This window comes from Ursus maritimus, unplaced genomic scaffold (assembly GCF_017311325.1).
Source record: "Ursus maritimus isolate PB19 unplaced genomic scaffold, ASM1731132v1 scaffold_3, whole genome shotgun sequence".
NCBI lineage: Eukaryota > Metazoa > Chordata > Mammalia > Carnivora > Ursidae > Ursus > Ursus maritimus.
This window is the reverse complement of record NW_024425563.1, coordinates 76215017-76359195: the sequence shown is the minus strand read 5'-3', so window position 1 is coordinate 76359195 and position 144179 is coordinate 76215017.

The window sequence follows — 144179 nt, the reverse complement described above, 5'->3', positions numbered from 1 at the left end:
TATGGTGAATTCTGGTAATTGTTGGATGAATGCATAATTAGTATTATAATTAACAATATGAAGTAATTCAACAGCATAACTATTTTGTGAAGTTGTTAATTTTTATTTATGTACATACATTATTTATTGAAAAATAGTTTATGGGGCGCCTGGGTGGCACAGCGGTTAAGTGTCTGCCTTCGGCTCAGGGTGTGATCCCGGCGTTCTGGGATCGAGCCCCACATTAGGCTCCTCTGCTATGAGCCTGCTTCGTCCTCTCCCACTCCCCCTGCTGTGTTCCCTCTCTCGCTGGCTGTCTCTATCTCTGTCGAATAAATAAATAAAATCTTAAAAATAAATAAATAAATAAATAATTTAGGTCAAAGAATAGAAGAAATCTAAGAAGTGATTTCTGGTATTGTGTCATTTTAGCGTACCTCTTCCTGAGGTTGCCACAACCATAAGGTCTTAGCTACCATGCAAGCTAACACCATGTCACACATGTGACAGTATTCCAAAAGGTACACGAAAATTCTGATAGTTGTAAAAGTCAATTCACTAAAGAGAAAAGGATATAGTTTCACCTTATCTTTACTGAAAAGCCCAACATAATAACTTAGATCACAACCACTGAAACATGTCCTACATTCTTAAAATCAATGGAAGAGCAAAGATATAGAAAATTATAATACTTCATGCTCTTTTACTTTTAAAGATTTTATTTATTTATTTGAGAGAGAGTGCAGAGCAAGTGAGAGAGAGAGCATGAGCAGGTTCCCCACTGAGCAGGGAGCCTGATGCAGGGCTCAATCCCAGGACCCTGGGATCATGACCTGAGCTGAAGGCAGATGCTTGCCTGGGTGGTCCCTATAATACTTAATTTTCATTAGTCACTTAACTTCTAACTGGTCCAACATAACATTAAATGAATTTTTAATTTATTTTTCATGAAAATTTTATTTCTTAGGGCAGTTTTAGGTTCACATCAAAATTGAGGAGAAAGTGCAGAGGTTTCCCTTATACCCCTGCCCCACACATGCATTTTTACCAAGGATCAACCTATATTGATACATCACTCAAGTCCATAGTTAGTGCATTCTATGGGTTTGGACAAATGCATAATGACATATATCCATTAGTATAATATCATAGAGTATTTTACTGCCTTAAAAATGATTCATCTCTTCACTCCTCAGCTCCCACACACCTCTGGCAACCACTACCTCTAATCTTTTTATTTTCTCCATAGTTGTGCCTTTTCCAAAATGTCACATAGTTGGAATCATACAATATGTAGTCTTTTCAGACTGGCTTCTTTCACTTAGTAATATGCATTTACGTTTCCTCCATGTCTTTTCGTGGCTTGATAGTTCATTTCTCTTTAGCACTGAATAATAACCCACTGTCCGGATGTACCAGTTTATTAACCCATTCACCTACTGAAGGACATTTTGTTTACTTCATAGTCTTGCCAATTATCAACAAAGCTGCAGTAAACATCCGCACACAGGTTTCTGTGTGGACATAACTTTTCAACTCCTTTGGCTATATGCCAAGTAATGTGATTGCTGGATCATAATGTTAAGAGTATATTTAGTTTTGTAAGAGGTTACCAGACTGTCTTCCAAAGCAGCTGTACCATTTTGTATAACTGCCAGCAATGAATGGGAGTTCCTGCTGATCCAAATCCTCAGCAGCATTTAGTGTTATGTGCTGGACTTTGGCCATTCTAATAGATGTGTACTGGTATCTCGTTGTTCCAACTTGCATTTCCCTGATGACATATGATATGGATCATCTTTTCATACACTTACTTGCCATGTGTATATCTTCTTTGGTGAAATGTCTGTTCAGGTCTTCAGCCCATTTTTCAATTGAGTTGTTTATTTTTTTATTATTACTTCATTTTAAAAGTTCTTTGTTTATTTTGGGTAACAGTCCTGTATCAGATGTGCACTTGTGTGATTTTGAAGTTATTTAAATATATTAACTTTTATTTCTTTTTTGTTTTCTTATTTCTTTCATTTATCAAGCAAAACATTGAAATGATGAAGGGATTATGCTTTAAACAGAATCAATTCACACACTTATTTTAAAGACTCTATAAAAATACAATAGCTGTTGAATCAATAGAAGCTGGAAAAAAACAGAATTTAAAAAGACTTTAATACTACTGTATCACTGACTTTCAGTCACCCCTGGAAGATGGGCAGATGGATGGGATCAATCTCTTCACTCCAAAATGTTAATTTAGCACAATTTCAACAATGCATCAACTGCAGAGATAAGCCATCCTATTAAAAGAGATTATTTGAAACCATCGATGGAATTATTGTTTTTCAAACCTGTTGATATTACAGTGTAGAGGTAGAGAGACATGACTCTGAACATTCTGAAGTTAAACACCACTGTGTTTCTGATATTTATGAATGTATATATTTCTTTCCCAATAATTTGCCTATTGTCCTTTTCTAAATTTTATAATTCAGAAAAATAAATTCCAGAAAAACTCCACGATTCAGGGTACCTAAATCAAAGTACAGCTGTGTGAAGACAGACACACAAGAACTAGCGCCAGATTACATGGGAAACACACTGAACTCAAGAATTTAATCAGGTAAAGATTTAAACAGAAGTCACTGAATAAGAAACACTCTATATTTGTATTAAAATTTTAAATCTAAAAGATGTTTATGATTTGTTGTCAGTCTGTCTTCACAGTACAAAAGAATACTAGATTGGTTTAATGAAGTAAGAAGTTAGAAAATTTAATTACCACCAAAAACAAATGAACAAAGCATAAAGCATACAACACAGTGCCCGCTCAAAAGCAGGTGACTAGCAGTGGTATTATTATTATTATTATTATTATTATTATTATTATTATTATTACTTCTTCCAATTAATGCCCTAAAAATGCCTGGATACTTGTATCCTATATAGATTGAGGAAAAGAATGGGAAACTCACACTGACAGCAGTTCTGTGTTGACTTTGGATGCCTCTTTTCATACCCAAATGCTTGGTAAAAAGCACTACTCATACTAATTTAAAAACTACTATGCATACTTATAAAGCAGACTAATCCAAAAACTGTCTTTTTTTCCAGTATCAGATGAAATATGCTCAACTAACAAATATTAATATTTTTCATATTTAAGCATCTGCCACTCTATAGTTCTGTGCTGTGCTGGATTCATTAAACATCCAAATGTAGATAGATTTGATAAAATAAAAATAATTATTTACTATAATATAAATATACTATAGATTAATAAAATGCAAAGTGTTGACTCTTTATACAATTGTACAAAATACTTAACAGTAGAAAGTCATGAATTTTCTTTACTTCCTATATTTAGGAAGTATCAGCATATGCCCTCAATTTTGTTGGCCTAATTTTCTATATTCCGCATGTTATATAGCAACATTTTTATAGACAGAATTCAATGATTACTAAAATAAATGTCCCAAATAACCAAGAGAAAGTAATATAACTTCCTTCCCAATAACTGTTATACTCGTTTACATTTAAACATTGATGGCCAGTTGAAATCTTAGTAATCCAGGCAGAGGGAACTAAGAATTTCTTTCAGTGGGTTCTATTAATTTCCACAGACATTTTCACCACATTCAAAGTAATTCTGGAGGGATAAGTCAGACCTGTTCATTGATGGTGAATAACTCAAGTAATTTTCAAATGATTACTGCACGGCTAACCCAAAGTACATTTTTGCCAACTATTTCATTTTCTTTTCTATTTATGGCTGGCTGTAAGTACTTCAAGGAGACTTAACCCATATGTTTCTGATTCATTTACACTTAACTGATCAAAATGTTGTTTTAAATCAAGTAGGCTTTTTAAGCCTTTAGTTTATTTTTGAGAACTAGAAAACCATATTTTCTCAACTATAAATTAATTTGAGAAAAATTTAAATATTTTAGACTTGGCATAAGACAGTTTTCTATCTTTGGAATTTTCAGTAATTAGATATTTGCTTTTCCTTCTGTTCCTGAAAGCTGACCTACTGAGTTCCCTCTGAAGGACTGCTGTTTCATAAGAAATCTTAAATCTGGAAGGACTTAGGCCTATCCTAAAGTAGGTATAAATTTAGAAATAGAAGTATTAAATTATGTGAGAATTGAGAACATACTACCTTTTCTCTTTCTAGTTTTAAATAACCTCTCACTTTTTATTTACATAGAAAAGACATTTTCCAATCTATGTAAACATTTGGATTCATGATCTCAAACACGAGTCATCTGACCATTTGCCCTACATCTTGTGATGTAAAAAAATGAGGAAGTATGAGGATTACCTGCAAAGCAGTTTAAAGAAGTCATTCTAAGAGGCAAATACAACACGAAGAAAGACCTGCAGTTATAGCCTGCAAACTCAAAATTAAGCAGGTTTTATAAAATGTAGAACTATGGAGAGATAAACATTTAAAAGTTTTATAGACAAATATACAAAACAGTTATTACTGTGTTGTGATATGTGAAACCAAAGAAAATTATAACCATTATCCTTAATTCATTTAGCCATATTTTCTTTAACTGCATAAAGTCCCAATTAAATTGCAAACACATATTTATTAAAAAATGAATATGATGCAATCCTTGTCTTTAAGGAGAATATGGTCTGGCAAGAATAAAAATAAGAAATTTACAATTTTTTTATACTCGACTGTATATCAAAAAATAAGACTAATAAAATAATTCCATTATGGCTGGAGAGGAGCAATTTTCATTTGAAGGACTAATTTTCTTTTAAATATTTCTCTGCTGAATTTGCCAAAATGGTGACAATTGATACTTTATATATGAATAGAATTTTAGAAGTAAGCATTTATCTGTTAAGAAATAATCAGTTTCACTTGGCTTTGCAAGGCATCTTCAGTGACCTTCAGTTAACCAGATGAAATTGAGCACCAAGATGCTTTTCCATTTCATGGGATAATGAGCAGTTAGTTAAATGAGCTATAAAGTACATAATAATTGTGCCAGAACAAATTTTCTTCTTTAATGATTTTTTATATAGTAAAATTATTCATCATTTTTCCTCTTAGCCCATTCAATTTAAGACTTTGTTAGTTCAAGAAAGAAGTTTAACATGGACGTGAATAGATAAATTGTTTTTTTCTAATTTTCTATTTATTTTCTCTCACTCTTGCTCTCTATTTCTTTCTTTTTCTTTTTCTTTTTTTTTTTTTTTTCAGTTTGCAAACATCATTGCATTAAATACATCTGGAGATCTAAAGAGTAGACTATTTCAGAGCATGGTTATGTCTCTGTAATTTTATGCAAAGCTGATAGAACTATGTCCTGTATGGTAACCACTAGCCATATGTGGCTATTTTAATTGAAATTAAATTAAGTATAAAATTAAATTTATCATCCATACTAGATGCATTCCAAGTACAATTCTAGGATCAGATTCTTCAAATTGACTGCATTGCTGCTTTCATCTAAAAATACATTGAAATTTGGGATCTTATGACACCCTTACAGGTTGAATTGTGTCTCCCAAAAAGATATGTTAAAGTCCTAAGCCACGGTACCTGTGAACGTGATTGTATCTGGAAAGAGTTTTTCACAAATGTAATCAAATTAAGATGAGGTCATATGCATTAGAGTGTGAACTAAATCCAACACCTGATATCTTTATAAGAAGAGAGTTTGGACACAAGCAAACCAGATACACAGAAGAAAGACAGCTAGGTGAAGATGAAGGCAGAGATTCAAGTTAGAAGGTCACAAGCCAAGGAATGTCAAAAACTGCTAGTAACCACCGGAAGCTAGAAGCGGCAAGGAAAGATTCTTCGTTAGAGACTTCAAAGGGTACAAAGCCTGCCAATATCTTCTTTTGGACTTCTAGCCTACAGAATTTGAGAGAATAAAGTCTGTTGCTATAAACCACCAGTCTGTGGTAATGGCAGCCCTGGGAAACTAGTACATACTCTGATAGTTTATAAAGATTAATCCATGAGAATCAAGTGTGAAAGTTTAAAAGCCACAAGGTTTGCCCATGAAGGCTCACTCTATACAGAACAGGCCTAACTAGTATTATTTCCTTTACCAGTCATAGCTGCTTTCCTTGTCCTTAGAGATGATGTAAGGTGGATGGGCCATTAGCTTGCTTCTGTTCATGGTCATCACTAGAATACTATTGTAGCGTAATAAATTTAGTGACTATTTAAAATCTAAATGAAATGAACCAAATTGACCTGAATTTTGTAATACTACAGTATCTTTATTCTTTCCATTTACATAGTGCTTCACAGATTTTGAGGCATTTTGATATACATTTTCATTTGCTCTTTGCAAGAACCATGTGAGGCTAGCCAGACAGAAGCCATAAAAAAAGTAGACTGTGTATTACTTAAGGACAGGAGTGCTATTTTATATTTCTCCCTATTTTCAATGAAGAACATTATTATGCACCCAGAAAATGTTTCCTTTGTTTGAATGTGTCTCCAATTCCCAAACAGAAGTACACTTAGAGAAACTAAGTCTGAAGTGGTAGATAGGAATTTTGAAATCTGCCCACATGACTGTATCTCATTCTCCTTTTTATGGTCATCTTCCCACACTGCATTTAGGAGTAGAAGTGGTAATCTTTCATTACGAATAGGCTATTTCTACCCCAGGACCAAATACGCCTTAGCTTCTTCCTCAGTAACTAAAAAAAATTCTTTTAAATTTACTGATTCAATGTAAGTTGAAAAGGTCCACAAAGTTGGATAAATTAAGAAAGCTATTCAAGCACAGTATCTCCAACTTTCTTTTAAAAGAATTCACCCTCATTATATAAAGAGCAGAGGAACTAAATTTTTACTCTGATTTGCTTTTATAAATTTCTAGAACAGAGATTATTAACTCTGGTTTGGGGACCTAAGTAAAATCAAAAAGAAGCAAAATAAAATTCCCTTGGATGATTAAGATAATCCCACGTAGTGTACTTAGGTAACAAGGAGGGTTTTTTAAAGTACAACAAACAATTTATCCAAGAGGGGCAAAAATTATTATTCTGGGTATCTCTGCCACCCAGTGTTCATCAGGACATGATCAAATAATCCATATCATTGTTTATTTGCCTGAGAGAGCTTTCCCACCCTAACAGCAATCTCATAAAGGGCCTAAGTGCATAGTCTATGCAATATAACTTCACACAAAACTGAAGCAGAGTGATCTTATTACAACGTTAGATGGCAAATGGTGGACTTTCTTTAGACATAAAATAAATAGATACAGAAATAGATGAAAAACAGCTGGAGTTCAGAGTTATACAAAGTCTCTATTTCCATGCACCTTTAGGTGTGACGTTATTTCGACTAGATGTTAGTATCCTCCAGGAACTTTCAGGTGCTTTGGCTAATAAGTAGCTCCAGAACCATCATAAAACAATGCACCAAGAATGTGCTCAGATCCAAAACTAAGTGCCCCAGTTTCAGTTTATTATGCCCAGAATGACTTACAAATAAAACATAAGTTCACTTTTATAAGGCAACATAAAAGATTGTTACTTAAGAGGCAAACTGGTCTAGAAAGCTTTATTGCCCTCATAATTTATTATGGAATTAATCCATTGTGTGTTTGCACCAGGTCAGCCGGCTGAAGGGAACCTGCATGTTATCCAAATCAGATCGAGAAGTACAAATCAAGAATCCCAAATGGAGTACTAAGCACACTTAAAAAAGCTAAGAACATGGAGCATGTTACAGTCTCTGAATCATTTCTCTTGAGTCATAAGATTAGCCAAAAAACAAGAACAAAAACAACCAGGACTATCTTCCTCACCAGTCTATAAATAATCTAGAAAGAAAAAAATTTTTTTTGTTAAAATACAAAAACAAATTCTTTTGTTTCAAAATAAAGACTGTTGCTCTCTCATTCTCTAGGTTTCTCAAAAGATACACAAAATATATTTGGATAAAAATGTCAGAGAAAGGGGCACCTGGGTGGTGCCCAGTCAGTTAAGTGTCTGCTTTAGGCTCAGGTCATGATCTCAGGGTCCTGGGATTGGCTCCCTGCTCAGCAGGAGTCTGCTTCTGCCTTTGCCCCTCCCCCTGCTCATGCTTCCTCTCCCTCTTGCTCCCTCTCTCTCAAATAAATAAATACAATCTTTAAAAAAATGTCAGAGAAAACAGCTAAGGCATAGACTCTTAGATATTGGGAAAGATATGAGTTAATTCTTAACATTTTACAGTTTTATTGATCAAAACTTACTGACTGCAAATTCAAGACTACATTTATATATGATTGAACACATGAAAGTTGCTTTTATCCTTTTGTTTTCTGACAGATAAGTATGCAATATAAAGTAGAAAAAAATCACAGTAGAAAGTCTGAGAAACTGAATTTTGGTATTTTCTCTACCACTTACTAAGCGTTTGAGCCACCATATAATTCAATATCTTCAAATCTAAAGTAGGAAAAATGATAACCATAAGCCATCTGAAGGTCAAATATTAGGGAGAGGATCAATCAAGCAATATTTGTGAAAACATTTAAATATTTAAATTACATTAATATAAGACATTTTATTAACAGAGCTACTTAATTATAAATGATTTATGTAGCAAAGTTCAATACAGAACTGGAAATATAGAATATGGAAAATACAAAATGCAGAAAAACATAAATTTCTAGTTAATAATGATATCTTTTTGTGACTTTAGTAATGCCTAAAATATGCCATGAATACATTAATAATATACAATGCATTAAGAAATTATTAGTCATTAATTTAAATAGTATACATAACTTAGTATGATACCTAGATTGTGTAATCAATACATTAAAATACATTACATACACAACGGCATAAATACATGAAAATAAATATTACTCCATTCCATATATATGTAAATATATATAAAATATATTTTATATACATATATATAACTTCGAATAAACACATCTCCATGTATACATGTTCATTTTAAATTAACAGACGTAAGCAGGACAGAGAAGTCACATCTATATGATAAAAAATACTTTCAAAATAAGAAATGTACATATATGATAAGCAGATCATCCCTACAAAATTTCATCCTAAAACTGAGCTTCAAAGAAATGTATTTCTTTTCTTAAGTGTTTTATTTTCTTTTGAATAACTTCAACATATCATGAATAAGAGGCTGGATAACAAAGTTAAGTAAGTCATCATCCTCCAAAGCATTAAGATAAGGTAAGGGGGGAATGTGTTTCCTCAGGTTCACTTCCTTCTTTATCTTTGATATGCCTTTGATACACACCTCTCCATCATTTTCTTTTGTCAGTATTTTATTGACAACAAATACTAGGAGTTTTAAACTTTCCATTAACAATGTTTCTTACTTATATTAACCTAAAAAATAGTGCTCAGCTTTCCATGATACCATGAGGTATTTTATGTCTACATATACTTGAAAGCCCCATAATTTATTTTTCTCTGTCTGTTATGTGCTACTGCAAGCCTGGAATTTGACCCATAACTTCAGCTAAAGACCCCACTCACCTATCACTTTTCAAAATGTTTAACCAAACACTCAACTAGACAAAAGTCAGTGATTGGAGAGCCTCCTACTGGGCATCTTCAGTGCTACGTGCCTCATTGACAGCTGGAGAGAAGGCTCTTGTTAAGCATATCTGATTTGCCCTGGTTTATGTCTCCTCTATTTTACTGGAAAAGCCGTCAGCAGGTCACAGGCTGGGCCTTCACAGCTAAGCACTATAGATGTGAAGTGTAAACGATGATTAAGTGTCTGCACGATTCTCAGATTTCCAGAGTTGCAGCCTCACAGGTGTTCGTATTGCAGCTGGAACTAAGGTCTCGCTTTATCACAAGTTAAGTGTCTATTTTAATTGTGGAGAGTATAAGGTATTGACTAAAGTATAGCAGTTTTGTTGATCAGTGCTAATGTAGAGAAACATGGTGAGTTGATCAAAATGCTTTATAGAGCATCTTCTGGACCCAGGAAAAATGTAAAAGAAATGATGGCAGATTGTCTTAAACAGATGAGTAACACTGAGTCACCTACAGCATGTTGAGCAGTATAAAGAATGCACCAAGATGAAAAAAAAAAAAAGAATGCACCAAGATGGTGAAGGATTGGGGCACTTTGTTCAATGATTCAGACAAATGTGGATGCTTCACTTTGAACAGACTAGTGATGGCTATTTTCAAGCACAGAAAAGAAATATGATTTTTTTTTCTGTGTGTAATTCCAGAAGGCAGAGTCATAGCAGGAGAGTGAAGGTTATAGGGCAGATTTCAACTCAAAATAAGGACAAACTTCCTAGGCAATGGACCATACAAAAAATTATTTAGAATTGATAAAGCCTCCATTACTGAAAGTGCTCAGACAGAAGAGGCCATTTTCTACAGTGGTTGCATGGCGATTCCTACACTAAATGGGATTTGGGGGTTAAATGAGAGTTATCATTTTTTTTAATGCTAAGAATAATTCTAACATCAAATGAGGTTTGGGGATCCAAAGGGAATGTGTTTTAGGCCAAATGCCAGTGTCTTTGGTTTGATAAGCTGGAGAGTATAGATTTTGGAGTTCAAAAATCAGGAGTTAAATTCTAGTATCTATTTACTTGTCACTTTAGCGAATCACTTAAATGCCATTATAACTTCCTCATATCTTAAATGGGGATTATGAGATATCAAATTGTTATTATGGGGATTAAAGTAATTAAAGTAATGAAAAACTCCAAGGACAGTGTCTGGCATGTTACAAATATTGAGTAAAAGCTAACTAGCATTGCTACTATCTCCACATATGTTCAGATATTCGATATGACTTTCAATGCTATGAAATGTACCGCATGCAGCTGTGTTTGAGTAGTGTGTGTATAATATTAACAGGATTTGCCTATTTCTCTCTTACGTCCACCACTAAATCCAAGCTCTGGTTATGCTTTCCTGGCAATACTGTAGCAGTTGAATCTCCTACACTGTTCTCTTTCCATCCCCAACACTTGTTTCAAAATCTTTTTCACCCAAGTTGCTTACTCGGCTCCATAATACAATTTCCTATTCATATTTTCATAGCTAAGTCAGAGTTCTAATATGGAAAAATCACTATATTTATATTGAATCATGTTACCTTGAAGTTTAAACACAATTGCTCAAACACAGACTTATGGATCCTTCTCGTGTTTGCCATTAAAAAGGAATCTCTTATGTTGTAGCTACACTGGCTGGCTGAGCGTACGTGTTTGTTTTCTATCCATTAGTCCTCTGTTTACAGTCCTGAAGTTCTTGCCTATACCATTTCGTTACCATGAGGACTACTTCCTTTCATTCACCCAGCCAAATCCTCTGGTTCCGTTAATGTTTTCCTCAGAATGCAAGTTTTCCGAGGAGCCCTTCCGAACACCAAACCCACAGACCACCCTGCTCATGAGTTGATGCATATCTTGTTTTATTGAATTTATGTCTGCTGCTTGGATATCTGCATAGTTTCGCCCCGAAACTTTTAATGTATACACTCTATTCCCTATAATTCCTATTATTAGGGTATGTGTGCAATAAACACTGAACACATAGCTGAGCCCAAGTCTTTTAAATAATAACTAACCTTTTATATGTGAGAAGCACTGAGTTTTACAGTTCACTAAAGGATTAGAAAATTTGAATCTATAAAAACAAAGCAATTATGAATAAATGATGTTGGCAGGGAAAATTTGATGTTGTTTGGGAAGATGACAAAATGTGAACTTACATATGTATGTCTGTGTCTGCAATGAGAGTGACTGTTCATATTGTGCAGAAAAAAACATAAATGCTTCATAAACATTAGTTTTTAGGTTTTTCCTGGATAAAAGGCAAAAGTTTTTTAATCATCTTACAGATGCTGTTTGATGATAAAATGGTACTCCTGCCTAAAGAAAACAATTAAATGTCTTTCTTATTTTAAACTAAATTTTGATATAACTCTTAGCATCCAACTGACTAGAAATATAGGGAAAAATCATGATTTAGATGATTTTTAAGTCAGGAAATCTGGAGATGAATAGACAGCACTGGCCATAAAACTGCTGTAATTATCAGGAAGTATGTGTACAAGAAGAAATGCTGTGTGATAGGCAGACTAATATCCCCCCACAGACATGTCCAACCCTAACCTTTTGGACCCGTGTGTATGTTACTTTATATGACAAAAAGGACTTTGCAGATTAACTAAGTTAAAGATGGGGAGAGGGGTTTATTAGCCTATATTATCTAGGTGGTCCAATGTAATCACAGGGTTCTTGAAAGGGGTAGAGAAGAATATGTGATGATGAAAACAGAGTGTCAGAGTGAGGTGACTGATGATGATTTGAAGGTGCTATCATGCTGGCTTGGAGAAAGGGCTCATTCGGCAATGAATGCTGGCAGTCCCTACAAGCTAGAAAAGGCAAAGAAATATTTTTCTTCCCTAAAGCCCTATTGACAGCTTGAGTCCTAGTAAAACTCATTTAAATTTCTGATCTCTAGAATAGTAAGATAACATAGATGTGTTGTCCTAAATCACTAAGTTTGTGGTAAATGATTACAAAAGCAAGAGAAATCAGTACAAACAGTAATCATTCCAATCAGTAGCTCCTACACATAGGTTAAATATAGAAATGAAGCCACCCACACTGCTTAGGTCTCTGTGATAAAGTTTGCCAATGAAGAAATTATCAGAAATTCAGAAGAAAAAGATGAAGCAGGAAATTTGTGTTTCCCTCTTCGCAAGTTGTAGCCAGGGCTGGCTTCATAAAGCGTGTGACTGTGGACTCATACAGAGAAATATGCTTAGAAAGGCCTCATGCTTGTTTTAATGCTCCACTGTCACATCTTAAAATTCTTAACAATTTTTTAATAAGGTGTCCTGTATTTTCATTTTACACTGAGCCCTACAAAGTATATAGTCAGTCCTGGCTGTAGTCTTTATGGTTTACAGTTCTAAATACTCTATTCACTTAAAGAGACAAGAACAATAACATGTTACAACAACAAACAAAAATATTCGAAAGAGAAGGAGGAGGTAGAGGAGGAGAAGAAAGCAGACCCATGGGGAAGAAGAAAGGAAAAGCTATATGTAATGCATTCAGAAAATTTTCTGTATATGTAATCTTCTCCCCTCCCAAATTTTTATATCAGAATTTATGTAGCCAATAATCATGACAGCTCAGTCATGGTCACTTTCTACCTCGTGGGGTTAAGAAAGTGAAATGTATTTCTCAATGTTCAATAGATCTTTATTGGACTTTAGAATTATAGAATGCAGTTAAAATGCTCCAAAAAACCTGGAGAACTATTGAATAGCAAGTAGAATCATACATTTAAGGCTATGAAATGCTATCCTAGGAACATAATTAGAAAATTTAAATCAATGAAAAATCTATAAAAATGAATCAATCACAACTAAATAAAATCAATAGGAAAAATTAAACCTGATGTTTGTTTAGCTATACATTACAGAACCACAGATCATCAAACAGCTTCACAGCCAACTCCACCTTGCTATTTTGTAAAACATTCTTGATTTCTGAAATCCTAAGTCAGACTGAAATTGTTGAACAAGAAAAGGCAATTCCTCATTAGCCTTCCTTTGATGAAATCCCTAATTCAAATGGAATATTAAAATGAACTAGTCAAGACAAGTTTTAAATGTGGTTTATCATATGTATATACCCACTGTGTGACTTGCTATATATTTAGAAAATGAGTAATTCATTAGTATAAATTTAACTTAGTAAATAAAAATAAGTTTCTAGAATAACTTCTTGGGAACTGCATGAGTAATTGCTGTTTATTTTAGAGAAGGTGTATGACAGAAATCACAAAAGTACAAGTTGATAATATTTGTAACATTATTATTAAAGACAATTTTCAAAACAATCAAGAATTAAAGGAAAATATTGTGTTTGATTTCACCTAACACAAAGCTGATACTTCAAATTATTGCCTAAAATATCCCTTGAAAACATCATGTAATAATTGAAAAACCACTGAATTAAGAGACAAAAAAGATCTACCTTTGATAGCCAGGATTTTTTTCTGTGTGGCTTTAGACATGTCATTTTATATCTTTGGCTCTTAATTTTTTTTTTTTTTTTTTTTTTTAATCTACAAGTAAGAAGTCTGGGCCAAATCCTTTCTAAATTGCCTCCCAACTCATGTCAGTACTGTTTCCAAAGGAATTTCCCAAAGAGAAAGTTGTTACTACTATGACTGGTTTAAGAATACACAATGAATCACGGAAGTGAGATCCTTGCTTTTTAAATTCTATTACCTCCTGAATGAGAATAAATGCTAACATTTCTCAAGTTCAGAAATGATCTAAAATTTAAGACTCATAGAGACACCTGTGGTGGTCATAATTTAAACTGAAGTTTGCACAAATCTAACTGTTGTCTTATAAATACAGTAATGAGTCACTGTTCAGTTAAAAATAATTTTCCATTAAACTCTGAGAAAAGAGTTTAATCATTTGTCTTTTCTTACTAATGCAGCCTTAGTCTAAAAATCATCATCACTGTGTTGTCAGAAATCTAGTATCAAATTGACTGTCTATTTATTTTTCTAACCACAGGGGAGGAAAACATTTCTAAATGAATTATATATAACCTCATCTTGAATAAAATGTCTTCCTTTCTGACTATTTAAAACACTTCTATGAAGTGTTTATTTGACTTTAAGAAATAGCTTACAGTCTCCCACTAAATAAAGCCCACACATTTTAACCTGTCATTCAAGAGCCTACACAACTTGGCGCCAACCTATCTTTGGAGGTTTATCTCCTACTATCCAGTTTGACACAACCCAAACTCCTAAGCCATTTACTTTCTTAATATGCTTGGTGTTTTTCTGCTTACCTATCTTTGCTCCTGTTATTTCTCCTGCATGGAATGTCTTCCAAGTCATCTATAGATTTCCAAAGTCTAACCTGCTTCAAGGCTTAGATCTAGTGCTGGGTCATTAACGAAAGCATCCCAGACAGATTCTGTGCTCTCCTTCCTACACTCCCACCTTCCTTTAGCACGTCAGTGTCAGAAATTATCTCACCTTCTTCTGCAATTCCAAAATAATTTCTTTTTCATATGCCAAAGATTATTTAGCACATCCCAATATGTACTAAGGAAATCTGCTTACATTTAATTCCCTTATAAGGTTGAGAGCTTCCTGAGGCCAGAAACCAAGTTTTTTAGCTGTTTTCTTTTTTCCCCCATATTCCCCATATCATCAAACGTCTTAGTTTCAGAATGTGCACACATACAAAATAATATATGAATGAGTACATAACTAGTAAAAGTGACTGGATAGTGCGCTGTTGCTTTAATTATATCTATATTATTGGCAAAAAAGGACAGTTTTTTAACATCAAGGTTCAATCATAACTGCTTATGTAGTCTTAAATTACCCAACATAACTGTTTTAAGACAGCTCAGAGAAGATTTTATATCAACATAAGAAATAGTCAGTTAAAAAACTCCATTCTTTGAAACCTTTACAATCCTAGAGGACAAGTCATTACTCTTTAACCCCTCTCGCACTTATCCCCAGGCTGCAATAATGTTTTATTATTTATATAGAGATTTATATTTTCAAAGCACTTTAGAGCCATTAATTTGTTAAGCCAGACAACATACAGTAGAACAAGGTGAGTGTGATTAAATGTGTTTGACAGATAAGAAAACAGCAGTCTTGCAAAAAAAGTGGTCTTTTCATAGCCAGCAGCAGTCTGGAGTTCCTTTGAGTGGCGGAACTGTAATTTTCCTGCTGTAAAAACAACCAAACAATTGACCTGCCCTTATTTTATTTTTAATTATTCTTCATTTCCATAGTCAGAGTTAGGAGCAAATCTTATGTTAATGATCTTTAGTTGAAATATAAGACTAATTGTGAAGTGAAGTTTTTAAATTTTTACAGTTATAATTCCTGAGAAGAAGTAATATTCTCTGCTTTTAGTTTAAATGTGTGAGAATACGTAACAATAAACAAGCATTATAATTCTTTAAGTCCCACTGAAAAATGTAATAATTGGGGGTCCCTGGGTGGCCCTGTCAGTTGAGTGTCCGACTCTCGGTTTTGGCTCAGGTCATGGTCTCAAGGTTGTGAGATCGAGCCCTGCGTAGGGCTCTACCCTCGGCACAGAGTCTGCTTGGGATTCTTTCCCTCTTCCTCTCCCTCCCCCTGTGCCTCTTCCCCTGTACATGCTCTCTCTCTCTCTCTCTCCCTCTCTAATAAATAAATAAAATCTTCAAAAAAAAAATAACAGTCAGTACTTAGATAAATACAATGAGATCTACACCTCCACCTTACGGTGTTCATCATTTGTGCTGGGTTGAAGAACAATCTTTCTAAAAGACTTCTGGTTTCTTTTACTTAACACTAAAATTATGAGCAAATACATATGTATATGATAAATATATCACCTCCAAAATATAATATGCATTTGTCTTCAGAGATATAAACCTTACCAAAGATAACTTTTCCTGTCCAAGTTTTAGTCCCCACTTGTCAATGGAAAATTGATTTGAAAGATTTTCTCCCTTTATGTTCAAGGTTGTGATTTGGGACGATGCAATAATAAATTATTAAAAGTTATTTTCTGTCCGCTCCTGGAGCAAACAAATCTCTAAAGAAATTGCCTGCCCCTGGTCAGTATCTCAGGAATGTAATGTTATTTTATCCCAGTGGGGATGAGGGTTTTTCACCTTTATTTATGGCTGGCATTTTTATGCTTTTGACTCACACAACCACTCTCTCACAGTGAAGCCATTCGTATTTCCTGAGAGAAGTTAAGATAATTTACTATTGTGGAATATATATTTTTGCTCATGCTGATACAAAGAATTAGACACATGACTCCTGTTAGTGTCAATCCTAGTGATCCATAATGTGAAAATCAGGACTTTGCATAAAAAGCATCTGCTTCCTTTGATTCAAAACCTTAGAAGTGTTTGCATATGCCCATATACTCAGGCTTGAGTTCACAGACACACACAAGTGGGGATTCAGCAGTTTAGGCCAAAGACAGAACCAATCTATGCACTCTGATACCAAGTGATCACGTGCATGAAGAAGGATCTGATGAGCTGTTGAACCCACACATTTTAAACATTCTGTTAATTCTTCCTTTGAATTCATTACATAGATTTATCAAAAATACTGAGGATTCATACCAAATCAGGAACTGGAAAAAACAGACTTGACCAAATTGGCTCATACCTTTTAAAGCATCTTCTTTGCAATTCCACACATCAGTATCACCTTATTTAAGTATTTGTATTCACATATTGTTAGTATTCACATATTCACAAAATAAAGTTAACCAACACCTGGAATGCTTTCAATGACCTGAGGTGTCTAAGAAAACCACTTTCTCTGAAAGGACTGATACAGGCACTCCTGGGTAAAAAAAAGCACATCCTCCAAAGCAACAAACACAGGTTAAACCTTTAGATGTCTTTAATCCACTCTCCTTTCAAGTATCTTGAGAGAAGTAGGAGTGCAAGGGTCGAACCTACATCTGAGTTTAATTACAGGACACTGTGTAGGGATACCTCTTGAGACCTTTTTTCCTTCAACTTACAGCATATGTTATGCTTAAAGGTGGAAAGACTATTTTCTCTCTCCACGTCACTGGAAATCCAGGCCTCTCGCCTCATTTAGATACTTTGAAGTTTTCACTAGGGTTGGGGCTACTAGAGGAATTGATTTAGGAGAGACTTCTGTTTTAGCATCATTTTTTTAATGGCAAATGACTGGCTCAAATGGAGTCTTTTAAAGGAAACATAAAACAAAGGGAATTTCTCCAATCTTTAAAATGGTAGAAGAACTCTCCGTAATCCTGTCTCTAAAATGTAAAAGTACAATTAAATTAATGGACACATATGCAAATTAATTTACGCATATGTATGCATATATGTGTGTGTATATATCTATATATCAATACACACACATACACATATATATGCCTGAGAAATAGGAAGTACGAGAACCATGCAAGTGTCTTGAAACTATGTACTGCTTAGTGACTTTAGTGTTTAACAGCTGCTTTCATTACATAGTAAAATCCATGAGGCACTAATCACTAAAGATTATCTCTAGGTAAAGTAATAGTAACACTCTGACCTATGTACTTAGCCTATTCACTAGGTTATACCATACAGTTTTTGGTGTTTTTTTAATGCAAGGTGGAAACGAAAGTGAGCATCTGGAGAGCATTCCTGCCCCATCCAGATTAAACTCTATTTTTAACCCCTAAGCACCAAAGCACACTGTGTTGAGATTCAAATATACCAACTCATTCCTTCCCTTAAAACAGAAGTTCATTCAAGAAAGACTGGTTTCTCTTATTGGGGTGAGTTATTAGAAATCAAGACCAGAGGCTAGATGAGGATTTGTTTTGGGCCAGGAAATTCACATACATATACAATGAAACCTCAAAGAAACAGCTCATTATTTGCTTTTACATTACTTTCACTGAAAGACAATATTCCAGTTCACCCCCAGTTTAAAAGTGATAAAGCCATTTCCAAACATCACAAGGCATAAATGATACTCTTTGTTGCATTAAACATATTTGATATTCACAAGGTAAAAAGGTGGAGAAAATGATCCAAAATCACATCTGTGCAAATCTGCATGCTCTTATGACCATTTTAATCTTTCATCATGACTTTTTTCTTAGTTTCTTGTCATCATGGAAATGAAACTCCTTGATGAAACTTCCTGATTTACGTCCAGAAAAGCAAAAATTAAAGAATGTTGCATGAGTGATGATCCTAAATTAGAAAATACTTTGGAAATTTGAATAATCAGGTGACCACTAAGGAACTGCAAATCATTTTCAGGTATTTTATAAATACTTCATAATTTAAAGTTGCTATTTGTATGTCTATGTATTTTAGGGAGATAAATTGCCATCAGCACTGCCATCATTATCAATTCTACAGAGAAACTGAACTAATTTGAAAAACATCTCATTCAAGTACTGAATGTAGTCAGAAGACAGGGAAAGAATTATATACAGAGATGAACTCACCCTTTTCAACAAGGCCTACTCCAAAGGCATTCTGTTGCCCAATTTACCTCTTCTAACCTCTTCTTTATTTATAGTAATAAAATTCCTATTTCACATGTAACTTCAGGAGGTATACCAACATAATCCTGCCCAGGGTTGATATAAAGTGCCATATGCATTCAAGTAGAAAGTCTTTGGAACAACTTAGATACATTTTTTCCCCCAGCTTTAATTTTGTTATTACTTAGTTGGGCAGCATTTTAAAATAACTATAACACTTATATTTTGCTTACATCTTTTCTATTATTTTTTATTTGATCCTAATGTCTGTGATGTTATTTAAAAATTTTATAGAAATTTTATAGAAATTTTTATAATAAATTTTTTGTTATTACTTAGTTGGGCAGCATTTTAAAATAACTGTAACACTTATATTTTGCTTACATCTTTTCTATTATTTTTTTATTTGATCCTAATGTCTGTGATGTTATTTAAAAATTTTATAGAGGTCTTTTTTTCCTTCTATTTTTTTTTAAAAAAGGACTTTTTTCCATATGAAGGAATCAAAGCTCCGAGTTACAAAATAATTCTTTTTTTATCTTTTTTTATTTTTTTATTTTTTTTTAAAGATTTTATTTATTTATTTGACAGAGAGAGAGCCAGCCAGCGAGAGAACACAAGCAGGGGGAGTGGGAGAGGAAGAAGCAGGCTCCCAGCGGAGGAGCCCGATGTGGGGCTCAATCCCATAAAACCAGGATCACGCCCTGAGCCGAAGGCAGATGCCTAACGACTGCGCTACCCAGGTGCCCCACAAAATAATTCTTTTTAGGACTTTAGTATTAGCAATAATTTTAAAAGTGAGCTTTACTCTTGGGTGGGGATTGGGAAAGGGGAAAGTAGCATATCTAGGAGTGGAAATACAGTACTCTTTGGGAGTAAGAAACATGGAAGAACTTCCCCTGCTCTCAGAGTTGACCCAGAAAGACAAGAGGTGGTTAATTATCAGTCAGCATGTATCTGAGACTGGAAAAGAGTCAAGATTGGCCATGACTAGTTGGGGGAAGAGAGGTACCAGCATAATGCAACAGGGCAGGAAGGAGTGGGTATGCTTTGGAGAAAATGGTTGTGTGCACATAAACTGAAAAGTTTTGCCTTACTAAAGTAGCTTTTATATTCAAAGTCTAAGGCATTGATGAATAAAGTATTAGCATAATACATATATATCCTCCATGAGGAGAAATCACAGACTAATCAATGACTACAACAGTATACTAGGTCACCAAAATATTATTGATCTACGAATAGGGCTTCTCAAGTTCGAGATCACCAACCATCAGTGACGGCTCATGAGTAGGTCCAGATTATCCAGTGAATGTAGGTGTTATAAAAAGGATTGATGGAAAAGTAGAGATTTGGACCCAGATCACTGTGAAGTCCAAGCGCTAGAAGCTTAACAATGTAGTAATGTGAATGTAATTTTCAATACAACAGATAACGGTAAATGATTTATGAAGCAGTGACATAATTTATTCTGAAAGAAAGGAAGGCATACCTGATGGCAGCACAAAGGATGAATTGGAATTTAGAGCAGATAGAGTGGAAGTGGACTGCAAATACCTGGGTGAGTTTCAACTAGAGTAGCAACAGTGTAACCAGTGACACAGAAAGAGGCCCTGAAGACTCTAAAATCCAAGTCATTAGCCAAGGTCTCACTCAAGACCTTTTGACCTCTCCCTGCAGTTACCAAATAGAATTTTCAACTGTGATCCTAAAAGCATCTCAAAGATTTATTATCTCTTTTGAATTGTCTTGTCTTCCTTACAGCCATCAACAGAGTCATCCCTAAATTTATTCATTGCATTGTCCCCACAGGTTCTGAGGCTAGTATCACCTATTTGAGGAAAGGCATCTGCAATCTACTCAGCTTCCTTAGTCAGAAACAGTGAAGTCCTCTACGATGACTTCTCCTTTCTTATGTAGTAATTTGCCAAGTCTGGTCAATTCCTCCCAATTTTTGCCATTTGAAATCTTCCCTCCCCTTTGGGCCACCATCTTAAATTTAGTCCTTCATTACTCTCCCTACATTATTGCAAGTGGTTTTTGTTTTGTTTTGTTAGCACGTCTTCTTAAAAAATTCCTCTGTAAGGGGGAATGAAACATGAGAGACTATGGACTATGAGAAACAAACTGAGGGCCTCAGAGGGGAGGGGTGTGGGGGAATGGGATAGACTGGTGATGGGTAGTAAGGAGGGCACGTATTGCATGGTGCACTGGGTGTTATACGCAACTAATGAATCATCAAGCCTTACATCGGAAACCGGGGATGTACTGTATGGTGACTAACATAATATAATAAAAAATCATTAAAAAAAATAAAAAAAAATTCCTCTGTAACTCATTGCCTTTTAAATTTCTGTATTTACTTCAGAATTTGCTTGTTCATTTGTGCAAAAACATCCTGTTGAACTTTTTGCTAGAATTATGTTGTATCTATAGAATAATCTGGAAAGGATTAACATCCATATAATATTTAATCTTCTAATCTATCAACATAGATTTTCATAGAAGATTTTAGGTCGTCTTTAAATTCTCTTAATGTTTCATAGTTTTTAGTATAGATGTTTTTCACACATTTTATTAGATTTATTCCTAAATGAATCGTTTTTGATGCCATATGAAGTATACTGTTTATTCATTTCATTTTCTATTTTGTATTGATATTAAATCTAGCAACTTTATAAATTCATGAAGAATACATTATAGCAATAAGGACGAATCATGTGTATCTACATGTGATGATACAGATGAAGCTCACAATGCATTATTGAATAAGAGATGGTATACAAAACAATGCAAATGGTATGATCCCATTTGTTTGAAGTACAAAAATGGGTAAAACAAATCTCTGCATTTGGATGCTGGTTACATGGATGTATTCAGTAATGAAAAGTCAGAAAGCTACACATTTATGGTACTTTTTTGCTTATTAGATTTTGATGAATGCTTAACAAAATTAAAAGAACAGAGATGAATCTTATTTCTGGTTTCCTTTTACTACTTACCATACTTAATGTTTTTAAGATTCACATGCTAAATAGGGAATAAAAAGTGAGAGGTATCAAGGATGGGGATGGAGAGAGGTACAAACCCTGGCGGTGATTTTGTATGATGAATATATATCATATATTCCTCAGAAATACCCAACCTATAACATCTTTTCATGTTTCATTATTTAACAGTTTGGCTATATTTGAGTTCCTTCTAAATTCTGAATACTTTTTAACTATTCAGGCTCTGGGGACAAGCTAGGATGGAGCTGCCCTGAAAACATAACTTGCTTTAACAGTGACAGTTACACAAAGCCAGAGTGGGAGGTGAGAGACAAGGCACTGCTTGTTGGTGATGATGCCAGGCAGAGGTAACACCATAAGGAAACAGGTCAAACTTTATGGAACAATGTTAAATACGTGATTCCAATTTAACTTAAGCACTGAGATGCTTGTAACCTGAAAGGCATGATACTTACTTTCTAGTAACTGCAGTCAAAATCATGCTAAATAGCCACGGGATACACACTAGTTAATTTCATGTTTTGGAATTGTACCTTTTCTTACCTAAAAGATCATGCAACTGTACTTTTGTTCTATATACTTATTTATTGTTTTCCCTTAGTAAAATACCAAATGTATTGCATTATGACAAGCTCATGTGTTTAATAATGAAAAAGCCTTCCAGCAGTCTCTCAAGGATTTCAATCTGATTATTATAAGAATGGTTTTCAGCATCTTTAGGTTTTATCCACATGTTTTTAGTAACTCTATAGATTCATCTAAATAACACCACAATACATGTCTACATCAATTTTAGTTCTGTTTTTAATGGATTGCCAGACTTGTTAACAGATCTTAAGAAAATTATGCCCAAACAAAATAAATACACTTTCCCTCTTCAATTACAGCCTTAAGAGCTTATGTTAACTCTAAATAAAAATTTACTGATGTCTAACTTGCATTGTTCCAAATTAAAAAGAAAGTCTTAGCAGAAAAGAAACATCCAAAATAACCCAACTTTATCCAACCCTGTGATGAAGACAGCAGTATGTACTGTAGACATGCATATTTTTTGGAATTTGTATTTGAAACTTTAAAATATTGATCAACGGCAAAGAAACAGTCAACCAAATTTGAAAGTAGTCCTTGAACTCAGTATAATCACTTTACACCTTATCTGAGCCTTTATTCTGAAGGACCTTCAGAAACGTTAAGGGTATTTAACTTATTTTCAGGGCTTTTTTGTTTTTTGGGTTTTTTTTTTTTTTGGTTTTTTTTTTTTTTTTTTTTTACAATTTCATCAAAAAATAAAGTGGATGTGAAATGGTTAATGATTAAATAATACTGCGATGAGAATTTAAAAATATGAAATCCATGTATTTAAAAATAATGAAACTATATGAAAATAAAACGATAAATTGATATAAACACTAGTGAGCATTTTCTAGAGAACATGTACAAATAAATTAACAAGACAGACACCTGACTTTCCCTTTTTGTCTTCTTTAAAAATTATCCAATCAGTTTGGCAAGCAATAATTACAATAGAGGCTAAGGTTTCTACTCAAATAATGAGCAATTTTTCCAGATTTAGCATTTTCTATAAAGTCATAATACTTTAATAACTGTGAAATTTCACTGCTGAAAAATGATCTGGAATACCTGCTCAGCAGACAATTTTTAGAGCAAGTCAAATCAGTTAGAACAGAGTGAATCAAACTGTTGCTGCATTAGCTTTAAAGAGAAATGAACTATACATTTTCCTGTAATATGATTGTCTTCAGTTACTCGGGAAGGTTAAACTCTCAACAAATCATTTTAAATAAAATTCTGGATGCAAAGTCAAAATTATAATTTTTATTTTTTAAGGTTTTATTTATTTATTTGAGAGAGAGAGAGAGAAAGAGCAGAAGCAGTGGGGAGGAGCAGAGGGAGAGAGAGAAGCAAACTCTGTGCTCAGCAGGGAGACAGATGTGGGGCTCGATCCCAGGAACCCAAGATCAGGACCTGAGCCTAAGGGAGACACTTAACCCACTGAGCCACCCAGGCGCCCCAAAATTATAATCTTCTTAATAAAAGGTCAAGCCTTTTACTTTTATTATTACTATATAGGAATGATTTCACATCTTACTATCAATCACTCAAAAAAAGGGAGCTACTGTGAGAATGCAATCCATCCTATCTCAGGGAAGCCCACTCACAAATGTACATGCCAGCTGAAACAACTACAGAAGGACAAAGTAGAACTTTGGGTTTGAAAGAGGTAACTTGTCCTATCTGGCTGAGTAGTCAATAAGTTTTCATTTGAGAAATCTGCTAACTCCCTATTTGATGGATTGATTAAACAAGAGGCCAAAAATTCAAACTAATGCTTCCATAAAAGGTATGAACATCCTTATCCTCTCCTATCTCATCCTGCTCCCACCTCCTATTACACATTTCTATTCTCCTATTTAGAGGAAATGACTTACTTTCACTGGGACACATTACAGTTGATTATTCATAGATCAGTAAAAAACAATTAAGAGCATTAAATATTCTAAATTTACTACTGCTTATAAACAGCCTAGGTTATAAAAAAAATGTAAACATAGGAAGAATGTAGAAGTAACTCAATACCACTAATTGCCCTTAACATATTTTGATAAATTCTCCTCTTAAACCCAATAGTCCTCTAGAAATACATTTATAATTTCCACAAAATTAATATTTGTGATTATTTCTAGTATCTGAATTTCATTAGAGTATATGGCCTCTAATTTTTAAATTTAATCAACATTTTATAAAATTCAAGTTTTATTTACAATCAGATGCATTATTATTTCTTGTTATCTATAAAGTCTACATATGAAGGATGAAAATATATCTTTTTATATATATCTATTTAATTGAGTTTGATGGTTATTCAGTGTTGATGTCACAAACTAATATTTGAGAGTCAAAAGTTCTAAATTGTGAGCCAGTACACAATATAACAAATACATCATGTGGCCTTAAAGGCCCACATTTTTTATTCAAAAACATGTACATTCCCAAGTTACGAGTTACTCAAGGGGGCTAAATAAGGTTCTTAAAAACATACTCCATTCTCTAGTAAACCTGAGCTAAGTCTCAATTAAGTATAAAGTAAGTATACTTTTGGATTAAATTGTTATGTGTCCATCTCCAAATCTCTATGAAATCTAATCGTACTGATGCTTTTATTCCAATATTCATTGAAACACATGTTTAATCAATGTGCTTATCTGACTCAGGCCTGATTTTGGTAATCTTTATATGCTGCATTTAACTGAGCTATATTTTCAGTATAGGACTGTTATACTAGTGTGGGATACGGGACAAAAAACTATACCTTCACATTTTTCTAGATAGCAATACACTTTCGTAAATATTTTAGTAATTGATTCTCCTGGTAATGGCCTGTAGTGATCAGTCCCAGAAATACAGAGAGGAGCGTGAGAAGAACAAGGAATTGTTCTGTGGGCAAACTGATGCCAGGATTCCTTCACAGGTATAACCCTTTGATGGAAGTCCCAGATTAGAAGGCGATCTGTGTTACCTGTTGATAGTCACTTATGGCTACCAAGCTCCCTTAGAGTTTCTTTTCTCTGCTTGTTGAGTCTAATTCTGGTTTTGGACTTCTGTTACCTCGAATGTTGGAAGATAAAGTAGTCTTTGTTCCAAAGGGTAAGCGGTATAGCAGCAGGGATGCCACCAGTCTCCCGCAGAGGCACCAAGAAACCTTTGGCTCCCTATATCATTACCCCTTCCTAATTTTCAAAAGCAGAGATCAAATAGCCTGCCACTGAGGTCCTTTTTAGCTTCTGGGGTACCAGGAAGACCACTCTTACTCACAGGAGACTTACGCAAACCTTTCCCATGAGCACCCATGAATCTATTACATTCTCATATCACTTCGGGGCTGTGCAATGCTGTGTCTAAATGTCCTGCCCAGTCTATCAAAACCCCAAGAATACCAAAGGCTTTATTCCCACTAACTACCTGCCTGGCTGGGTTAGAAGCTTGTCTCTAGAGAAACAGACAGATTGGAGTTAGGGGTAGTGAGACAGCAACGGATGTGTCCCAAAAACATCTTCTTACAAACCTCCCTTCATTAATTTTAGAACAATTTTCCTAACACAATTGATGTATAATAAATCTACATTCTGTGGTCCATAACACTTACGGAGTTATTGCAAACCAATTTCAGGCCATAAATCACAATCATTCACAGAGCTCTTGAAATAGATTTTCTAATACTATCCAATAGATGAGCTTAAAGCAGTTATTATAAAGCAATTTAAAATTTCTAAATTAAAAATATAAACAATTGAAGAAGGAGTTTTCTTTAGCACAAAGGAAGGTTTTATTAGGGTATTTATTTCCAAGTAAAACCATTTCTAAAGGGATATGGGTCATGAAGAAATTTTTTTTTTTTAAATCATCTTGTTTGACCCTTACACGATTTCAGCAGGTGCAGGCAAGCTCAGAGCACAGAAGAGCACACCTTGACCCTGAATAAAACTTCCAGCATGTGTGTGCCAGCAGCAGGCCACAACACATCCTGAAAGACCAAAAGCACATGCAGCTGAGGCAAGAATTCGATTATAGGGAAAAGGGGTCTATTTGTAAAGGTCTTTTAGGTGTTATCAAGAGAAACATTCTTTGCTGCTTTTAAATTTGCAAGACAATTGAATTCAGTATCCACTTCAGAGCACTAAGGAGGGTCCAGATTTAAATTTTTCATGACAAAGGGGAAATGGTAATGAAGATATTTGAAAATTTGGGAGGTAGAGAATGAAACAAAAGACCTTCTGCCTGTGGCTGCCATGAATGTAAATTGCTAAACTGCATAAGAAAACAATGAATGCTATTCCCTGAGCCCTGGAGACTTATGAATATTTTCCATAAATGGATATTTTCACCAGATACAGTAAATGAAGAATGCCAAGTTTTTCTCAACTCAACCTAGGTTCTGTGTGGATTTTGGACAACCATCATAAACAACCACACATCCTGGTGAGACTAAACACAAGAATATATTCTGCATCTGCACTTCTTCACTCAAAGATCATGCAACTCTTCTCAGGTGTTTGGTAACCCTTCTGGAAACAACATAATTATATGCTTGCTCTAACTGCTATTCAGAGCAAGACTGGCTTGTTTCCTAAGCTTGGTGGGGGTAGGGCCAGTGCTGTGATTATCTTGTACCTGCTACCAAATCTGTGACTCTTTAAAAATGAGGCTCAAAAGAGATTTGGAGTTAAACATAAGTTCTGAGTTCCTGAAGGAAGTGCACTTGGTTGAGTTAGAGACAGCCCAGATTGCATTCCGATTGTAGGTGAAATGAGACCCTGACTAGTGGGTTACAGCTTGTTATGGAATGAACTGTGCCTCCCCCACCCCCAAGTTCATATATTGAATTCCTAACCCCCAGTACCTCAGACTGTGACCATATAGGCTCTTTACAGAGTGATTAAGTTAAAAGAAGGTGAGATGAACCTAATACTGACTGTTGTTTTTATAAGAAGAGGAAATTTGGAGACAGACATGTAAATAGAGAAGACAAGCGTGAAGACACAAAGACAAAAAGCACCATCTACAAGCCAAACAGAGAGGCCTATAACAGATCCTTCTCTCAGGGTCCTTAGAAAGAACCAATTCTACCAACACCTTGATCTTGGACTTCTAGTCTCTAGAACTGTAGGAAAAAAAAAATTCTATCATTTAAGCCACCCAGTCTGCAGTACCTTTTTTCCCCACAGCCTTAGCAACCTGATACACTTGACCTAGTTTCCTTTTAGTGGAAAATAACTATACAAAGTTCTGCGCAAAATGTATCTGGTCTCTTGTGCCTTTCCATTTTACCTGACCACTAAGAGGCAGAGATTAATCTTCCCTCTCAGCAGATTCAAAGTTTCCTTCAAGTGTTGTTTCATGGCCCCCACTGGAAAGTGGAGTGTGGAAAACCCCTTTTTCTCTAATGTCCAGCTTGTTTTCCCAGCAATATTAGTCCCAATTTAGTTTTCCACCTCTTGATCCTTTTTCTATTTTCTTAATTGTTTCAGGAATAAGTTGGGGAAGAGAGGATCTATTTATTGGCCCCCTCAAGGGCCCCAAGAAACAAGTTTATTATAGATTGGATTGATAGAAAAAGGACTGAGCTCTGACTTGATGATAATGAGTTTATGTGATGATCGCAAATTATTTTCATTTTATTTTTTCAAACTGCCAGAATCAATTATTTTTCTGCCATGCACACTACCCTATTCTAGCTGAGGAGGCCTTGATAAACATCAGATTTAGAGATAACACCCTGATTAACCATGCCCTAGAGTTATTATTGTTTCCAAGACTTTCTTTTGATGTGCATTGTACCAGGAACAGATGAACAAACCACATTTGGAATTGTTAAACTATTTCTCAAAATATTTTTCAAATTTTTAAAAACCAAAATGCATTCTCATAAACACTCTTCCCATTAAAGCAGTGTGTGTTGTAAGAAAAAGTCTTTCCATATGGTTCTGATTCATTTACACTTAAATCATCAAAAAGTTGTTTAGGGAAAAAAAAATACTTGATTGCCCAGTAAATTGTTTTGATCCTTTTATTTTAAAAACAGGACGTAGTATCCAAAGTAAACAAAATCCAAAGTGGACAGTTGTCTGAGTTCTTTTCTGTTGTTCTAGGCCTCAGTGTTCTACACTCAAGCATTTATGTGGACATTTAAGCTAAACAATTAATAAATATTTATAAATTGCATTGTTCTCTAGAAAAATGTGAAGATGTTCTTCTACGTAACTCTGATATAATAAGTCCATGCTGAAAATTTAGCTCAATTAAAAGGCAACGTTATGAAAATGAACAAATCCCTGGATCAGATAAATCCACTGCTAAAACATATGTTCTGATGAATACTGGAATAAAAACATTGGTGCTACCAGATTCCATAGAGACTTAGAGATGAAAACAGTAATTTAGTCCAAAATTGCACTTATTTTATACTTGAGACTAAACTCAGGTTAACTAGTGAGCAGAATATCCCATGAGGACTTCATTTAACTTCCTTGAATAACTCGTAACTAGGGAATGTAAATGTCATTGAATCAGAAACATATTTTACAAACAAACTTTGGAAGATAACCAAAACTGTGATATTAAAGTATATATCCAGAATTAACGAGGACTTTAATATATTTCTGAAGTTTGATGTTTTCTAACCAAATAGGTCTCCTCTCAGCTTTGCTACCTTATGAGTTATCACAAAGAGATCTACCTTGTCATCACTATAATATTTCATGGAAGGCTCAAATTACAATGAGTTGTAAGGTTTGATATTCCATAATAATTAAATAAGCATATGAGTATATAACTATAAACTTTTAGATATATAATTGATATATGAATTGATTCAATTTATATGGTGATAAAATTTGTAGTATCCTAATGATTACCATGGTACAGGTATATTACAGTGGACTATTAAATTTTTTTATATTCAGTTTGTTCAACATTATATTCCTCCAGATTATTTTTATCTATGAAGAACACAAAAAATGAAACAGAAGTTGGTAAATCAAAATTATTTCCTCAGCTAACTACAGATCAGCAATTTTCCATAAAACAGGTATATAAAAGTTTACCTTTTAACAGATTTTTAATATAAATTAATTTAAAATAATTGTTATGATAGCTATGAACTACTGAATAACTTTACAGTTGTTTTTTTTGTTTTTGTTTTTGTTTTTTAAAGATTTTACTAATTTATTTGTCAGAGACAGAGTGAGCACAAGCAGAGCGAGTGGCAGGCAGAGGAAGAAGCAGGCTCCCCGCTGAACAAGGAGCCTGAGGCAGAACTGGATCCCAGGATCTGGGATCATGACCCTGACCGGAGCCAAAGGCAGATGCTTAAGCAACTGAGCCACCCAGGTGTCCCCAGATTTTTTTTTTCAATTCTCATAATTATCTTACATTTTAGAAACGTTGTCTTCATATTCTAGATAACAAAACAAAGGATCAGAGAGGTAGCATAAGTTTCAAAGCTAAGTAAGAAACTAGGTTTACATTTAAACTGTGTGACGTGGGGACGCCATGCTGGCTCAGTCCAAGACCATGCAAATCTTTTTTTTTTTTTTTAAGATTTTATTTATTTATTTTTTGGAGAGAGCGAGCGGGGGGAGGGGCAGAGGGAGAGGGAGAAAAAGAATATCAAGCAGACTCCGTGCTGCACAGAGGACAAAATAGGGGTTCAATCTCACGGCCTAAGCAGCAACCAAGAGTTGGGGGTTTAACCGACTGAGCCCCCCAGGTCCCCTGAGCTTCCAACTCTTGATCTCGGGGCTGTAGGTTCAAGCCTCACATTGGGTGTAGAGATTACTTAAAAAAAGTACTATAAAAAAAAAGAAAGAAAGAAATAGAGTGGCTTGTTCTATTAACTGACTTCTTTCCATTGTAATATTCTTTCTGTCAAATCTCTTAAAAAGAATCTGCAATAATGTTTTCTTGCAGAAACTACTACCTATTTTTAAAAGTTACTCATGGCTAAAATTCAGTAACACAAATATCTTTATAAATGTTGAATCAAAATTTTGATTTTTTTCTTTAAAGGTCTAGTTTCTGTTTACTTATTATTAATATATAATAAGAATTGACAAACTACAACTCAAATCCAACATTCTGTTTGTTTTTGTACAGGCTGTGAGCTAAGAATGGTTTTCATATTTTAAAATGACTGAAAAAAATCAAAAAATATTTCATGACATGTGAAAATTACATGAAATTAAATTTCAATGTCTGTAAATAATGTTTGATTGGAACACAGCCACATTCATTTGTTCACTGTCCAGGACAGTTTCTGTGCTACAGTGAGTTTAGTAATTGCAACAGAGACTGTAGATCATGCAAAAATCTAAAATATTTGCTATCTAGCCCTTACAAAAAGGTTTGCTGATTTCCAGTACATAATAATAAAATAATAGCTAAGAATGACAGTTTAAATTATGTGAACTAACATATTTTCTTATTTTATTAGTAAGAATAAAGTTACAAAGAATGGATTAATTGGAAGAAAATGGCAATTAAGTCAAAATATAACTATATAGGTCTTTAAAGTAACATGTGATGTTATTTAAATTTATTACTATATTCTGCTTTTCAGTCTTATAACTTTTGATTCCTGAATGTTATGATGTGATATCATTGGTACAATGGAAAGTTTCACAAAGAAAACCACTAATTTGAAGATCCAAAAAAATGAAAGTACCTTAGATTTTCTATAGAATGACTTGTACCCACATAAAACGTCCTAAGAAAAGAAAGTTGTCTGTAAAAAGATTTAAAATGTGTGATATAATTTAGTTTTCTACAGATAAAGTTATATGTAGGAAAATAACTAAAAATGATATATGTGAAATTAATGGGAAAAATATAAAAGAACTACATTAGTTAGCAAATATTTCAGTTTGAAAATAAACACTATAGCTTTATGTTGCTCTTCTAGTGTAAAATATGAGTTATGGCAGTAGGTCATCTTGCAAAAATAAAAAAAATTTATTTTAATAGAAAATTTCTTTGGTCAAAACCGTATGCACAGCTCCTTTTGATTACAATGATATACTACTGTACAAATAATGGATACCATATAGTACTGGGCATGAAACTGTCAACTTTCATCCTCTAACTTTTATTTGGAAACCACAAACATTTAGAGTCAAAATGTATGAACCGACAGAAAATCTGCTGTTGTGATTTATCTAAAAGTCTGGAATAAGGCAAACTTACAAAACTAATTGTATCAATGGAGCATCTTAACTATTTCCTAGGGCTACCTGTGCGTCTAATACAGGAATTTGCAGAGAGAGGAATCATGTGTTTACTGTCGCCCTCACATTAACCTGATTCCAATGTTTGCCAGTTATCTATTTCAATAGGAGGCTAATGATTCTTTTCATCCTCTTTTTTAAAAGGCTTATGAGCATTTAAATGAAATGAACTTAGGAAAAATAGGACTCTGATTATATTGGAGGAAAAAAAGTGGTCAAGACACATTACTGTATCACATCTTTGCAAAAGAGCTATGTAGAGAGAAATCTAAAACTGTTACAATAAATTGAAATAAATAAAAATAAATTGTTGATACCAATGAATATATTCCATAATTTATCATATTTGCCTCCATGTAGAACATTATTAGTATACTCAATATGAGTGAATCCCATTTTTTAACTAATTTGGTGTGGGGGGAGATTATTTAATCACTCAATTATTGAAAGCAATTTTGAGGGTTTTTTAATGTGAATCATTTTTCTTGTATTAAAGCATTATATGCTATACTTTTTATGCAAGAAATAATTTCTAGATATGTGATATTATTCAATAATCCTAACATCACATGCATCAAAGCAAAATATTGTTAATGTATATATATAATAAATACCCAAAAAAGCATGCTGATAACTGAATTCTCCTCTTATCTACAGTATTGGAAACAATTATTGGCATTACTTACAGTAAATACAGGCAGCAAAAGAAAACAAATTATGAAGCAAATAAATATTAAAACTAAAGTAGTATAGAAAGAAACAGTAAATTTATCAATAAAAGTGTTCAAAAGCAACAAAATAAGTTAAATTTGAATGGACTTCTTTATAGAACATGAACAACACATGCAGACAAATATATTGGTAAAATAAGTACAAACCACATGAAATAATACATCTGAACACTTTATGGTCATCCATCAAGTAAAAACAAATATTTCATTAAATGCTCACAGCAAGAAATAACAATATTAATTATAATAGAAACTAATTTAAGCCTAATATCAGCTCAGTGCTGCCATTATTTCACACAATGGATTATAATTATAGTAAACTTAAATCTAAATCAGACAGGTCCAGTAAATTGCATAGAATCAGCTGTGTGGGGGCGCCTGGGTGGCACAGCGGTTAAGCGTCTGCCTTCGGCTCAGGGCGTGATCCCGGCGTTCTGGGATCGAGCCCCACATCGGGCTCTTCTGCTATGAGCCTGCTTCTTCCTCTCCCACTCCCCCTGCTTGTGTTCCCTCTCTCGCTGGCTGTCTCTATCTCTGTCAAATAAATAAATAAAATCTTTAAAAAAAAAAAAAAAAAGAATCAGCTGTGTGGCTCCTGGCTTGGTATATTGTTAAAACCAATTGCAACGTCTTTACGGTATTTTTTTTTTTTTTTTTACCATCTTCATCCTAAAAACAGTCACATGACCACTCTGTTCATGCAGGCCACACAATCTGTTACTTTTAAAACTTGATGCTCATTCTTAATATGGGTACACTGTATGTATGGCAATTTATGAAATAGTCTGAGGACAGCAGAGGAATATGTGGAGAGGAAAATGTGTTTAATATGGCAGCAAATAAAAGAATAGATATAGGCATAGAATTAAATACTCAACTCTATATGAAGAGTGTAACATCACATCTAAATAATATTCCATGGCATGGATATACAGTTGACCCTTGAACAAATGCAAGTTAAGGTTGCCAGCCCTTACACAGTCACATGTAATTTTTGACTCTTCAATTCTTAACTACTAATAGACTACTGTTGACCGAAAGCCTTATCAGTAACATAGTCAATTAACACTTATTTTTTATGTGACATGCATTATATACTGTATTCTTATAATAAAATAAGCTAAAGGAAAGAAAATGTTGTTAAAAAACTCATAAGGAAGAGAAAACACACTTATAGTACCACACCGTATTAAAAAAAAATCTACAAACAAGTAGACCCACACAGTTTAAACTTCTGCTGTTCAAGGGCCAACTGAACACTTCTTTTTTTTCAGTTTCATGTTTTTATTTAAATTCCAGTTAGTTAACATACAGTGTAATATTAATTTCAGGTGGAGAATTTAGTGATTTATCACTTACATAGGACACTCAGTGCTCATCACAATCAGTGCCCTCTTTAATCCCCATCACCCATCTAGCCCATCCTCCCACCCACCTCCCCTCCACCAACCCTCAGTTTGTTCTCTATAGCTAAGAGTCTGTTTTGCGGTTTGCTTCTCTCTTTCTCTCTCTCTCTCTTTTTTTTTCTCTGTGTTCATTTGTTTTTGAACACACTTTTTTATCTATTAACCTACTGAAGGACTTCTTAGTTACTTCCAGTTTTTTTGGTGATGATGAATAATGCTGCCATAAACACTCATCTACCGGTTTTTGATGGATGTAAATTTTCAATCCATTTGGGTAAATACCAAAGAATGCAATTGCTGGATTAGATGGTAAAAGTAGGTTTAGCTGTGTAAGAAACTACCACACTGTCTTTTAAAGTGACTATGTCATTTTGCATTCCCACCAGCAATGAGAATTCCTATTGCTCTGCATCTTCTCTAGCATTCGTATTGTTAGCTTTTGGGATTTTAGTCATCTTAAGAAGTGTGGAATGGTACTCTCCTGGTTGTTTAATTTGATATGAAGTTGGTTTTGTCTGAAATTAACATAATTACTCCAGCTTTCTTTTGATTAGTGCCATCATACCCTTCTCCATTCTTTTATTTTTAACTTATTTGAGACTTTATTTAAAGTGGGTTTCTTGTAGAAAATAAATAGTTGGAACTTGTTTGCTTTTTAAAAATTCACTCTGACAAATCTGTCAAGGAATTGATGTATTAACCATTCACATGTAAGGTACTGATACAGTTGGATTAATATTTCTCATGTTTACAACTATTTGCTATTCATTTTTATTATTTTTTTGTTTGCTTTTTTGTTTTTATTTTAATCAATCAATTTATGTGATTCCATTTCACCTCTCCTCTTAGCATAACAATTATACTTCTTTTAAAAAAAAATTCAGTACTGTCCCTAGAAAAGGTACTCAATATTTTTAATCTAAGTCCTCTTCCAATAAAAATTATGCTGCTTCAAGTGTAGTACATGTACCTTTAACAAAGTATTCCTAATTTCTTCCTCTTCTCCCTTATTATCCTTGCTTATCCATATTCTGTAATACTATATGTTATATTATTTTCAACTGTTACCTTTTAGATTAATAATAAAAATACCTTATTTTACCTTCATGTATTACTTCTTTGAGATTATTCCTTCCATGATGTAGATCTGACCTATAACATTTTCCTTTTCTTTGAAGTATTCCTTTTCATGTTTGTTTCATGCTCAGGAGAAATTCCCTCAGTTTTTGTTTGTCTGAGAATGTCTTCTTTTCTTTACTTGTTAAAAGGATACTGTTGGTGGGGACAGAACTCTGGGTTGGTGGGGTTTTTTTTTCCCCTTTCAACACTGAGTAAAAGGGGAAATACTTCACTCCAGTCTCTTCTTCTTGCATAGTTTCTGAAAAAAAAAGCTTATTGTAATTCTTATTCTTTTTCTACTATACATAGGTGTGTTATTCCTCAGACTTTAAGATTTTCTCTTCAGTTTTGGTTTTCTGCATTTTCGATATGATATGCCTAGGTATAAATTTCTTTTGCTACTTATCCTGGTTTGTGCTCTCTTAGATTTCAGGATCCAGAGTTTGGTATCTGTCATTAAGTTTGGAAATTTTCTGCTATTTTTAAAATATTTCTTCTGCTTCATTTCTTCTGCTGATATTCCTATTATTTGTGTTGTATGTTCAGAAACTGTCACACAGTTCTTTGATGTTCTGTTCTGTTTTTGTATTTCATTCTTTGTTTCTCTTTGCATATCATTTAGGAAAATTCCTATTGACCTAACTTCAAATTCAGTGATTCAAGTAATCAGAACCTGGTTACATCTCCTCTGTTCACCTGTCTCCTCAGATTTGAGGGTGGCAGTTTTCCCTGAAAACGTAGTTCTCTGACAGGTCCAAGAAAAATCATTCATGTTCAGTTTGTTTAGCTTTTTCTTGTTCTAAGAATGAAAGTGATACTTTTTTTAAAAGACTTTATGTATTTGAGAGAGAGCAAGAGAACACAAGCAGGGAAGAGGGGTAGAGGGAGAGAGAGAAGCAGACTCCCTGCTGAGTAGGGAGCCTCATATGGGGCTCTATCCCAGGACCCTGGGATCATGACCTGAGCCGAAGGGAGACACTTAATCAACTGAGCCACCCAGCACCCTGAAAGTTATACTTTCGAGCTTTTTACATTATGGAGATGAAACTAGAACTGATTTGTTTTTAATGACAGGTAAATTTATCAAGTTGTCCATAACTGACCCAATTTACTGAGTCTTCTCAGATTTGTGAAATACTTTGTTCTCCCAAATCTGAGCATTTTTAAGAACATAAAAATCAGAGAGAACAAGGACATTTCTGAACTGCCACTAATTCAGTTTTAAGAGTTGCAAAACAGGAGTCTTGTCTTGCCCTTTAAAATATATTTAAAAATCTTGACAAATGTTTATGTAATCTGGATAAATGACCTATAGCCTTTGCAAATAGAAAGAACTACAAATGTTAACAGATAAAGTGAGTCAAAGGTGAAAAAGTCTCTGCATTTATTTCACTCTAGCAGCCAAGAGCAAATTAATAGTATTTTTTAAAAAAGTATTTTAAATTTCAACTAGAGTATCTTGATGAATATCAATAAAGATACAAGTAACAGCTTACAGCAAAAATCCATATAATTTTTTGTCTGTCTCTTTCTTATTCTTCTGTATTTCTTAAATCTACCACAAAGATTTTTCTAACTTAAAAAAAAAAATACTCTTTACAGTCATAGCAAAGTTTGTCTTTTTCCTCCTCTCCATCGCTCCCTTTGACTTATGTCTCTTTTACACCTTAGTCTCATCTATTAAATTTTTTCAATAAAAATAATTTTACTTTCCCGTTTTGATTTCTTCTGATTCTTGAGGTAGCCAAGGAACAGAAAGGAAAAACTGATAACGCTATGTATTTTTCTCTCCATTGCATATTTTAAGTTTTCTCCCCTAAAACCAATGCTTTATTTTTCAATTTATTACATTCTTTAAGGAAGTCAATTACCTTCCTTAAATAACTAGAAGATAATTTTCCTATAATGAATCAGTATATAATATTCCATCAACAACATCAGCAGTTTCATAATAAAAATCACAGCTCGACCTGACAATACTAAATTACACTATGCAGTAAGTCAATTCACCTAGTTCCCTGGGAATACATTTCAAAAATCTCATCCTGACAGGCCCATCAGGAAGAACGTAGATCAAGTAAGTTAATCCACAGAAACTATAAGGTGTTCTCTAATAGTCAAATGGGACAACAGGGAAACTCTTTCTTGCATTTTCAATATAAAATCAACAATGTATTTTTTATGTTATATCTTTAGCTCTGGCTTCTTAGACCAGCATTCTTTGGTGCCCCCGACAACAGGCTCAGGCCCTCCCAATTTCTCTTATAGTCTCTGACAGAAACAAATGTAAGGCAAATGCCTCTGCTTGTTGGCATCCATCAGTTCCTGCCACAATTTGTATAATGTTTCCACAGTAATTCTCCTTAGGATTTAATGAGCCCTAAATTACTGCATATCCTTAAATGAACCTTGAATACACTTTACATTTTTGTCCAAGCCCAAGGGTTGAGTTTCTGCTTACATTTTTTTTTCTCCTTAGTATCACAGAGGTGTTCTTCTACCTGTAGACTTAAAATCCTTCCTTCACATCCCACCAATGTTTGAATCCCTGGTGCCCCTTACATGGCCTACTTGACTTTGGCCAGTTCCTCTTTCTGGAAATAGAAATGGTTCTGAGGCAAGAGGCATCTTACCAGCTTTTTGCATATCTACTTTGATTCATTCCCTAATTCATGGGTATAAGTTCTGGAAGCTGCATCATGCTTTGAACTATGATAGAAATTACTTCTACAATGCTCATTTTGTTGTATTCTATGGCCTTAGGCAAAATTCTTTTACTGTAAGAGGTTAATGTGAAGTCCTTTTATAAATATAATTTTGATTCTGCTCAAAAACACTTGTATTCATTTTCACTGCCTTCTTTACTTTTCTTCATAAACATTTAGTTTTGTTTTCACTTTCTCATATTCAAAGCATATGGATTAGCATAAACAGTATGGCCAATAAAATGCACTTTATGTTTTCATCACCAACTTTAACTTTGCACAGCTTGCTGTCAGGACTCTTTTCAAACTCCAATTTAGAGAATTAATATCTAAAAAAAATATTTTCTAGGAACATTCTATCATCTCATTTGTCTAGGTATGCTAAATTCTATTTCACCAGCAGGTTATATGACCAGAAAGCTGCGTACCTGGAACTCATTAACTCTCCTTGCAACATAAAACACCTTCAACAATCCACATTTTAGGGTTATATTCTCAGGTTTTATTGAAAGTTAATATAGAAAATAGTCCCCAAAACAATGTTTCATATCTGCTTTGAAAGCATTCCTGATTTATTTGAACTAACAATTACTAGATGTCCAGCAGGAGCCAGATAGTACTTAGGCACCAGTGATACAAAATAATTGAATAAAGCTAATTCTTTACCTGTAAGGCATTAAAAGCAAGAGAATTGGCAGGGAGAGGGTGGGCACTTTACCTGTAAGGCATTAAAAGCAAGAGAATTGGCAGGGAGAGGGTGGGCGGAATAAAGAAGAAGAAGAGAAAGGTATATAAACAAATAGGTATATTAAATAAACTCCCTTTAATGAGTTTATATGCTAAATAAATTTTATTAAATTAATAATTCATTACATTAAATAAATTTAATTTAATGACACAATGCTTCCTTTCATTTAATAATGAGAAATTTATACTCTCTGCCAGAGATCAGTTACCAGCAAACAGAATTTAATCACAAACCCAAGCTAAGATATTTATTAGCCTCAGTGATAGAGGTTGTATATGAATATATATGAATATATATATGAATATATATGATAAATCACATCATTTCTTAATCATAAAAAAATAAATGGATTATCTTTTTTTTTAAGTTTCCATTTGAATTCCAGTTAACATACAGTGTAATATTAATTTCAGGTGTATGATATGGTGACTCAACACTTCCATACAACACCCAATGCTCATCACAGTGAAAAAGAAATTGATTTCTAAAACACTTACTCATAACTTTGATTTTAATTGTTATAAATTGCACATTTTAACATACAAATATGTTGAAATGACAGGTTCTAATTATTACAAATGTAACAAGACACACAATTTGCAAATCAGATAAAATACAGTTTGTAGCTTATACTTTAAGCAAACTCTTCATTTATATTAGTTCACAATGGTACCTTTCAACCTTGTTTTATAGTTTTTATTGATGTAGGTCATTTTTCAGTTAAAAGAACTTTGTAAACTAACTTCATAGTTAAATGACCCAGCTATCAAAGTTACCTTCTTATCACAGATCAGATTCATATATAAGTGTAATTATTATAGTTTTTCTAAATTCAGTCAACCAGCATCCAGAAGAAACAAAAATCAAAAACATATTGTAACAAATTTTAGGAACACCCCCCCTTTTAGGGAGAATTCTACTCTCTTAGAAAATGTCAATTATACAATACAGTATAATCAACTACAGTCACCATATTCCACATTAGATCCGAAAGATGTTAGGGTTCAAAGCCAACGGCCAAGAAAGAATTCTTGAGGCATCTCTGGTGCAAAAAAAGGTGTTTTTATATTAAAGCACGGGGACAGGACCCATGGGCAGAAAGAGCTGCAATGGGGTCCTGTGGGGTGGTGATTATATACCTTAAGTTCGAAGGGGGTTAGGGATAGTGTAAGTCTCTAAGGAATTTTGGAAACAAGGTTTCCAGGACCTTAAGGGGGTTAGCTATTGCTAGGAAAAAGTCATTTATTACTGTCTAATAAAACCTTGGTCACGAGACCCTTCAGATGTATATCAGTGGGTCATATGCTTGGGGGATGAGTGCCAACATGTATCTTGGGGGGTTTAGAGGTAAAGGAAATTTCCAAAGGAATTTTGATATGTTAAAGTAGATTTACAGGATCCTGGGAGGTCAGGCTAAGATTTCCTTTTGCCCTTAGCAAAGTGTCAACATCCAGGCAGCTGTGTTCCTAGAGGAATGTCACTCTGCCTGTTTTAAGGACTTGTCAGTGGGCTCTCTAAGTAGTAAGGAAACTTAATTTTTCTTTTGCCTTTGTGTCCCACATCACTCGGACCTTATTCATCTTGTAACTGAAAATGTGTGTATCCTTCTACCATCCTCTCCCTATTTCCCACACTCCCAGTCCCTGGCAATCACCATCCTACTGTTTCTGTGTTTGACTTTTCTTTTTAGATCTCACATAAAAGTGATACCATAAAGTACTAGTCTTTCCCTGTCTTGTTTATTTCACTTAGCGTAACACCTCCAGGTTCATCCATATTGTCACAGATAGGATTTTCTTCTTTTTTAAGGTTTAATAATTTCCATGGGTGAGGTGGTATCTCACTGAGGTTTTGATTTGCATTTGCCTGATGGCTAGTGATGTTGAACACTTTCTCACAGTATCTACTGGCCATTTGCAGGTCTTCCTTGGGGGAAAAAAATGTTTATTCTGGTACTTTGTTCATTCTTCAATTAAGTTTTTTGTTGGTTTTTTGCTATTGAGTTGTATGAGTACCCTGTGTATTTTGGATATTAACCTCTCACTGAACCTGTGATTGCAAATATTTTCCCCTATTCTATAGGATGACTCTCCATTATGTTGATGGTTTCCTTTGCTATACAGAAGTAAACCCCTGACGCATGAAAATTTTAACTATGTCAATCATCAAATATCAATGTTCTGTTCATTCATTTTTAAAGTGGGCATTATATAGAAATCATAAAGATATTTTACAAATATAAAATTACAGTAAGTAACACAGGCATAATATTGGAAAAGGAAAATGATGGGCAAAGGTCCTCCAGACCTTCAAACCCTTTCACTTTTACTAATGAAATGTAAAGAATGCTGCTCCTCCAGCCCATCTAAATAACGAAAGGAAGAAATAAGGAAGCAATTTACAGCTCTCTTGAAGAGAGTGTAAAGAAGCTAAGTTATATTTATAATTTGGGATTTAGTTAAGTAATGAACTCCCTTTGCATTTAAAGATATTTACAAACCACAAAAAGATTATTTTGCTTATTTTATACTAAACAAATTCAAATACTATGTTTACTTACACAAAATGTATAAATGAATAAACTTAAGGTAGTGATGCATTCAGAAACACGTCCATTGAATCACATGTCACTACTCTCATTCAAAACGTAGCCCTAAATCCTGACCTACACTTGCTAAATAATTATCTTAGGGCTGAAGCCCACCAAATTTCATTTTAACAAGCTTTTCTTTATTTTACACTGACTATAATTTGAAAGCCACTGCTTTAGGCAATGAAGATCATAGATTTGGAGATAGTACATATGTATTTTTTCTTTCTAATTAAATACGTGGCTGATAGTGACAATATTAAGTACATGAATGTTTAAGCCAATTTTTAGGTAAGATTTTCTTTTTTTTAATTATATTTTTAAGAATTCCAGAGATGCACTAACATATTTTAAAAGTGAAAAGTGGGTTTTAAAAAAGGGGTAAATATACAAAGTACGTTAACCTACAATTGAGAACAATCTAACAAGTATTTGTATCAACTCGGTCTTCTTTTTAACTCTAAAATATTTTTTGTACAGGCTACGTTTTAGCTACCAATCACACACACAAATGCACACAACACATAAACATACAAACTTATTTTTACCTTTAGTTATATGTCATTATATCAATTTACATATAGAGAGACCAATAGCTTTATAATAGCTCCCTTGCCATATGAAATCAGTGAATTAAGCTAAGTTTTTTAATTGTAAAAAACTATTAAATCTCTTAAATCACAACTTATAGCCATTTCCCCTCACAAGTATTAATTACCTCCTAGCTTAATGAAAATTAATTGCTATTCTGCCTTGACAATTACATTGTGATCGATCAAGTTTAAAGAACCTACAAGGGTCATTTGCTGTAATTCTATTGCAATTCATTAAATCTGCAACAGATGATAACCTTTAACTTATTCACATATTAGGGAATTCTAATGGCAGCTCTAGATGTCACTGCTTATACAAAAAATGATATATCAAATTGCCTCTTTTTCTTAGCTCAATTAAATTGCTTTGTCTTTACTGCTTCTACAGTGCCTTCATAACTAAAACATTTACATTACATTTTTTATGCAAACAAGCAACAGTGAGTAAGGAAAAGTAATGCAGGTGTACTGTCAAGCAGTAGCAAATAAAAAATTAATAGTTTAATGTGATAAAGTTTTCTACAGTAAACATTATGTATCTCTTCAAAAATTTTTACTTCGAACAAGGAGATACAAATTTATATCCATTAGAAAATCAAAATTAAAAAGCTGGATAATACAACTGTTAGAATGAGAAAATGGGGACTATAGTGCACTATGGGTAGAATTTTAAACCTTAAAGTCAATCTGGAAAGTACTTTCAGAAGCTCTCGGTGAAATTAAATATAGGGTCATGAACTTTGACTCAGTGATCTTACATTCGAACACATATTCCAGAAAATTTGTACAAGATCCATATAGTAGTAGGAAAAAATGGTTGTTGAGCTACTGTTTGAATCAACAGGAAGTTTGGGGGCAACATCAGTGTTTATCTCTAGAAGAATGGATAAGTCAAGAATTAAAGAAAAAGAATAAAGTATGAAACTTTAGACTATGAAGTATAAGACTCTATTCACAGTACTATAAAGTCATAATAGTATATTTATCAATTCACTTATTATTATAAAATATATCACAAATTTTGTTTGTCCTAGGTTTGTGTAAATACATTTTCCCATCAAATTGAAAAAAAAAATGTCAAATGGTGATCTTCACATTGCCTTTTGTTTTATTCACTTTGAGACTTACCATATCACAAAAATAACCTGTGCTTTCTCATCTGAAAGAATTTGCTGATTTTTTCCTTTCAATTGATGTATGTTCTTTTTCTGTTCTCTGAATAAGCAAATTTATCTACCCAGTAAGGGCAAGGTCAAGCACAATCTCCTTCATGACTTTCCTGATTCTACATTTCTTTTCCTTAAACTTGTACGACACTAATACACTATATACCACCTAACTTAAGTCTTAATAAAATTGTCTTTTTATCATTGCCTCTTTTGTCCTCTCCAAGACCTCTAATGAGTGGGACCAGATCTTTTGTTTCCTGTTTCCTTTACATTTACTAGCATAGGACTGAGCACTTCATAAAAAATTAAAAATGCCTCTTCACTCACCAGTAATATGTTTGAACCAGCATTGTTCTTTTTTTTTTGTAAGAATATATATATAGTCTTTTTTTTTCCTGAAGATTTTATTTATTTATTTGACAGAGAGAGAGACAGCCAGCGAGAGAGGGAACACAAGCAGGGGGAGTGGGAGAGGAAGAAGCAGGCTCCCAGCAGAGCAGGGAGCCTGATGCGGGGCTCGATACCAGGACCCTGGGATCACGCCCTGAGCCTAAGGCAGACGCTTAATGACTGAGCCAACCTGGGCAACCCCAAACCAGCATTGTTCTAAATACTACGGATATTTCAGTTAATAAAACAAAATTCCTACAATCTTGAACATCTAGAGGCAACAAGAGAGAAAATAGGTTCCAGTAATGTATTCTATTTAAAAATTCATTAACAGATCTAAAGAGCAGCACATGACAAGTACAATCTATTCCTGGCCAGGGAAGTGACAGAGCAGATGAAGTCAAGTCACTAAAAGGAAGATTTAGCTTTGAAACTGTGCCAAGAACAGAAAATGAGGAAGGGGCATGAGCTTCCCTTTTCCCCTAAGAGCTCCAGAAAACTTGTCCCTGGAAAACTAAGAAGAACATAGCTTAAGGAGCCCTGTACACTCCCCATTTCCTTACGGATGTCTAGAATTCCTTCATCATGGAGAGCTAAGTCTTTTATTTCACAGAGGTAAAATCTTAAAAGAACAACTTGGTTGATGTTTTTCACTGAAATGAATTCACATTAACTATAAAGGAACAACCACTGAATTATCAAGTATAAAAAATAGGGACAAACTTTAATATTTCTTTTAAATAAGGACACTTTTGGGCAAATGAACATGGCAAATCAACATGCATAAACCAAGGTTCTTCCAGGCAGACTCAGATAAAGTACTACCTAAAATAACTGTTATTGTTCTGCTTTGTTAGCTGTAGCAGAAAAAAAAAAAAACAAAAAACCAATAACTGTATCTGTACTTTTAAGATATACATTTAAGATAGCTCTTAAACTGTTAGGAAACAGAAGTTATTTACTAAGTAATACACTAAGATTTTGGCAATGTGTGATTAAAATACATGCAGCTTGATTTCACATGATTTTTATAAAATGAGTTTCATTCTCAAGGTTTTGTTATTCAGCATGTCACTGATCAATTATAACGAGGAAATCTCCTAATAGGAATATAACAAACTTTGACAATATGAGGCAGACTACTACTCTTATAAGAAAGTCTAGGTTCCTAGTATTTCTTAACTACTCTTAAAATACCCTTGATATTGTTATTCCAGTTTAAGATTCAAAAATGATTAATGGCAATATGTATTTCAACACTCTGAATTAGAATTGATTTTGACCACTGTATTTGCCATGGCACTTTGCAATACGAAGTATTTAATTCAGCCATATCATATTTACTATTTGCTGGCCAATATCTCCTTTGTAAAAGGGGCATCTCCTCTAGGGTAATGGATGAGGTTCCATTTTATTTACCCTTGCCTTCTCAGCATTTGACTTAAAGAAAAATACACAGTAAAAGGAGTAAAGGAAATGCACAGAAATACTGTAAATTATTTAAAAGCCAAAATTAAAGAAAATAATGTGATAAGCTTGATTGTACTAGTCAGCAGACTTAACTCATTCATTGAAAACAATAATAAAGCAAAAGCATGGATGAAAATCATATTAGATAAAGCATAATTCACACCCCAAAGCATTAAGTATAACAACAAAAGTTTCAAATGCTGAAGGTTAGCATTCAGAATGATGAGGATCTATGTATCAAATAACACATCCAACACTTTTGTAGAGCAGAAACTTTAGGAAATACATGAAGAAATAGAAGCACACTAAAAATAGATATTTAACACATCATTTTTAGTCTTAATTCAGGTTATGTGGTTAATGGCTGAGTAAGTACACGAAGTCCTAAATGGCACAATTAATAAAAAATAAATTTTAACTTGCAATAATAAAAGATAGACTTTATTCTCTATTTCACCTGAAATAGTTAAAAAACTGACCATATGTTAAAAAACTCAGAACATTCTGCGAGGTAAAACTAATAAAAACAAGATAATCTGATCATGATACAGTAAAATAAAAACAATATCCAAATATAAAAATAAAAGAAGCCCTGTCCACCTGGAAAAGTTATGACTCTTCTATATATATATATATATATACCTTTAGGGGAAAACCAATTTTGCAACAGAATATCAATAAAATGAATCCAGTAATCTATATATCTTGACCAAGTAGGTTAATGCCAAAATGTAAGCTGGTTTAACATTTGAAAATCAATCCATGCAACTCTACATATTGATAGAAAAAAGAAAATGAATACAAAATAAATATGTAATTATCCTCATAGGTGTAAAAAAATTGAGAGACTTAACTATTTATGATAAAATCCTTTAAAAAACAAGAATAGAAAGGGACTTTCTTAAGCTGATAAAAGGCATTTTTATGAAAGACCTACATCTACTATAATTCACGGTGAATAACTGAATGCTTTTTGCCTAAGATCTGAAACAGGTAAGGATTCCACATTCATCACATATATTCAACATTTTCCTGGATTCCTAGCAGCTGCAATAAGGCCTAGTAGGTGCAATAAAGCAAGAGAAAAAATATATATCTATAAAAGCACAAATATTAGGGAAAAAATTAAAGCTATATTTTTTAAGATGATATGATTATTTACATAGTAAAATCAAAGTGATCAACAAAAAGCTACTAAAACTAAATGAATTTAACATGTTCCCAAGATAGTATGAGAATGAACGACTGGAAAATGAAATTTAAAAACAATTATATTTATAATACTATTAAAATCATGAAAAACAATAAATACAACAAAATATGTCTAAGATCTATGCTATGAAAGCTACAAAACACTTCAGGCAAAATTAAAGATGGCGTAAGTATTTGAAAATACGCATCACTGTTCAAGGACTGGAAGACTAAATACTATTAGAGTATGAATTCTTTCTAAATTGACTTAATAGATGCTGCATGATTCCAAACGTAATCCCTGTGTGTTTAAAGAAATAGACAAAACAAATCTAAAACTTATATGGAAATATAAAGATATAGAATAACCAACATGACTCAGAAAAATATGAATGGAGAACTATCAGTATTTCATTTGAAAATTTACTCTAAAACTACAATAAGCAAGACAGCTTGGTATCAACATAAAAATAAATATATAGAGAAATGAAACAAAATAGAAAATCCAGAAATGAACCCACACATATGTGGCCAGTTTGTTTTTGAGGAAAGCGTAAAGGTAATTCAATTGGGTGAAAAATTTTTTTCTCCAACAAATGGTATTAAAACAAGTGTATATCCATATGGAAGAATTAATGTGTTCCTTTCCTAATGCCACCACAAAAATTAACTTAAAGTATATATAGACCTATATATGAACACATGTGTTTGTGTATGTATGTGTGTATAATGAGATGAAGCAAAGGTGTCAAAATGTTAAAATCAGCGAATCCAGGGGGAAGGTATAAGAGTTAGTCACTGCATACTTTTTTCAACTTTTCTTTAAATTTTTCAAAATAAAAATTCAAATAAATCTTCCCGAGGCAAATATTTTGAAAAATATTAACTTGTGCTCAATTAGGTTGCTTGGTAAAAGATGGTCTATCAATTATTCTATTTAATATTTAGGTGAAAGACTTCAACATTAAAAGTAAAATGATTAATAGAAATATTTAATAATATAGCTAATTTTATGAAGTAGCTTTAACAATTAAATGCTGCGTTCATGAAGACGCTGATTATTTTATCAGTACTTAGGATTTGACTTGTTGCTTAAGCTAATCTGTTCATTGCTATGAGGATATATAACCTGTTTATATACAACATTAAAAATAGGTCACATTCGATCAACTTCAAATAGGCCTAAGTGGCTGTAACTTCTTATCTTATCAGAACCATGAATGTGCTAAGAAAACTTCAATAGGTTTGAAATTAAGACAGTCCTTGATCCCTATTCAGATTCTGAGATTATTATACCAAACTAAATCCCATGACATTCTAAAACATTCTGTTGCAGTCTTGCCAGAGATAAAGGCATTCACTACTCAGTAAAAATTTATCTGTTTTCATTTTAATTACAAAGCAATACCTTTCTTCTTTACTGTTACTATCTTTCATCTCAGAAACTTAAAATGTTTTAAGAAAGACACGGTGGTATTATCCATCATGAAGAAAAGAGAAAGGAGGTGGAGATGGGCTTACTCTATTTCAGAGTGTCTCCCTCAAGGCCTGATGCAGAGGTTGAAGAACTCCACAATCTCAACTTCTCAGAAGTGGTGCAAAGTTACACACACTTGAATGCAAGGCCCGTTGTGGGTTGGTATTCAGGTTTCAGTAAAATTTCTCTTAAGTTTATTTTTCTATAAAACCAAATACGAATCAGTCTTTAATAAAGGCACCACGTTTTTCAAAAGTGGACTTTCAAACAGTGATATGAGAACTGTGGTAAATAATGGTAAGGTACACATGAAGGGAAAAAAATGTATGGGAAAAACACATGGGAAAAAATGAATAGGTAATAGTGTGCCCAGTTATCTCCAAATCAAAGTCTTCCACTGAGAAATGATCATTATGTTTCATGAAATAAAGATGAACAGCAACTCTGAAGTGGATGTAAATTGTATGCGGAGTCATCTGAAACTTTTGAAACATAACGTCATTTGCAATTTTGAAGAGGTTTGCGTGTAAAATTTCTTTGTAAATCATTTATTTACAACTCAGAAGGAATTTCCTCACAGAAGCTATATTATTCATGATGTCCTGGTGGTTGGGTTTCAGAACAAGAACACAAAAACCTGCTATGTCCCAAATGGACCTAAAAGGGTACAACCTACAACTTTCTCTTTGCCACTAGAGCAAACCCACGATGCCCTGAGGCTTCTTACACGTTACTTCAGGAGACAGTGGAAAGCCGCATCTGAAAAAAGCATACCATACTGAAGAAAGTGTCTGCCAGGTCACAATGGGACTTCATGTCAGAACTATCTATTACGAAGGTCACTGCCCCATTGGGAAGGTCACTGTCTCAGGTCCCACATTGGCCTGTTTTCTGGGTAATGGTTCTCACCCAAACTGCAAGAAAGTTAAACTCAGGAGAGTCCCAAGCATGTGTGCCTGGAAAAAGCCATCCACATGATAATGGTCTCTGCATTCCCTCCTCCTCCCAAATCTTTAAAATACTGTATGACTCACTGGAGTTCTTTTTTCTATGTGGCCTTATCTTTGATAATATGCTAATTATCATTATTTTTTATTATGTTCAATTCACCAACATATATTACATCATTAGTTTTTGATGAATAATTACAAATTGCCAATAATATATCAATGATGAACATTGACAATTAATATTCTTAATTATGCTTAATTATTAATAATGTACAAATTTTTTAAAGATTTTATTTGTTTATTTGACAGAGAGAAAGACAGCGAGAGAAGGAACACAAACAAGGGGAGAGGGAGAGGGAGAAGCAGACTTCCTGCTGAGCAGGGAGCTGGATGCAGGGCTCGATCCCAGGACCCCAGGATCATGACCTGAGCGGAAGGCAGATGCTTAACCAACTGAGCCACCCAGGCACCCCAGTAATGTACAAACTTTTATTAACAATCTAGCTATATTTTGTTGGGCACCTATACATCCCAAACACTTAACTCACTTTACTTCTCATCCTCACAACTCTGAAAAAGGAAAATTTATTATCCCCAAAGTACAGAGGAGGAAACTGATGTTCAGAGAGATTAAAACTATAACTTTAGTCATTCACCTCTAAACTGAGCTAGGTTTCAATTTAACTCCTCTGCACTTAACCACTATACTTTCATTAATTAACCAGTTCATTCATTCATTCAACAATTGTAAAGTACCTACTTTGTGGCATGCAGGGTTCTGAGAGAGTTTTAACTTTAAGAGGCAAATGTGCTTTGAGGAATTTAATCTAGGCAGAAGTAGAGGGGAGTGGATCAGGGGAGAGACAGAAGTACACGGAAATAAAGGCATATAGGATGGAGGAAGAAGAATAGGATAAGGGTCAATAGATTTACATTATGATTTAGGAGGATCAAACTACAGGGACAATTTTAAGTTTATAATATTATATATTTGATATAGTTATAGAGTATATACCATATATATTATTGTAACAGTTTATTATATTATTATGTAGTTTATTTTTATTATTTATTATTATAGTTTATTGTAACCATTATATACAGCTAGAGAGAGACACACTTTCATTTTCCGATGACAAATCCCATACCAAATAATAGATTTTTACAACTGACCTCCACTTGCTTTGAATAATAAAACCCACTTCTTGGACAGGCATCAACCAACCAGAAAGGTATGATATTATGTTTACCCTATTTCATGCTTTCTGAAGATGTGAAGAGTAGGCTGCTAGTCATGTAAATATAGAGTGCTATAAAAGTAATATATTTATGTGAGATAAAAAGTTGAACTTCTAACTAAAAATGGGATATAAAGGAAAATGTTCTACATGGGATTTTCTTTTTCAGATTTTAATGTGACAGTGGTATACAAACAGAAGCTGCATAAGGAAGAAAAATATTTTTGCCAATATAGAACCAAGTTTAGGAAGATCTGTGGCTGAGAAGTATGCACCACTCTGGAGAAGACAGAAAAATAGGCTCCTATTATAGTGTATGATAGTATATGGCGTGATGGTACTCAGGAAACAAAACCAGAACAGCAGCCATGGAACTAGGGATAGAAATATTTTTTATCTACTTGTCAGTTATTAAAAAGAATCTGGTGAATATTTATAGATAATCAGAGGTACTCCGGGATGTTCAATCACTATCTGAGTACCACATCACTAGTATTTGTTGGCACCGTGATATTTCTACATCCCTTGTTTTGAGAGTTCTCAAGTATGAAACACTGGTCTTTGTATTAGTAAGTTTTTCCAAGCATGCTGATGTGAGCTCTGGCCAGATGAATGGTAACTACCTGCCTGCATGTCCTCCACCACCATCCCCCCCACCATCCCAGCTCTTTGTGTCCTAACATTTCCAACATAAAATTTATATATGTATAAGTCTGTTATGGTTCAAGGGAATCAGTTCACAACATCCACTTCTCCCTAGCTGGGTTTTGAAACAAGTAAGATAGAGGAATAGAAAGAAAGAAATAAAAATACTAGCTTTGTTACTGATGAAGCAGATACATATCTTGGCTTATGTGTGCAGCATCCCAATGCTTGGGCACTGGTCTCCTTACCTGCACCCTGGTGTTAGACAGACTCATCCACAGAGTCATAGGCATAGCTGCAGCTTTTACTTCCAAGCTTACCATAGGGCCAGTGGCAGACCTAAGCACCTGCTCTGCACGAACAGATGGATCCCAAAATGTGGTAAGAAGGAGCTGGCAAAGCAAGCCCTGTTCCTACTCTCGAACTCACCAGTGAGGCACAAATGAGGGTAGGGAGAAGTCAGGAAGGTTATGCTATTGGATATTCCTCCAAATGGAAGAAAACATCAGGAATTAGTAACTCCTCAAATAAAAGCAACATGAGTAGCCGTCAATCACAGACATAGTGATGGATCAAGGCATGAATAACGCTAATCTTTCTACTTATTCAGAAACCATTTACTGAATATCTACTTCCTGACAAGCACGAAGCTACCATCTGAAATGCAAAGCATAGAAAACACAGCATCTAATCTCCAGTAGTTCTCATTCTATAACCCTGCAATATATGCAAAAGAGAATTTTAAAAATAATTTGCGATATTCATAAATAAGAGATTTACATTTGATTATTAGAATCTTTGAATTTTATTTAAATTATAAAATCATCAAGATAACCTCTATATCCTTTTATAGACAAAATATAGTCTTGAGAAACAACAGACTACTTTAACTTCAATCAACTTCAATAATTCAATTCTTATCAGATGTGTTACATTCTCAATTCTTTCAAGACCAAAATTTCCAAATTTTTGTCTTTATAATAATCCGGATTTTTTTTTTTTTTTGCCTCCTAAATATGTGATGCCTCTCCATCAATGCCTATACTCCATTTCTTTAACATAAATACTTTAAGAGTTCTATAAAAGTGAAGAAGAATCGCATTTTGTTCCATTATTCTTTCAAAGATGGACTTCATTAGAACATGATTCTTTGGGTCTTTGCCAAGCAACTGAGATATAGATAAAGCAGTATAACAAGAACCTTCTGGTTCTTTTAGAAACAAGCACCAATCAATAGGATTATGCTAAATTTCATGCTGTAGCAGGTCATATTTTATCAAGGTTTTACTGCATTTACCATGAACAACAGCCCACTATATAGATTCTTTTATTAGATCTTATAGTAGTGCTATAAGCCTGGAAACTTTCTACCATAACAGTTTTACTGTAAATGTTGAAAGTATTAATATATTACAAAAGCAAAATAAGATTATTTTCATATAACTTCTAAAATATGTGAAAGCATATACTCTTTAAAAATGTTTACTGTTTTACAAATGAATATTTGTACATATAATGGAAAGGAAAATGGCTACTATTTGTTCAGTGTTGGGTAAGAGCCACTGAGTTTAGGGCCTTACATACATTATCTCATATACTTCATGACAGACCTGTGAAATAGATAATATCAGCTCTGTCTCATACCTGAAGAAATAAACATAAAGGAAATAAAATTTAGCCAAAACTGAAGTGCTTAAGTAATTGCTCAAATCAGAGTTAAGAATTATGAGCAATGCTGCATATGAACAAGGGTCTGGAGAACTCCAGGCCTACACTCTTAAAATATCCTGCCTCTAAAAATCCAACTGAATCAGCGTACATATCCATATAAAGTCTCTCGCATGTTGTTCACTGCCAATAAAAATAAGTACAATATGTAATATGTTTGTATAGCATACATTATATTATCTATTCACATATAAAAATAAGCATATATAAATTATAGACACTTACCTTATTTATAGACATGCTTAAAGATGGATTTGAAACTATGCATTGAATCTGATTAAATACCCAGATTCAACTAGATGCCTACGTGTTGCATATAAATCCAAGCACTTACTGGTACAAAATAAAAGCCTAACACGTCATATATTTACACCAGCAAGCCCAAAGCAGACTTGGAAGAAATTATACCATAATACATATACACACATACATAAACAAATATACACAAATATATATGTCTCCTATATGGCTCCTAATTAATATGACTGATGAATTAAATAAATTGATCAAACCTTACCATGAAGTTGAGTCTGCAGGAAATGGCATGTGCTGTGAAGACATAAATAATATATTCCTTTAAAATATGAATTATGAAATGAAGATGCAGTATATTTTTTGTTTTATTTTTAACTCCCAACTGAAAAGCCAGCATACTTTCCACATCTAACCAGTTTCCAGGTGATGCTCATGGTGCTGGCTCAGGGACCACAGTTTGTGAAGTACTCTTAAGAAACTCAAAAGTATAATATCAAACCTTGGCCTCTGCTCTTAACCCTCACTGGGCAGATCAAATCTCTAGTTATCATCTGTTCTGCAAGGATGTGAATACGTGAGGACTGTCCTTAATAGCAAGTAGTTTAAGCAAAGTTGTTCCCAAGAACCCTAATATATTACCTGAGGAGTTTCTAAAAATCCCAGGGGTTACTCAGGCCCTATCCAATACTAATTAAATAGAAACCTCTGTGTGTGGAACTCAGGTACTAGTAATTCTAAAGCACCCCAGGTGATTACAAAGTGCACCCAAGTTTGAAAATAATCGACAGTGAGAAAAATCTAGCAACGTCCATACCAAGTGGTGGCAAGCAGCTGCCTGCATTCAGCAGAGTTTAAGGACGTAAAGATTGTCCATCTTAGGTCACTTCCCATATATTGTTCTTCTATCAAATGTGTAAAATTTTATAGTTATTTATAACTGTATAATCAGTACAGAAGTGCTTTAACTTTTACAAATATAAAAGATATTTATAATATAATTATGGTTTTTCTCTTAATCTCTCTCTGTGTCTCTCCCTCTCTCTTAAGTTGTGCACGTTTCTTAGATCCCCAAATATAGCCTAGAACTATGGATTGTGTTCTATATGCTAGGATGATACCACGGGTAAGTTGGAAAGTGGTGTGTAATTGTTCAAATATAGAATCTAGTGTCTAGTATTAGTTCAAATTTGAATTCAGACTTGTTAGTTGTATGACCTTGAATAAGGTCTTCCAACTTTTAACCTGTAAAAAAGAGCCTAATGACAGCACTTGCTTCCTACAATTATTGTGTAAATTAAATAAATGTCAGGAAGTAATAAATGTATAGGAAGGACTTAAATAAAAGTTGTTTTATTATATTTCATTTCTTTAAATTGGTGTGTCATTTACTTTAATTAAAAAAGAAATCACCTCTTTAAAAAAAAAGCGGGGGGGGGGCATCTGCGTGGCTCAATCGGTTATGCATCTGCCTTCAGCTCAGGTCATGATCTCAGAGTCCTGCGACAGAATCCCGCATTGGGCTCCCTGCTCAGCAGGAGTCTGCCTCTCCCTCTCCCTCTGCTCCTCCCCCCGCTCCTGTTCTAACTCTCTCTCAAATAAATAAAATCTTTTTAAAAAATCACCTTTTCAACAGTCTTATCTAAAATCCATGAGCAGATTATTTCTGATCATTGTATCAGTGTTGAGTTTTGTTTAATAATTACAGACAAAAACTCATGCTGTTGCCTTTAACAGAAATTAAATGAATATGGTGATTAAAATGGGGATGACTTTGGCTAAGAGACATTGGAGTCAGCTTATAAATGAAATTCAGTCATAGAGACATAAAGTGGGAAAATTCCTGAAAAGTGTGTAAGGAATTTTATAAAATTAAGTTCTCAAACTTCTCCTAACCCTTATTAATAAACATCTTTCAATATAGTAATTGGTTGTATCTTATGCTTCTAATCTTTAAAGATTTTATTTATTTTAGAAAGAGACCGTACGAGCAGGCAGAGGGGCAAACGGAGAGGGAAGGCAGACTCCTTGCTGAGCATGGAGCCCCATACAGGCAAGATCCCACAACCCCGTCACCCCAAGATCATAGACCCCCATATCACAATTTCCAGATCAAGACCAGAGCTAAAACCAAGAGCTGGATGCTCAATTGATTGAGTCACCCAGCCACCCCACTATGTTTCTATTCTTTAAGCTAGAAATCACTAAAGTCAAACACGCAACTTTTGAAACACTCTTCACTCGAAATTTTTTTTAATTTATATTATTTATATTTGCAGCTTTTTAAGTGAACATTTCTTGCATATCAAAAATATATTAGTTATGCCATGATAAAGTAACTTGCTTGCTCACACTGAAAAACCTCTATATCATTAAGTAATTTATTCACAAAGCCTTCTTAGTATGTGTTATGCCACTGTTTACTCAGAGTAGAGAATGTATTTTAAAAATATTCAAGTACCGCCTGTTAAAAATAACTTCCTTACTTGGGATAATATTAAGGATAATTTCTTTTATTTTTAATCAAGCAATTCATATATTATATACATACAGGCATTATTTACTTTCTATTTACTATAGCATTATTAATATATAAATACTTAATATTTATTAATTGCCCTTTTACAATAATATTTTTTGTGTTAGAATCTTCTAAAATAAAAATTAAGAAAACCCTAAAATGAATAACATTTGAATTCAATATATTTTGTTGAACTGCTACTATGAACAAGATACTATAAAAGTAGTAAATAAGTATGGTGAGATAACCTAAAAACAGGTTATCAGACTTTTACTGTAAAGGGCAAGATAACTAAATATTTTAGGCTTTGTAAGCCACTTACAGTCTCTGTCGTATTATTTTTCCCCTTCTTCAACAAACATTTACAAACATTAAAAACCTTTCTTGGCTTGGAAGCTATTTCAAAACAGGCTATGCTGGATTTGGCTCATGGCCTGTAGCTGGTTGACCTTTGACCTAAAATGCTTTTAGAGAATATTACCATTAATACCACTGTGGTTTTTGAACCAAGATTTGAGTAATACCATCTGCAAATTTTCAATCACATTCAGAGAACATTCATGAAAGTGACTAAAACTTGAAAATGGTTACAAGTCTGCATAATTAGTCCAGAATTGTGGAAACCCAACAATTCACTAACATTGTATAACACCGAGTTATACAATAGTAACACTGCCAGAATAAGCATATAGAACACCTAAAACAGAGACAGCTGTGCATGATTTACTTTAGTTTTAGCCATAAAATTCAATATTATGTGCTAGGAATCTGAATTATAAGGCAAGGAATAAAAAGGCACAGACTTCTAGTAATGAAGTGTCAGCCACAAAAGAGGAAAATAAATGCAAATATTACATATACTTGAATAAAAACAATATTCAGTAACATAGGATGCAATTATTTGTTCATGAATCCATATCCAAAAACATATGCATAGTCTTATTTTTAAAAACCATGCACAATGACTTCTATTTTTATGTTGGAAACATTCCTCATACCCTCAAAATATAAATCTCTAAAATATAAGTTTCCATTATATGGGAAAGATTAAATGACACTATATTGATACAATATAAACATAGTATATGTGGTTGATAATATTCCATTAATAATGTTATGGATAAGCCAGTTAAAAACTGCTTAGCCATCTTTTTTTAATGTTGCTTTTTGTTATTTTTCAGAAGATTTTTGAGAAAGTGATCATATGACATATGCATATGTGTGTGTATGTGTGTGTGTGCACGTGTGTGTGTGTATATATATACATATACATATATGTATGTATATATATACATACATATATGTATATGTATATGTATATATATACATGGTATCCATTCATGTATTTTAAGAATCACTGAGCTTGAAATAGGATATTTGTTCCTAAAAGACTGTCTTTACTTTAGCCTGGAAGTTTTTGTAGTCATTATCAATCTTCTATTCTAGGGAAGGGGAAAAAAAGAACTATACTAGAACCATTTCAAGACCAATTGACTTTATTGCCTACATACCGATTCTGCAGAATTGTTTGGGAAATGAAGCAGAAGGAAGCTGCTGAGAAAGCACAGTAGGAATCTATCTAGAAAAAAAAATTAATATGAACTAAATCACATCATCTTGGTATATTACAGAATGTCATTAAGAAGGATGAAAGAGTGACTATGTTTTAATTGAAAAAAAAACAGGAGGTACATGTCTGCAATTATGAGCGCCAATTCATATAACACACAAATATAGTATATGTCATATTTATTACAGTAAATAATAATAAGTATTCTGATGTATACATATATAAATGCAAAATTTGCATATATAAAATTTTCTATTTGTTGCCTCTGAAACATGTTCTAATCATTTAGCTCTGTCTTCAGGTCTGTTAATCAGAGACATTTATCTTATTGCTGGTTAAAACATGACCAGTTAACCACAGTTTAGGGTTTGAGATTCACTGGTTTTGTGCTCTACTGACACTCCAAGGGGCAGCTGCTGTAGATCAGTTGGAGCCATTACTAAAAGAAAGAGGAAGTCATCTGAGAGAAGGACTTCTGTGCCCACAAAATAATCTGTAATTAGGAGCGCTTCTTTTACAGAGAGATACTGAGGCACTAGAGAACTGCTGTTGAAAAAGAGGAAAAAATTGTAGTTGTGCATTTAAGCACTGAATACACATTCCCTAACTCCTGCTATGCAAGATCTGTCAGTTTATGCTTCCCATAGGCTTATTTACACAAAACATCTATCTAAATGGGAACATAAACACATTTTACATTTTAACATGTTCTCTTTGTTATTGTCAAATATGCATTACCTAACAGCTTCATTAAGGAGATACTAAGTCAATTTTCAGACTTCCACATCAGTGGATTCATAGAATTTCAGCATGGCCCCTGTTTGGTGACGAAGCTGCCTTGACTAATCATGTTCATTTACTTGTGCTGTCATTTGTTAATTATTTGAACAATATTGCTATTTTATTTGCTAGGATCTGTAAAGATCCTATTTTTTATTTTTTTTATTTTTAAATATTTAAATACTTTCCTCCTCTCAAGGTTTGGGTAGAAAGACATGTAAAGCACAAGAATGAGGCTTGCTAAAAGAGAAGTATATGAGAAGGACATTGTAGGCATAAGGAATGTATTGGTAAGTTTACCTATACAGAGAATACAAACTTTAGAGAGAGAACAATGCTTTAGAATAACCTATAAAAATTAGAAGATATTTTCCAGACATAAAAAAAAAAGGATGAATGAAAGAAAAAAGTGAAGTTTAGAAATACCAGAGGATTAATATATCTGACTATTAAGAAACCTTACGTGGAGATTTTTTTAACCTGTTCTGATATTTTGCTTATTTCTAGTAATGAAATAGCAAAAGTATTTTCCAGTAAATATAATTAGTATTACGAAAAGAGCACAGATATTTAAACATTAAAAAGCTGTCATTAAAGTTCACTTATCATGGAACAACAATAAAGACTTTAAATTAGGTATTTCTGGGGTGCCTGGGTGGCTCAGCCGTTAAGCGTCTGCCTTCCACTCAGGTCACGATCCCAGGGTTCTGGGATCGAGCCCCGCATCGGGCTCCCTGTTCCGTGGGAAGCCTGCTTCTCCCTCTCACACTCCCCTTGCTTGTGTTCCCTCTCTCACTGTCTCTCTCTGTCAAATAAATTAATAAGATCTTAAAAAATAATAAGTAAAAAATAAATTAGGTATTTCTAATTCCAATCTGCTGGAACAAAATTTTGAAATAGACATTTATATGAAGGGAGCTGAAGAGATTTAGTCCTCCAACACTGAAATGTAGCCAAAACTCAGGAAGTTGCCTGTCCAATGTATTTGCACACTAAAATATTTCCATTATTACATAAATTGCTTCATGAAAGAATGGGAAAGTAATTTCTCTAGTTTACAGTAAGCAACATAAAAATTAATTATATGAAAAGAAGTTATGCCGCTCTCGAGGCAAAAATCCTCTTAAATTACAAAAAGTGACAGTTGCTGGTGGCAAATCACATATCTAATAAAAAGCTTATATTTTCAGACATAAGTGTTTTTTTTTTTTCCACTGCTCATTCTCCACTCTGGTATAGTGAGTGAGTGGCTGAAACTTATTCAGCTGACAGCAGGAGTGAAGTCTAACACGTTTTTTTTATATGTCTGCATATTGAAAAAAAAAATAATTTATATTATGAAAACGGACTTCTCACCATATCTTTACTTGCAGAAAAAAATAGAAAACTTTGCCTTAATGTATATAGACTCTTCCACATAGCACATAACCACCAATGAATAGAATGTTGTATTTCTTTCTTGAACTAGTGCTCCTAAATACTAAACTCTTAAATTTTGCTTTATTTAAAACAGAACAAATTTGTTCTGTTCAATACTGCCATCTCAGACTTAATTAAAATGGCAGACTTCCACAACCATTGCATTGTATCGCTATTAGTCTGCACAGAGATACAGTGATAGCAGTGATTAATAGGAATGGTGATTAATAATAAGATGTGTATCAAGAATTGTATCAAATGCAATGGTTGATATTGGCTTTATCTTTAATTTTTCTCTTTAATGTGCTGAATATCAAAGACCTAGTCATATGCCTTTCATCAAAATATTTTTTTCCTCAATAGAAAAGCATTGCCTAGAATCTTTCCAAAAATGCAACAAATCCTTTGGTTAGATGCAAAAGTGTTTGTAAATTTTATAAGAAAGAGACACATTAAGAAACATCACTGCATATTACATAAAGTATTTATACTTCTTCATGTCCTATGCTAAGGTCTACTTTTCAAATTTACAAGGCCTTCCTAAAAATTATGCCTTCAAATGCATAAGCTCTGATATGAAGATACGTCTCCCTTGTCTCAATAAATCTCCTTTGTGTTTTTATAAAATCGACTTTAAAAATCTGGTATTGAAATACTATGACTTTATTTCTGAGTTAGTTCCTATCAAAAGTGTCCATTTTTGTCAGATTGAAGAACTGCTATATGCAAATGGAAACAATATGTTTGAAATGAGATGACTCATTTCACTGTGTCCTCCATGTATTTTTGGAATGTGGACAGTGATGTGATAAACTAGTTTTTATGTTAATTCTCAGAATTCATATCCTCTTATATTTTCCACTGAAATGTCATCATTTTGTGATTTCTGTATAAAGTATATAGTAACTTTTTTCTCTCAGAAATAAAAAATTTTAAGCTAAGTAACAAATGTCACCTTCTTAGTGATGCATCACAAAGTCAACAACTTACGAAACACACTTGGAATTTTGGCCTTCTTTTCCAAACCATAAATTACAACTTCATGAAACTTATGTATAATCATCATCATAAATACGATGCTTTTTCTAAAACCCTTAAACTCAACAATTACTATGCAAAGTAAAAAAGTGTATAATACGATAATTGAAATTATTAAGTATCTTACTGATCTGTGAAAAGTAATGGTTTTATATTTGGAAATGTAAAAAAAAAACTGAAAATACTCAAAAGTATTTGGTGAGTAACTATCAGTGCAAAATATTAAAATAAAAGCCCTTTAAAATTGTAAGTACTTTTCTGTCCAAAATTATACAATCATCAGGCTTTGTTTTTAGTTACCTTTTCTATACTTTCAATGTAGAGGAATCAACAGAAAAACACCATCTCAGTATCTCTCCTCCAAATAAAATATTTGCTCTAAAGGAATCCTGTAGAGATTTTTTAAGCCAAATAACTCCCCAAAATATAGTCATTTTAAGTTTTGCCTTAAGTGTGTAATTGAAGATTGTGCCTCGGGGCAGCTGGGTGGCACAGTCAGTTAAGTGTCCCACTCTTGGTTCTGGCTCAGGTTGTGAACTCAGGGCCGGGCTCCACTCCGCATGGAGTGTGCTTGAGATTCTCTCTCCCCCTCTGCCCCTCCTGCTGGTGCTCTCATGCTCTTTCTCCATCTCTTAAAAAAAAAAAAAAAAAAAAATTCTGCCTTTTATTACTAGAATAAAAAAGTTTGGGAAAGATTTGCTCTGCAGCCTAAATTTATAGCTATTGCCATAATTCTCTATAACAAACCCCCTGAAAAACTTGATGACTCATCAATCATTTATTCTGCCAGGTCTGAGGGTCTATCAGCTGGGGTTTGCCCAATCCTCAGCAGAATCTCTGTTTCAGGCTATAGTAATGAGGCAGCTCTTGTCACTGTGTATCATTGAGCTGGTTCTACTCCACATGCCTTGTATCCTCTTCCTCATACCAGCTGGCTGGCCAGAGCATATTCTCCTCAAGGTAACAGCAGAATTACAAGAGAGAACATGGACTACTGTACAAGGGATTTTAAAGCCCCTACTCACATTATGACTATTCACATTCCATTACCTAAAGCAGAACACGTGGCTGAGCCTAAAGTCAAGGAAAACAAAAATACACTCTGCCTTTAGTAAGACGACTGGTAAGTTATGAAAAAGAGCGTGGATATATAATAATGCGATTTACCAACACAGTATTGGAGGATGCTGACTCAACATTTATTTAAATTCAGCTATAATTTTGAAGACATCACTTCTTGATCATAAAGACATAGACATTATGAACAAATTTATCAAAATAGACAGGTACTCCCTTAAAACTAGTCCCTGAAATTTTAAAGTAAAGCCATTATAAAAGATGAGATATTTGAGCATATTTGGTATTCCAGAGCATTACAAAATAAAATTAAATAAAGATGGATGTCTCATTTAATCATCTTTCACATACAGCTTTTCAGTCTATCTTAGAAATTACTACCTCAGTAAAGACTAAACATTGATTATGTGACTGGGTAAAAATTCTAATTTATGATATCTTAAACTCTCTTTTATTAAAATAAGACTAACTCATATTTCCTTTATCCCTTCTCTGTCCTGAAACAGTAATGTTTTGTTTCCAATTCCTCTTTTCTCCTGGATTTAGTGACCCATAGTTTCTATCTAAATCAGTGGTTCTGAAAGCCTGTTACCTATTAACACTTATCTGAGGAGCTCTTATAAAACAAAAGACAACAAAATACAAAACACTCATGCCCATGACACAACCCCAGAAACTCTGGTTTAATCAGATTGAGCAGGACTTGAGCATCATTATTGTTTAAAAATCTCATAGGTGATTTTAATTAACTGTGAGGATTGAGAACCAGTGAATACAGTGTGTACAATCCAGTGTGTATAATTTTGTAAATCTTTTGGTTGCAAATATACAGTGACATCAACAGAGGTGTCAAAGAAAAAAGGGAATGTGATATCTTTTGCATATGAATAGTCCAGCGATGGCTTTGGGTTCAACTTGACCAAGGACTCAAAAGATGTGCCCAAGCCTTGCCTCTCTATCTCTTAGCTCTGTGTGGGTACCATTTTCAGGGTAACTTCACCATCACAAAATGACTGCAAGTAACTCTACGGGTGGACCTGTATTCCTCTTCATTCATATTCAATAAAAAGAGAACATCTTCTTTCCCCCAGGTATTGAAGAAAATACTATTTTTCACTTAAGTCATAGTCCCTTTCCTAAGTCAATCACTGTAGTCAAAAACATGAAATTTATGCTGCTTGCTTCAGGCCTAAATCCTATGTTTTACCCAAGAGCTAGGAGTAAAAATAGCACCCCCCACATCAAATGCAGGCAAACAAAATTTTGCATTCTGGTTCCATGAAACCAGATTGCAGAGCCTTTATACAGTATTCACATTTGTAATTAATAGGGGTTAACATTTATCTGTTATATGTTGTGACATATAATTTATATTATACAGGTATACATCCTAAATAGGGAAACAATATTAGAATATGCAACAATTATATATTATTGTAATATCAAAGCGTTAACACTAAATACTCAATAACATGAAAGGAAATCCAAAAAAATTAAATTGCCTCTTTGGCTATCGGTAAAATATATTCAGAAAATTCATAAAAAGGAAAAAAAAAGCCCTGTGGAACTATTTTATGATCCTTTCCAAATACTAATTATAGCTGGTACCAAATGCAGTTTAAAATAGACCCCAAATGACTGCTGATTGACTGTTATAATGGAATTCCCAAAGTAGAAATAATCAGGAAAATAAAAAAATCAGTTTGGCATGCATGCTGTTTAATAATGTGCAAAACTGGCAGCTTTCAAATTGTTTTACTACGTGAATCTAAGTAAGAAAATTACAGATAATTTTGACAGTTGTAAGTTCCACAAACATGATTTAAAGAGAATGTAAATGTATGAATAATCAGGATACAAGTGTCCACTGAACTGGCAGATTTCATTGTTCCCAACATAAAGACACCATACAATTATTTTAATTGATTTAATCTAGGTTTCATTCACAAGGGTATAGAAAAATTATACTTATTGTTTTTATGTAAGCTTAATTATATATTACATAGGGAGATCTTCCTATATCAATATGCCTAGGTATATATTTCGAGTGATCATCTTAAGTTAAAATAATCTTTTCAGTAAGGAAATGAATATTATGGTTTTTTTACTTAAATGTTGGCTCTGGCAAATTGATAGGTGATACAAGAATCTAATACACTTACGAATATTCTAAAATTTTAAAATTATACTTATCTATTCCATGATTTTTAAAACTTCAAGCATAATTCACCTCTTTGAACTTAATGAGAACACAAATATATTCGTAAATTATATTATTGAATATTTAATTAAAAATGGATTTCTAGCCTATTTTCTTAATCAAAGATTTAAAATGTTAACAAGTGTTAAGATGACTAGTTACAGTAGAAAATAGTAATTAAATAAGAAAAATTAAATGTGTTACAAGATGGATATGAAACTATAAAGTGATAAACAGAAAAAAATGAGAGACAGAAAACTAGTCAAAGCTGCAGAGTATGGTAGAAATAGGTTCTCATGCATTTAAATTTCACAAGGAGAGTTTTCAGAAACTGTTATAATTTTTAAAATCTAAATTCAAATGGGGCACCTGGGTGTCTGTTAAGCGCCTGACTCTTGGTTTCAATCCAGGTCATGATCTCAGGGTACTGGGACTGAACCCCATGTGGGGCTCCATGCTAGGCGTGGAGCCTGCTTAAGATTCTCTCTCTTGGGGCACCTTGGTGGCTCAGTTGGTTAAGCATCCAACTCTTGGCTTCTTGGCTTTGGCTCAGGTCATGATCTCAGCATGGGATCAAGCCCCACCCCCTCAGTGTAGAATCTGCTTATTTCCCTTTCTTTCTGCCCCTCCTCCCCACTCGCTCTCCAATAAATCTTTAAAAAAAAGAAAAAAGATCCTTTCTCTCCCTCTCCCTGTCCCTCTGCCCCTCCCCTCCCCTCTCTTTCTCTCTCTCCTCTAAAAAAAACGAAAAAAACCAAAAAACCAAAAAACAGGCAGGCTCACTGTGAACAATTAACCTCCTCAGATTAAAAAAAATTTAAATCTAAATTCAATTTTCAACTTTATGCTCTTCTTCCAAAATTTGATGATCGGGAAATATGATTATTAATGGTGTTCATTTATGTAACACATTTTCTTTGAGTGCCTAATATATGCCAGAAGCTCTTCTGGGAAGTAAGGATAGTGCTGAAAAAAGTAAAAACATATTAAAAATATCTTACCACCTGGGGCTTATGTTACAGTGAAGGAGTCAGACAAAACAAAAGAAAAATAAGTCAATTCTATGGTATATAGATGTGACAAGTATAAAAGAAAAAGTTAAGCAGAGGAGAGAAATATAAAGCATTGGGAAAGGGGTGGGTATTGAAGAGTTATATGGCAAGGCCTGAAAAGGTGACATTTGATTCAAGACCTAAAACTGAAGAAATAAATTATATGGATATAATTGCGGACTGAATATTGTGACCCCACAAATTTATATGTTGAAGCCCTAAACTCTGAAGTAATGGTAGTTGGAAATGAGGCCTTTGAAAGGAAATTAGACGGAGTTATGAGTTCAGGCTCTGGTCCCATTAAATCAATGCCTATATAAGAAGAGGTATCAGAAAACTGGCTTGCTCTCTGCAATGGAAGACAGAGTGAGGAGGTGATCATCTGAAAGCCAGAAAGAGAGCTCTCACCAGGAACCAAGTCACCTGCACCTTGACTGTGGACTTCCCAGCCTCCAAATTGTGAGAAATAAATTTCTGTTTCTTAGGCCACCCCATCTGCAATATTTTGTTATGACAGCCTGAGCTGACTAATATAGATACTAACCAGAACTTGCAGTGTAGTGCATCATTCCTGCGGTGGGAGTGGGCCTGGTGTGCTTGTGTTTGTGGAACAAGGAGACCCATTTGATTAGCTGTGTGCTCAGATGTTCAGGAACGAGAAGTGGACTGGCGGGGAGAGGGTTCACAGAGGTAATGGGGCCTTACCATGTGCGCTCTGGTAGTCACAGAAAGAAATTGGCTTTCACTCTGAGTGAAAGGGGACATCAAGAAGGGTTTTGAGCAGAGTGGTATATTTTTTTGGTATTAAGTAGAATTCTCTCACGAAACTACCTGGGCTTGAAGATTTATTTTTTGGGTGATTTTTACATGCAAATTCAATTTTCTCAATAATTACAGGGCTATTCAAACCACCCATTTCATATTAGATAAGTCGTAGTAGTTTCTATTTTTTGAGGAATTGGTTCATCTAAGTTATCCAATTTGTGTGCATACAGTTGTTTAGAGTATTCACTTACCCTTTGTTATCTGCAGATGTCTATAATGATACCCACTATTTCATTCCTGAAGTGAGTAATGATGACTTCTCTCTTTTTCCTCTGTTCATCGTGATAGTGTTTTGTCAGTTGTAGCAATCTTTTCAATGAACCAGGTTTTTGGTTCATTGATTTTCTCTATTCTTTTTTTCGGGCGGGAGTTCAATTTCATTAATTTCTGTTCTTCATTATTTTCTTCCTTCTGCTTGCATTGGGTTTATTTTGCTCTGCTTTCCTAGTTTCTAGTATCTTGGGAGGTAAAATTATTGTTTGGGACTTTTTCTCTTCTTCTATTCTATTGTTAGCATTTAATGCTATAAATCTCCCTTTCAGCACCATTTTAGCCATATCCCACAGATTTTTATTTTTATTCTGTTCAATATATCCTTTAAAAACTTTGTGGGGTGGGCAGTTTCAGGTTTACAATAAAAATGAAAGGAAGGTACAGAGATTTCCCATATATCACATGCCCACAAACTTGCATAGCCTTCACCACTAGAATGGTGCTAATTTTATCATGGATAAACCTACACTGACACATCAGTCACCCAAAGTCCATAATTTACCTTAGGGTTCATTCTTGGTGTTGTACATTAGATGAGTTTGGACAAATTTATGTTCAATATATTAAGTTTTCCCTGAGACTTTCTTTTTTTAAGATCTTATTTATTTATTTGAGAAAGAGCATGCTCATGCACACATGAGCTGGGGACAGGGCAAGGAGAAGGGAGAGGGAGAGAATCTCAAGCAGATTCTGCACTAAGCGTGAGCCTGAAACATACCTGGATCTTATGACCCTGAGGTGATTACTTGAGACAAAACCAAGAGTTGGACACTTAATCAACTGAACCACCCAGGCACCCCAAGACTTTCTTTTTGATCCTGGATTAACTAGAAATGTTTAGTTTCAAATATCTAGAAAATTTCCTCATCTTTTGTTATCAATTTTTAGACTGATTACATGGTGGTCAGATAACATACTCTGTGTGATTTATTTTCTTTTTAAGTTTATTTTATGACTTCTTTTTGAAGTTTGTTTTACGGCCCAGGATACAGTATGTCTTAATATATACTCCATGGACATTTGAAAACAATGTGTGTGTTGTACTGTTTTTGGAGTACTCTATAAATATTGAATATATCATTGTTGGTTGTGCTAGGGTCTTCTACATTCTTTCAAGGTCCAACTATAATTGTGAATTTGTCCATTTGTTTTCACTTCTATCAGTTTTGCTCCACATTATTTTCCAGCTCTGGTGTTTGGTGCACACACTTTTAGGATTGTTACATCCTTTTGGTGAATTGATCCTGTTATCATTATGTAATGTTCCTTTCTGTCCCTGGTGATTTTGTTTGGACTAACATCAACTTTATATGATATTAATATAGCTACTCTTGCTTTCTTTTGATTTAGGTTTTCATGGTTTACTTTTTTCAGCTTTTTACTTTCAAACTATGTATATAATTATATTTGAAGTGAATTTCTTGTAGACAGCATACAGTTTCATCAGGATTTTTTAATCCACTCTACCAATCTGTCTTTCACTTGGTATATTTAGACTATTTAAATTCAAAGTAGTGCTGCTATGTGTAAACTCAATTCTGTCATTTTTTGGCTTTGGTTTTGTTTTCTGTTCTGTTTCTATTTCTCTGTTTTGTTTTGTTTTTTTCCTTCTTTACTGTAGGTCACATGAACACATTTTAGAAGTCCATTTTAATGTATATACACTGTTTTGGGGTGTACCTCTTTATAAGTTTTTAAAGTAGTTGCTCTAGCTATTATAGTGTTTATATATATAACTTATCAAATTTTATTAGTGACACATTTTACTAGTTCAAGTTTGGAATCTTTGCCTCCCTGTATATACCCCTCTGTTTATATTTTTCATAAATATTTTCTCCGTATACTTTAATCACCATTAGATGGTTATAATTATTGCTTCAGCCATCAAAGATAAATTGGAAAGCTCAAGAGAAGAGTTTTTATCTGTTTATTACATTTAGCTACATTTTTGCTCTGTATGTATTTTTCCTTCCTTCCTTCCAGATCTTCCCAGATTTCTTCTTTTACCATTTTGATTCTATCTGGAGACCTTCCTTTAGTTATTCTTTTAGAGTAACTCTGTTAGAAATAATTTCTCTTTGTTTTCTTTTATACGATCATATCTTGATTTCCCCTTCATTCCTGAAGAATATTTTCACTGGATACTGAATTCTAAGTTGAAAATTTTCTTTCAGTCCATAAAAAATATAGTACCACTACTTTCTGTCTTCTGTGATTTCTGAGGAGATATCTACTGTCATTTCAATTGTTTTTCCACTATACGTGAGGTTTCACTTATCTCTGGCTCCTTCAAGACTTTTATGTTCTTGATCAGTCTTCAGAGATTTACTATGTTTCTTGACATGCATTCCATTTGGCTGATCCTGTTTGCAATTTGCAGCTTTCTGAATCTGTAATTTTAGGATTTTTGAAAATTTTGGAAATTTCAGCTGTTTTTTTTTTTAAATACTTTATCATCCTGATATATTGTATCCTTTATTTCTGTGATAAAAGTGACACAACTGTTAGATATTTAATCATAATCTCACATGTCCCTGAGGTTCTGTTCGTTTTTTTCTCTATTGCTCAAATCAAGATATTTCCATTTTTCTGTTTTCAAGTTCACTGACTCCTTTCTCTTTTCTATCCATTCTGCTCTTGAACCCATCCACTGAGGGTTTTTTTTTTTTTTTATTGGTTATTGCATTTTTTTAAGTTCTAAAATTTACATTTGGCTCCTTTTTATATCCTCTTTTTTTTTTTTTTTTTTTTTGCTGGAGCTTTGTAATTTTCTTTTCTTTTCTTCTTTTTTTAAGATTTTATTTATTTATTTGACAGAGAGAGAGACAGCCAGTGAGAGAGGGAACACAAGCAGGAGGAATGGGAGAGGAAGAAGCAGGCTCCCAGCAGAGCAGAAGCCCAATGCGGGACTCGATCCCAGGACCCTGGGATCACGCCCTGGGCCGAAGGCAGACGCTTAATGACTGAGACACCCAGGTGCCCCTGTAATTTTATTTTTATTTAATTCAAGTCTGCTAGCAATTGTTCATTTAAGCATTTTTATGATGAATGTTTTAAAATCCTAGTCAGATGATTCTAGCATGTGTCCCATCTCAGTGGCATCTGTTAGTTATCTTTTCTCATTCAGTTTGAGATCTTCCTGGTTCTTGGTATAACAAGGATTTTCTACTGAAACCTAGATATTTTAGATATTGTAAGACTCTGGACTTAGAAGACTTAACTCTGGTGTTTTAGTACTCTTTGAAACTAGTCTGGTGTGTGAAGGGGGCTGCTGCTTCATTACTACCAGATAGAGTGAAAGTCCAGGTTCCAAATTCAGCCTCCACTGACATTTGAGGTGCGGGAGCGTATTCTCATTGCTGCTGGGTGGGAGTTGAAGTTCTGACTCTCCAAGTGTTCTTTATTAACACTGTGTTTCTGTGTGTACTGGGGAAGAGGGAATAATTTTGTTGCTGCTGAATGGTGGTGAATGTCCTGATTCTCCATTAGGCCTCTTCTGACAGCATTCCAGTGAGAAGTGGGGAGGATGCTTCATTACCACTGAGTGGTGGTGAGAGTCTATACTCCCCATATAGCCCTCACTGATATCATGGAATGAGTGTGTGTTGGGGCGGGGGGTGGTTAGAGGGGAGGGTAGAGGCTCATTTCTTCAAGGCAGCAATAAAAGCCATGGCTTTCCACTTACTTTTCTGATACCACTCTGGTATCCCCGCTTGCCTTCTCTGATAACACCCTGGTATCCCCCACGTGGCCTTGGCTGGCATGGATGTGGTTGAGTCCACAGATCTTTTTCTTTTGATGTCCGGTGGAATAGAGTCAATATTATCTGCCCCTTTCCAGGTCTACCGGCCAGAGAAAGCAGGTTTTACTTGGGTGTTTGTTTTTATGTTCCAATTGGTGTTTCTGGGTTTCTTCCCAAGGATGCAGTCTGGAATATATGGAACAAAAAGAAAACCCTAAGGACCTTTCCATTATAATGTTTCTTGGGTCCTGAAAGATCTCTAGCTGGTTTGCTTTCTTCTCTCCACTTTTAAGAGTCTTCTTAAATTTGTTTTACATACAATATCCAGGAATTTTAGTTGTACTTAGTGGGAAGAATAGGAAAAACTAAGTCTACTCCACTTTTCCAGAAGAAGTCCTCAGTTAGGTTAACCATGACTCTGACAGCCGTGTAGCAAATAAGAGGCAAGTATAGAATCAAGGAGAGTAAGAGGCTATTACCATAATCTAAGGAACTTAAATGAGCATAGTAACTTTGAAGATGATGAGAGCTGGTTAGATTCTAAATATATTGTTAAAATAAAATAACTAATATTTGCTGAAGATTTAGATATAGAATAAAAGATAAATAGAACAATGAAGTGTAATTCTAAAAATTTTAGTCTAAGCTTTGGAGTTACCTTCAGCTCCCATGAGGAAAACTATGGATGGGCTCAATATGAAGGGAATGGGAGGTCGTAAGTATGGTTTTCATACGCCATTGAGTGATACTTATTAAACATCTAACTGGAAATATTACATAGTCATTGGATATGTGATTCAGAGTTCTGTAGAGAGGACTGAGCTGGACATCTAAATTCGGAAGTCATTATAATATTTAAAACCATGACAATAAAAAATATCATAAGGAAAGGACACAGCTAGAGATATGGACAAAAGACAGCCCTATGGCTCTCACATGTTAAAAGGTTTGGGAAAAGAGGAATCTAAAAGAAGAATTAGAAGAACGAGCCAGAAAGATGAAGAAAAATCAGAGTAAGCCATCTTGAAACCAAGTGAAGAAAGTATGCCAACAAGAAGGGTGAGGTCATCAATACGAAATAGTTCTGATAAGTCAAGTGACATGAGGTCTGAGATTTATGAATGGATTTATTATATGTAATAAAAGATGCATTAGTTTCCTGTGGTTTCCATAGCAAATTACCACAAATGGAGTGGCTTAAAAAACAAACTTATTTTCTCACTGTTCTAGAAGCCAGAAGTTTGAAATAAAGTAGGGATACCCTCCCTCTGGAGGCTCCAGGAGAGAACCCATTCCTTACCTCTTCTAGTGAGGAGCTGGAAGGGATGTGTGCTAGCCATCTTTGGCCTGTAGCCTTGTAACTCCAATATTTGCCTCCATTTTAACATAGCCTTTTCCTCAGTGTGTAATCTCCCTCTTCCTCTCTTTTACAAAGACACTGGTGGTAGCATTTAGGTCCCAACGAGATTATAGAAAATATTTTTTCTCATCTCAAGATCCTTAAATTAGTCACATTTGTATAAACTTTACCATGTAAGGTAACATTGACAGGTTTCAGGGTTTAGGACATTGGGTCGATCCTTGCAAGCTATTATCAGCCTACCACAACAGAGAAAACACATAGATAAAATATGTTAAATTGTTATTAATTTATCAAGATGTTAAATGAGACAATAACTGTCTCTCAGAATCAGGACCAAAGGGCAATGCTAAGAATAATGGTGACAAGTACCCATTGCCAGGCTTGAAACAAGGAAACAAAACCAGCCTTATAATGTCTACAGCACATCTCACTGCTGGCCTGCATGAGAGATGCTTAGAGGTACTACAGAGAATCTTTAGAGATTATTTGGGGGAAAACCTCTTCGGGGTATTTCCACTCCGATGGCCAGAGAAAGTAAGTGGAAGAAAAACAGTCAAAGAAGTGGAAGGGTAACCGCCAGAAAGGAAAACTCACCTCAGCTGAATGCATAACAGAACTACAAAAATCAAAAGGCCCCAGAGCTGTTGAGAGACTACTGCAGAGAATGGCAAAGAACAACATGTCCCTTGAGCTTGGATATCCTTTCCTAGAAAAGACTGAAGCTTATCAGTGTGACAAGTTAAAAAGGAGAGGACAGGCAAAAATGTGCATCATTTCTTGTGGGCCAGTTGGGAAAGACCGACCATGGCCTCAGAGACATCATCTTGAATGAATATAATCTGAGAGGAATGGCTGCCTCTTGGATTGTGTGGGCCCAACAGGATGTGCTTAGAGACACCAAGGCAAGAAAAAGGGGGGCAACTAGAAGAGGCCAGACAAGGAGTATAACACATGCCTCTAGAGAGGCAACCAAGAATGAGAATCCAAGAACACAGGTATAGCTGTCTCTTCCTCTGATCCTTCTCACCCTGCCCATCTCAGCATCCTTGGGAAAGCAAAAGCAGCAGAATTAGTTGTGTGAAATGAGGAGGTGGATAAAGAAGAGCAAAGGTATATTCTAGGTGTGCATCCCCTATAATTGAAATGGGAAGGAGTCAGCCTGAGCTCCTCCAAATTTGATGTAAAAGAGAAGTTTTTGCTCAGATGATACTAGAATTTTTTCATAAATAAAAATTATTTAATACTGTTAAAGGCTGTTAATACATGAAAGTATCTGAAAACCTGTGAGATCTAACAGATGAGAAGAAATTCTAGAGTTTTTTTTTCTGTGGGAAGACACTGAAAGGAAAAGAACAAAAACTGTGTTTCTTAATTGTACTTTCTCAAGCTCAGATCTTTTTATAAGGGATATATTAGTCACATATGATTTATATTATATGTGAATCAATATACTGTTTCCCCATTAAATCGATCAGTGAATTGATTTAAAGTATGCTGTGTATAAACTACCTTAGCAATTTTGGATCACCTCCTGTTATGACCAGGTTCTCTCTCCATCCCGTCCTGCCTCATGCTGATACTAAAAAGGCAATTGTCTCATCTCACAGAAGAAAGTTCATCAATCCAAGATCTTCCTCCACAGCAAAGGAAGCACACATTTCCCTATGCCCCCAACTGCTCCAAACTCAAACTACATACTTTCAGTCTATGTTGAAATACATGTTAAAACGCCAAAACTACTGTAGGGGGGGAACTATGAATACAACTAAAAAAGGAAGAAATAAAGGATTTTCTCCCATTTGAAATGTAGCAACAAATATGAGAGTAATTTTTTCCAGAGTTGGGAAAGGCTTGAATCTTTACAGTGGAAATAGAGGACCCGTAGCCCAAACATTTTGCTGGGTGAAGCGGTGCATGGAAAGAATCTACTATAACATAGAGAAAAACAGATTTTAAAAAGTATCTTGATGTAACAGAAGTTAGCAATCAAAATAAGCTTCACTGGTGATTTGTGTGATTTGGGGACTGCAGCTGCCCATCCTGCCAACTAACCCAGGAAAGGTAGCCCAGCTGTTTCCAGTGAAGAACTGCAACAATGGGAATTCTGTTCTCTGGGAGACAGGAGGATTAGCTGCCAATGATCCCAGTTGTGTGGAGGACCACACACAATTCAATTCAAACAAAAACCCAAAGTACAGCATTTGTGTGCCATGATATTTGTAAAATTCTGAGCTAATCCCCTAAAGGAATATACCATTCATGAAAAAATTATAAATAGAGCAGTACCACTAAATAGTCTTTTTGAAAAAATGACTTAAAAAATGTTCACTGGTCTCTAAGTTGTTTAAATAGCTGCCCATTTTATTATCTAAATTGCTTATAAAATATTTTGACTTTTTCCCCCCTGACGATATGTTTAGAAGTAAAAATTATAGGAACAATGACTGCTTCATTTGATGGCAGTCCATGGGTGTGCCTGACTCATTCTTCATTATACAGTTAGCCTTCCCTTTGAACGTTCATTTTTCCTTCCCCATTACTATTTAGGAAAATAAAATTTGGCTCTATTTTAATTAATAAAATGCCTTTTTAAAGGATACTCTTCTCTACTTGTAAAGAACTGCATGCTTCAATATAAAAATGGAAAATGAACAATGCCAAAAAGGGAAGGTCTGATCTTTGGTTTGTTATACACTTGCTTAAAGTGCTTCCATGGCTCTCCATGACCCACAGGAGAAAGCGCAAACGTTTTCAGGGCCTAAAAGTCCTCATTCCCACATCTCATCCTCAGTCACATCTCCAGCTGCTCCCTGCTTTTCCCCCTATAATTTGAAAAAGTAACTTTTCAGCTTTCCATAATTGTCATTTTTTTTATCCCTCTGTGGTTTGTCAGATAAAATGTTCTCTGCCAGTAATAAATCCCTTTCTGCAAACTTCAATTCACCTAGCAAACGTTTGCTCATTTTTTAAAGATCCAGCTCAAATTTCACTGTAAGATAGCCTTTCTTGAGCAATTTCATGCAGAAATCCTGTATCATCCATATGCTTTTACATACTTTTATAATAGTCCTATCACACTGTATTACAATGGATTGTTTATGACAGTATCTCTCTCCAGTAAATTGTGAGTTCTTTGAAGACTAGTGTTTGTGAAATTAAAATCTATTTTCCCAGGACCCTATGTTAATTTCTTGCCATACAGCAGACATTAAGTAAATATTTATTATATTTATGAAAAACAATGTGCCAATGACTGAATATTTTTATGCCTCGGTACCAACCAACCACAGGGTGCTGTCTCTCAGCCTACAGCCTGTCCCAACCTGCACTTGTGATCAGGACTTGAAGCAGAAGACGGTCATGCCTTTTGGTTGACAGGCCCTAACCACAAGTGGAAAGCTCAGCTAAGAACTGCTTCAAAGCATCTCCTTGTTCCACTGCCTATATCCCCTTTTTATAGTGTCCTAACAACAAACAAACAAGCAAAAGAACAAAAAAAGGGAAACTATTACTAAAAACCAAAACCCACATTGAAAGAGGAAAAAGAGAGGTTTTGTTTTTGTTTTGTTTTTTGTAGATACTATTAAAGTGTGAGTAAATAATGTCAGAATATGTTATCACTTGTCCTTTTCTCCTGGGCCTTATTCTTTTTTTAGCACTTGTTACATTTTTATTAATAGTCAAAATAGTTCAGAGATATGTATAGAAATATGTCATCCATACCTATTTAATTCCACCTTCTAAAGTAACCAGGATGATTAATTTGGTATCTATCCGCATGTGTGTTTTCCATGTGGGTGGAGTGTATTTGTAATGTACTGTTTGCTTTTTAATGATACTGAGATCCAACATGATTATGCATCCTTCTTTTTTAGATTTCACTTTTCTCTTCCTTTTCCAATTTTGACCAAAGTCTGAAACATGTCAGGACTAGCATTCCTAGAGGGTAGTTAATGCTTGATGACTTTCTTCCTCCTTCGCTAAACACTGAATGTGACATATTTTGCCCCACTTTGCAGCCCTTCAGTCACTAGGAAATCAAATAGGATTATAATTTCTGCACTTCAAAGGATGTCATTTTACACAATAGCAACTTGCAACAGCGAAACAAGTCTGATTAAGTTTTCTCTCTCTCTCCCCTCATTTCCTCTGCATCTCTCTCTCCTTTCACGCATATGCAAACACACATGCCTACCTAGAGGCAGAAGCAATGCCTCTACTCTGAAGTTTACTCTTTGTACATTTTCAAATTTCTTCAAAAGCGGTTCTACTCGAGGAAGATTTTATTTAGTGAAGCAGAGCTTACTAATTCAGCACAGGGACAATCCTTGCCCCTGTCACCCCTAACTAATGACATTTTGTACACAGTAAGTGCCAAATGAATGCATTTGTTGAAATGAATGAGTAAATTTCATACTACAGTCACCGTTTTAGCTGTCTTTATACAGTACGAAGTCCATAGTATTCTGACAGATCTTTATTTTCTTCTTTTGCTGGTGGTCATTGCTTAAAATATTTCTAATGAAGCCGTGTTAATGCCATTCAAAGTCATATAATTTATAATTGAAATTGAAATTTTACTCTGAAATTTTGTCAGGAAGAACTTTATAAATATTTATGTTTGACACAAAATTTAAAATAACAACTGGGAAGAAGAACACAAGTAGAAATTGCAGATCAATGGTAGTAGTGATGGTAGTAGGACAGAGAAATATTCTTTCACTCAAGCAGAAATATACAGGCTTGAAAGATGTTTATTTTCAGTTTATGTTCAGTCTTCTCCTTTTTCCTTATGATTATACTCTCACATTTAGATTTCCTCTCTTTAAATCTATTTTGTCTTTACCACTATCTATATTCTAAAATGCTCCATTCTGCTTTCAACTTTTTTTATTCCTCCCAAAATATGTACAAGATTTTTAAAAATAGCAATACTGTCTTATCAAAAATAGGTTAAACAATTACCTAATAGACATGTTTATTATTTTTTCTTTTTATGTCTATTTTTGTCTTTATAATCCAACTAAAGGTGGCAATGAGAACATAAAGAGATTTACTCATTTTTCTAAAATTTCATTTTATAGCTGAGGAAACTGAGACCCCAAAATGCCAAATATCTTATCGACAATGATATAGCTAGTTTGAACAGATCCTGACCTACATATATATCTACTGACATTCAGTCTGTGCTCTTTCCACTACACTTCATTATCTTTCAAATAAATCCAGTACTTTTCCACAAATACTTAATTTGATGCCATTGTTTAAGTTGGTATTAAATTAATATTAAATGTTTATTATAAAAGAAAATAATACCATCTTATTAAAAGTAGAATACAAAGGTAATAGTTCAGTTGTATGTGTTTCTAATAAGAAAAAATATAATCTGTGACACTGATAGCTTTATATTTTGTTAAATAATAACCCAATATTTAAGAACTTCAATTAATACTTTTCAACTGCCAGACTAATACTAACTAGTTTGTCATAGAGTTTCTAAATTATGCCCACAAAATAATAATAGTTCTGTTAAACACTAAGGAAAGTAATAAGATACTTTAAATATGTCCTCATAACCTGCAATGGAAAAGAACCACACACATACACTAACAGTTTTAAATTAATGCTCAGAGGTGCACTAAAAGTATTTTTATTATATAAAGCTCCAAACATTGGCACAAAAGAGAAGTTAACTATAAAAATAGATGATGTTTGTTATAGTTACCACTGGCATTTTTGAAATTATCTAAATATTCTAAATAATTTAAAGAAGTGATTTACTTTATTATTTACTATACTGAGGAGTATGTCAACGATGTTATTCTAAACATTTTTTTCCAATAGTATGACCTAATCGCCCCCTCTGTAAACACATTTATTTGCTCCCATGACATCTACTGCTAAATTATCTAAGTTTATTAGAATATTTAGCAGAGTTGTTAGCTTCTTGGGAAGAAGGGGATGCTGTAGCAGAGAACTGTTTAGAACTATAGAAATTAATAAAAAATTAGTTGTAAAATTTCAATGAGAACTTGATTCTAATTTTAAAATCTTAGAAAGGGTTGCTTCTCCTTCCAAGATATTAAAGAAGGAACCAGGTTATGAAATTTCATGTATACATATACATACACACACATGTATTTGTGTGTATATGCACATGTATATATGTGTGTATATATATGACATTAGTAATAGCAGACCTGGACAGGAGCCCCATAGCTTAGCAAAACCACCATTTCCTTCTGCTCTGCTCTGTTATGTCCTTTCCTGGAACATCTTCAATGCTTTACACATTCTCAGCAACTGTTTTGACCTTGCCTTTTACTTTTTAAGTCATAGCATGCACATAAGTACTAGCAAGGACCACTAAAAACCAGAATTTGTTTTTTTATGCTTTAAAAAATTAAATCACTTAAATTATACATGAGCAAAGTACAGGTTTAGTATATGGATATTTGATATTAATGAGTTCACAGAAAACTGTGCCAAGAAATATTTGCCAGAAAAGGGAAATATGTAAGGGGATAAATTAAATATATATTGTAATGTCATGCAGACACTGAGATGTCTTTTTCTGATTTAATAGTAATAAAATCTATGCCCCTAGCCCAAAAAATATTTTGATAGAGATTTATTGCAATTTACAAAATAATATAGTTTTGTAAATAGATTCAAGAAAGTTTCTTTGCTGTATACATTTATTTGAGCATTTTACAATGTGGAGTACAAAATACTTATCATAGACACTCAATAACTCATTTGACTTAATGAAAATAACATAGTAGTTTAATTCAGTACAGTGTAGGAATAATTCCACATGTAAAAACCAAATGTTTCTGAAAATTTTTTTTTGTAAGAGGAAAGTGATAATTCTAAGCAATTAAGTTTTTTCATTAGATTATTCAGCAGAGGTATCTCAACAATTAGACCGGAAGAATTAAAGTTCAATGCTCTTGAAATTGATGTTTATATACTTTGAGAATGGAACAGGGTACTTGCTTGCTGGAAAGCTGTTTAAGTTTGGATTTGGGGTGAAAGTAGAAGAAATGTTCCCTGATCTGAGTGTATTCTGTGAAAATTGACTACCTATGTCACATACCTTCTCAGTTCATAATACTACTACTGGTGATGGAGACCACTTACTTGGTTTTTTCTTACCTGCTGATCACCACGTTAATTGCTCATGCAGGATTATCTCATTTAATGTGTATAACTCCTAATAAGGATGTTTTACATGAGAAAACTCCATTTTAAATATGAGAAAACTGAGACTCATATATGATATATGTAAGGCAAGATCATATGTTGAGTGACAACAAAGGAAAGTGATTACAGATCTCATAAACCCCCAAAAGTAGTGTTTAATAAGAGTAAAATATAGGCGGAAGCATTAAAGCCACTAAAATACACTGAATAGAAAAATAAGGCTAAAATGTTTGATTATTTTAGAACATGTGAAAAAGAATGAAATTAATTCAATTACTTTGATTAATTAATTCCAATATTAATGAGGGATGATTCCACTAGAAGAGGGATGGTGAAGTCCCCTTTGCAAGTGTCCTATCTAGCTGTCTGTTCAATTCTGCTCTAAAGATTTTGATTCCTCACTGTGAGAACTATCTCATCATATTGCAGTTTCCATTTATGTGGATTTGTAACATTAATTAAATGACACATTTTTAGAGGATAAATCCTTGTGATATAGGGATATAAAATATTCAATCTGTATAGGAATTTTTTAATCTTAGAGTAAAAAAGCTATTATTATCTTTTTTGCATAGAAAAGTATAAAGAATTTTCAGGCTTATCAAATGCAGAATCATAATCACTAAAATCATAATTTTTTGAAGTCCAAAGGTAGGACAGTCATCCCTTGTTTAAAAAAAAAAATTATGCAACTGTTAAGACACGAACATGCCCTTCATATACCACTGTGTGATATACAGATTTCTACATTACTCTCAAAGATACTATATGCATTTTAGAAAATCCAGATAAATACCTGAAAACGTCCATCCTTTCATTTCTTTGTTTTTACTCTCTTTACCATAGAAAAATTAATATAAATTCTTATGCCTGGGGTCTTGTGAGGAGCCAGTCGCTCTTTAGAGAAGGTAGCTTCACCGACAAAGCAGCTTGTTTTCTCAAAGACTCTAGATGGCAGTAATCATTAAACCATTATGCAGAAGCTATTGGAAATGTTACACAATGGTAAGTACACGTATGTCCTTAAATATACTTATTTATAACCAATTTACATTACTCTATTATGGATCACTTTTTAAAATTCTCAGCCCACCAAAATAATTCCACATCTATTTCACTCAGCAATGATTTTCCAACAATGACTAGCTGGTATGTGCTGTGCTTCGTTAAGCATTCCCTTCTGTTTCTATTCTTCATATTTTGGCAACTAAGCTTTACAAGTTGACATATGGAATTTACAATCAAAACTACTTCAAATGAGCTCTTTCAGTAAACCTTAATGAAGAATGATGCAATCCAAGAAGAACAAAAACATCTTGGACTCATTTTTTTTCTTTTTTAGAAAACTATCAAAATACCAGCATTTAAAATGATTATAATTCTTCTACTGCCATAATTGAAATTAATTAACAGACAATAACAATTTCCAGACAGAAACGTCAGGGCTGAAAGACATACTAACATTGATACACATGCATTTCCATACTGGTAGTAAGACAGAAATCACTGGTACCATGTTGGTGCTTACATTACAATTTCATGCAATGGAGGATATGTTACTCATTTTGGACTTTAATGGTGATACAATGTGTTTGTTTTTCTTGAATATCCATAACAGAAAGACCAATGAATTGGTTGATTTTTATCATGGCAACAGAACTCATTCACAGTACAGGTAAAATACACAAGTACACACAAACATTCACTTACACACATGACTGAAAACTGTTGGGTTGAAAGACAGAGGAAGAGAGAGAGAGAAAAAGGGAGTGCAAGCCATGAGTTTAACTGTTTATATTTGGACACACTATACATTAGAATAGAATAAGACCTCAGTTCCATGCATTTCAAACACAGTACCTCATTTGATCTGAAAAATTTAAACACTGATAAAAAAATTAATTTCTTCAAATATGAAATCCACACAGAGACAAGCCACAAATTAAGAAAGATTTTTTGGAAAACACATTTCTGATAAAGGACTTGGATCCCAAATATGCAAAGAACTCTTAAAATTCAATAAGAAAACTAACAACCTGAAAGATCTCTGAGTACCAATAAAGATAACACAGATGACAAATAAGTACATCAAAAGATGATCAATATGATTTGTCATAGGGAATTGCAAATTAAAAAAAAAAAAAAGATACATCCCTACACACCAATTAAAATGGCTAAAATCTAAAACACTGACAATTTCAAATGCTGACAAGGACATGGAGCAACAGGAATTTTCATTCAGAGCTAGTGAGATTGAAAAATGGCATAGCTGCTCTGGAAAATAGTTTGGCAGTTTCCTATAAAGCTAAATATAATCTTACCTTAATATTCAGTAATTGTGCATCTGGGTATTTAATCAAAAGGCACAAAAACCTGCTCATGAATGTTTCCAACAGCTTATTTTCAATTTCCCAAAACTGAAAGCACCAAGATGCCCTTCAACAGATGAATGGATAAACAACTGTGCTACATCTTTAGAGGGGAATATTATTTAGCAATAAAAAAAATAATTATCAAGTAATTAACATACAAAGATGAATCTTAAATGCCTTTTGCTAATTAAAAGAAGTCAGACTCACAACCATGTCCTATGGTTCCAATTGTATAAATCTCTGAGCAGGACAAATTATAGAGACACTAAAAACATCAGGATATGCCAGAGGTAGTGCTGACAAGGTGAAACACAAGGGATTTTTTTTTTAGGATGGTGAAACTATTCTCTGTAATACTGTAATTGTGGATGTATGACATTATGCATTTGTCAAAATCAATTGAACTTTACAGCACAAAGAGTGAACTTAATGTATACAAGTAAAAACAATTAGGAGGCTGGGCATATCTTCAGTATGGAATGCAGAGTATGACAAAACTATATAACTGTCTCATGCAAAACCTCACTGAAGAAATTTGGGAGACAGGTACTGACCTAAGTAACTCTGGAAATGAATGGAGTCTTTAAGACTAAAAGAAAAAAAAAGTAGCACATTCTACCTGATAAGAGTATTTCCCGCAATATGGGTCAGAAATTTCTATACTGTTGTACACACACACACACTGCAACCGAAGAATTAGGTAAAGCTGGGAAAATGGTATTAGCTAACCATGGATAGAAAAAGTGGTGAAGGAAAAGGTTACTCATTAAAGAAAGGGCTCTGTCTCCTGAAGGAGAGGAAGAAAACAGCAGGGGAAGGAGAACAAGGACACCACATTCTCTCTACTTTGGAATGAGATGAAACTGCAAAGCACATGACTGACCACATTCCCAAGTCATGTGTCTGGGGAAATGGATTGGTGAAAGATTAAAGCACACATGTGACAGAAGGAACCAGAACCTCAAATCATGGGCATGGCGAAGTGACTATGCTATGCTAATTTCCTCTAGAACAAGCCACTGTCTGTCCCAAGAGGCAGAACCATAAGCTAAAAAGTTACGTATAACACCTGTTAGAATAAAGCAAGATGCTGAGGATCCAGGAGATGGTGACAGTGAAGGAATAAGAGGAAACATGCAAAATACAGGCCTTCTACTACATGTTTCTATTAAAAAGCATAGTGGTGGTGACAGTTTAACAAAATAGAGTAAGAATAACTTCCACATTAATTTTTTTTTCCTAAATTTACTGTACCCTTCTGGGTTCCTCAGGTTGAGTGGCACTATAGTATTTTGGTTCTATTTGGACTTTGTATCGAAACGACTGGGTTCAAAAACTTGCTCCATTCTAAGTCTCATCATCTGTAAATGGAAATAATGGGGAAAATACTGAGAAATCTACCATAGATTTCTTATGAGAATTAAAAATGCATATACTAATAAGAGTTTGGCCCTCCTACGATTATTGTAAGAATTGCATGTGTTGATATATATAAAACACTTAGAATTTGGCTTTGCACATTTAAGGATTATATACTACTTACTGTTATTTTTATTCTTATCATCATCATCATCTTAATCATCTCCTGAATTATCACTTTAACCACCTGCAGTGCTGGTTTTATGCTGCCAGGCTTTGCTTCATACTGACACCAAAGTCATCATTTAGAAAGGCAATGTGGGTCACATTATATGCAAGCTTAAATTATCAAGGAAATACTAATTTACTTCAGGAAAATAAAAATGTATTTATGTGGTTTACTAAGCCATTCATGATTTATCTTCTGAGCATCTCTTCAGATTCATATCCTACCTCTTGCAACCTGCATCTTCAAGGTTAGCCATAGCAAGCTTGTTGCTACCCTCTAAACCCATTATATTTCATCTTCCCTGTGAGTCCAAGACAATGCTGCACTCTGCCTAGAGAGATCTTCAGCTGCTGGACCCTCATTCTCATCCACACTCTCCTGGGATATCACTTCTCAGGAAGCCTTCTTACTCCTTTTCTATTTTGGCATAAGTTTGTGTATCCCAGGCTTATATAGCATTATCTGCACATGCTTCTGATACAGTTCTTATAATACAACACTTTATTGTTCTCTTCATTTGTCTGTGCTTAGAAGATGCTTAATGTATATTTAGGAATAAAACAAAGAATGAGAGTGTCATGGTTTGAGGACAGGATAATATGGAATAAAAAAAAATTACTACCATATGTCTATGAATAAGTCAAGTTTTATAGAGCCTCAAAATGTCTTTAAAATCCTCCAAATTCAGTGTGAAAAAGAGTACAATTATGTAATTATGGAATTTTTAAAAGATTTTATTTATTTATTTATTTATTATTTTAGAGAGAAAGAGAGAGCACATAAACAGGGGGAAGGACAGAGGGAGAGAATCTCAAGCAGACTGCACCAAGTGTGGACTGGACACGGGGCTCAATCCCACAACGCTGAGATCATGACCTGAGCCAAAATCAGCAGTCAGATGCTCAAACAACTGAGCCACCCAGGCACCCCTGGAATGTTTTTTGGTTTTTGGTTTTTTTTTAATCAACATAGGGGTTTTTTTTGTTGTTGTTTTTTTTTTTTTAAGTAAATGGATAGTATTTGGTGGAACCTATACTTCTTACCACTGGAGTGGGTTGTTATATATAAACAAGGAGAACAGGCTAGAATGTTCCAAGTGGTAATGGATTACAACTGGAAACATCAGTATTAATTCAGTATTAATTCATATGGATACAGATTATTACATACAGAAATATTTACAGGTATATGTATATACATGTGTTGGTATACACATATATAGCTCTCTACTCTCTCACATGAGAGGGCCTAGAAGCAACACCACCTCAGCGGCAATGAGTACACTTAGCACCCATATCTTCTTTTGTAATATCCTTCTCCAATAAAAGAAACAAGGGATCCGTAAAGAGATGGCTAATTCTAGGAGTTGGGCAGGAAACATACAAGATAAGCCATCTTAAACTGCCAGGAAGAAAATGCTAAAAACAAAACAAAACAAACAAACAAATCAAAACATATACACAATGATGGGAGTATCTCCAAGGGACACAGGAGCCATCTAACAGATACTCTATTTGATTTTTGACATGTATATGCATATACACATATGTGTATTTGTGACACAACAAAAGAACTGGAAGTTATCAAATATGAAATCTCTTATAAAAACATTAATTTCCTAAGAAACTGTTCCAAATCTGTATTTTCTTTGAAGACAGCCTGAGCCTCAGTATTTCCATCTCAGAAGGAAGTATTACATCAAATTTTATTACAAAAATAAAATTTTAAAGGAAGTCTCCTATAAATAATTTCAAGTTTTACCCAACTTCCATTCTCCACAGCTCCCAAACCCACATGAAATTCACAGTTATTTAAAATAAATTTCAAGAGGAATAAATTATTCAAAAGGATACATTTAAAGCAATTTTCTAGAAACTTGTGGAATAAGATTAGTTAGATAAATCATGTATCTGTATTTAGCTTGGTTTACATTTAAACATTTTTTTTCCTAATAATAGCTGTTACAGAATTTATACTAAAAGAAGCACTTCACGGTACTGCATACAAAGGTAACTTAGTTGCTCTGAACTGTGCTTTGGGGGTCCTATTTTAACATTCAAAAATAAGCAAGATTTATCACCCCCGGTCTAACTCATTCTCAGGACAAATCCCTTCCAGCTATTTAGGTACTTCTAAGTGGTTTCAATTTGCATTTAGCCATTTTCCCATTTGGAAATGGAAGTATGAGAGCGATTATTTTGTTCACAATATAAAGTCTAATTATATGATTAAATGATTATACCCTACAAAAATTTTAAAGCCCCAACTATGAAAAACCTGTACTCTCAGAGCTTCAATTTCAGTAACCATATTTCTGTTGCATGTATAAAATGCTCTTTTGAGAAATACAATAGCATAACTCTGAATGCAATTAGAATTTTATTGCCATCTGTAAGGTAAAATAGTGACTTAAAAGTCAGATCAGATTTCTATAATATCTAATGCTACAAAAATACCAGTCTGGAAGAATAGGCTTTATTCTTCAATTCATACTGAGATCATATTTCTGCAAGGACAGAAAGTCATATTGCTATAAGTTTACAAACTTCTGAATTATTGAAATATATTTTAAAAGACTGTTGAAGGGCAAAAAGGAAGTTTTCTGGTTTTGCTACAAAAATGGAAGAAGGATCACTGCTTTTCCAATCAAACGAAATGGCACAGCAGGAAAAATATTTCAGGCAAGAGAGTTTATCTGAAGAAACAGCTCCCTGATTAGAGCAGTAGTGATAAATCAGCCACACGATGTTCTCTAGTGCAGAGCCCTGGTTTAGTCACTCAAACAAATGGAAACCCCATTAGACGTGAACTAGTAGCTGATGGTACAGTGAAAGGGAATTTTGTAATCCACAGAGTTTAAGGTGTATGTGAATATTTTATTTTTTTTGTCTAAAGCTTTTTAAAAATACTTTCTTCCCAGAAGTTTTCAACAAAGGATTTAAAGTTCAAACACACCATAATATTTGATTATAAATATTTATAAATTTATTGTTTTTAATACAAGCAATTGAGAGCATAAATCCTCATTCTTTGAACAGTTTTTCTAACAGAACCCAAATGATCTTCTAACAGAAAATGTTAAGTCTGCCACAGAAAAATTTTTGGCTAGGCTAAAAATGTCAGGCCATATCTATACATACAAATAGAAAATTAAAATTAAGACAATTATCCAGTTAGTTCATATATCATCCCTTGGAGAAATATTTTTTAATTGACTAACAAATTATTTATTTACTTCATTCATACTTGGGCAAGGAAAAAGTATGAGAACAAAGAAAAGTGTTCTTTTTATCAGTTTGAGACTTTTTTGTAAGAAATAAGGAGATATAGCTTAATTTATAACCATTTCTCATGAAATATAAGCAAAACTGTCCTGTTTACTTGATTTTGCTATAAAAATAAAAAGCTTAATATAGGAAATTAAGAGTTATGATTTTTCCCTTGTTTTATTTTAACTTCTCACTGATTTATAGTTATCCATTAACAAGTCTGAGATTGTTCCTCCGTAGAAAAGTTAAAAGATCAAACAAGGACTGTTGTAGAAGATGTTCCTGTACCACAGGGAATGACTTAAACCCTCCTTGCTCAATTGTCTCTTTGCCTAATGCAGAATCCACGATCTATACCATCAGCCTCTCTCCTGACCCATATTCTTGAGACATGTTCAGTTTGACTAATGAAGAGTTCAGTTTTCCAAATGAAATAAAATCTTGATAGAAATGTGGTCACACTATTTATATACTAGGAAATTAAGCTTTAAAACCTGTAGAAGTAAGCTATGTTGGAGGAAGAGAGCGAGAAATAAAGGGAAGGGTAAGCTCCCCGGCAGCTTCTAGCCCCATCAAAGACAGAATGAGAAAATTAGGCAGTGAGGGTGACAGAGGCAGGGTTTTTAAAGGAGAAAAATCACTCCAATGCATGGGGGGAAAGGATAAAATTTACCTCCAGTGGTAAACTTTTCCTTCTTTACAATGGACTTAGCTTGCATTTTACTATATGAGGTAACAGTGAATTTATAACTGAATAGGGCTGTCTGATGTTTGAGATTCTATTACTAAAGGGAAATAATAGCTACTTAGTACAGACTATGCAACCCCATGCTGGACTGGCTTCAGCATTGTACAATTTAAAGTAAGTGACTTAAATAACTTATGTAAGCCTTGAATTGTATATAAAAAGTTATCATTCCTAATTATTTGTCCTCCCCTTCTAAGAGGTTGATTCATTTCCACAAAATCCAGGTACGTGTGCTGCCTTCTCTTGGAAGGAGTATTCTTTCAAATACAATGGAAAGGCTCCTCATAGGACTCACCTTGGTCAATGAAATATGAGCATAACTAACATACGTCTGGTTTGAGCAGAGGTTCTAAAAACCGCTGACTGGTGTTTCTATCAGATCCTTGTTTTTGTTGTTGTTGTTTTTTCCCTCCGTTACAAGAATATTATGTCCCAAAGAGAAGCTGATCTCTCAGCTTGGATTCTGAAATGAAGGCACAAGGAACACTTCCTCACACACCTCACACACCTCCTCCAACCTATGGTCAAATATAACCTGAGTATTGCTGTAGGCCTCTAAAATTTGGAGATCGATTGTCTCTGTCATATAACCTAACAAAAGCTTTCAAAACAGAGTAGATTCCTCTGTTGGGTTAGGGGTTGGATTGATTGATCTTCATGATTTCACTTCTACAAATCTACTACTATAATGTATTTAATATGGAAATAACCAATTTAGAGAACTTTCACAAATAATAGGTTAGTATTCTTAGCAAAAATGCCAGTAATAATTTATGAATAGGAATAATTCTTTACAATAAAGTGAAAAATGGACCTCAGCTCATTTTTGGCACTGATATGTGTATAAATCATAAGCTAATCAACAAATGAAATATATGAGTGGATCTCTTGGATTTCAAATAATTATTTTTTACAGCCTGTCACAATCTTGTAAAAGCCTCAAAAGAGTTAGTATAAATTGTGTTTCATTTTTCATATAAATGAATGGACTTTCTTTCCCTATGTTCTTCATGGATAGAATTTTGGGAAATTAGAAGGTTTAAAAAGGCATAGGAATATCAGTTTTGACTGCAAGTTTTATTACTGTAATGTAGGTAATGTGTCACTGTAATTACATCACCAATTAAGAACAAATAAAGACATATTAAGTGGATTTATTTACATGAGATACTGGTTTGTTTTTGACAAAGATTTTTAAACTATTTCCATGAACTTCCTGAACGTTCTTTTCCTAGGTCTGACAAGCTAGTTCTTCTTGAACTTTAGTGAGATCCACAGACTACACTTGTACTGACAAGGTTATAGATAACAGAGTAAAAAAGACATGATAATTCAGTTAAAGTTTGCATCAGCCAGTGAATAGCTTGCAAAGGAATCAAACAAGTAGACAATGTAGGATAGAGAATAGAAACAACAAACAAAAATTGTAAATTTCTTTTTTTAATTGGAAAAAAAATATTCCATCTACAAAGTTTAACATGTCAATTTAAAGACAAATCTCAGAGCTATATGTAAATGTCTTATACCTTTAAATCAATTATAAAAAAATCTGTTCTTCATAAAGATACAGAATTGATAATTATTTAATAAAATTCACATGAATAAGTGGCTACTTTTTTTCCTCTAAATTGCACTTAGGCAATATAACATGGAAAATGAAATAAATGTTATGGACAAGTCATGACACAATTAAAACTCAATAAATTCCTTTCCCCCCTTCAGTGATCTGGATATTTTAGATAAAATGTTGTTCATGGCTCAAATCATTCAGGTAATTCCTTACACTTTATTCAGTAGTTCCCTATTAACTACTAAAGACCAACTGGTTAACCATGCTTTCAACACTGCTTTGTTGATCCTATACTTCCAGCAAAAATGGGGTTACTGTGAAGCAAATAAAGCCTGGTTTTAAGGTCCCTCTGGCATGAGCTATTTCTATGGCTTGAGGGAGGAGCCCTAGTTTTGTGTCCACATGGTCACATGTTATTTGAAAATATGCAAAATTAAGATATTCTAATGACAGTTGGTTAAGACAGCTGTGTTTTTCCACTCTGACTTTCTCCACCCTACTTCCCATTATGTTGGGTGGCTGTCGAGTCGCTGAAGGCATTTTTTTGGTATGATATTGCAATCTTCTTGTAAAAAGGGCTTAGACAGTTTAGCATCTGCCTTCGGCTCAGGTCATGATCTTAGGGTCCTGGGGTAGAGAGTCCTGTGTCAGGGTCCCTGTTCAGTAGGGAGTCTGCTTCTCCCTCTCCTTCTGCCCCTCCATACTCTTGTGCTCTCTCTCTCCCTCCCTCTCAAATAAATAAAATCTCTTTTAAAAAGGGGAGGGCTCGTCAAACTGCCTAAGACTATGGCTTTACAAAATCTGGATTTTACTTCTGGTTTCCAGTCATAACTATAATTATCTCTGTATTTCAGGCAAACTAAGATACTGTTCTAGTACCCGTCTGTTTACTTTTACACAGATAACTTCCAGTGTCATCTGGGATCCAAATCAAAAACTACATTGTTTGAAATCTGCTCCTCATGCCTCAAGTTAAAATGAACAAGTCTTTCCTAGAATAACCTCTATAGTAGTTTATTTATATATTTTATTTAACCTACAATATTATCTATTCTCTGCAGAAAATATCTCAGTGTAATTACTAATCTCATTTTTACAGCACCTAGTAGAGTAACTGACACATTGTTAGATACTCAATGAATATTTGCTTAAAAGACTAAAAAAATAAATGTGTTTTTATGGTTTTGATTCTGAGTTAACTTGGAAGATTTTTTCCAAGTTGAGCCTCCAAATGAGAGAGTAGCCAGCTGACACCTTGATTTGGGCCTTGTGAGATCCTGAGTAGAGAACCCAGTTAAAACATTCTGGGCTCCTGTACAGACTTTTAATAAATTATCTCACAGCTAACTTTATGGTATTTGGTTATGTAGCAAAAGAAAAAGGAATCTTATTTCACAAAGCAGCCCAATTTGAAAGAGTTATTACCTCACCCACAATAAATTTTTTTTTTTTTTTTAACTTGGCTTGTGTGTCACCAAACTCTCTTGGCTTTCTTCCTACCTCGCCTTGGCTATTTTGTCTCAGTCTATTGACCAAATCTTTCCTTTCATTCATGACTTTTAATAATGGCAAGATCGTAGGCTCAGTATCTATTTTTCTTCACTATATTAACCCATTCTCTGTAATCACACCCATCTCATATTAAAAACAAAAAGGAAAAATCTCTATACATTTCTTTTCATCTCCAGTCTTCTATCCAAACACCTCCTAAAAGATATCTCAAACATAACCAAGAACACCTAGGATCTTGTTGCCATACCTGTTCTACCCACAATCATTCCTACCTCAGAGTAGGTCCATTTTTCCAGGGGCTCAAGTAGGAAACTTTAGAGTCATCTTAGATTCCTATCTGCTCCAAGTCCAGGACATCAGCAAATCCTACTAGCTCCACATTGAAAATACATAGACTCTATTTCTTATCACCTCCACTGTGACCATCCCCCTATGTATCAGCTTCCTAATTGGGTTCTTGCTCTGCCCTCATCAACTTCATAGTCTATTTTTGAAACAGCATCTAGAGCAATCCTTTCAAAAAGGAATTAAATTACACCACTCCTATATTCACAACTTTCAATAGTTTCCAATTTTTCCAAAATGTAAAGTCCTTACAATGGCTCACAATATTCTGCAAGATCTGTTCCCATGATAGCTCTATGACGCCATCATCCCCTACTCTTCCACTTATTCACTTTACCTGGCCACAGTGCCTTCCTACTGGTCCTCATACATGTCAGGTGCACACTTAGGGTCCTTACACTAGTTGGTTCCCCACATTGGAAGACTCTCGCACTAGGGAGCCACATGGCAAAGTCCACTCTCTCCTTTAAGTCTACACTTAAAGATAACTTTCTCAATATGTCCACCTGGACCACCATTTTTAAAATTACAACAGGCCTCCTTGCCCTCTCCAGCACTGCCCAGTCTCCTTTACTCTTCTCTGTTTTGTTATCCCATACCAGTTATTACATACTGGCATGCATATTTATTTATTACATTTAATGTTTATTGTCTTCTTACTTGAATATAAACTATATACAGCACAGATTTATATTACATATGTTCACTAAGATATCATAAGTCTCTAGAATATGTCTAGGCACACAGCAGGTACTTAATAGAATAATCACCAATTACCAAATTTTTTAAGACTGAGTAGGTTTCATCAAAGTAAAATAAACAAATTGTGCAGACAGAAACATACAAAGATGAGAACATTATTTTAAGCAAATCACAAGTTGTTTGTCAAACCAGAATGTCAGGATGTGAGACGAGAAAATTAGACCAAGGGGCCAAACTCTAAAGTATTATCTGAAGGATCTTAAGGGGTTTGGACTCTATCCTAATGAGAGAATGGAAAGAAAAACCAAAGGGATATAATCTATTAGAAGACATAGCAATTTTTCCTGGAATTATTGGCTCTCTTCTTTGCAGGGGGAGGAGCTCCCAATTTTTTTAACTTCTTTTAAAATCTATTGATCCAATCAACACAGGATTCTAGCAATAAGGTGTTTGTTTTAAATCTCCTGAACAGTTGCCACTCAAGATCAGATGATTTTATTCTTCCACTTGTATGACCTTGCTCACACCTAGTCGGAGTTTGAGGGAGTAATTTTTTGACACACTTGAATATCTGATAAATAAGATATACCTAATCAATATAAGTTGAATAAATCACTCTATGGGGTACTATTAAGAAGTCCAATTGGAAACATCTAGTAAATGAATGGGTATATACTTCTGGAGTTCTGGAGTATAAACTTGGCATCTTTTTAAATTCTGTGGATATGAAAGGCCTTTTTTTCCAGCTTTACTGAGGTGTAATTGACAAACAAAAATTGTATATAGTTATGTTGTACAGTGTGATGTTTTGGTTTTTTTTTTAATGTACAAGATAACTTAATGTGTGTGTGTATATATATATAAATATGTAAATATATATATAAAAATATGAAATGATTACCACAGTCAAGTTAATTAACACATGCATCACCTCTTAGTTACTTTTTTTTCTTTTATGATGAAAATACTTAAGTTCTCTTAGAAAATTTCACACATACAATAAAGTATTATTAACTAGTCATCATAAATAAGTTCTGAAGATCTAATGTAAAACATGGTGCAAGGCATTTTTAAGGGAGAGTTAGATGGAAAGACAAGAAAGAATAGAGTAATACCAAAACTGAAGGAATGAATGGAGGGGAAGAATTCTCAAAAGAACACTGACAAGGTGAGGTCATGAGATTAGAGAAAGTCCAGGAAAGAATGATGTTCACACACTTATACAAACAATAGTTATATAGAGTTATATACAGTTAATATATAGTTAATAGTTATATATAGTTTATGTATATATATTAATTAATAGGGATTTCAGGGAGAGAATGGTGGTCATATGAGAAAAATATTACAGCAGCTAAATGAGACAGATATTGAACATTTTATTACATCTGGCACTGAGAATCTGACTGGTAATTATGGTAGTACTGATTCCCCAGGGATGGAAATCAAGAGCCTCAGATTGGCATGCAAAAGGATTATTAGAGAGAATTATAGAAAAAAAATACCTGTTAGGTATCAGGGATTAAACAAAAGGAGATATTGGGCTACAATGTCATTGATTGTAGCCAATATTTTCAGGAATCCTAAAAATGGTATGACCCTACAGCTGCCCACCTTGAAGCAAGGAAGACTAGTCTTCACACCAGCCTCTCCACCTACAGCTCATGGGAGATAGGATGCCTCTGGACAGAAGGTGTGATGGAGTCAGATAGCTCTTAGCTCTGTTTAACTGAAGGCAATTTCCCTCAGTGAGAGGGACTTACCTAAGAGTTCTCTGCTGCCAGCTCTCCCAGAAGCTGAGAAAATGAGTGCTTCAGACCAGAAGGGGAGATCTGGATCATGCACCAGAGCATCCTACCACAGCAATGTTTTTGCAAAGTTTGCCATACATCAGAATCACCTAGAGGGCTTTTTAAAACAAAAATTCCTGGACCTATTCTGATTCAGAATCGGATGTAGGGTTGGCCTGAGAATTTTCATTTTCACCATGTCCCAGGTGATACTGATGCTGATATTGCTGTTTTAGGAACCACACATTGAGAACAAATGTACTGCAGTAATAATTGCAAGCATATGAGTGGAATTACAGGCTAAAAATAGAGACAGAATTCTAGGTTGTTTTAATACTGAAAAGGATTGAGCATTTAATGTGATGAAGCCATCTTACCATTGGTATTTCCCAAAAAAGTACCCCAGTCCTCAATCTCAAACCTGTTATTTTGGCTCCCCAGCTAAGTAAATAGTGCCACTCAGCTGTTCGATTGAAAAGTCATAGTCATCTTTGATGATCTTTCCATTTCCTTCCATAGCAATCCCATGGCTGAATTTTACAGGATAAACCTCAAAAATATATCTCAAATCAACTGACTTTTCTTCATAGCTCCTGCTACCACCATCATGATAAAGTAATCGCTCTTTCTTGCCTAGATTCTTGTAATACTTCCCCCAAATTCCTCAGCTTCTACTGATGCCCTTACAACACATTTTCCCGATGCAATCAGAATGATCTTTCAAAAACATAAATCAATTTGTATATGTCCCCTGCTTAAAATGTTTCATTGTCTTCCCTTAGTAACTAAGTTTAAACTCCTTATCACAGCTTGCATGGCTATACTGCCTTTGATCTTTCCCTCAACTATAATTATTTCCTTCCTGACTCAAAGCCTTCCCTTCTGCCTAGAATTTCTTTGTGCCTATATGGAATTTTGGGCCATTGGGAACTTACTAGTGGGAGACTAGGACTTAGCTATAAGATCTATCCACTAACTTCACCAAAAAAGCAAACATTAGATTGCAACTTGGCAAGTGGTAACAATTGATGAGTTCATAAAACGAAATATATGCTAAACAGGACACTAACTTTTGTGTTTATTTTGTTTTTGCTTTTTGCAGACTTAAATTTACTTTTCTTGGCTCACAGGATGACTCAAGCATCCAGATTTAAATGGATGGAAAGAGAGGAACATGGGAGGAAAGGAAAAAGTGAAGGAAGAGGTAACCAGGGTTTGAGGGAGCACTGACAGCTCAGTGTCCAGTGGTTGGTACAGTGCTGCTCATAAGGAAATTTAAATGGGACCATCTGGAGCTGAGAGAAGGGTTATAAGATGGTATTTTTACATATGTAGATCAGAGTCTAGGATAACATGATTTTATTATAAAATGTCTTTCCAGGGCTGGACTTGTGTTCTGAAAAAAGAAAATTTGTTCCACCCTACTTCGTGATCTTGTGGAATATTTCTAAACAGCCAGGCCACCAGCACATCTGTCCCCTTGCTGGCTTTTAGATCAGTAGACCAGAATGTAATAAATCCTTCAAGACTAAAGTATGCTGGGTTAATCTATGGCAATGCAGTGTGTCACCAAAGAATATAAGTTTACTAACATATTATAGGCCTCTTCTGAGGTTAAAAAAACCTGGATTCCTTCAAGTCATCATCCAGAGGAAGATTTATTCTTGGTACAGTGAAACTCATGTGACTACACTTTTCTTAGTCATAATTCTGAACATTCAAGTTTAGTTTTATAATATAGTTTTATATCCCCAAATTTTGGAAATTTCAAATAATGATGGGTCGGCTAATTTATTTTTTTATCTTTTATTACACATAGGGAAAAATACTCTTTTAAAGTGACTTCTTCAAAAGCACAGTATTTTATTTCAGACTAGAAATAAATAACAAAAGTCAGTGACCTTTCCTTCAAAAGTATGTGGTAATGATAAATTTCGATATTGTTAATGAGCCCCTGTTAAAATCTAATAGTTTAAGTCAGAAATTTATTTTCCTTCCAGATTTGGATTTGATACAGTCTGTATATATTAGACATTTTGATGATGTCCGTTATTAAAAACATAAAGCTGGTAATAAACTATACAGTAATAAGAATATTTTATTTTGCTAGGACAATGTCATTAAGAATTTTTGTATAGTATGTAATAGGTAGATAAAAAATTTCACTATAGGTCATCTGATACGTATTAAATATAAATTAAACTTACTGTACTTTCTATTATTGTTCAGATTTCCAAAGTAGTTTAGAAAATGGCTCCATGAGAGCATGAAGAGAGAAAATACTTATAATCTTTTTCAATCATACTTATGCAAAATATTACTTATGCTGTCTTAATCAGAAAACATATGAAGGGTTTAATCAAATTACTATTAGTAGTTAAGCATTCATTGAACAAGTGGACTTTCATTTTCTACAATCTGATCAGCAAATTTTAAACAGAATTTTTTTTTTTTTTGAAAAGGAACACATACCCTCCAAATTTAGAGAATATTTCCCAGAGAAACTTGCGGCACTAGGAGAAGCTTTCCTAGTGACTCCTGTTCAGTTCTTAACTCTGTTGTGGCAGTTTACAAGCACTCTTTTCCTTTTTAATTTTTTTGAAATATATCTCCATAAAAAGATGCATGCATTGTGTTTAACAAGGACAAAACACTCATCCATGTTTACATCAGAGAGTTTAAGAAATAAAATAGCGATGATTTAAAGCCCCAGGTATTCCTTTCTAAGTACCTCTTTCAGCCACTCCCAGTCTCTACATTGACTCTGCATTCCTTGTCACTCCCTTTTCTTTATACACAATAGCCTAAGCAATTTTTAATGTAAAATGTATCATGTCACAAAGGGTATACAGCATGTTATATAACTCATACATGCATATATATGTGTGTGTGTATAGTTATATGTGTGTACAATTGTAAACAATATATACAGGCTATTCACATAAACACAAAATAATACATATACACATACAATAACAATTATTTACAAGCACTGAAATTATTTGAAAACAAGGAAATAAACTCAAAGAAGTTAAATAAATTAACCTAACTTTATGTATTTAAAATAAAAAGAGAACTCAAACCCATACCTTTATTTCTAAATCTATGGCCCTTTCAAAAGAGTCCCTGATATATAGAGGGGTTATTTTTAGTAAACAAACACTTGATAAAATATTACTATAAATTCAGTTGTGTTCTAAAATAAATTTCTATATTATTTCACATAAAATACTAACATATATATGTGCTAAATATTTCATTTATTCAGAATATGAGCACAGTTTAGCATGTATCTGGATTTAGGCATCTCTTCCCATAAATCTAAAGCCCCCCAAAGTTCTTGACTCTCAATTTGGAAACGTGACTCTATTCTAGAATCTAATTACTTAGTTTTGAGTTATTCTGACTCAAATCAGCAGTGATTTTGCTATTTGTAAAAGGAATCAATCCTTTGAGAAGATAGTCTCTTTACAGTAAAGTCCAAACTGGCATATCAAATTCTACTTCAGATAGGAGATGCATCTTTCCAAAACACTGTATATATTCATAAATAAGAAAGTTCCACAACCAACCAAGAAAACAGATTACGGAATTCTACTTAGTGCTCTCAGAGTCTTTCATTCTGCCTTTGGAAAAATAACACAAAAGCATTTTCTTTTGGGTACTTTATGTCATGAAATATTCTCTTATACGAGGCAGTCACAAGATAATGAAGAAAACAAGAATATTTGAACAATTAATCTCATAATAGCCCTATGCTGACCAGAACTAGAGAAAATGGGTAAACAGTTTCCATAAGGAAAAACTTCACTGTAAATTAATAATAAATAATAAATTTATTATGCAGAATATATCTAGACATGCAAAATTTAGAATTATGCATACGCCCCCTCATTTCTGTGAAACCTGTAGCTATCAGAAAATAATTTCCTTTTTTTTTTTTTTTAAAGATTTTATTTATTTATTTGACAGAGAGAGACAGCCAGCGAGAGAGGGAACACAAGCAGGGGGAGTGGGAGAGGAAGAAGCAGGCTCCCAGCGGAGGAGCCCGATGTGGGACTCGATCCCAGAATGCTGGGATCACGCCCTGAGCCGAAGGCAGACGCTTAACGACTGCGCCACCCAGGCGCCCCTGTTTTGTTTCTTAAATCCACATATGAGTGAAATCATATGGTTATTTGTTTCACTTAGCATTATACTCTCTAGATCCATCCATATTGTTGCAAATGGCAAGATTTCATTCTTTTTTATGGCTAAGTAATACTCCCTTAAATAGATATATATGTACCACAACTTCTTTATCCCTTCATCTATCTACGAACACTTGGGTAGCTTCCATACTTCGACTATTGTAAATAATGCTGAAATAAACATAAGGATGCATAAATCTTTTCAAATTAGTGTTTCCATTTTCTTTGGGTAAATACCCACTAGTGGAGTAACTGGATCATATGAGAATTCTATTTTTGAATTTTGAGGAAACTCCATACTGTTTTCCACAGTGGCTGCACCAGTTTGCAATCCCAGCGTCGGTGCATCTTTTTCTCCAGATCCTTACCTACTTGTTGTTTCTTGTGTTTTTGAGTTTAGCACTCTCACAGGCATGAGATGATATCTCATTGTACTTCTGATATGTATTTTCTTGAATATGAGAGAAGTTGAGCATCTTTTCATATGTCTGTTGGGTTTCTGTAGTTCTTCTTTGGAGTAATGTCTGTTCATGTCATCTGCCATTCTTCAATTGGATTATTTGAGTTTTTTGGTGTTGAGCCTCAATATTTTGGATACTAACCCCTTATCAGATAAATCATCTGTAAATACCTTCTCCTATTCAGTAGGTTGCCTTTTTGTTTTGTTGGTTGTTTCCTTTGCCATGCAGAAGCTTTTTAACATAGTCCCAATCGTTTATTTTTGCTTTTGTTTCCCTTGCCACAGAAGATATACATAGAAAAATGTTGTTAATGGCCAATGTCAGAGAAGTTATTGCTTTTGCTGTCTTCTAGGATTTTTATGGTTTCTGGTCTCACATTGAGGTTTTTAATCCATTTTGAGTTTATTTTTGTGTATGGTTTAAGAAAGTTGTCCAGTTTTCCCAACACCGTTTGTTGAAGAGACTTTTTCCCATTGCATATTCTTCCCTCCTTTGTCAAAGACTAATTGACCATTTTATCATGGTTTTATTTCTGGGCTCTCTATTCTGTTCTATTCATCTATGTGTCTGTTTTTGTGCCAGTGCCATATTGTTTGATTACTACAGCTCTGTAGTATATGTTAAAATCTGGGATAATATCTCTAGCTTTGTTCTTTTTCAAGAGGGCTTTGGCTATTCAAAGTCTTCTGTGGTTCCATACAAATTTTAGGATTATTTGTTCTAGTACTGTGAAAAACACTGTTGGTATTTTGATAGGGATTGCATTAAATCTGTAAGTTGCTTTGGATAGTATGAGCATTTTACAATATTTGTTCTCCCAATCCATGACCATGGAATATCTTTCCATTTGTTTGTGTCATCTTTAATTTCTTTCATCAAAGCATTATAGTTTTCAGAGTACAGATCTTTTATCTCTTTGGTTAACTGTATCTCTATGTGGTTTTTTTTTTCTTTTTGGTACAATTATAAATGAAATTGTTTTCTTAATGTATCTTTCTGCTACTTCATTATTAGTGTAAAGTAATGAAACAGATTTATGTATATTGATTTTGTATTCTTCAGGCTTACTGAATTCATTTATCAGTTCTGGTTTTTTGGTGGAGTCTTTAGGGTTTTCAACATATAGTATCATGTCATCTGCAAATAATGAGTTTTACTTCTTCCTTACCAATTTGGATCCCTTTTCTTTTTTACCTGTTTGCTGTGGCTAGGACTTCCAGTACTATGTTGAATAAAAATGGTGAGAGTGGACATCCTTGTCTTGTTCCTAACCTTAGTGGAAAATATCTCAATTTTTCACCATCAAGTGTGATATTAGCTGTGGGTTTTTCCTATATGGCCTTTATTATGTTGAGTATGTTCCCTCTAAACCTACTTTGTTCAGAGTTTTTATCATGAAGGGATGTTGTACTTTGTCAAATGCTTTTTCTGCATTTATTGAAATCATCATATGGTTTTTATTCTCTTCCTTGTTGGTGTGATATATCACAATTGATTTGCAAATATTGAACCACCTTTGCACCCTGAGGATAAATCCCACTTGATCGTGGTGAATGATTCTTTTTTAACGTATTGCTAGATTTGATTTGCTAATAATTTGTATTGAGGGTTTCTGCATTTATGTTCATCAGAGATACTGGTCTATAGTTCCCTTTTTTGCAGTGTCTTTATCCGGTTTTGGTATCACACTGATACTGGTCCCATAGAATCAATTTGGAAGTTTTCCTTCTATTTTTTTGGAATAGTTTGAGAATAGGTATCATCAACTCTTCTTTAAATATTTGTTAGAATTCACCTGTGAAGCCATCTGGTCCCAGACTTTTGTTTGTTGGGAGTTTTTTGATTGCTGCTCCTATTTCATTGCTGGTAATCTGTTCAATTTTTCTATTTTTTCCTCTTTCAGTTTTGGGAGGCTATAGGTTTCTAGGAATTTGTCCATTTCTTCTAGGTTATCCAATTTATTTGCATATGATTTTTTGTAATATCCTTTTATAATCCTTTCCATTTCTGTGACACCAGCGGTTATTTCTCCTTTTTTATTTCTGATTTTATTTGAGTCTCTCTCTTTCTCTCCTTGATGAGTCTGGCTAAAGGTTTATCAATTTTGTTGACCTTTTCAAATAACCAGCTCCTGGTTTTATTGATCTGTTGTATTCTTCTGTTTCATTTCTATTTTGTTTCTTTCTGCTCTAATATTCATTATTTCCTGGCTTCTACTGCTTTTGGGCATTGTTCTGCTTTTTCTAGCTCCTAGAAAGAAGTTTAGGTTATTTGAGATTTGTCTTGCTTGTTTAGGTAGGCCTATATTGCTGTCAATATCCCTTTCAGAGCAGCTTTTGCGGCATCCCAACAATTCTGAACCCTTGTGTTTGCATTTTCATTTGTCTCCATGTATTTTTTTATTTCCTCTTTGATTTATTGGTTGACCCATTCACTGACCCATGTTATTAAACCTCCATGTTTTGTGTTCTTCCTAGATTTTTTCTTGTAGTTGATTTTTAGTTTCATTTTATAGTGTTTAGTCCACTTACATTCAAAGTAATCATCAGTAGGTATGTACTTATTGCCATTTTGTTACTTGTTTTATGTTTGTTTGTTTGTTTGTTTGTAGTTCTTCTCTGTTCCTTTCTTCTCTTGCTCTCTTCTCTCAGTTTGCTGGCTTTCTTTAGCAACAGACTTGGATTCCTTTCCCTCTATTTTTGCATACATATTACCTATTTATTCTGTGGTTACCATTAATTTTATATATAACATCTCAAGCATATAACAGTCTATATTAAGTTGATGATTGCTTAAGCACCTAAAAGCACTAAATTTTACTCATCTTCCCACATTTCAGGTATATGGTGTCAGAGTTTACATCCTTTCATTTTGTGAATCCCGTGACTGATTTTTATAGATATACTTAATTTTGCTGCTTTTGTGCTTCCTACTTTTCTTCCTCCTGTTTATGGTCTTTCCTTTCCACTCAAAGAGTCCTCTTTAACAATCAAACAAATACACTTTAAAAAAATGTTAAAATTGAGAACTAACTAGATCCATTGACAGGGTGCAGATTCCGATATAGCTTAGAGTACATATAATGATGCTTTGAAATTAAGGCAAAACTCAAGTACTAACAAATTTGTCATGGTTTGAGGTATTAAGAAATGATGTTCACATGTATACTTGGTGGTTTATATGATGCCAAAATGAATGTTCATGTCCAGAGGTTCTTCAAGTGGTAAATAAACTTTGGGTTATTGTGTTGCTCTGTGAAAATTATAACTGTCCCAGATGGAAAAATGTGTTAAAGTATATATTTCCACATCTCTAAATCTATATATTTTTTCCTCAACTGCCAAATATTTTAAGAACTTACAAGTATCACAAAGATAGAAGGTGACTTAGGGGTGCTAAAGAAATAGCTAATTTATTCCATATTCTGAATCTTAACAGATGAAATATTTTCAGCATATAACACCAAAATTATTATCTTCCAGATGATCAACACCTGATAATAGGTGGCTCAACACATTTCTATTTAAAACATGGAATTCTACGTTTAGATAAGGTAATATTTTTAAACTTTTGTACATTTTCCTTTCCATAAAGTACATTTATAATAATAAATTTATATAAACTTATATGTTATACCTATGAATGTGACTACCTTCATTTATATATTTACATGTAATGAAATTAATATCTAGACAAAATAGTTTCCATTAGTTTTTTCAAATGCCACCAATTGCTTTGACTTAAATGGTAAACATGGGAGAAACTGAATTTATTTAATTTACTTAGTAGTTAAATAGTTTAACTTATTTAACTTATTGAATATTTATATTTTAATCTCGAATTGATGGACACTGGACATTAATATTGTGGATTTCTTCCCAAGTGTGATATAACAAGTTTTTTTCTGACACAGTGATATGTATCTAAAACTTGCCATCATGTAAAATGAATATTTAAAATAAGTTATCTTTTACAGGAATGCATAATATAACCAAAGACTTAACAGTATGTGAAACATCATGTTACCTAATACCAAAATTAAACCTGATGTTGAAATTACACAACTATCTAGTTCACCTCACTGCCAGTAAGAAGAATTAGGTCCAAATTAATATAAATAATTAAGAAATTATTTTTAAAACAAAGATATTAGATAAGATGCCTTGGCAATAGTGGCAATATTTATATTTATTCCTTTTACTTCTTTCCCACTGGACTTGTTTGTAATATTTAAAGATGTACATTTATTTTTTCAAAAAGTATAGTTCTTTGCAATATGAACTATTTAGACTGAAAGGATACAATGATGACCTAGCATTTTTATTCAAATAGAAGGTTTCTTGTGGGAGAAACTGATGTTTAACAACAAGTTTATAACACAGGATCAAAAATGCTATAACACATATGACAAATATCTGAATTTAATAAAACGGGTCTTAAATTTATTGAACCCCACAAAAGTACATAGAAAGAGAACTGTAGACAAATTTTTGAAATATGATGATGTATGTAAAATAATGTATGTAATTTACACAAAGCAATTATTTATATATTCAATATATTTTTAGTATAAATTTGTTTAGTATACATTTGTTACCTACCAGACTCTCCAGAAATACTCTTTGCCACCCATATTATTTCCAAAGGTAATTTCCAAATTTAAGCTGAGTCTGTTAGGTCTTTTTAGCAATATCCCAAGCAAGAACCATATAAACTTCCAGACAGAATTTACATATGGAATTTTTTAAATTTAAATTTCTATTTTTTCAGAACTTTAAAAAGCTTTGCTTTGAAGAAGTCATCTATTCCTACTGTTTGTCAGAGAATTCCTAATGTTTCATATTTTTAAAAGATTTATTTATTTATTTATTTATTTGAGAGAAAGAGAGAGAGAGCACGAGCATGCATATAAGTGGGGGGAAGGGTAGAGGGAGAGAATCTTGAAGCAGACTCTCCCTGAGCCCATTATCATGGGGCTCCATCTCAAGACCCATGAGATCATGATCTGAGCCAAAACCAAGAGTAGAATGCTCAATGGACTGAGCCACCAAGGCACCCCCTCCCCCGCCCCCATCTTTCATATCATAAGGATTATCTGCACTGGCCACACTCAGGCTCTACCAAAGGTAGAGCTGGACGGTGGGAAAACCTGACAGTGTGCAGATTGCCCCGAAATGACAAGTTTTTTTCAAATGGTTTACATACAGGTATATTTACAATACAACTTGCCAACAATTTTTCTCTAAACTGTGCCCACTGTAATATGCAGAGAGAAAGAAGTCTGATAAATATGAACATGAAATATGAAATATGAACCAAAAAACCTGGATCAGAAATACAGTGCAAGTAACAAGGCCTGCAATTCCATAGCTGTGTATGAATTAACTGCACAGATCAACATGCAGATTATTTTTGGATATCTGATTCTTTAACCCCTCTGTGGCTACTGAACACTTTAATAAGGAGTTTACATGCTGAAAATAAACACTTACTTTGTGCAGCATTTTCTACTGCCCATATTTTACCTCTCCCTAATTAAACACATGTTCAATTTTAGTTTCCCATGTTCCAGTCTACAGTCTACTTGTATTATACTTTTAAGATGAAGTATTTCAAAATATTAGTCTATAAAAGGTCATTAACGGTGAGAGAGAAGGTTGCAAAGAGAGAATAAACTTCCAAAATATGAGGCCTTCACCATATACAAAAAGGACAGTCATATTTTCTTTTTATAGATTTTTCAAGAGACTGAGTTATATGTAGTTTATAAAAGGAAAATAAATGAAAAATAATAAATTAGAGTAAAAAAAACTTAATTGGTATAGTGTTCATTTACTTAAAGTTATTAGAAATTTCTGGTGTCCCAGGAATACTACAAAAGCTCTCTCTCTTTGAAGTGGAAAATCATATTTCTATAGCAATAAATCAAAATTAAATTTTAAGGGTTAGATTTACCTAAATATTTAGACCTTATAGGCTAAGTTTCCATATTGTAAATAAAATTTGAATTTGAATTGAATAATATTAAGTAGAAACATTTAATTTCAAGTACTATGTTTATGAGCAGAAATTAGGGAATATAAAGCTCACGAACATTATTGAGGTGTCTCTTACATAGCAGCAGATATTAATAGGTAGTATAACATAGATAGGGCAAAAGTTAATATTAAAAATAATTCTTCAAAAAAATTAGCATTTCATGGAAGAACTGTGTCAACCCAGGGTCTGAAATCACCTAACGTAAATATAATGACAGGCAATCAGGTACTAAGTAATGCTGTAGGAGGAAAAGTAAAGATATAAGTCAATTCATCCAAATATTACTTACTAGCTCTTTCTCATTCTTTCAATTCCACTGATTTAATTCTTCTCTGTATGGGTTTCTTTCTACCAATTCGTCTGCTCCAATTTCATAGTCAATGTTGACTTTTTAACACATTTCTCAGTCCAACGTAACTGGCATTTACAGAACATTATTTATGCCTTAAGTTTTCCTAGGGTTTGAGAGCATAAGAACATCACCCCCATTACTGAATCAGTTACAGTATAGCTATGAAAAGAGGGAACCATAGAAGTTCAATGTTTTTGTGGTTATTTCTATAATAAAGATGTACAGAAAATGATAAGAATATCGCTCTAGGGAAATTCATGAGTTGGATATTGAAGCATATGTAAAACCTAGCAGGATAAGAAGACTGGTAGATGAGTGTTTTGACTAAAGGACACATTCACAAAGGCACAGAACTATGAAACACCTTCTCATAAAATAAATGCATGGCATTTGAGGCAAAGAATCTCAGAGGATGAGCTTAGGGAGATAGGCATTTCTTGTTGATGTGGGTTTTATCTGTTAACGTGACGAGATTACAAACACTATTTTAAGCAGGCCAGTGACAACATACAGTTTGCATTTTAAATGAATCTTGCCCCACTATAGATGATAGGTTTAATTTAAGCAAGACTCCAAGCAAGGAGACAAGTTAGGGAGTTAATGAAAGGGACTGAGAGGCATGAAAGGATGAGGGCTTCAACTGGTCCCTAGATAAACACATATAGGCAATGAAGCTTGCAAGAGAAATATTATGACTCTAGGATTGATGAGAGGTGCATGTAGGGGAAAAAAATTTTGAAAAAAGAGCTCAAGTTTTGAGATTATGTTAATGAACATGACATAAACTGAGATAAGAAATATTGATGGGGAAGATTGTAGCAAGACGGATATTTTGAGTTTTCGTGGCTTATGGGATAACCAATTAGAGGTACCCCAAAACAGTAAGATACATGATTCAGAAACTCTGTAGTCACGTTTATGTGGACTCATACAAATATATGAGATTGAGGACTGGAGGAATAACAAAACACTACCTACATAAAAGAAGAGTTTGTGGAGCAAAGAGCCATAGGTGGCTCCACCGTTGAATGTCTACAGACTGAAAAAGAGACCAGGACAGGATTGTTCCCCTGATTCTAGAGTAGTAAGTTTCAAAAAGAGGAAGACGTCAACAGTGTACAATGCAGCTGTGATATCTAGTAAGCTAAGAACTGAAGAGTGTCAACAGGTTATTAGTGGTGACCTTGGGAAGTTTCAGAGTTTGAGAGCATTTCAGAGAACAGCACAAGCCACATAAAAGCAAGCTGATGTGTGAATGCAAGATAAGGGAAAAGCAGTAAGTATGTACTAAAACAAAGCTTGGCTGAAAAGGACTAGTAAGAAGGAGAAGAAGTGGCTCAAAACTGAAAAAAAAGTTCCTCTGTTGTGCTTTTGTTGTTTTATTTTGTTCTGCCTGGTCCTCCTTCTTCCTATCTTGTGACCAATGTTCTGATCTTCTGCTCTTTTGATCATAACCAGTTTCAGAGCTGAATATGAAGCATTCTTAAAATCATTCCTAGGTCTTGCGGTCCTCTAAGGAAGATTTACCCATATGTAATTTAAGGGAACTCTTAGCCAGTAAACAAACAGAAACAAAGAACTACTTTTCATAATACTGAGGTAACAACCTAGAGGACTTTAAAATAATTAAGAAGTGTTTAAAAATGTTCCACTTTGCAAAAACTCCCCTTGTACTTCCATTATTTTCAGGTTAAAGGCTTTTTGAGAGTTATCTCAGAAAAAAAAACAAAAAACAAATAAAAACAAACAAAACCACTAGAAAATACACAAATACAGAAAGAACAATACAAAACTGAATGCAAAATGGAAAGGGAATATTTGGGAAGCATTAAAGCCTTTTAATGCTGGAATTCTATGGGACTATAAATATAAGAAAATATTTATGGTATAATAACTTATCCAGTTGCATCATTTCCAGACATGCACTCACTGCCACATGTATACATATAATTTAGTAGTTTGAGCACCTTATTATTTAGACCAACTTTTAAAGAGGAATTCAATTTTCACTGTTCTATTCATTCTGCATCTACGATTTCAAATACGAGTACATTTAATCCTTAAAGGAAGAAATCATATGATGAGCACAATAGTCTAAGAAACTAAATGTACTTTCATATTTACTATATTTTATAAAAACCAGTAAAGGTATGCCAAAATAAAACCATTATGGAGAGAATTTGGCTACAAATAGAAAAAAAATGCATATGTATCTGAGCTTTGATCCAGCAAACACACTTCCTATTTTCATATTTTTGTGATGGAAAATTATGGACGGATCTATGACAAGTCTATTCATTTCAGCATTATTTGTAAAAGCTGATTTAAAAACAAGAGAGAAAAAGGAAACCCAAAGGTAGCTACTCATATAAACATGGAAAATTCACAGTATAGAGTATATTAAGCTATAAACAGAATGAATAAAATCTCTATATAAGGCCATAGAGTGATCTCCAGAGTATACTGTTAAGTGAAAATAGCAATGTAGAGAAAAGTATATATACTTTTCCACTGCTTATCAAAGAAAAAAGGGTGGAGGGCTGATTTGAATATATAAATATTCATATACACATACTATGAATGTATGTATAAATATATTTGCTTATATTTAAAAGTGGAAGGAAAAGTACACGTTTTAAAATATTTACCTATGGGAGGGGAGGGAGGAAACCAGGTGCATCATATCTGGATTACACCTAGATTTCTCTGAATGTATCTTGCTTTGTAACTATGACTTTAGAACCATGGAAATATTCTGCATAATTATAAAATAAAATAAAATTTTAGAAAAGGCAATTCTTAAAAAATGTGGAAAGACACAACGTGAAATTTTAACAGCCTCTCTCAACCAGATACCACAGATAGAGATCTAGGAGAGATGACTGGTAAAAACGCTCACCTTTTGCTGGTTTCCGCCAGTTTTTCCAGGACACGCTGTCTGCAGGCTCTGGAGTGCCTGCGGCGTCCCAGCAGGTCTCATCCTGGTCACCAGAAACTGTGGAAGAGGAAAAATAATTTTCCCTCTATAGTGAATGCTTGGCCGACACCCTTTTTTTTTTTTTTTCTATGGCATCTTGTAAATGGATAAGATTATCTAGGTTAAAAGTTCGCCACTGAGGCCCCTGTAATTCAAGGTTGTCTTTCCTAAATTTGACCTTTTTGTTCAGCCTTAAAACAAAATTTTACTCACCTGACGCCTCACACTGAACCCAGTCCAGTAGTCAGACCCAGTCCGTTCTCTAACTCAGTCCAAGCTCTAAACCAAACCCAGTCCATCCCCATTCCCAGTCTGGGTTCCAAGCCAGACCCAGTCCGCCCCTAGATCCACTCCGTGTTCTAAGCAGGAACCAGCCTGTCCCCCGACCCAGCCGGGGCTTTCAGTTGGACCTAGTCCGTCCCCAGACCCAGTCCGGGTTCGAAGCAGGAACCAGTCCGTCCCCGGATGCAGTCCGGGCTCTAAGCAGGAACCAGCCGGTCCGCAGACCCGGTCTGGGCTCTGAAAGTAGAAGCCAGTGGGGCCTGATCCAGTCCGGGTTCTGAGTCGGACCTAGTCTGATCCTGGACTCAGACCGGCTCTGTGTGATTACCAGTCTGTTCCCGGAGCCAGATTGGGCTCTCAGTTGGACCCAGTCCAACTCCAGCAGGTTTTCAGAACCAGTATGGAAAAAGAAAACTGAAAGTTTGAAATTTCTTAACAAAAGCTGTGGAGCTAGGATCTGACAGGGACTTATCCAGAGGCAGCAAGAAAGCAGTGAAGCCAAGAGTAGCAGGTACCTATACCTAGTTGCTCATTGCTCCTGTGGGCTGTCAGGGGTCTCCTTCGGTTCCCTTTTCTGATGCCAGGACTGCGAAAAGATAAACTGAGACATAGTAAAAGGCTCAAGAGTTTATTTGTGCAAAAACTGATTTGAATCGAGCAGCAGCCAATCCAGCAGACAGAAAAGAGCCTCAAGGAACTGTACAAAATGAAAGATTTTTTTTAAAATTTAAATTCAAGTTAGTTAGCATATAGTATATTATTAGTTTCAGGGGAAGAATTCACTGATTCATTGCTTGCATATAACACCCAGTGCTCATTACATCAAGTGCCCTCCTTAATACCCATCACCTATTTACCCCCACCCCCCACACACGCCTCCCCTTCCTGCAACCCTCGTTTTGTTCCCTATATATAGTTAGGAGTCTCTTAGGCACACATGAAAAAATGAAAAAAGCAGGTTGATTATTGCAAGGCTACTTTTGTTTAGAGGATGGCAGGGGTCTTATCAGATTACCAAATTAGTGCTTATCAATTTCTGATTGGTTTAACATTCCATTTCTGGGAGAGCTGCAACTGTAATTAAATTTTGGTTTGGTAATGTGGGACTTAACATGTGACTCCACTTAGGGCCTGTTGCCTTGTTTTTAGCAGGAGATCTTAATTGTATTCTGACTCATGCAAACTATAAAAAGTAACTAGAAATTCACGAAAATTTGATGGTTATTTAGTGATATTTAATGGAATATTTATATTCTTATTTTGGGTATGATAACAGTGTTGTGATTTTATTTTGTAAAAATAAGACTTTTTTCAGATACTCCTTTAAATTCAGATAAAATGATATGATGTCTGGAATTTGTCAAAATAATGAACAAGGAGGAGTAGGTAGAGATATTTTTGAAATGACATTGGTCATGAGTTGATATTTGTGATAAGATGTGTAATGAGGTAACTGAGGGTTCATTATACTGTATTTTCTATTTTAACCTGCTTTTGAAATTTTCCAAAATAAAAAGTTTAAAAATTAAGAACAATTTTGAATTATTGAATGGAATTTCAACATTGAGTGAATGGAACTTACCCAAATTAGAATCAATTTTATATATAAGTAAACTCTATAGAAATGGGTTGGAAGAAGCCTTTAACTTCTGACAGCATTTAAGAGAAAACTACAAAGGAAATCTCACTCATTTATAGATAGCCTGAACTAATTTATCTCTCAATTTTACTTCTAAACAGATTTAAATGATTTAATTCAAATAATGGGTTATTGATGACGTTTTTCCAAATTTTCCATCAACTTAGCAAAAGCAATTCCTATTTACATATAATTTTAATGGTGAATCTTGATTATCAACAGGGTACAATGTGATTTCTTCTTTTAATTAAGAAAGAAATATTATAATCCATGTTGTGATTAGTTTCAGTTAGTTTAAAATTGTTTTAAATACATATTAAATGGAAAATTTTTACCAATTGGGAAAAACAGTATATCTTCTGTGTCCCAAAAATTATAGTGTGTTTTGTGTATATGCATGTGTGTTATTTTGAAGATTGTAACTTAATTATAAATAATATTTGTATTATTTGGAGGTTTTATATCTCAGTCTCCAGAAAGGTAAAAACATTAATCTTTGCCAAATACAATTATGTAATTACAAACCTATTTAGGTATTTCATCATATAAGTTTTCAAAATAGTTACAGAAGACAGGTGTTGCTTTAGGCTAACATGAAAGTAGAATATTGTCATGATTACAAATAATACGCTGTATGAGTATCTGTAGCCAAACATATGAATTTTTTGTTTCAATTATTATTTTAAAAGTTATGGTTTTCTTTCCTTGATAAGAAGTGGACCAGTTCATTGCTTTTGATTAATGGGTAAAAAGATGGTTAAAAAAAAAAGAAAGAAAAAAAATATATATATGACTAATATTTGCCTTTCTGCAAAATGACCTTCCATTGCAGTCGAAGGATTGAAGGTAAACTAAATGGTGCCCAAAGAGAATGCAGAGTTATTGTCTTTGGGGGAAAAAAATTGTTATGCTCCTTGGGAATGCATCACTCAAAATGTGATTTTCAAGTAGGGGGACCCAGTAATTTTTTAAAGATGGTGAAGGCATTTAAATAAAAGAAATAAAAAGTGGGTACATTATTTAGTACTGCTTTGAAACAAATATTTAGAAAAGACAATGAAGCAGAGTATGTTCTCAAGGAGTATACTCTTTGGTTAGCAAATTAACAGGTAAGTAAATATAGCATTAAAATAGATTATAATCTATGCTGGGAAAGCATGAATCAGAGAAAGTCATGGAAGTGCAATTTAGGTGGGGCTCCCTGGACGAGAAAATACCTTGCTTGAGACTGGAAGGAGCAGTAATTAGCCTTTCAAATGTGTGTGTGCTTAGTGATGGTCGGAGGAAATAGGCTTACTTGGAATATAGACTGGAGATGAAGGGAAAGAAAAGGCAGAGTATGAGAACATATGCAAGAGAGGTTTTGGATTTAAGGAAACACAAATTATACCTGAGACTGAAAGATGAAGTTCAAGAGGGAAAGCATAGCATGTAGCTGGAGGGGAAGAAAACTTCTATACCAAGCTCATGATTTCAGTTCTCTTAAAGACCATGAAGAATCACCGGGTTGTTTTAAGTCAGGGAATTATGTGTTAAGACTGCACTGTTTATTTGTTAAAACCACATCCAACTCAGCAAGTTTATTTTTTTTTTAAGAATGCATTATGATTATAAGAGTGAAAACTTGGCTACAGCATAACACAGACAGTTTAAGGATTTCAAGTCCTAGTGACCCACATTCAGTTAAACTCCTGCGAAGTTTTTAGCACCTAAGCTCTACAAAATACAGGGAGAGATGGGAAACACGGGGGCAAATCATTTGTATACTAGGAAACTTGTAAGCATAATACCCGGAAAAAATATATTACAGGAACAATCACTTAATTTACAATCAATGTAGGTCTTTGAAGAGATCCTTTCTCCTTTTTATTAGATGTCTCTGAACTAGAAGTTTTTTACTTCATTTTCCATTGTGAGCTTCCCACAATTGATATCATCTTCTTCCCTAATTTAATCTTTTTGCAACGTAACATTTTCATACCCTCTTCTTTGCTGTCCCATCAACAAATTTTCGCCTTATGTCATGAATAATAAAATGAATGTGTTTGCACGTGCGCACACACGCACACATACGTATACAAGCAAATGAAATCCAAAAATACTCTTTCCACTTAGTGCCAAATTTCCCACAGTTATGCTTTACAGTTTCACCCCCATTATTCATTACAGAGGACACAGTGAAAAATTGTACTTTTACCTTTCTGTCACATACGACGCTCACATTTTCACACGTGAAATCACCTATGACATTTTCATTTGCCTCTCATGCAATTGATTACATATGGAATATACATTCAGAGCTAATCTCTTATGATAGACTCTCATAGCTTTTGTAAGGAATTTATCGGGGTCACTCCTATAATTTCTCAGGGTGTCAGAAAGGAACCTTGGTGAGAATAGGTGGTTCTAGAATAAATGAATCACCTAAGTGGTTACTTAAAGAAAACATGTATGGGGATTCCTCCTACACATTTTGCCCAATGAAAAGAAATAACATAACTTTCAGAGATAAAATTGCTTGCTGGATAGACGATCATTGAAATTGTTTTGTGAAAAATAATTGAATGTGATAATATGGAACTTTTGTCTGGAATACAAAAGGGTGTGTGTGTATGTGTGCATAGTCTCTATCCACATTAAACATCTTTTCTCCCGCTTCTCTTCCTTCTTCTGATCCCAGTCACTCTTATATTATAGTTTCTGAATTCTCTGAAGCTTCTTTCTTTGTCCTTGAAGTCAATCAATTCCCTTAGTTCAATTTGTTTTCTTATTGTTTAAATAAGATTTTCTTAGAGATTAGAGGAAAGGTTTTAGAGCTATGATGATAAGATTTCATCCAGCTCCCCCAGCTTCCTAAATCTTGCTCTTCAAATCACCCAAACTTCCCAAAGGAATTAAGTAGGAATGCAGAAAAATTTGGAAACAAGGTACCTCTTTATTAAAATGATAGCCAGCATCCAATAACCTGCAACGCGATGTTCTTTGATAACACACGAATTGCTGGTACATATGTTTTGGTTTAAGGTTTAAATGGACTCCTAAACTGTCTCCCTTCCATCTTCAACTATCACCAGCCCAAATTTCATTTCAGGAGATTAGGAGATTATATTTGCCTTTGCTAATCATTCCAAAAATTTTAAGATGTTCTTAGTCCAGTACTACTGCTAATGTTGACCTGTCCCATATCTCTGTCTCAGGGGGTTCAGTGAGAATACATGACCTCTGCTATATAACTTCCTTCTTAAATATTGCCGGGTTTTACTTTTAGTTTTTGTTGTTTAATTCACTAAACCTTGGTTAATTTCCATTGTGGTTGCTTTATCAGGTACTAAACTCAAGTCTCTGGGTGAAAACCAGTAACAGGCATGTGTGAAGAGAGAAGATTCTACCCTAAATTATCCTTCCCAGTAGGTGCCTTAGGGAAGAAGGTGAATATGGATAGAGACCTTGTTATCATCTCTGTCCAGTGATGCATACACTACTTTGCTTGCTTATTGCAAAGAGTCAGCAGCACACAGGTATTATTTTTGAGCTACGGTAAGATTACTGGTTCGAGAAGAGCTACCACTATAATCAATCACTTCAATTCCTATTTGACTGAAGAAGGGTGGGGACAAACATAGATGCATGGGGAGATGAGGAATGAATTCTACTACCTCTAGATGCTTTACATGTGGTGTGTTATATGCGAAGGTATATGTAATCAGGTTGATGAGATTGCCATTTTGGTAAGTCAAGTAATATTGAATATTGGCATTTTCATGTAATTCAATCTCAAGTGATCACAAGTTGGTTCTGTTTGTAAGAATGAGTAATGAAATGTGAGAATGAGTAGGAAGCTCCCAAGAGAGACTCCTCCTGGTTGGAAGATGTAACTTAGTATGGTTAGAAGCTAGGGATTCATCCTGTATTCTTGATAGGGACCAGAGAGTGATCTACTGGCCATGTGTTTTATAAAATTTAAAGATTGTTGGACGCAATGCAATGACACTCAGATGAAAAGCGGAAGTCTTTGTTACTTGTAGCTCTGAAAGAAAGTTGCAGCATAGAGTCACAAAGGGGGTTGCACCTGGGGACAGGATAACAGCAAGCTGGAACTCTAGATACTAGTATATGTATGACAAGAAGTGTGGGGTAACTATTGTGGGCTCTCTGTGGATTGACTAATTTGAATAATTTTGCATGTTCAAGATAGGGGATGGGGAGAGCCTCTATTCTGGTACCTAGCCCTGAGGCAATTAGGGCCTGTGCATAGTGGCCCAAAGTGTAAGAGCCACATTAGGGAAGGTTTCAGGGCTCATTTAGCTGCTCAAGAAGGGAAACTTGCCTCTACTCAGGGCCCCAAATTGAGTCAAAACAGCATTAAAACAAACTATATTACACTACAGAAGTAGACAAACACATAGAAACAGGTAAGTCTAAATACACCGCGTTAAATTACGCCAAAAGAGATACATGGTGTTGTTGAGTAAAGATGCAGTACCTACGAAAACTAGATAAGGATAGAGGTAAGTGAAGCCTTGTTGGAGAAGTGAATTCCACTCTTGAGTCTTAAAACATGAGAAATTGCTCGTACAGAAAAGAAAACAGCAGGTGGTGGGGCAGAGCAGTGCTGTCAAAGAGAACAGTATGAATTTAGACCATATGCTGAAAAGAACAATTGGGTATTTTAGTATTGGTATTACAAAAAGTGAGATTCCACTGGGATATCCTTGAAATTCGACAACTACCTGTACCTTCCATACTCCTCTCTACCCACCACACGTCAGTCTACAGAGCCCTGAGTGGCTAAATCTCTGTAACTTTAGAGGACAGGAGGTCAGAGAGGGCTTGCTTTGGCATTTTCTAATGGGCTACGTGCATTTACTGAGTTCACCGAGGCCATACCACAGGAGAAAACTTCGTAAAGGTGGGAAATAACAGGAAAATATCTTTCATGACAGATTTTTTTAAGACTTAGAAACTGTGTTTGATGGAGGATTAACAATTGGTCAGCCCTCATTTGTTCACCCTATTGATAGTTATATTTTCTCGCTCATCTCTATTATTCAAGTAAAACAACAATTTCTTAATGAATATAGTAATTTACACCAAGCCTTGGGCTGATTTATAATACTTATAATGCTTTATAATGGTATATAAGGACATAAGAGTGTCCTTACAGAACAACCACCACCTTCCCACATCCAAGTTGTCATTCTCTTCAAATATGTCACTGAGAAATGCATGACTAATACTAGATATGTTACATGCACACTCCTTAAGTGATAGGACAATGAGACTGAATTCTACATTCCCTCGAATTTTAGCACTAAAAAAATTTTTCCCCCAAATTTTCTGGGTCATTTATTTTTAGATTGCATTGCAATCTGAGATCTTCAGTATGTAGAATAATGTACTCATGGCCACACTTAAAGGTCATTCTCTTTGTTAAAAAGCTCAAGTGTAGGTGGTCTTAAAGTCTTACTCTTGTAATTACCTCTATCTGAAACACACTGCTGTCAGTTATCCAAGAGGACAGAGGATACCTCTCATTTCCTTTATGTCCTACCCTAATGCTAGGGCTTCCCTCACAATTCTATCTACAATAGCACCTTATGGGGCACTTGGGTGGCTAAGTAGGTTAAGCATCTGACTCTTGATTTGAGCTCAGGTCATGATCTCAGGATCATGAGATAATGCCCCACATCAAGCCCCCTGCATTGGGCTCCATCCTCAGTGGAGAGTCTGCTTCTCTCCTTCTCCCTCTGCCCCTTCCTCTGCTCATGCGCATGCTCGTGCTCTCTCTAAAATAAACAAATCTTTAAAAATTAAAAAAATGAAATAAATAAAATAAATTATCACCTTATCTCTCTCCTCAGTCACCTTTCACTCTTTACTCTCCCCTGCTCCATTTCTCTTTAGAAATGTGCTTCAAAATTATTGAAATACTTATCAACTCATTCAAATACAAGGTAATCCAATACAATTTATTTTTTAATTCACATAAAATCTTTGATTTAAATAAGTGTTTAATCTTTCATTAAAGACTAAGAAATTATTTGTAATCAGCCCTGTAACTGCCACATACAGAATCACCTTATAAATGTCACTGAGTACTCTTGTTACGTATGTAGTAGCAGTTTAAATGTTATATATAGATTTTCCATGTCTCCATATAAATGTCATTATTTGAAACAGATACTGGGTATTTTTTGAAATGTTATCTCATTAATCATCATTGTTCTACAAAATGATGGTAGTAAAAATACAGTTCACAAAAATATAAATGTGCAAAATGATCTTAATTAGAAGACAATATCATGTGTGGTTCTATAAATCTACGTTTATGCTTCCATTGCCTATTTTGGTCAGTGTGTGGAAGGGCAAGAAATGATCCAGTAGGAAATAAGAGAAACGGGATTTTACTTACAGAGTGAAATTCTAAATTCCACACACTGTATGTATGTTATACGTAAGGCCAGAGATATCATTATATGAAGATAGAATCATTTGCAAGCAAAAAGAACATAATGGCAAATGGATTAAAAAATTAACATTGCTGAAGAAAAAATGTGCCCAGATTTTGTGAGAAATGTATATGGGATAAAAAGAGAGTTTTGGCAGCAGCCATCCATCATTATACAAGTAAGAGATTGCCCTGAGTCAAAAGTTTGGCCCCTCTTTGGAATGAGCAAGTGAATCTATTGAGAAAATGGATATATCTGTCTATTTTAGCCTGTGGGCATAAAATATTCAAATCATATACATACCTCTCTGCTCTATTCCCACCTCTCAGACACCAGTTCCTATTCTATTGTCAACCAGCAATCTTCGGATAATGGTCTCCTCATGTAGCTTGCCTAAAGGAAATGTGCTATGACAGTTATATTTCTATCATAAGAAAATAAATTTGCATTGTAGCTTATATATGTCGCTTTTGATTTTAATCAACATGAAGCAGCCTTCTCAAGTTTGATGAACTTGATACTATTGAACTTACCAAGAATTTGTCCTAATAATGCAGAAGACCAGGTCACTATATCCTACACCATGATTAAATAAGCATTGTAAATAGTCCCTTTGCAAACATTGTCTCTCTTTGACAAATTAGGAACTTGTTTACAACATCTTCAAGATCAAATCCATAAACTGTATCATACTATGCCACAAATAATTGTAAACTTCCAAGAAAGTATGTTTTCTAATTTTGTAAAATCTTGATAGATTTCCTAGGTGTCATTGCAGTATAGACTATATTACAGAACCAAATTGTTCTGTAATATATCTCTTTTGCCTTACTAGAGAGTCAGCTTTTTCTTTCTTTATTATACGGATAAAGGAGGATTTTTTAAGTCTGTATAGATGTAAAGAAATTTACACATTTTCTCTAATTCCTTCTTAATAGAGCTCTATCCTTTATAATTCTACGATATCATCTGGGAATTGTATTTCTATATTTCTTTCAAGATTTTGCTTCAAGCACCTGCATCCCAGGAGGGCATACACATGAGAAATCTCCAGGTCTTACGTAATTGTCTCTGAATAACCCCTGAATTAGCTCTTAATCAAAAGCAGGAGTTTTTCCATGTAAAGGGTCAACCCTATTAAATAAAGACTGAACTTTGTGGTATCTTGACTCTAGTCCTCGTTCACATGGTAATGACTATTTCTGCTCTTCCCTAGTAGTTTTACATCCTTCAATCAAGAGATAGTAGGACAAATGTTTAAATAAGCTTTTAATGCATGTAGGCTTGTATCCCTGGATTCTTGTTCCCTACTCCACCTCCAACTAATTCAATAATTAAACATGTAAAGAGAAAAAGTAATTGAGTAATAAAATTAACACTTTATACATTTGGAATTATGTGAATCATTTGTTAATATATTTATTCTATAAGGACTATATCTAACTGCTGGACACTGACCACTCAGAGTGAAAGCTGGAAGAGGTAGAATCTATACACATAGAACAACAAGGCGCATAGAAATAGGTGTTTGCCTTAAGAGAATCGTTTGATTTAAATTCAACTGAAACAATATTTAATTGAATCTTTCTGTCATGATAAAAACATACTAGATTAAAAACTGCAAGGTACTAGGATAAAAGATTAAAGATTACACAACTCAATATAGAACTGATACATGCTGTTAAAAAACTTAAATGCATCCTGATCACAATTCCAATATGTTAAAGAGGGTTTTTTTTCCCCCCACACCACCAGGCAATGCTCTGACAACAGCTGGGTGTGTAAGAATTCAACTCAATTCTGACACTATCTACTTGGCGTCAGATTCCACAGGTTAAGGGTTCAATCCCACAAGACTGCCCCCAACTCCCCCCCCCCTTTAAGTGCCAGTCACAATTCCAGGTTGTCACCTATACTTCTCACCAGCTGGCTATAAATCTAGGCTCCCACAGCCTCCTCCTTAGGTTCTATTAATTTGCTAGAGAGACTCACAGAACTCAGGGAAACATTTTACTTACTAATAACCTCACATTGGTTTATTATGAAAGGATATAACTCAGAAGCAGCCCGATAGAAGAGATGCTTAGGGCGAGGTATGTGGAAAGGGCATGGAGCTTCCCTGCCCTCCAGGAGCACCACTATCCCTGCATTTCCACCTGTTCACCAACCCAGAAGCTCTCTGAACCCTGTAATTTTGAGCTTTTATGGAAGCTTTATTAAATAGGCATAAATGATTAACTCATTGGGCACTGGTGATTGATTCAGCCTCTAGCTTTCCTATCCCTAGAAATGAGGGGGTGAGAATAAAAGTTCCAACCTATTATTCATGGTTGGTTTCCCTAGCAACCAGCCCCCATCCTTATGGGCTTTCCAAAAGTCACCTCTTTAACATAAACCTAGTTGTGGTGACAAGGGGCTTGTTATGAATAACAAGACACCCATATTACCTCTATGGCTCCAAAACTGTTTTAGGAACTAAAGACAAGAGACCAAATATTATAACAAAAGATGCTCCTATTGCTCTTATCATTCAGGAAAAGTTTGAGGAGCCATGGTGAAGGCCAAGTATATATGAGAGATATATTTTGGTCTTTTGAATGGCCAAATATGTATTTCTTATAAATCACAGTATCGCAAAACATATACCAAATTTGATGATTGAACAAATTGGAAAGAATATCTCCCTTGCAAGGGGTGATGGTGAAAGGAAATGGAATTTGGGGGGAACCCACCAGAAATAATCTTGATTGTCTGAATTTGATTAAATGTCTTGAATACAAGCTATACACAGGTAATACCCTAAACACAAAGAAGGCAGTGAAGAAGGCTGATTTTAAGTTTTCAGACGAGTGAGATCAGAAGGAGAGGCTAGAGTCCCATAGGCCATGGAAGACAAGAGCTTCCAGAAGTTGAACTGTCCTTATCAAACACTCAAAAAGGTGGCAGAGCAACTGGCCTGAAAAAAGATCAATAAGGTTTTGGTTTCCAATGATGAAAACTATTTCTCAAAATAGGTCAGGGCTCTCTTTGTCTCATGGTTCCATCTTCTTTCAGTTGACTATGTTATCAGGCGAGTAGAAAGAAGCTAAAACAGTACTAGGAGTCCCATAAAGACACAACAAAATCAAGAGAAAAGAAAAGGGTGTTTGCTGTTTTTCAACTAAATAACACCTTACCCAGAAGGGCTCTCCCCAGAGAATGTTTCCTCCCACCTCATTGGCCTATGAATAAACAAATCATTTGCAAAGAGGATCAGGCCTCCCCTAGGTTAGATAAATGTAGCTTCTCCCCTGATGCTAAAGATGTTACTAGCTTGCCCTGAATCAGATGGCTGTGAGGCAGAGGAAGTTACCCGACTACAACGAGGGGTTTTATTTTAGGAGGGAGGATATAGAAAGAATGAACAATCACTAGACAAGTCTTCTGGATCACAGCATCTCACACTTTAATGTGCACATAAACTTCCTAGAGATCTTGAGAAGTGCGGACTTGGAATCAGTAGAATGTGGAGGGGACCTTAAATCCTGCAGTTCTAAAAATTCTCAGGTGATGCCAGTAATTCTGGCCTTGACAACAATTTGAGTAAGAAGGTGTGAGAATAGTCATTGTGCACTTTCTCTGAATTTGGCCTTCATTGGTACCTGAAATACAAAATAAAGTAATCATAGTCTGTCTCCTCAAGGGTCTTTGGACTAATGAGGGATCATAGTCTAAAGATAGTCTAGATTTCTAGCATGAAAATAAAAACATGAAAATACCATTACAATCCTGATATTAGAAATATGAATACACACAAAGCCTCACTAATAAAGTAAGTTACTATTCAACCCTTGTGGATTACATGCTAATTCCAATCACACTACAAAAAATCATTTATTCCTATTGTTAATTTATGTGATATGGAGGTAAGCTCTATATTTTCTTGCTATATCTTTAGGTATGGAGATATAAAAAGCACTTCTTTTAGTTTGTAATTTTTAACCTATCCACTCACCAAATTATTTGAATTTGCTTATGAAACTATTTCTGACCTTGGATATTTTGTAACAAGCTTGCACTCAATTATAATAACAAATTAATAGATCTACATGTTCACGAAGAGGATTCTTTAAGGCTTCACAATGTAAGAATAGGTTATTGTATTAATCCGGGTCCTCTGAGAAGCAGACACCAAATCAGGATTAAATGAGAAAGAACTCTCATAGGAGAAGGCACTAGAGGTGAAGTCACTAGGCCATGGTACAAATCTGGCTGGTGGAAAAAGTGGGTGGAAAAGAAGGAAGGTTCGAGTGAGTGAGGGAGTGAGTGTGGTGGCATCTCAGACTGCCATTCAGTTCCAAGAAAAGTTAGACAAGGCAGTCTATGAGTCCTTAAGCCAAAATTACTCATCAGAGGAGTCCCGCATCTCCCAGGAACATGCTCGCCTCAGTACCCCTGCCGTGATGAATGGCAGGGAGCGGTGTAAGCAAAGCCCATTGGCACAAGCAACAATGAGAATTTCAGAGTGCAACTTCCAGGCCCTTGGACACTTAAGCTCCCTAAGTGTCTTAAGCAGCTGGAGAGCTGAGAAGCACATTCTCATGGCCACCATGGTTTTTTCAACCAGGCAGTGTCCTTTGCAAAGCTAGTAGAGCCACGCCAAATTCCATACATTTCAATTTGTTCCATTCAGCCATAAGCATGAAATGACAATTGATCTACAGATGCTGTCGGCATATGCTTCCTGACATTTTGAAAACAATTCCAATTCATCTTATTACCGGCATAAGCAAAAATATTAGAATTAAAATCCCAGTGTGCATGACCCTTCTGGAGGCTTTGCAGAATTCCCAGTTTTTTGAATAGTAAAACTGGACATTTTGAAGAACACATTTCAGTACATTCCAGGAAAGCCCTGACATGCAAATTTATCACTACAGCTACTTGCTACTGAACTTTGTTACTTATGTAGCAGGTTAAGAAGAGACAGAGAAAGGGGAACATGATGAAAATCACATAACATGATGAAAATCATATCTAGAAGGCTCTCAAAGTGTTGCATGACACACAACACAGACCAAGTCCTGGGGACTATAAAACTTGTAGATGAAATCCCAAAAGTGAAACATAACACAGACATATTTTATGGTTTCAATATCAGTTTCTTTTGTTTCTTTACTTACTATGTTCCTTTTGTAAGAATTTTTATATTAAGATGTGAATTCAGGATCACCAAAAATGTTGGTCTCTCGAACTTTCAGTCACTACTGTGATTTCAGGGGTGTGCTCATCCAAGAAAAGAGTGAGCTTGATGCTCAACTGTTATAAAATGGCAGTGACTGTACACGGGAGAAGAGGATAACTAATTTAGGGAAGCATCAAGACTTGGCTTTAAACTACTGCAACTGTCAAGTTCTGAGAAAAAACAACAGCTGCCTCGTGCCCTACATTCAGGAATGGGGTTGTTCTGCAATCAAGACTTCTGGCCAACCACAAGTCAGAAACAATTTTTCAAATAGTGACTAGTTTTGAAAATGTATTCTGCAGTAGCAAATCAAAGAATAAATTTTATTTGTGCATTAATGCGGAACAAACTTTTGGTTTGTCATCATGCAAGTATTACAAAACTAATCAGTTCCACAAAAAAATGGGGTACACACTGGTATGGTCAATTTCTTTGCATGGTATTTCAGCTGCATAGTATTTCTAGAAATGTACGGTATGATAAATCTGAATAAATAAACAAAATGTCATTATTCCTTCATTATTCCTCCTTGAAATAAAGACTTATAATTCTATAAGAAGAGATTATTTTTATCTGCTTGCAAAATGTCTACACAATGCTTTCTGATGATTAAAAGATTTAATAAAGAATATATTGTTTCATATCATAATTGAATAAAGCCAACTAAAAAATTTAATGGAAAAGATACATGGTCTTGGAGAGATTTTTTTTAAAATAGCTTAAAAATTGAACTTAGTTTGTTAAAATTTCACAAACATATTACAAAACTTTGAGAAAAAATAGTATTTCAGAATTTAATAGAATAAATTTCTGCTTCAGAAACTGCAAAATGCTACAGAAATGTAAGCTACTGTTAATAACCAGTGTATTTCCAAAATTATTAACACAAATATAATATACCAGAACATCAGGGTAAATTTAAGTATTGCTCTTAGGAACTTGAAAACCTCTCACAATTGCTATTAAAAGGAAAATTGAGGTGCTGTAGCATGTAATATTTTAGAAAAGTGCTTATAAATATTAAAAGAAGCATGTGCAGTAGCTTTCTTTGTCATAAATTAAAAGAGGCAATCTCATATGCTTTTCAGTTTACCTTATTGCTCCTACGTACATTCAAAGCAATTTTTAGAAAAAAAATTAAAAAGGATGCTTCATGGCTGATACCTCTCTATGACAAAGGGAATTGAATTTTAAAACTTCTTCAGATAAAAGTGGCATAAGAGATTACTTTTAAAAATCTTTTGTTGAGGGTCTCTACAACAAGGACCAATTTGAACTTTCTTATAAAAGTTCTTGAAAAAGATGGTAAGCAGAGGCAGTGCTCAGGCAGAAGCATGATTGAGAGCTCATCCTTTCCCCCTCACTTCTAAGGAAAATAAGAAACAGGTTTGCAGAAGAAAATAGCAGACAGCTCCCTTGAAGGCCAATTTTCATTCCAATTTTACTAGATCTTAGCTACAGTCTGCAAAATCTACTTCTGATATTTTATGCTAAGCACATCTGTTGTTAGTAGCTGGAAGACAAGCATGCTCATTTTTTTAGAAGTCTGTATAAATGGAAAAGAGTGACATTATGCAAAGGCTTTTATAAGTATCACTTAGAATCAAATCAATGCTGTTAGTCCACGTAAGCATATTTAAGAAGAGTTTTTCTCTGATTCTCAAAACAGATTTCTACAAATTATTTCACTTTAAGACATATGAATCCCTCTTGTGGATTAAAACCAGAACACCCCACGGAAGGCCACTTTCCAATAATCAGGTACTTATACACTGTAACAAATATGTAAATAATTAGATCAACAAAAATCATTAAGGAAGCAGATTCCTATTCTTAGATTTCATTATCTGTCACTGTGTTTAACAAAGAGGGATACTGAAATACACCTCAAAAAAAAAAAAAAAGTGACATTACATGCTATATATATTATATAGAACCTACTCAGAAAAGTACGAACTTTCCTTTGATTATATATTCAAATAAAATTGAGGGTGTGTGTGTGTGTGTGTGTGTGTGTGTGTGTGTGTGAAAGAGAGAGACTGAGTTACCATTCAAAATATGTGTCAGTCCCAGATCATTAGAGGAAGGCCAAGCAGGCTTTCCCTATCCAACAGATACCACTGTGCTAAGCCTCTTAAGTGCCATTTAAGTTTAGAACCAAAGAATGACAAGGAGCCAGATACATGAAAGGAATAAGGTATTGTGAAGATAATTATACCAGGCAGAGAAAACAGCACTTGCCAAGGCCCAGAATCAGGAAAGTGGTTGCACTCTCAGGTTTGAGGAAATGAATGAAGGGCAATATGGCTAGGACGTGGCTTTCAAAATACTTGACTCTGACCCACAGTAGGAAACCGATTTTATATTGCCATCTAGTACACACCCAGACAGACAGACACACATATGTAACTTAAGAGTTTTATGGAACATTTTTTCCTTCCTACATGTTACGCACTTTGACCTCTGTTTCAATTACAGTTGCCCCCCCCCCATCCTGGGGGGCGACGTTCCAAACCCGCCAGTGGATGTCTGAAATAGCAGATGGTACGGAAACAACATATACTGTTTTTTCAGATACGTTTACACCTATATTAAAGTTTAATTTTATTTATAAATTAGTCACAGTAAGAGACTAACAATAACTAATAATAAAATGGAACAATTATAACAAAACACTGAAATAAAAGTTACCGGAATGTGATCTTTCTCAAACTATCTTTCCTTCTCAAAATATTACTGTACTGTACTCACCCGTCTTGTGATGACATCAGATGATAGAGGCCTACGTGATGAGAAAAAGTGAGAAATGACGTCATTGTGATACAGGCTGAAGCTACCGCTGACCCTCTGACAATATGACAGAGGAGGAACATCTGCTTCTGGATGGTGAGTGACCACTGGTAACCAAACCTGCAGGTAACTAAAACTGCAAAAATCGAAACCACCAATAAGGGGGGACTACTGTACTTTCTTTTTCCTCTCTCTCTTTTTCATGCGGGTAGAGACCGTAAGTTGATTTGACAATATGCCCATGGGTCACCATGCAGTTTGCCAACAAAATGGTAGAGAAGACTGTGGTAGAGACTCATATAGGATGATGATGGCAGCCAAGATAGGCAGGCCCCGGAGTGAGTCAGGTTTGTAGTCCAATAAAAGGATTTGCTTTATGGGTTAAATTAGGGTGACAGACTTAGTGAATCTGCCAAATACACATATATTACAACTAAATATGCAGATTGGAATTTCAGGTAAACAACAACTTTTATTATAAAATATCTCATCCAGTATAAGTACTACAATAATACAATAGCACTTATCCTGTATTTTATCTGGCAACCCTAGTTTAAGGGTGATGGGAAGCCATTAAAAGATTTTGAACCAGAGCGATAAATGGAAAGATAAATGACCTGAAAGTCTAGCTGCCTTGGAAGAATTTGTTAGAGGTCAAAAGGGCAGCTCAGGTAGGAGGCTGCTGCAGGAGAGAATACTGCAACCTGTACAGACAGGAAGTGGAGAGGGAATATTGGTTTCATGTAATTTAGGACAATGAATTTCAGCAATACGCCAGGTGTCAGAGCAAAGGAGGATTAATTGCACTAAATCAACCTATCACTTACTAATATATTTATTATACATACTTTATGTTGTAATTTTATTTCTCAAAATAACATCAGTTAAAATGTTATCCAGATAATGAACACAAATTTTTGCAACCCTTCTTTGTGAAGAATGTCCTTTTTCTTGTCTTTCTTTCTTTTATGTGTTTAATTTCTGCTAGCCCCACTGAGTGAGCCTCAGCATGTTCCCAAGTCCCTGGGTCTGAAGGTTTGGAGGTTTGGATATGGTTTCAATACCAAAAAGGAAAATGGACTCCGGCTGCTCATCACCACAGACCTTCATGTCACAGCCTGTGCTGCTGCCTCAGTGGATAACCCTTGAGGTTTGGGGGGAAATTTTAGAATGGAATTTTCCATGTGGTAACATGTCTTCACATGTAAATCATACAGTGGTGTCTTGACTTAAATGCCTTTTGTTTAAATATTTTTATAAAATACTCACAAAAGCTTATTTGATGTCATGGCTTCTTAGAGGATAGTAAGGCTAATTATAGTTCCATAGTTAACTCCAGTAAGTCAAATTGTCATTTAAAAATTTACTTTACCTTCGCATTTTTTCGTAATTATTTTAAAAAATAATTTCTTGGGTGCCTGGGTGACTCAGTCGGGTAAGTGTCTGCCTTTGGCTCAGGTCAAGATCCCAGAGTCCTGGCATAGGGTCCCAAGGCAGACTCCCTGCTGAGCGAGTCGTCTGCTTCTCTCTCTCGCCCTCTGCCCCTCCCCTTGCTCCTTCTCTCTTGCTCTCTCTCTCAAATAAATAAATAAAATCTCTCAAGAGTAAATAAATAAATATATAAATAAATAAGTAATTACTCAGACTCATAGTCTTAGAGCAGTGATAGCCCTATATCTTTAATGACTAAACATATTAGTTTAAAATGTAATGTTTCAATATCCCTTCAACTAGATTTTGGAAACCTAACTCATTCTAATTTAGTGAGACTTAGTCACACTGCACAATTGTTCATGAAATCACTAGGAGCCTTAGCATTCCTTAAAAGGGTGTAGGTAAAGCACTTAAGCCCTATGAAATAAGTTTAACAAAATCTTTTGTTCTTAAAAGCTGGTTAACTAACATCCACTGAAACAGCACAAGACAATCCCTGTGGCCAACAAAAAGGTAGGTGGAGGAAAGCATATTTGAATATCAAAATTAATTCCAATATAAGCCACTCTGAATATATTGTAATCCTAAATGATAATGCCTATATGTAAAAGAGTCCCAAGTAATATAGTAGATAACTGCTTTTGATCTTGGCATTTTATAGGAATACCGTAAATGTATTATATATAGAAGTTCAGTTGAGTCACAAGCTATTTCCGTATGTCTACTATGCTTTAATAGACATGGTTATAATAGGATTTTTCCACATGAAATTGAAGCCACCTTTCGTTTTACTAAGCATTTGGAAGAACTTAGATTTCTTTAGAATTACAGCAATTACAATCTACATACCTCCCCTCTCCCAGCAATTTTCTTTTTAAGTGAATCCAATTATAGCTTTTTCTTTCCCTAATATTAACAAACCCTCATACCAATCAATAACAAGAGGATTTTTCATTATTTAAAGCTGTAGGAAGTTGTAACCTGTGATGAAGATTGTATTTACAATTGTTTAAACCAATTCCTCATTATAAGTCAATTCAAAGATCTCTAAAATCGTGTCAGGTGACCTAAAAAATACATAGGTCTCATTCTTCAAAGACATTAAGAATGCTCTGCAGTGTGATATAATTCAGTTTATTCCAATAGAAATGGTCTTATTTTCATAATCTGAAGATACCAGAATTATTTTTTATTCATGTATTGATGTATTTTAAATTTGTTTTTAGATCTGAGTCTTTTACACCAATTCATAATCAACACGATTTTAGTTTCTGATGTCTAAAATAGCTGTAATAACAATAATGAGATTAACAAGAATGCTTTAGTAAATCACAAAAGTCAAGAAAAGATTAAAAGGTTTAATTTCAGTGGATCCTAGATTAACACAACTGTTTACCCACTCATTCACTGTTTTAATCCCTATAGCCCATTTGGGAAGGAGTTTTATTGCTAACCTACTACTTTAAAAACCTCACAGCCTTGGTTAATGAAAACTGACCTTGGAAAACTGACCTGTTGCTTTGAATATTTCCTTTCCATTCACTTTTCTCCAATACAAGAAAGAACATTTAAAGATCAGGAGAAAGTTTCCTTAATTTTTCTTCAGAAGTCTGCATGGGAAAAATATGGTAAGCCATCTTGGTTTTGTAGAGTAAAATGAACCTTATGTGTAACCTTCAGAATAGTTTTTTATGTGAAATAGTGTATATGATGCCTCCCTCACATATATGCCATTTTGCATTACACGATATAATTTAATATGTAATGGCTTTCATTATATATCATACTTAATATATTGATTAAAGTCTTCCAGTTAAGCATGCCAGAGATTCTCACAATAGGAATACTATTAAACCTATAGAGATATATTAGCAACCTTGGCAACTATAATTATAGGAAAGTTGATAAAGATTTAGCTACAGGGTGTTCATGTCAACATTTATAATGTGAAATCATTGAAAGAAAATCTAAATGGTCCACAAATAGAAATTACAGCACAGATGAAATAAGACATGAAAAGAAGTTTGAAACACAGTTACAAAACAGTATTTATGAAATGAGCTTATTTAGAGGACAAAAAGTGGATACATCTCTGTCTAAAAAGATGAGCACAATAATGTTAAGATCTCTGAGTAAATTATGAGCCATTTACTTTTTTTAATTTTGTATTTCCTATTTATATATTCTATGATAGTTATATATTAGTAAAGTTTTTAAAAAGTTAATATAAGGGACTTTTACAAAAAATGGTTTTGTGGATATAAAATACTGCCTGGGTCAATAAAATATTGCCAAGGTATATTAAATGCCATGTCTTCATAAACCTAGCACCTGAACATGTATGCTCCTTTCTTCTCCCAGGAAAATATAAATTAATGTTTCTATACATATATCCCATCTTCTGCTTACTTAGAACATCATATTCATTAACATGAGTTCTTCAGTATTGTTAATTTTCCTACCTTATTCATTACAATGTGATGATTTATAAGGTGGCCATTCCTCAAATCTCAATTTTAATGAAAAAAAGTTGAAAACAATACTATATTAATCATGTTTGGCTTAAACAAGGAAATTACACTTATTTTAGAAGTACTAAATGTAACTTTCCCATCAAAAAACTATTATGTAGTTACTTGTGCATAAATTTTCTCATGACATTTAGCACTATTAATAGGCAATACATTTAAATCATAAAGTATGTTTTAGCAAAAAATATTTTAAACTAATTTTCGGAAAATTTTAATTTCACTCTTAATTTTCAAATAAGAAGATGGATTTTCTGAGTAAGTAACCTTCACCTTTCTAAGAATTAGTTCCTTTACCTGAAAAAAGAGATCTCATGTATTTCTAAAATTATTTGCTATAAGAATATCAGTTTTTCTTCATCCACTAATTACTTTAAATTTTTCATATTAAGTTTTAATGTGCTTTCTGCTATAATTGGTGGCTTAGTTTTTATAGTTGTTCTCAGTTAAGCCATATATTTTTATTCTTACTGTATTTGACAACTATTATTTCACTATTTAACTCACAATTTTTAAATTTATTTTTATTTTTTAAAATTTATTTATTTTTACCTAATTTCTTTTACTACACTGTATTTCATGTGGTAATGGCTTTTTCTTTTTTCCTTCTACCAATCCTTTTAGAATAGCTTAGTTTCTCCAGAACGCAGAGGTGTCCTATCACATACACTGTGACAGGGAACTAGGAAATGTAGATACCCATGAATTACTTCACTAGTGAGAGGTGAGCACTGCCTAGGTCTATGATTTTCCAGAACAGTATTTATTTTCTCAGATCAACTAAAAGGGAACAAACTGCGAAACATTAATTTCGATATTTGTACTGTTTTTCTAAAAAAATAATAGAATTTAATTTTACTAATATCTCCATATTTTTACTTTATAATACATTTGCTAATTTTAGTAATAGCATCAGATTCTCTAATAACAACAGACACAGTAGGTGAGCATAGTTTATTTTATTTTCCACTGCATAATTACTAACTTTTAAAAGTATTATTTGTGGGCTTAGAAATGCGCGGACATCTTTGTTTCAAAATAAAATCAATTTATATCTTAAGATATTAAATTCTGAAGTTAAACTGTCAAGTCTGTATCTTAAGAACAGCAAAATAGAGTTTATATGACTTAAAACATGGCTCAGCCTCATTTTAAAATAAAGATGTCTTTAAAAAAGTAAAAAAAAAATAAAGATGTCTTTCAAAAAAGAAGACACATAGAGGAGAGTTAACATGGGTATTGATAGAAGGTCTCGCTTCAAACATATAATAAATAAAAAGCAAATGGCAATAATATGTTAGGAAAAAGCACACATGAAAAAGAAAGGAGACAGCAGGAAATGAAGAAATTAAGACGTTTTATAAAGGTATGCTAGCCCATCGGAAAGAGGAGGAAGTATTAATGTCAGGTTATATATGTGTACACGCTTTCCAAATTATAGGTTTGGGAGTAATAAAACATAAAACAGACATTAGTCGTTTTGAAAGGAATGATTCTTACATAAAGAACACTCTAACACACTCTTGAAGGGCACAAAAGTAGACTTGGATATAAAGATTTGTCATGCCGCTTGATAGAAGGAAACAAAATCTTATAGGTGTCAATTATCTTTAATAATTTATGAATTCAAAATAAACTAGAAAATGCAAACAGGTAATTTAATGGAAGTAGACAAATAGATTCTGATGTTCATATGGAAAAACATGTAAGTAAGAACAGCAGGAAGAAGTCTGAAAAAGAAATGAGATAGGACTAGCCTTACTAGAAAATATACTGTATCATGAGGCTCAAAAATTAATAGTATTGACATACAAAAAGACAGGAAATGAAACAAAAAAGCCAGAAATATAACCATGCACATTTGGAAATTTAGTATAGGTTAAAGGCAGCCTTTCAAATCACTAAGCCAAAGATGGGCTTTTTAATAAAGGGTGTTAGATCAAACAGGTACAACTTGTGAAAAAAATAAAGATCAAGTTAGATGTGTGCCTCATATCATATACCAGCATAAACTACAAATGGAATGAAGATCTAAATACTTAAAATTTTTAAACTATAAAGTTATTAATTTTGCAGTAAGGGAAGCCTCTGTAAACAATTAAAATCCAGAAACTATAAAAAAGGATGGATAAGTCTGATTACATTAAAACCAAAAAGATCAGGCTGGAATACAGTATCAGCAAGGTCAAAAGACCAAAGGCAATGTTAAAACCATTAGGTAGAAAGTAGAGGAGGAACTGGACATTTATGTAGTACCCAAGTATAATTGCATATGTTGCTTTCAAGTTCTACAGGAAAGCACCAAACAGTGCTATGGGGCATCCGTCACCACTATAATTTAATGGTCAAACTCAGCATCCATTATGGTGTTCCAGGCATATATTATGAGCCTCCTGGGCTGATAAAATATGAAGTCCACAATAACATCTAGAATGCATTCTGGAGGGGAAAAATAACTTGAATCCATCTAGCTTTCAGATTCATATTCACATTTGCAGAATATATAGGGGATAGAGAAATAAGTTACAAGATACCTCAAGGAAACAACCAGACAAGTCATGAAGACAGATCATTCATCGGAAAACCAGCCCAGGCTTTTTTACAAGTCTTTGAAATGAAAACTAAACAACAACAACAGCAAAACTATTCTAGATTAAAAGAGACATAAGGGACATAAATAAATACAACAAATGAGCCTGTATTGAATCCCCGCCTGGCCAAACAAAATAGTAAAGATAGTTTGGGTAATATTGGAGTAATCTGAATCTCCTGATAAAATCAATACCGATTAACATGCAGAAAGAGTGACTGTCAATGAAAATTTAAAAGTTGCAAAATAACATGGTAGTCTGAGCTCATTTTATGTTCTATTACGTATATATATACATATATATAAATCTAAATCTAGATTAAATATAGAGAAAATTCATTGAGTACATAAACAAGGTTTTAAAAGTGAAAATATCTGTGTGATCTTAATACAGAGTTTACTTTTTTACTTTTGCTTATTTTTTCTATCGTTCTATGATAAATATGCACAAATGTTACAGTAACAAAAGGCTCTTTTTAATCTTTAAAAAATGATCGGTTCTGAAGCATTAAAAACGCCTTTTTTAAAAATAATGTCTCTCTCGGTCAGCCACCTGAAGAAATACATGATTATCATTAGCATGGGATTCTCCAAATTCTATTTCACATAATGTTTTTATAAGTTCTTGAAATTCAAAATATTAGGCACATTTAAGGAATCTGCATAATGACAACAATTTTGAAAGAGCTGCTCAAGTGTTTTTGATACTCTTCTTCATATTGAATATTCTTCTCCCAGGTTTTCTCTTAGACCTTAATATTTTTTGGTAAGGAAACAATTTTTTAACACCTTTGAGGTACTTTTGCTCTGCCCAGGGCTTCCTGATTTTGTGAGCAGTTTTACCTTCCTCCAGGACTTGGGTCATGTTTTTGCCCTCCTAAATATTTAAATAGGCATTATCAATATTATTCACATATATTTAATAACAACTCTTCACAAAAGTGGAGCAGCTGCCACCTAGAAACCCTGATTGACACCTTTTGATGGATACTGTTTTGGGAGGAGCCGTAAAGAACAAAGTAGGGCCTGACAGCGGCAGTAAAGCGAACAGAACTCCATCCGGGAAGGCCCGGGATCGCCACCCAAGCGACAGGCTCCAGGTGGTTTCATTTATCTCTCTGATACCTTTCAAATACCTCTCCAGCAAAATGCCTTGAGCAAAACACACAACTTCCCAGGTGTGGTCTTATTAGAAGAATGCTGTAGAGAGGTGTGTAGAAGTTTTTCAGGAAATAGTTCCAAAAATTCATATTTGTGTAGGAAAGTAGCTTAATCATTTCCCTTCTAAAAGTTTACTTCCCGACAACTTCAGCTAATCTTGTGTGGTCCTGACCATTCGCTCTCTGTCAAACATTGAGGATCAAAAGGAAATTCTCTTTAATCATGCCGTCTGCTCTAAACTAAGAATAGACACATTACAGGACTCGATTTTAAGCTTCAATCCTAATGGAAATACAACTTACTAAACAGAATTATCAAGATTATTTTCATTTGTTAAATGTAACCTCTGTTCAAACAGAACTCTCCCTGCCAAGAAAATATTTATGGTGCATAATGGGTGTTTTCCCATGTCCCCCAGAAATGTGCTCCAGTGGTAGCCAAGAATAAAAAATAAGGGGTGCCTGGGTGACTCAGTCGGTTGAGTATCTGACTCTTGGTTTCAGCCTAAGGCATGATCTCAGGGTCATGAGATGGAGCCCCATGTAGGGCTCCGAGCTCAGGGCAGAGTCTGCTTGAGATTCTCTCCTTCTCCCTCTGCCCCCCCACCCCTGCTCACACACACTCTCTCCCTCTCAATCTCTCACTCTCTCCATTAAAAGAAAAGGATTCACAATGAGATCCCATGATAATTGTCCACTTCTCTCTCTTTCTCCCAGTGGATGGTCTCTATTGAGTGTGTGTTTTGCAGCTGGAGCTGCAAAAATCTGGAGAAACCTGGAAGAAGATATTAAAGAACCCAAAGAAGAAAAGGAGAAGGTGGATGGAGAAGGATTGTTTCTGTTTTGAATTACAGAAACACTAGCAGAGAACCATTTCCCCCACCTGTATCTATATCAGTGCCATTTATTCCAATATGGAAATAATTTGAACTGATGTACACAGAGGGGAAAAAAGGAAAGGAAAACAAACTATGACCAGGCTATTAAAATAATCTATCCTAGTTTACTCACTTAAAAAATGTGAAAAACAAAACCATGTAACTAGAGCATCCCTGCCACCCTCTTTCCCCTTATCTCATACTTCACTTGCCATCTGTGCTTTGTGTTTTGCCTCCTTTTTCCCCTCTTAATTTATTATCTTATCTTCTCTTTTCCGGTTCCCTGACCCTATGAATGGGTGGTCTGTTTCATGTTCCTAGACACAATATTCCTGCTCAAATTTGATGGGCGACATAAGGTTTGTGTATTCAAATACCATTTTATGCACTGTTCCACACTTCTTATCCTCGGGATCATTAGTCACAGTATGTGTTCCATGCTGTGCCCAGAATGTCTCAGCTGATAATGACATACTCAAAGAGCATTTTGAGTCTCTATTTTACTAACAGAGTATCAGTATCCCACACAATTTGTCCCTTGTGATTCTACTCTTTCCAAAGCTTAAGTCTTAACATACAGAAAACATTTATCTCTTTAGAATTCCCAAAATATGTTTTGGTCAATGACAGTTTTTCAGAGTTAACAAAGAGAACAAGCCAATTTTTTTTTTAAAGCTGAGGTTAGCAGTAAAAAATTTTAAATAGGCCAGAATTTTCAAATATATTTCAAACTGATTCAGTTTTAATCATACATGTCATCCATAGAACAACATGGTATACAAAATTTAAGAGAGGAAGAAATTATCATAATTAAGTTTTGGGATTGAATTAAAATTCTTTTGATGTTACAAATCATTAATTTTTGTAACAACAATCAGAAAAGATTGTAAGATAGCCTCAGGGGGAAAAAGATCTAACGTTTCATAGCTTGATATCTACAAAATGTAGATAAGATAGCCACAGATCTTTAAGGCTTCACACAAATCTCAATAGAATGAATGTTAGTATGGTGTAATCTGAAGGAGAGAATATGAAAATGATACAATAGCGGAAGTAAATAAGGATCCATGGATTCTAACCTAATTTTAAATGCCAAAAGAAATGCTCTTTTAATTTCTGTGGTCTGCTTGGCCTCTGGCCACATATTTTCCTTGGGCAATAGGCATTGTGGCAATTCAATCTCCAAATAGCCCCCTAATGAACCTTGCCTCCTGATATTCACATCCTTGTATATATCCTTCAACAATGAATCTGATCTGACACTATATAACCAATGATTCATGAATTCAAGGCCTTTAAGCCCTGAAACTCTTATACTGGATTTTTGAAATGCTCACTTATCACAATAGCCATGCAAAAAATAACAAACTAAGACCACCATGCTATGAGAATACTCAGCCTAGCCAGGTAAAAAGACCATATGGAAAAATAGCCATCCCAGCCCAGCTGCCAGACATGTGAGTAAAGGAATCATCTTGGATATTCCAACTCCAGTGAAGCTCAAAGGGGAGGGGGGAAAAAGTTGCAAACTTATGGCCCTATTTAAACTGTCCCAGCCATCTCCAGACATTGACTTACTCTAGATAAGGCCCCACAGATGAGCCATCCCTGCTGTGGCCTGCCTGAATTCCCTAACCCACAGAATTTTTATCAAAATTTAATGGTTGTCATTGCACGCTATTGAATGTTAGAGTAATTCATTATGCAGCAATAAACAATTGGAACAGAATTTGGTTCCTAGATGTGGAATAGTTGCATGAAAAAATATATAAAATATGTGGCATTTGCTTTCATACCAGGCCATGGCCAGAAGTTGAAAGGACCTCGAAGAAATGGTTATTATAAACTGAAAGGGACTCAAGGAGACTGTTGATGAGGGCCTTAGGGACCATGAAGAAAAGATACCTATTATATACTGACAGAAGTGTTGTAGAAATTTATCTATAGAAATATGAAAAACATAAAGGGATCTTAATGATCTTGTGGATAATTAATTTCAACACTGAATATTCAAAGTTCTATCTTGCTTCTTCTAGACATTCATAATATGAAAGAGAAAGATGCAGTAAAGAAAAAGTAATCCCATTTTAACATAATTTAGATATAGATACAGATATAGATAGGAAACAGGAGTTGCTAGTTTCACAAATAGAAATCCGTCTTATCCCCAGCGAAATATTCTCCAAGTAAGAGATCGGCAAAGATAAAATCCCAAATGAGGCAAGTAGGTCCTTCATTAAGAGCAAAGGTTCTGCCCCATAGAAGATTTCTGCTGTTCAAAAGATCTTAGGGTCTTAAAGACATATCTTATTGAATTTTTTTGTTGTTGTTAAATAATAGGGGTTCTAATGATTTTAAGGGACTTGCTCCACAACAGCCTGGCGTAAAAACCAAAATAGAGAGTAATATTTCTGAAGAAAATGTTTGGTTGTGACTTATTTATGTTTCATGTAGTAAACTCCAATATTATTAATAGGAAACTCAAAGATTTAATGGAATGATACTGGAAGAGAAATTGCCTGTTTGACCAAAACTCACAAAGCCAGCACAAAATAAAAGTTACTTCCTATAGGGAGAGACCCCAGGAATTCCAGCCATGCCAGCTCAGGTACCACAGAAATGAGTGCAAAATGTCTTCAGAGATCACTAGCCTCAGCCTCTGGGTGACTGCTACCTAATGGTACGAGATTCAACGAAAGAATCACCCGGCTGAGCCAGTCATCCCCGGAAGCCAAACTTCGATACACAGTATCTTCCTAACTCATATCACTTGAAGACATTAAATACGCTTTTCCAGGTTGACTGATATTGTGCAGTAACATTTAAGACTATCTTTGTTTTCCCTCTTTTTGATTCTCTACAAAGTAACGTTTCATACATTCAAGTAATTTACATAGTTGCAAAAATCATAGCTACTCGTATCAAATGAGCTAATTTAAAGAACATCAGCCATACGATCTCTAAAGTTGGAGAACATGAGAATTGCTCATTTTGCCACACACAGTTCAACTCTCTTTTCTCTATGTACAATCTACTTTAATTTCATCATAAGTTGAAGTCTTTGGAATTTGAGTTAAGGATTTTAGCCTGTGTATTTTCTTGATCTAGTTATAAAATTCACCTTAAAAACTAGAGAAAAGAATAAAGGCAAAACTGACAGTCCATATATTAGAAAACTAAAAAAAGTCTATATAGACCTTGTGTGTTAACAGAAGTAAAAGTCATATTAGCTGGCTACGTGTGAAATTTTAAGTGCAAAATATATAGCATGTTTTATAAATTTTTATACAGCAAATTTATTTCTCAAATGAAACCAATCTTAGAGCACGATATATTCTAACAGATTAAAAATATCTCTGGTGTACATTACAAGATTTTATTTTCCTAGTCTCCTAATCTTAAAGGTTCTTTCCAGCCTCTTTCAAAGATGCGCTCTTTATTTTTCTTTTTTCAATCATTCTTATTTTGCAGATACTCATAAACAATTTGATAGATTGTAAATACCTAAAATACATTTGATAGTTCAGTTTGGAGGCCAAAACTGCTGGTTTTATAACTAGAAGAACTTTATTACTTAGCATTAGCTAGTTCTCTTTAAATATTTATTGAGCATTTGGGGTTATGAATTCCATGATGAAAATCTTTGAACTGTTTCTTGAAGTGGAAAAGACAGCAAATTATATAAAATGCAAAAAAAAATAAGTTTAATACTTACCTAAATCAAAACTTCTAATATTACTTTCTTATGATCTGAGATTAAATTAGGAAGAGGGGCAACATATTGATTATACGTATATATGTTATAAAATGCTCTATTCGATGCATATATATTTTGAGTCTAAGTAAATGTTTTCTATTTATTTTTCTTTTTCTTCTATTCTAATACAAAGTGTTCATTTAGACATTTCTAAACTGTCACAAAATCTTGGAGTTGGACAAGACTTTGAGGTGCTGTTATGTAAACTTGTACTCAAAAAACTTCAAGGGAAACAGTTTCATGTATGGTAAGTAATAACCTACCTTACATAAATTACCCTCGGGGATCTCTGATTAAGATTATTTACCCTTCCTATTTTAAAACCAGGAAGTTTGGGAGATTTGATAAAAAAAAATTCTATCATATTGAATTCTTGTAGTGCCTAAAATTTAGAAGGTGGATTAGAAATTGCTTTAAAGGTATAAAAATGTCATAATGCTGGGGCACCTGGGTGGCTCAGTCGTTAAGCGTCTGCCTTCAGCTCAGGGCGTGACCCCAGCATTCTAGGATCGAGCCCCACATCAGGCTCCTCCGCTATGAGCCTGCTTCTTCCTCTCCCACTCCCCCTGCTTGTGTTCCCTCTCTCGCTGGCCGTCTCTATCTCTGTCGAATAAATAAAATCTTTAAAAAAAATGTCATAATGCTAAAATTCTAATCTGGAAGATCAAGTTCCCATATGAATAATGGATAGAGAAAAAAACAGCTGACTTATACATCTTCCCTTCTCTTCTACTCACTCTATTTTACCTGTACTGATGTCTTTAGTCATTTCTTTTTCCACTTTCTCTCTTCCTTCTGCTACCTAACTCAATCTGTTCTCATTCTGTATCTCCCATGCATATCAGACGTGTGACTGCACCATACACATGACAAAACAACTCATCAACTCCAAGTCAATAAACTGTCAGTGAAGTTCTTGATCAATAAAGTATTAAAAAGTATCTAGATTGTGATTGTATTTTCTACCCTCTCATTTATTTTATGACACAACTTAAAAAACAAAGGAAAGAAGAATGTTCGAATATCACTTTGTTTTCTTAAGAGCTGTTTTTAATGACCCTAACTTTGTAATGCTTTGAGGACAATTATCTGTCATCATTCTATGGTAATTACATTTATCATGAGTTAGAGAAAAGCAAGTGTGTCCAAAATATGGATGATTTCACATAATCAGGTACCAAAAAGTGACAATGATTCTGAATATTATTATGTTTACACATTAGCTTGCCCTTAAGAAAAGTCCCACCTGGGGGTGCCTGGGTGGCACAGTCATTAAGCATCTGCCTTCGGCTCAGGGTGTGATCCCAGCGTTCTAGGATCGAGCCCCACATCAGGCTTCTCCGCTGGGAGCCTGCTTCTTCCTCGCCCGTTCCCCCTGCTTGTGTTCCCTCTCTCTCTCTGTCAAATAAGTAAATAAATTCTTAAAAAAAAAAAGTCCCACCTGAAAAAACAATCATAGAAAATTTAATTGTATTAATCAGAATTAGTATTCTAATAATGTTATGTCCACAAGAAAAGATATTATATTAAGAACAACATGTACATATTTGAGAGACTGAGTAAAATAATGCATGTGCACATGCATTAAATTGTCAACCAACCAGATTGCTTCTTTCTAGTTAATTATGGCTCCTTTTTGAAGCTCCAGAGACATTAAGTGTCCAGAAATATCAGTGTGATTCTCAAAATCGTCATCAAGGAACTAAACCAAATATTTGTCATTTCCAACTCTATCGCATCAGTAGACATAGCAAATGTGCTATTAATTTCCATTTAACAGGCAATATACAAATTAAGACAAAAATGCTTCATCAGATCATGTTTCGTTTATCATTTCTAACAATCTGCTCTCAAGCTAGCCAAATAATTTCACTTCTTTACCAATATTATGTTCTTGGTATTCATATAGGCAGTTATGTTGTTTACTCAATCTTTCTATATTCTCTTGTGATATTTTATCACAAATTGAATGCTCAACCTCTCAGTCATTCCCATGGCTCTTGTACACATTCTTCACAATTTGTTGACACCAGCGAGTACAGGTATCAGCATTTTACACATGGCCTTACCTAGGCTTTCATCAGTAGATTGTCACCTGCCTTCAATGATCTCATCCGCCAAAGAGTAAACATGACAACAAACAGGCTGAATTAGTTTTTCTCTCATAAGATATAAATATAAATACAAACTATTTCCTATCATTGTATTTTCAAAATCAGACTTTGATCATTACCATTATTTTTAGCATATAGGATTTAAACTACGTGTGTTTTAGAAGCTAATTATATTTTTTCCCCTTTACGCCATGATATTTGCCAATTTGCTTTTCCTGATAATAGAAAAAAATTGTAGAAAAGTAGAAATTTAATAGTCTTCTGAAAAGACTTACAATAAAGATCAAATATTCTAGGAAAAAAGCTAACTTTTACCTATTATTCTAATACTCACTAAATATTGAGCATTCACACTTTTCCAATATCTATTTATAAAACAGAGAATGACACAATAATACTCAATAAGAGATATGTGACATTTATTTAAAACCCAAACCATCTTAATTCTTAGACTAGAGTATTACTTTATTAAGTGGCAAACTATCAATTTTTTAGTTTTTATGAATAAAGATAAGTTGTGGTATATATCACAAAAAAATTACAACAAAGCTCTGCTACAATTTCAAATTCATGCAAATGGCTGGCTCAATCTGCTGCATCTCAGGGATTTTTCTTGTGTTTTTTCCTCTTCTCAGAATGTTTTCCCCCATTTACCACCCACCACCATCGATCAAATTCTATTGATTCTCCAAGGTCAGCTCAAATATCACTTTCTCTATGAAGTTTTCTGCAATCCTAATTAAAATAAATTACTCCCGACTCTATGGTTTGATAGCACTTAGTTATATTTACTTAGAATATAACATTCTCCTCTAGTAGAATGGAAATTCTATCAATACTGAGACTCTATCTACTTGTGTTATGGTCCCATAACAGCTAGCACAAATATTTAGTCATCCAAGTCTCCATTTACTGTTTAAGAAAAAGAAGTAAAAGTCCATTCAGAAGGCCAGTGGGTTTGGTGACCAAGTGTCCTTAAATTTCTCCTGTACCAATAGCTACCCTAGAATAAGAATCGGATATATGAATATCCAGTAATTTCTGGGGTTTTTATTGTTTGTTTGTCCCTATCAACCATATTCATTTAAGCCATGAGTTTTAACCACCTTTTCCCCTATAATAAGATTTACAGCTAAGTAAGTTGCTGGTGCTGGGAAAATGCCATTTTTTAGCCAAAATGAAGAAAAGATAAACTGTTGACTTCCTGCCTCTGAAGTATCACCCACAGGTACATCTTGACCTTCCAAAAAATATGTGTAGTTGTACTTTTAGGCAGAAATAATATTCTCACACAACAAAACTATCTTTTAAATTTAACACACAGTGGGTTTCAAGCAAAATCTTGAAAAAAAAAATGAGTCACAGTGATAATTCAAGTGCTTCAGATAAATGAAAGCTTTATATTGAATCAATTTTAGTCTCTCCATTCATTAGACAGAATGGCCAAAAAATGTCTTTTTGAGCTGTGATGTCTTTGACAAAGACATTATGGAACTGAGTATAGTTACAGTAATTTCTAATACTTATTTTTCATACTACCCTAGGAACAAACAGGTATTATTGGATGAAGAAAGAGACTCCAATTTCAGCATAGTGACTCCACAATTGGAGATATTACCTCAAAGAATCAACCTTAGCCTGTTTGATCAAGTCACTGTGTAATCATTAAGTGGCAGTCATAAAATCATATTTAAAAGGATACTCCCAACTTAACCCCAATTATCTCTTCTCTTGCCTAGAAACGGAATACAAATATCTTCCTTAGTTTCTATGGGAAGTGTGTTTATTTAAACCATCTATCACGAATTTTTTAGCAATTATGAATTCAAACCATCCAACAAGACGTGTAAATATGTAAACCACACTTTAACTTACATTGTCTTCCCAATAGATTACCACAAAACTGTGAAAGTAACATCTGTAAATATTCGGCTCATTGAATTGTGGTCAGATAAAATTGACCCTCAAATTATTTTACTGTAATTGTTTCATTTTAAGATGATTATCAACATTAGTGAAGAAGATATAAATATGTATTTTCTTAACTCTAACACCAACTGATTTGGTATAAAACAACTGTTTAAAATGTTCACAATATGTATAAATACTATTTTTTTCAGTAATGGTCCAATGGTATGCTTTCATAATAAATTCAAGGGCTGTACTCATGTCTAAACCTTGGAGGCCAGCAATGTAATTGTAGGTGCTGCTTTGTATGTAAAATGTGTTTATTCCATTTTAATTTGGAAGAGTCACCCAATTTTCTAAGGGTTATTTCTGAATGTTTGATCAGGTTAAAATGAAGTTCTACTATATCTGAATTTCAAGCCTGCCCATAATACTGTACTTTAGCTCTTAAATGCCTGAGCATGTGATTTTTTTTTCATACATGGGAAATGATCAGAATATCAAAGGATTTGTCACACAGATATTTTTCTCCTTACTTTTCGTCTTTTCTCCTAAATATCAACAATATGGACATATTGGATCCAAGAAGAACTGGCATTACATTTCTCAAAAGCGTGCAAATGATAGATAGGGAGCAATAAGTGTGTTTAGAAATGTTCAGAGAGGGCAGTCAGGGATGGACTGGAAGTGATTTAATGATTTATAAGATTAAAGTGATCTGAAGAGTTTAATAATATAACTTAGGGGGTGGAATTCAATAATAATATGCCTGATCTTGCTCAGATGTTCTGTTTTGCAGTTCTTGACATTAAACAATCTTTAGCTTCTCCATTTAAAATCATAAATGCTTGGTTACCAAAATGACTTTTCCAAATTCTCCAGGCTCTCCACTACCCACTCTATCAGAATACAGGGTTTTGAAGCTCTTAATGGCGTAACTGGCACAGAATCTTCTACATTAGCACTGGTTATTCAAACACTTTCAACAGTACAACAAGCCTAGGGAGACAATTAAAGTAAATATTTTTCAAAAATGTTTGAAGTAAAATAACTTTGTGTTATTCCTTATATAAACTGATCTATTTATGGTTTCCTAATGAACAGTAGGAATGTGGATCGAACACAGCAAAGCAAGCTACTGTCAGGACCAAAAATGTGCTTGCACAAGTGTCATATTTAAGCAGAACTTTAGATAAAAATGATCTATTTCTCCTCATTGAAACACATTAGTACCCCACCCCCCTATGCACATGTGTGTGTGCTTGCACATGTGTACACACACACACACACACACACACACACACACCCCACTAATAAAAAGCAAACATTTTCTGTCACTGTAAAACACTCCAATGGTGACTGTTCATTTTAACTACCCACCCCTGGTGTCTTAGGTTGTCACTCACATGGACATTGCTCTTATTGTCTTGGCTAGAGACCACATTTTTGACTTCTACAAAAGTTCTGGTTATCTTCAACTTGTCAACTGCTTTATACTGTGAAGAATGCTTAGCACCTGGCCGCCTGACGAAGCTGCATGCAAGGTCAGGCAAAGCTGTGATGACTGTAACAGAGTCCGGCTTCAAAACTGCTCTACTGCGGCAAAGCATATTCAAGAAAAGGTTTTCTATATGTTCATGAAAGTAAGTGACTAGGCAACACACTCTCCTTATTCATAAAAACCTAGTCTTTTTACAATTGACAGTTAAAGATCTGTCTTCTCACTTTTTGAAACTGCCTGTGCTTAGAAATTGAGAAACACTTCTGGCCTTAAATTTTTATAGAACGGTGATGCTTCTAGAGTAAAAAACAAAAACAAAGAAAACTAATCGTTTTATTATTCCATGTTTCCCTTTTCTTATTTTTTCTTTTCTTCATTTCTATGGGTAATAGAAATTTAAAACGGTGTATTTGTTTCTGTTTTGTTTTGTTTTATTTTGCTTTTATAGCATAAATGGTCTTCTTCCTTAGAGACTCACAAAATGTATGTGTATCTAAGATTCTACATTAACTCACAAAGTGTAGATGTATCTAAGATTTTACATGAACGCTTATAGATGTACTATTTATTCAAGTTCTCAAAGGTCCATCTCTGCTGTGACTAAAATTCAGAATCCATAATTAGTAAATTATGATTGATGAATTCAATTAAATAGAAGTCTAATACTTAATAATCCAAGTATATGTGAATCAAAAACATACCTAAGCAAATGCGTATGATACACTAAGGAAACAAAGGTACTTGCGACACATCATAAAGAGGTCATTTCTTTCCTGTATGAAGAATCTTAATACATACATACATACATATATTCCAAAAGAAAAATGGAAGATGACTGTGAACCTCTAGTTGCCATCACATTGCTTAGCGCATAGAAAGACCATAGAATGTTTTATGAAGAAAAGGGTGAATAAACAACTATTCAGGTAAGTGTCCAAAGATTTCACTTAAAAGCTTCACTTTTTCTACAATTGACCAGTAAAGCGATTGCATAAAGATTACAAATACATGCATATATAATATATATTGTATTAGTATGTTAAATATATATTACATATAAAATATATGTACTTATTCTATATAACAATATATATGTGTATATATGCATACTACCTTTTCCCTTTATATTATCATGTAAATAGGAAGGTAGAACGTACTTTCAAATACTACAAATAAAATTTTATTTATGTGGAACTCTCTGTTTAATCTCATCACATAGCTATAATTTTCAGTCCAATCTAAAGTAAGTATATAAAAGAAAAAATGTTATTTACCAAGTGGAAAGTCTAAGTAAACCCTCATGACTAAAGGAAATAAAAGAATTCAACATCTATTAGCCTTCTGATATCTGTAGATATTATAAAGAGATTTTGACATTGCAATAAATACACAAGAATATTAAATATTCTACTTTCAGAATTAACTTGGGTTTACTAGCAAGATGGACTGACTCAAATATTTATATATGACTTTAGAATAAAAAGTTAATAGACTTCATTTATAACTCCTTTTAAAAGCAATTTTATTAATTATTATAGATACTTAAAAACAATGTATTCAACAGAATGAATTAATTGTCCTTTTGATGTTTTCTTACAAAGTAATTTGTATCTCAATAGCTTTTTCTTCTAGAATTTCTATAGCTTTTTTTGTTATACTAAACAGATTCAAATGATATTGTTTTTGTATCTACTTATGTCAAAAATAGTCTCACAATACATATAAAAGTCAAAGAATTTTGCATAATAGTCCATAAGAGAAAGGGTGTTTTTATTTTAGCCCGGAGAAAATTGATTTGAATAAAGTCCAGTCTTTCTCAAACTGTATTCAACTAAATTGATTCTCTATACCTTAAATTAAATCTTATCCTTCCTTTCTCACTGACCAAGACATTTACATAAACTGTTTTATAATGTTGATTAAATTCAAAGCTTGCTAAATACTGTGGGAATTAAAGTCCATGAAATCTTGTTTTAACTCTTACTTGGTTTTTTGTAGGGTTTTTGGGGTTTTTTTTTTGTATAAATGTCCTATTCTCAGCTTCCGGGGTGGGCAGCCTGGGCCAAGGGAGGAGGGTCTAACAGTTGGCACCTCCAGGAGGGAGGGTGGATGGAATTTTTTTTAAATATAAACAAAACAAACAAATAAATATTAAATTCTCTGTCCACACACACGACTCATATGAGTGGATGATTGATATTTAGAAAAAAGGTGGGAAAAGAAAAGGCACTTACTTGGGTAACTTTAAGCTTCCTTCCTCAAATGCTTTCAGCAGGCAAAGTGGATGTGAATTTCTACGTTAGTAATAGAGTGCTAAGTGTAAGGTACTTTTTGCTCCAAAGAAGGACATCACATTTGAGTCTGATTTCACTAAGTAGAGCACATATATCAGTAAGGAACAAAACAAGAATACTTGCTGTAAGTATTTGTTACTACCGAGAAGCTAGTTATATATTATTTTATTCCCCCCTGGAATATATTTAAATCTCAGGTAAGTAAGCTACAATAAAGGTCACTGAAATTTTGTGCTAAAAACCTATGTTATAATAAAAAGACTTGGAAATCTTTGACTTGTGAGGAAACAGATCAACAAAAGACAAAATGGTTATAGTATTATAGTTTCTTATTTTTTAATGTATTTTTATTTTCTGAAGTCATAAGCTTTGAAGTATTTTAAAATAGTTCTTTGAAATGTATTAAGAGATAAATCTGTTATCTGTAATATTTCATCAGATCCATACAGACTTTTTTCCTCATGGTAATATGTCTAGAGATGTGCAGCCCCTGTTAAACTGTTCTACTCGTCCTGGAATTGAAAACATACCATCTCCAAGATTTTCCTTAAAAGTGATTGGAAAGATATTTTATTCTCAGTTTGAAAGTGTTTGTGTCTACCCAACTATTAACGTCATTTTTATCCAGTGGTGATCAATAGAGCCTTGACCAAATTGACACTGTGTACATGCCAATGAAACAATCAATGACAACTGTGATAACTCCTGAAACAAGCGATCTTCTCTAGCTGTGTGGTCTCACATTTGTCAGTTGGATTTGCTAACAAGGTTTGTAGTCTATAATTACGAATCTTCCACTGGTTTGAGTTTTGAAATAGAAAATAGAAACAAAAACATCCTCTCTCCTTTTAAGGAGTTATTTTTGTTTTCTTCCTGATTTGCATATAATTCATATTCTCTCCCTATATGTATGAGTACATAGAGAGAAATTGTTAAGAATTTAATATATCTCTTAAGTTTATATACTGAATTTGTCTATAAATTTAGAATTAAGCATGTTGAATTATGAAACTTTCTTTTCAAGTTGTTTAGAAAACCAAAGCAAACTGAATGGCCTGAAATATTTTATTTCTATATGGCATTAATACATAATACTGACAAGTAATATGTTTAAATTTAAAAATCTGTACTTAGGTAAAATATTTTATTTTAGTTTACAGTTATTTCATTATGTTACAAAATGGCGAAGACAATGGCATAAGGCAGAAATACAGCTGTCCTTCCATAACACTAGGTAGAAGTGGGAATATTCCCTCACTGATCTGTTTGGGATTGAGGAGGAATACCAGCATTAATTCAAGACAAGTACTAGAAAGTCACAAATCATCTTCCTATAGCATAACACTGACATATTTTGAAGATAAATAGCCAAATATTCCATTAGATATTTTTTTATGCATGAAAATCGGCCCATATAAGGAGGTTTGTGTTGGTTCAAACTGCCATAACAAAATGACATAGCCTGGGTGTTTAAACAACAAAAAATCATTTCTCACAATTTTGGAGGCTGAGAAGTCCTAGATCAAGGTGTCTGGCAATTCACATAGAGTTATTCTCAGTGGGCTCAAAATATGCTTGTTCTATTTCCACTATTATAGGAAACATTCTTATAAAACTTTGCCTTTCCATGTGATGAATCTCCAGTTTTCCAACCTAGGATAGCTTTTTTTTCTCTCTCTCTCTCTTTTTTTTTTTTTTATGGTTATACCTTCTTCAAGGGACTGATTTCAGTAATGTTAGGATAGTACTACGTGCCTGAAAAGTTTCCTGGAATTTGTTAGAAACGAATTTCAGTTTAAGAACCAGGAACTTGTTATCTTGATCTTCAGTCTGATGGCTAAATCTACTGCTTTCTCTACATAGCATACATGAAAATGCTCTAGCACGGAACTATGCTAAATTTAAATATGGTATCATGAATTTAAAATATCAGAAAACCAAAAAGCACATGAAAAAACACCTATCACTAGTCATTAGGGAAATGCAAATCAAAACCACAATGATGTACCACTTCATGCCATCAGTATGGCTTTTATCAAAAATCAGAAAGTGACAAGCGTTGGTGAGGACGTGGAGAAACCAGAAGCCTCATGCACTGCTGGTGGGAATGGAACATGGTAGACAACCACTGTAGAAAACACGATGCTGGTTCCTGAAAAAGTTAAACCTAAAATTACCACATGATCCAGCGCTCTCACTTTTGGGTATATACCCAGAAAAACTGAAAGCAGGGACTTGAACAGATATTTGTCTACCAATGTTCATAACAGAGTTATTCACAAAATAGCCAAACGGTGGAAATAACCCAAATTTCCACTGACAGATGAATGGATAAACAAAACTGGTTATACATACAATGGAATATGATTATTAAAAAGGAATGAAATTCTGATATATATAACCA